We start from the raw sequence: 108,147 nt of genomic DNA on the forward strand, positions 1-108,147 counted from the left end.
GGCTCTTTTCCTTCAGTTGACTTGTTCAACTTCAGTGTAATTTTTTTTAAATCTTACTACATTTTTTGTTACATTTTATTATTATCTCTGAGAAACCTCTTCCTTCCTTCCTTCCTTCCTTCCTTCCTTCCTTCCTTCCTTCCTTCCTTTTCTCTTTCTTTCCTTCCTTTTCTCTCTCTCTCTCTCTCTCTCTCTCTCTCTCTCTCTCTCGTTTGTTTTTTGAGACAGGGTTTCTCTGTGTAACGGTACTAGCTATCCTGTGTCGTACTTTGTAGACCAGGTTGGCCTTGAACTCACAGAGATCCACCTGCCTCTGCCTCTTGAATGCTGGGATTAAAGGTGAGTGCCACCATCTCCTGACAGAAACCTATTCTTTTCTAATACAGGACAGAAAGGAAGTGACTCTGGATGGGAGGGGAGGGGAGGACAAGAGGAACTGAGAGGAGTATAGGGAGGGGAAACTGTAATCAGGCTATATTATATGAGAAAAGAATGTATTTACAATAAAGGGGAAAATTAACAATAAAAAAGAGAGATGAAATAGTGATTTGGGGATTAACAGCATGCACTAGGTACTTTTATGTCAACTTGACATAAGTTAGAGTCATCAGACATGAGGAAGCCTCAATTGAGAAAATGCCTCCATAATACTGGGCTGTATGCAAGCCTGTGGGGCATTTTTAAAATTAGTGATTAATGTGGGAGGGCCCAGTCCATAGTGGGTGTTGCCATCCCTGGGCTGCTGGTCCTGGGTTCTATAAAAAGCAGGCTGAGCAAGCCATGGCGAATAAGTCAGTAAGTAGCACTCTTCCATGGCCTCTGTAACTCCTGCCTCCAGGTTCCTTCCCCTTTTGAGTTCTTATCCTGATCTCCTTCAGCGATGAACAGCAATGTGGAAGTGTAAGCCAAATAAATCTTTTCCTCTCCAAGTTGCTTTTGGTCAAGGTGTTTCATCACAGCAATAGAAACCCTAACAAAGACATTGGGGAAGCTCAAGTGGACTTCATACCTATCTCATTCTTTTTTACGCCAGGTCTTTCAGAGAACATACCCATGGCTGAGTTCATCCACCCTCCATGCATCAAGTTTTTTTTTTTTTTTTTTTTTTTTTTTTTTTTTTTGAGCCAGGCATCCAGGCTGTGGAACCTGAATGCTGGCCTGAGAGGACAAGGAGGGCCTGGTTGCTGGGCCCCAGACTGTTATAAAGCCTGAAAACAAGAGTGGTCACTTGGTACCTCTCTCCCCTTCCCTCTCCTTCCCAGTCACTATTTCCTGCTGCTTTCTCTTTAGCTGCTTTGCAGTCTACTTTGTTCTGTGATGCCCAACTGGTTTGTGTTTGTCAAGCTAAATGGGGGAGGGGAGGAAGAAGGGGAGGGGGAGGGGAAAGAGAGGGGGAAGGGGAGAGAGGTGTAATAGTTTAGCACACCTGTTTCACCAGTTGTTTTCCTAAGATGTCATGGCAAGGTCCCTCCTAGGACAGTGAGGTGGCAGGAGCGATAAGAGAAAGTGCAGGGAGGCACTTGTCCTGTTGGTACCTGCTGGGGTCACTTTGTTCTATCTAGGAAGACCCTCAACCCCTGGGCCAGCAGGTGTTTGTGGCACCTAGGAATGCACTACCCATTTGGGGTGGTTCAGCATGTACCTGCAGCCCTGTCACAGACTGGGCACAATTTCTCTTATGCACAGAGCATGGCTTTGTGTCCTCCCATGTAGCCCTCCCCCACAACCCCTGCCACAGTCACATGTGTTTGATCACATCTACCCTCTTGTTTAGCTGAGTTCTGTGTCTGTTCTTTAATGACTGCCTTTTCCCCTCTCAGTTAGATGTCACTGTAAGTATTAGCTATGTGGCACTTTATGCTTGGGCACTATTCCCTTAGTGACTGCCCCCAGCATGGGTCCACCTCTCCTGATAGCCTGCCTTTGTACTTGCTACCATGCCCTGAAGCAGTTATCACATCTCTCAAACTGTGGGGCCTGGGGATGATTCTATAGGAGCTAGAGAGAAACTGCTGTGTTTGGGGTGGCATGTCAACTTTATTGTGTCTTGACTACAACATACCACAGGCCATTTGGACATTACTAGCCATATATAAATGTGCCCTGGGGACTTGCCCACTTTGGGGAGGTGGGAAACTCATATTTTTTATTTTTTTTTTATTTTTTAGTGCTGAGGGTTGAACCTGGGGTCTTGCACACGCTAGCTAGGCAAGCACTCTACCAGTGAGCTACAGTCTGAGCCCTGGCTCTTTAATCCCTTACAGGTCTGGACATGCTCATAACCTCTCCTGGGTCTATAATTTCTATTTCTTGGCAGCCCTCCCCTGTTTCTAAGTGTTTCTGTCTGACTCCATGGGCAGCGCTATGCTCTAGTTCCTGCAAATGTTTTGGTTGGGTACTTGGATTTCTTACTGGACATCAGAATCCCTCACACATTTTTTTCAGTCTATCAGCTGCTCATTCTGTGGGTGGCAAATATGTTCTTCCTGCTCCTGGCTGGTCTTTGCACCTGTTTGTGGAGACTTTGCTAGAGCCAAAGGTGATTTTCTTTGGTTATGTGTGCTTTGGACTTGTTTGCAAAGTCCTGTACTACCCCAGGGTCATGGTTGTAGTTTTCTACAATGTTTTCCAAAAGCTGTTTGATTTTTCAGTCTGCTCTATAATTTACTCATAATTTATCTTTGAGTAAAGCTTGAGACAGGGTGAGACTTCCTTTCCTTCCAAAGAGGAAGCAATACTCCATCACTGTCTACTGAGTGCCCCCTCAAATCCTTAAGGATGCTTCTAAAGAGGTTTGACTGAAGAGGTAGCCTATGGACCCCACCTTCGCATGGGCTAGGGTCCCAGACTGAGTACAAAGAGAGAGAGAGAGAGAGAGAGAGAGAGAGAGAGAGAGAGAGAGAGAGAGAGCTAAACATCAGCATTGTCTCTCTCTGCTTCCCAACTTTGACACAATGTGACCTTCTGCTCCCATTCCTGTGACTATTCAGCCATGATGGACTGTGCCCTCAAACTGAGCCAAAGGAAACCTGTCTTTCCTTCATCTTGCTTTTGCCAGGTATTGTCACTGCAAGGAGAAAAGTAGCTAATACTGTCCTCCTTCCCTGCCACTTTGTGTGGGGGCTCAGCCTGTCTTACAGCCCCTCATTAGTCAGTGTGGCATTTGAGGTGTTGAGGCCAGCTTACTGTTGCCAGGATGGGCTCAGGAGTGGCAGATGTGTGAATGGCAGGGAAGGGGTGGGCATAGACTCTGGTCCTGTGTACTCAGAGCTGTGAGCTGCCTTTGCCCAGTGCTTTGGCTGTGCTGGGCAGGGCAAGCTAAGCAGGTAGGGGCTAAGGGACAAAGGGAGAGGGACATGGCTCTCTGGCCCACCTCCCTAGTCACCACCATGATGGGGCCAAATATGGGGGCAGCTTCCTTCCTATATTGCCCATTTGCATTTTCTGTACCTAGAATCCCCACCTACCTGTGACTTTCCAGCAGTAAGTTCTTCTGTCCACCTTGCCCCTGTACATGGCCTTGCCTCCTGAAGCCCCTGAAGCATCTTGGGAGCTCACCAGCCATGACATGGGCTGTTGGTTGCTCAGGCAAGGACTGAGCTTGTTTTGTTCTCTGAAGCTGGGACTTCTGGCACTGAGCCTGGGATACTTTGGTCCCTACTTAGGGGACCAATGTTGTTTTTGTCCTCAAAAGGAATCCAAGCTCTCCAAGGTCAGGACTCTGAGGGGTCCTGGGTACAAGAAGTGCTCTAGATTGTTAACCAACTGAATGACTGCAGGAGTGCTTGAGTGAATGAGTGAATGATGAAGAATGGGCCCATGTGAGGGATCCCTGAGTACTCAAAGAAATATATCATGATGGGCCCAGAGCACTGTGATGTTGGGCTATTTGGGGACCTATGGTAAGGAAACAACATCCCCTGTGTGCCCACACATTTGCAGGGCAACCTGGGTCAGGAGTAGAGCAAAAATAGAGGCCTCTGGTTTGGATAGGAGGGTCCTTTCCATTCCATGGCAGAAAGCTTGCCTTGTCCCATCTGTGGGTGCTGGGCAGAATGCCAGGAAAGCAAAACGACTCAGTGAAAAGTCCAGCAGACCAGGGATGGTTTGGGAAGGCACCTACCAGGAGCTCTGTGAACCTTGGAGGCTGAGAGCTGGGTGCAGCCAAGATGTGGGGCAGATGACACATTTGGATTTTAAAAAGCCAAAGCATCTAACAGCCAGGCAGGGTTGCCTGCACATTCCAGCATGTTCTGCTGATTTATGGCTGTTGCTAAGCAACAGAGTACACTGAGGTGGGTGTGATTTTAAAGCTGTGGCTCCTGACCAAAGAGAAAAATCATTAATTGAGGTGGAGTGGGAGTGGGGGTGGGGGAAAGCTCAGTGAAGCCTAGAGCACTTCAGTAGTTAGAAACAATTGGAATGGAGATGGGTGTCTTTGCCCCTTCCATCCTCCAAGCCTTCAAGGGCAAGTTCAACTCCAGGTAACCCAGAGCTAGCTGCTGATGCTTCCTGAGAAAGCCTGGTGTTGGATGTACCTCCTATTTTGTAGTGAATCCATCCAACATGTGTCATGTTTCTGATGTCACTCCCTAGCGTGCTGACTGCAGCATGTCACTTTGATGGTCAAATTGGTGACCGCTTTGTCATCACCCACAGCTCCTGCCCCACAGCACAATTCACAGTCAAGACAGGACAATGATGAAACATATGGAAGTCACATTACCAATATAGATTTGGGGGTTGGGAGGCCAGAAAATAAGGCAGTGTTTCTCAACCTTCCTAATGCTGAGACCCCTTTAATACAGTTCCTCATGTTGTGGTGACCCCTTATCCATAAAATTATTTTAATTGCTACTTCGTAACTGTGATTTTGCTACTGTTATGAATCGTAATGTAAATGTCTGATATGCAGGATATCTGATATGTAACTCCAGAGGGGTTGTGAGAACCACTGCAGTAAGATGTGGCTAAGATGAAAGACCAAATGGTATCTTATGATGTTTGTTTCCCTGTGGTGCTGGGGCCTCAGGCATGCCAGACAAGTATTCTATCATGGAGCCCCGCTCCCTGCCTCTTAAGTTGTTAAGAAGAGATAAACACTAAGTGGGAGAGCTTAGTTAGCCTCACTGAGGTGACATTTGAGAATATCTTAGAGAGACTAAGCCTTGAAGGGACTTAAGAAATAATGATGGGGTGAGGTGGGTTGGGGATGGAGTGGAGGCAGCAGGTACAAAGGCCTGAGGCAGGGCATGCATGCTACGTTGGAAAAATAATGGGAGTCAGTGTGGAAGGAGTGGGAGATCCTATAGGGTCCCCAAGCCACTGTAGATCATTGTTACCTTGTCAGGTCAGAACTACAATTTTCCTAAATCTAGTCCCCTGGGACTGGAGAGATGGCTCAGTGGTTAAGAAAGAGCACTCACTCACCCCAATGTCCAGTTTCCAGCACCGCATAGAGGCTCACACCATCTGCACCTCCAGTTGCAGGGGATCCAATACCCTCTACTGGCCTCCACAGGCACTGTGTGCACGTGGTGCACAGATGTGCATGCAGGTAAAACACCCATACACATAAAATAAAAATAAATAAACCTCAACGCCCAGTCCCACAGCTGGGATCCAGGCCCTGCGTCAGAGGCCCTGGCTCTGAAGGGAAGCCCCTCTTCTCTAACTAGTTTGCACCTACCATCTCTCCATAGTGCACTACAGTCTGAGTTTCTCAGAAGCTTGGGGGTGTAGGTGGTTCATTTAAGATTTCAGACATATCTGCATGTCCTTGATATAGAGACTGGGGAACCTACCCCCTCCACTCCCCCCACCCCTCAAGAGGCTCCAGAAGTCAGTTAAAAGGACAGGTGGGTAGGAGCAATTCTGAATCTTCTGGGTTCAGGCTGGTGGCAGGTTGCCATGGAGGCTCTGGCTTTTCCAGTGTACCCTGCACGTGCTCATGACCCAGTGACCTCAGAAAATGTCTGAGCACTGGATGAGGAAAGACATCAGGTATTGTGGGTGGTGTCTGGCCTCCAGGCAGGGTGAAGCCTCAGGCCTTTCTGTGTGTAGCCTGTGTCCCCTTTCAGACTAAACTAGTTCAAACTGCCTTTCTAGCTCCTGCAGAGTCCTAATCCGAATTTTTTCCGTTGTCTCTGGTGCTGCCAAGCATTGCGACAAAGCCAGCAGGTGATGTTGACACGGGACTCTTGCCAGATCTTGCTCCCTGAAGGTTAGCAGCCCAGTGCTGAGGTGGGGCTGAAAGTCTAGACAGGTCCTGCCCATTTGCCACTGCTCTGTTCCTGGCCTTAGGGCTGGTACCCACTCACATGTGGCTAAGGTAAGTTACCTAAGGTCCTTAGGCCAGAGTTTCCCATTGGTGACATGGAGATACTGAGTCCAACCTGTGGAATCTGGAGGCAGAGGGAGACTTAGAGCATTTGCACATTCATAGGATGGGCATGGTCCTTCAGCCTGGGCCACTTGTCAGACACTTGGGGCTCTCATTCTTGAGGATGTATGATCTATTGTGTTTCTTCATTCACCTGTCCCCTCTGAATCCCCAGCCATCTCCCTTGGAACTATGTTATAGTTGTTGTTTTTTAAAACTTGTTTATTATTTATTTGATTTGTGTGTGTGTGTGGGGGGGTGCATGTGCCATGGTGTGTGTGAATCATTTCTCTCTTTCTGCTGTGTGATGTGGGAATTGATCCCAGGTCACCAGTTTAACACTGCAAGTACTTTTACCCACTGAGCCAGTCATCCTTCTAATCATGACCAATTATTTAAAAATTAAATGAACAAATTAGTTCGATCAGGACTTAGCAATGTCTTTAAGTACCAAGGTAATAAAGGAAGGCTCACAGGAGAAAGTGTCTCTCTAGGGATGCAGCTGGGCAGAGTGATCACCTCATTGATGGACAGAGTGTGACCATAGATGACAGGCTGGCCCCTGGGCCATTATGTCAAGTTCTCTGGAGCCCACCCTGAGGGCCTGTCTTTTCACCTTGACATTACCAGGCCCAGGTGGCAGGCAGAGTGAGCATGGACCTGCAGTCTGGTTCATGAGGCCAGAGCTAATGTGGAGGCTCCATGCTTGCTGGGCCAGCAAGTGCTGTGAATTATTGATCACTAGAGAGGCGCACACAGACGAGGTCACATCTCCTCTTGGCCAAACTGCTCGATCATGCTTAATGGCCAGTTCTCCAAATTTCCCCAGGGCTAGCCTCAGGGAGGGATTAGCTATGTGCCCATTTATTTTTCTTGACTTCAGTGTGTGTATGGAGTGGGAGACAAAGGGACACCTTGCACTTTAAGTTTGAAGCCCAAGGGAGGACTGGCAGTGGGTGCATTGCACCTGCTGGTATGACAAAGTCAAGTGCCTCCAATCCTCAAGTAGCACCCATGGCCTCCTTTTCTTCTCAAACAAATCAACTAACTCCGATCTGCTAAGGGGAAGAGAACAGATTCCCAAAGAAAACTGGCCACCTGGGGCTGGTGGCAAGAACCTTCCACCTTCAGTGGGCAATGGAGGAGGTTTTGAGGGGACATCACTTGAGGGGAGGCAATGCTAGAATCCCATCTGGTAAGGGGAAGGATCCAGGGTGCCTGGCTTCCCCATACTCAAAGGTAAATGTGAATTGTGGCTTCTGTCCAAGAAGGACTTTTAGGAGCAGAATTTAGTCCCTTCCATCATTCTCCCAGCTGAACACCAGGCATTACCCACCTAGCCCTGTGGAGCCTCTGAGCTGAGTTGGCAGGGAGGGGGGTGGGGGGATTCAACCAGGCAGATGGATGGAGCAGGGTGAGCTTCCAATGTTAGAGGGCTAGCCTGAGTTCTCTGGTGCCCACAAGCACATGGATGAGGAAACTGCTAAGCAGGAAGAACCAGAGGGAGCCAGGGAATGGTGTGCAGGCTCACCTGACCGAGGACAGTGCCTGCTCCCAATAGCCTGATGAGAACACTTCTGATTCACAGAAAGTAGGAACATATTTCTGACATAAGTATGAAGAGTGATGTATTTAAGATTGTAAGACTTTGGTGATTGAAATCAAATTGCAGAAGATCTGAATAAATGAAGAGAGATTATACCAGTGGATTAGAAGTCTGAGTATGGCTAATATGTCAAATGTCTCCAAATTAACCCATATATTACCTCCAAATGAAATCACAACAGAATACATTTTTTTGTAAGAAGTTGATGCTGGGCATTGGTGGCACAAGCCTTTAATGCCAGCACTCAAGAGGCAGAAGCAGGTAGATCTTTGTGAGTTTGAGGCCAGCCTGGACTACAGAGTGAGTTCCAGGACAGCCAGGGCTACACAGAGAAACCCTGTCTCGAAAGACTTAAAAAATAAAAGAAGAAAAACATCAACAACTGAATCTAGAAGTCATCTACAAATGCCAAGGTCCTGGCAGAACTCTAACTATGAAATAAAGAAACAAAGCCAGGGGCTAACTGGCTTAAACACTCTATGAGTTTAGTCACTGACTCAGGGGTTTCTGGTGCCAAGGCAGATAAGTAGGTCAGTGGGAGAGATCTGAGACCAGAAATAGACTCACATGCTATGGTGCCTCACACACCTGAGTTTTAGGAAATAAGAAATGATAAATGCAAATATGAGGACTTGAGTTCAGAACCCCAGAACCCATGTAAAATCTGGTGTTCAATGTGTGTCTGAACCCGAGCATTGAGAGGGCAGAGACAGGGCATCCCGGGAACTCACTGGCCAGGCAGTCAAGCTGAAATGGAGAACTCCAGGTTCTCTGAGAGATTCTGTCTCAGAAAAGAAAAAAATGATAGAAGAGATAGAGGAAGACATTCAGTATTGACTTTTGACACATATCTATACACACACACACACACACACACACACACACAGACATACAGACACACACACGCATATACACACATATACACACACATGCACACATACACATACACATGAAAATGCTTGTAGATAGCATAAAAGAGCTTCAGTACATACTGTACCCCATGTAAAAAACGAAATCAAAATGAACCATAGATCTTAAATGCAAGCTATAAGTCTATGAATGTTCTCATAGGGTCCTTTGTCTTAAAGGAGTGGAGTATTTTAGGATTGTGGGTCTTATGGTCACTGGCAAATCTCTACAAGTCTGTCACAGTACTGTGAAAGAGGCTGTAAGATGCATAATGGATGGAGACAGCTGTGCTCCTCTGACACTCCACAGCTATCAAAATAGGCAGGTGCCAACACTTTGCCAATTTCAGCTGTAGAAGAAAACAGGGTACACACCTTTGTGATTTTGTGATCTTGAATTTAAAAAATGTTTCTTAGATCTGGCATTTGAAGCAGGACCCAGCCAAGAAGAAAACCCAAAGAATCTGGGCTTCCCCAAAATGAAAATGCCTCTTCTTTGGATGCCATATTAAGTAAACAGAAGATAAGTACTGGACTGGGAGAAAAATCTTTGCAAAAGCTTATATCTGACAGTGAGTTGTATTAAAACTATGGGAAAAACCTTTCAAAAGTCACTAATAAGAAAACAATGAATTAGTTAGCAAGTGGGAAAAATGCCAGAGCTGACACTACCAAAGCTGTTTGCACGGATGACAAACAGGAGAAAGGGTGATGGTGTTAGCCACAAAGCAAGGCACTGAAGCTGCAATGAACTGCTCCCCTGACCCTGCTGCAAAGGCCAACAGTGAAGAGCCCGGACCATTAAGTGTTGGCAAAACTACAGAAAAACTGGAGTCCCCACCTGATGATGATAGTGTAAATAGTACAACCACCATGGAAACAATTTGAAAAATGGCCTCTGTTGCATGAGACCTCAAAGCATGCAAAGAAAGTTCTTCAACTGATTTTGTGATGTGAAGATTGACCTGCTAGAAAAACACAGGAAAAGAGACTCACTAACCAGGATAACTGCTATATCTAGATGCAAAACTTAAAAATAGTATAAAAAAGAAGCTGGACATGTGTCTATTTATTTCTGTTTTGACCATTTAGGGTCCTCTAGGATGGTGAAGCTGGTTGAAGACAAAGTTTCTTTCTAACTCATTCTTATCACAGACTAAAGGTAAAAGGTACATGATCCCATTTACAGAAAAATCTAGTGACCACCCTCTAAGAAAACCAGGGAGTTCCCAACTGACAAAAGAGCAATCAAACATTAAAGTCATGGTGGCTGTGGCTGTGGTGTGTGTGTGTGTGTGTGTTGCTCTGTTGGTAAAGTGCCTGCCTTGAATGCATGGATTCCTGAATTTGATTCCCAGGATCACAAATGAGCAGACATGGTGGTGCATGCTTGTAACCCAGCACTTTGGAGACGAAGGGAGGAGGATCAGCAGTTTAAAGTCATCCTCACCAAGTTTGAGTCTAGCCTACAGGAGACACTGTATCAAATTCAACCAAACAGAAAGACAAACAAACAAACAAAAAACCCAGTGCTGGTTATTGCTATTATCATCATCATCATCATCAACTTGACACTAGCTAGAGTCATTCGGGAAGAGAAAATATACCCACCACATTGACTTATGGACAAAGCTGTGGTGTGTTTTCTTCACTGATGATTGATGTGGGAGGGCTCAGCCCACTGTAGACGGTGTCCCCGTCTACAGCGCTGCTGGTCCCAGGTAGTTTAAAGCAGGCTGAGCAATCCATGTGGAGCAAGCCAATGAGCAGGTTCCATCCACAGCCTCTGACTCAGTACCTGCCATGAGTTCCTGCCCTGATATTTCTTTGTGTTGCATTGTAAGCTGTAAGATGGAATAAACCTTTTCTCCCCTCAAGTTGCTTTTGGTCATATTTTTTTCACAGCAATAGAAACCCGGTGAAGACAAAAAACCCAAACTAAAACACAACAGCTAACATCATTTTTCAGGCTGAGACATTAAAAACGTTTTTAAACAAAGACAAAGGTGTCTCTGTCACCACCATTGCTCAGTACTTAGTCATCTTGAGAATGACTGGAACAGACAGATAAGTGTTGAGGAAAGGCAGGGGAAAGTAAAAACTGTCGGTGATTTCAGATATGATTGTATAGAAAACCTAAGAGACTGGGTGTGGTGGTACCCAGTTGGAATCCTAGCACTTAGGAGATGGAGAATGGGGATCTATCTGGAGTTCAAGGTCAGCTTGGGTTCCAAGAGAGTGTGTCTCCAACCAAATCAACCAACCAAACATTAAAAAAGAGAAGTGGTAAAATGGGGGAGGGGGGTGAGAATTACTCTAAGCCGTTAGACGTATATGGCAATTTAATACAGTTGCTGGTTCTGTACAACAGAGAAATGAGCAGTGTTCCTGTTGGACAGTGGTACCAATTAGAACAAGTGAGAAAGGGAAACCTCTGTGTAATGCCAACAGCCCCACAGAGACTTATAACAAACTCTAAGACTGTATGTCCCAGCTTTCTCTGGAGGTGGTGGGAAGTGGTTCAGCAGGTTAGATCAGAGTCCCCCATCCCAGATCATCTGGCTTCGGGTCACTACTACTTTCTGTCTTTCATGAATTGTCCAATCACTCTGTACCCCAGTTTCTTCATAACAATGCCTATCTCAGAGAAGAGTTATGAAGATGAAATTAGATGTAAAAGTTTTAAAGCAGTAGCTGACACATAATGTATCCAACTGAATGCTTGCTATAATTAAAAAGATTTCTTTTTATTTTATATGTATGGGTGTTGACCTGCAATGTATGTCTGCAAACCCTGTGTGATAATGCCCTCAGAAGCCAGAAGAGGGTGTTGAATCTGTGGGTGCTGAGGATGAAACTTGGGTCCTCTACAAGAGTAACAAGTACTTTTAACGTCTGTAACATTTTTCCAGCCCCATAATTGCTACTTTTGTTGTGAAGAAAATGATAAGATTTATGTGATTTAACTGACAAGGGTGAGAGAAAAATCTAATGAATCTACAGACAGACCATTGAATTGGGTCCTTTTCTCATCGTTATGGCCAAATTCTTGATGAGAAACAAGTTACGGGAGGCAGGCTTTCTTTTGGCTTACAGTTTGAGGGTATAACCCTCAGGGCAGATAAGGCATGGCAGTGGGAATGGGCGTTACTGGCTACATTTTATCTACAGTCAGGAAGCAGAGCGCAAACAGGAAGGGCCTGGGCTACAAAACCTCAAGATCCACCACCTCCAGTAACCCACTTCCTTCAGTGAGACTACAGCTTTTAAAGATGTCATAACCTTTCAAAACCAGTGCCCACCCCGATGTAAGTGCTTGAATGAACTTGAGTTCTCTGCAAGAGCAGTATGTGCTTATAACACTGAGCCTTCTCAGATTCCCTCAAATGTACTGGTAATGGATCTGAATGGTTAGGAATCTATGTAGAGAGTAAAAGACCAGGAGTAGCTAAGACAATTCTGAAGAAAAGCCACGATGCTGCCAGATATTGACTATACCACCTAACCAGGGTGGTGCTCTTATATGCATCTGACAAAAAGATTAATGGAACTGAACAGAGTCCAGAAGTAGACCCACGTCTATACATGGATCTGATGCAGAAGATAAGTGGTGGCATAGCTGAGTTGGGGAGGGATGTATTGTTCAATGGATTGGAATTAGGTTCTTCATATGGGGAAGCAGGTAGTATGGTCCCTCCTCAACTGCAGAATAGTGTTCTGGAGATGGGTCACATCTCCAATACATGCCTTCACCTGTGAACAGGGACAGAACACACTCTGCAGACCTCCCTCACAGCTCAAGGTATGGAGATTATGGATCCAACAGGAGACAGAAGATGACATATCCAAATGACAGCAATGATAAATTTCAGTGCATGAAGATTAGCATCTTCTATTAGTTCTTGTGGCAGAGATTCATGCCCTGAAGCAGGAGGACATTGTTTCTCAGGGTGGCAACAAGCAAATGTTAAATATGTACTTCACTGTCACTCAGGGGCCCCATCCGCATCCCCAGAAGCCTTTACCTTTGGGTGTGCGGACCTGTGTGAGAGGTTGGCACTGCAGTGCTGTTGCAGCCCTGAGAGTTTGGAGACAAGCTAAATGTCCATCGGGGGAGTGGAAGCAGTGCTGGAGAAATGATAGCTCACTGTGGCCACGGATAAACACTTAACAACCTTCTTTCTGGAGGGAAAAGCTTAAACTTGTAGCTTTTGCTGGCTCCTGGGATGTAAATTTTCACTGTGGCTGATTTCCTGCCATCCCCATGACGCAAATGAATGTGGACTCAGCCAGGGCACACACAACCAGATCTGTCAAGAAGGTTCTCAGAGCAAGTGCAGCACACACACCATCGATTGCTTCCTTCCTGCACTCAAGATCAATGGGGGAAATTATGTAGGGTTGAAAGAAACCATGCTCTGAAGAGGGGGGGGAAAGCAATTTGCAGCATGGGGCAGTCGATATGATAATGTTTATATAAATTCTAAAATTACACAAATTTAATTCAAATGTGTGTGAACATGTTAAAGAATAGAAATGAATAGTGTAGGGGCTAGCTCTGGAAAAGTGTTTGCCTTTGGGAAGAAAGGAGGTCCAGAAGGCATGAAAAAACTCAGTCTCTCTCTCTCTTCATTTCTTTCAATGTGCACAAGGATTTAAGAGAGTGTGGAGAGATGTCTCAGAGGTTAAGAACACGGGCTGCTCTTCCAGAGGTCCTGAGTTCAATTCCCAGCGACCACATGGTGGCTTATAGCCATCTGTAATGAAATATGGGGCCCTCTTCTGCCATGCAGGCATACATGGAGACAGAATGTTGTAAACATAATAAAAAAATAAAATAAATAAATCTTTAAAAAGTGAGTGTGGTATATGGATGTGATATGTGTACACATGTGTGTGCAGGTATGCCTGGCTGTGTACACACAGAGGCCAGAGAAGACACTGGATCAGAACTCTATTCCTTTGAGAGAGCATCTATTATTGAACCTGATACTAGCCTGGGAGCTTGCAAGCCCGAGTGATTCCTCTGTCTCTGGCCCCTACAGGGCTAGGGTTATAGGTTGGGGAACAGCGTACCTATTATTTTACACAGGTGCTGGGGGGTTGGATTGAGGTCTTCATGCTTGCACTGAAAACATTCTTACCCACGGAGCCAGGTGGAGGCAAAAAAACCCCAGCCCTGGTTTTATGTCTTGAATGAAAGAAGCTGTAACAAACACTGACCCATTGATGAGTCTAGGTTCTGGATGAAGATGGTGAGGGTCAGACTGGCAGCCAATTCCTTTTGTTTTGTTTCTTACAATGCTGAGGATCAAACCCAGGCCCTTGAATGTTGCCAGGGAAGCTCCCACTAAGCCCCTAGTCCTTGAAACCAACTCTTCTTGATGGCCTGTGGTATGCCTGAGAGGTACTTGTGAACTACTTTTCCTGGCACAGTGTAACTTGGTCCATTCTCGGGACAGGAGGTGAAAGCATGTGGGAATGCTTTGCCTCCACCTGGTGCACAAGAATATAGTAGTTACAATAGCTAAAGGTGTGCTGCAGAAACAAACAGCCCTCAGGACTTAGTGACTCCACACAGCATGGGTTTGTACTTGTTAACCCTACACATGTGATAAGGGGCCTTGGTATCTATAGTCACTCAGAGTCTAATGGATGCTTTACTTGGATGAATATTTTCCCTAAAATTCCTGAACATGAAAAAGAAGACTAGCTGGGTGTTGGTGGCGTACGCCTTTAATCCCAGCACTTGGGAGGCAGAGGCAGGCGGATCTCTGTGAGTTCGAGACCAGCCTGGTCTACAAGAGCTAGTTCCAGGACAGCCTCCAAAGCCACAGAGAAACCCTGTCTCGAAAAACAAAAAAAAACAAAAAACAAAAAAACAAGAAACAAGAAGAAGAAGAAGAAGAAGAAGAAGAAGAAGAAGAAGAAGAAGAAGAAGAAGAAGAAGAAGAAGAAGACTAGTAAGGCACACGGAGGCTGTAGGGTGCCAGCTCAGAGGACACTCTGAATGCTTCACATTCCTTGGTCCAAACATTCCTCACAGCCACACCTAACTCAAGAAGTGATAGGCTGTGTACTTCTACAGGAGGCAAGAAGTGTGATGTGAGATTCAGGGCTAGCCAAGGATCTTTCTGAGGCTCACTGGCTGCCATTGGAGAGGTCATTTAGCCTGTAGATTCTGAATGGAGGAGAGGAGGAGAGAGGAGAGGGGATTTGAAGATAGCAGGCTAGATGGTGACCAGATTTGCAAATGCAGAGTCTGAGGGGTTCAACCTGTCACAGAAGTTGCTGGTGTCTACTGGAGGAGCAAATGTGGCAAACAGGGAGGTGCAGTTGGGGTGTACACTACGAGACTCCAGAATTTAGAACTAGTATCTGGAAGCTGGGATCCTGGAGCATAGGACGTAGGGAGAAGAGCCATAAAGTCTGGGGGCCTATGAGACTGTCTAGAGGAGGATGAGGGAAGACAGGGAAGGCAGGAGATGTAGAGTTGATGACCCCAGGCCATTCTCACTGGTATGAGGGTCAAGCCAGAGGGTGCTGGACTCAGCAGTGGGAACAATGGGTAGCTGACTCCACAAGCCAGGGCAACAGCTCTCTGAAGGAGGCTGGGCAACAGGAACATACTTCTCAATGCTTAGCATTCACAGCTGAATAGAACACCCACAAACCATGCAAGTGCTGATACACAGGAGATATGACCATTCAGCTTTTAAACTAACAGCCACCCTGCGCACCCATTAAAACTGGACAGACTGCAGCATGGTTCTGCAATGGAAAACCACACAGCAGCAAACAAGAAACAAATCACAGCTACATACCCAAGAGCCTGAGTGAGTCTCAGAGACATCATAACATCGAGCAAAATAGAGTGTCAGATGTTGCAGAATATTTGTTTAACTGTGCAAAGATCTGCTGTGTTTGTTTATGTTGCAGAATATTTGCTTAACTATGTAAAGATGTGTTGAATTTATTTATGTTGTGGATTATTAGTTTAACTATGTAAAGATGTGTTGCATTTGTTTACCTTGCCTATCTAAGGTACCTGATTGGTTTAATAAAAAAGCTAACTGGTCAATAGCTAGGCAGGAAGTATAGGCGGGGTTTCCAGGCAGAGAAAGTAAGTAGGAGGAGGGATCTAGGCTCAACAGAGACAGAGGGAGACAGAGGGAAAAAGAGAAAGAAAAAGAGATGCTAGGGAGATGCCAAGGGCCAGCCAGCCAGACACAGAGGAAGCAGGAAAATGGGACATACAGAATGAAAGAAAGGTAAAAAGCCTTGAGGCAAAACATAAATGAATAGAAACAGGTTAAATTAAGTTAAAAGAGCTAGTGGGACAAGCCTAAGCTAAGCCCCAACATTCATAATTAATAATAAATACCTGTGTCTTTATTAGGGAGCTTGTTGGCAGCCAAAGAAAATTTCAACTACAGTCAGATCCCATAACTGCTTATAGGAAGTTCCCAAACTAGTAAAAGTGGTCATCTATGGGGTGCTATAACAGGGACACCTGTCGGAGTTAGCTTCAGTTGTCAAATTGACAGAACCCAGTCACTTGGGAAAAGAGAACGTCAAATGAAGAATTGTCTGGATAAGACTGGCTTGTGGCTTTTTCTTTTCTTTTCTTTCTTTTTTTTTTTTTCAAGACAGGGTTTCTCTGTGTAGCTTTGGAGCCTGTCCTGGAACTCTCTTGGTATACCAGGCTGGCCTCGAACTCACAGAGATCCGCCTGCCTCTGCCTCCCGAGTGCTGGGATTAAAGGCGTGTGCCACCAATGCCCGGCTGCTTGTGGCCTTTTATATGGGACATCATAGTGGTTGCTAATGGTTGTAAGAGGGTCCAGATCACTATGGGCAGTACCATCCCTAGTCAGGTGGGCCTGGGTTGTATAAGAAACTAAGCAGAGAGCAAGTCAGTAAGCAGCACTCCTCTGCCTCATTTTGACCTGGGAGGTTTTTAAAAAATAACTTATTTAATTTTACTTTATGTGCATTGGTGTGAAGGTGTCAGATTTCCTGGAACTGAGTTACAAAAAGGTGTGAACTGTCATGTGGGAGCTGGGAATTGAACCAGGGTCTTCTGGAAGAGCGACCAGTGCTCTTAAGTGATGACCCACCTCTCCAGTCCCAATCACATCACTTCTTAAAGACCCTCTTCTGATAATGACTCAGTTTCAACAGGGTATTAAAGGAGAACATTCACATTTTTGGGAGAGCAGGTTGGGGCAGGCCCGGAGGGGCTGTATCCCCCTCCTGGCATAGAGGTCAGTTACAGAAGAAAGAATATAGCAAGTCTGTCTAGTCATTTAGTGGCTATCCACTAAGTGGGTTATGTAACCTTTGTGCACATTTGTGAACTTGGGTCACTATAACAAAGCCGTAGCCTGGGTGCCTTCAGCAGCAGAAACGTGTTTTCTCACAGTTCTGATGGTTGCAGTCCAAGATTAGGTCCAAGGTAAAGATTCAGGCCAAACATGATTCTGTGGAGGGGGCTTTCTTCCTGGTTTGAAGCTCACATCTCTCACCTGGTGCCCTGGGACCGTAAAGGTCAGGGGAACTGAGCAAGCTCTTCTGTCTATTCTTGTAAAGCTACTATCCATTTCACTAACCCTAACCCTTGCCAGAGGCCTGCCTCTGGGATCTAGGCCTCAGGATTAGGGGCACATCTGGCCCTCCGTGCATGTTCTGGATATGAGAAGGAACACAGAGAAAACACTCACTGGGGCACACACTGGACATTTTCTTAGGAGCTGTAGGAGAGCTGTGGCAGTGACTGAGGGGCGAGGAAGAGGAGGCATCTGTGAAGATCCTTCTAGTATCAGCCATGAAGTGGTTGGAGCTCAAGCAGATGTGGAATGGAGGCTGCTCTTTAATGTGGAGGAGGTAGAGGCTCCAATGGACTGTGCTGGTGCATCTCTAGCTTAGCCCCGGTTGACTCTTTATCATCATGACCCATTAAAGCAGGGTGTTCATCTGTGCCATCCAGGCCCTACTGTGCCACTATGGGGACATGACTGCATAGTAGGGACACAGCATCATTTATCATGAATTCAGAAAGGCAGAAGTCTGTGGCGAGAGTACACAGGGGCCCATGCTTCTGCTGGAAGCAGTGATGGACCTGCACAGAATAGAAGAGGAACAATGGGTTCTATGGCCGAGAGGTACAGGTGTTCGGCATGGGGCCCAAAGGGGAGGCCTGGCTCTGACTGAAGGTCAGAAATGTTGTACATGACTATTCTCCATGCCAAGCTCACCATCATCAGGGGTCCAGCTGGGACCATTCCCCAAAATGTCATCCCACCTGGACTTCTTGACTGCTGATGCTTCCTCCTAGGAGGTGGGCTGGGAGGGTTATAGGACCCTCACCTACATATCCAGTTGCCCCCCCTCCATGGCTGTATGCATTTCTGCTCTCATTCTATAAGGCCTTAAGGGGGTTTGGTCTCAGGGAGGGGCTAGAGTATATAAGTAGGGAAGGACTAAAGGATGTCTCCATCATCTCTGCTGGGTGAAGCCCTTCCAGTGTGGCTGCCTTAAGGTCACCCGCACCTCTCACTCACTGCTCTAAAACTGAGCCCAATACATCTAATGGTTCCCAGGGTGGACTTAGGTGGACTCCAACTTTAATCATTGGAACATTGGGAAGGACCATGTGGATGTTGCAGTGCAGGTAAGCCCTGAAGAAAACAGGAGACTGCAGGTGCAGAGGACTGATGACAGCTTGGAGCTTGGGATCTGGGATCCTCAGCATGACTCAGAGCCATGACTGTGGCATTAGGTCATGGCAGGCTGTTGCCTGTGTGGTCCAGGGCATCCAGCATCCAAGCAGGTAAAGCTCAGCAGACAGGCGAGATGGTAGATGTGATGAATCCCTTTAAGACCAGGGGATAGGGCTGGGACACGTGTGTGTGTGTGCTGGGTAAGGATGTGAGTGGGCATCTAAGTAGAGCAGGTGTTGGAGAAGGGAGAGCATGCCAGGCCAGGAAGAGACCATGTTTTTGCTACTCACCTTCCTGTGGGGAATGAACTTGTCTGAATGTTTTGGCCCTGAATGTGCACTCAAGTCAGGAGGTGGGCAGTAGTGGCCTGCTCCCCAGTGGAAAAGACCAGCCTGCAGTATGTCAGGGAACTTGCCCCTGGTCACTCAGCAAGCAGGTGCTAACCAATCCCCAGGCCTCTGCATGCTAGGGGTGGAGTGGTGTCTAGCCTTTTCCTCAACACCCTGGAGGACTCTGGGGCATGAGCTCCACCTTATAGGCCCTCAGCAGGCCTTCTTCTGTGGACATCAGTTCTAGCTCTGGATGCCTGTCTCCAGCAGGAAACAAGTTTCCCTCCAAGCCACCTTCTCCCTTCCAACACTCTCTTGACTGCACTGGGGAGGAGGGTGCCTGGAGTCCCACAGGCTATCTGAAACAGCACTGTGGGAGGGGGAGCAGCCTCAGAGCCACCTGCCTCAGCTTGTGCCTAACACCTTGGACTCCAGGGCCCTCTCCCTGCTTACCCCAGTGCTTAGCCTCTCCCAAGGGAGGGTAAAGGCTGTCCAGTCACAGGCAAGCTCACTGAGAACCCAGGTAGACTAAGGATCAACATTCCCGAGGCCCCTGTGTTCCCTCACAGAGGACGCCAGATTCCTCAGAGTAGGAATCAGTTGGAGGAGGTGGCAACTTGGTAAAAGAGGAGACCCCTCACCCACCCACACACCCCTGTATATGTCCGGCTCATGTAGAATGCTGGAAATACCAGGATGACAAAGGAAGGGGTAAGTAGGAAAGGGGAAGAGAACAGAAAAAAGAGAGGCAGAAATAAGTACTGAAAAGGAATGGAAAGGAGGAGGAAGAGGATGGGAGCACTTTAAGAGGAGGAAGGAGGGAAGGAAAAGAGGAAAGGGGAGAGGGAAGAAAAGAATACTAGAAGGGAGGAAGATGAGAGAGGGAGGGGAGGAGAGATGGAAAGAAAAGAGGGCAGAAGCCCTAGCTCGTCAGGGAGGCTCCAGGGATGAAGAGCAGTCAACCTGTCTCTGAATGCTCTCACGCAGGTGTCGGTAGCCACATCTCACTTATGAGTAGAAAGGTGGGCAGGATGGGTGGCAACTCACCCCCAGTCGAAATCTCCAGCTCTGCCATGTGGGGTGCTGACCTTCTGCCCGCCAAAGGCACGCTGGGCAGAGCCCCCTCCCGGCAATTGTCAGACCAACCTACACATTCTTTTAAAAGGGTCACGGCATTCTCGCGCTCTCGAACCCCCTAAGTCTCTCCTCCAGCTTCCTTGTCTCTAACTGGAACACCTGGCCACCAAGGTGGACTCCACTCAAGATAGGTGTTCCTCCCGGGTGGCATCTCGGGCTCCAGAGGTGACCGCTGTGGCCAGGGCTCGGTGCATCAGCTCCACCTGCGCGGTGGCTGCGCGGCCGGGGGCGGAGAGGCGCGCGGCGGAGGGAGGGGCCTGCGACACGGCCCCGCCACGGCGCAGCCGAGCTCAGCGCTGCGCGCGTCCCCTTGCCGCCGCTGCCGCCACCGCCAGGCTCCCGGACGCAGCGCGAAACGAGCGGCCGGGATGCGCGCCCGGCCCCGGCCCGCCCCACGCTGCGGCCGCCGCCTGTCCGCCGCACGCTCGCCTGAGCGCGGCGCCCTCCTGTCCCCGGCCACCCGGCCGCAATGCCCGCCCTCCTGGGCCCCGGCGGCCCGCGACCCTGCTAGGCTGCGGCGGCATGGCCCGCGCGCCCAGCGCGACCTCTGCGGATTGCATCGGTGTGCGGCGGCGGGGCATGCCCAGGGCACCGGGCGCGGCCTTCAATGGGCGAGGACACGGACACGCGGAAAATTAACCACAGCTTCCTGCGGGACCACAGCTATGTGACAGAAGGTAACGTACGTGTTGTCTGAGACCCCCTCCGGCCGGCCGCGGCGTGGGGATGCCGTCGCACCGAATGCCCTCCGAAGGTTTGGACCGCGCGCTGTGTGTCGTGTGCCCCCCACCCCACCCCGACCCCGGGCCGGGAGGGAGGGACCCGGGGGGCTCTGACCGCTGCCCAGCGCCCTCCTCCTTGTCGCCCTCGGGAACGCAGCTGTCCTTTCCCCGCCGGGTGACACTGGATCGGGCCCTGGCTATCATTTACAAAGCCCAAGCCTGCAGCAAATCTGGTGTGGAAATCTCCGGGATGTGGAAAGGCTTAAAAATCCTTCATTTGCCCTTTCAGCCTGACCGGAGCCCGCAGAAATTTCTAGATTGCCCACTCCCTGGAGAGGGACCCAGCAGGAAAAATTCCATTGCCAGATCCTCCAGGGTTCAGCTGCCCTGGCACCTCCCTGGCCTCCAGAGGCGGATCCCCTGCGTGGGAGGGGGAAGGAGGCTCGTTCTGGCTACTGTTTTATTCCTGGGTAGTGCTACTGAGACAGGAGCTGGGCCAGACCTTTATGGTTTTCTGGAAAAAGTGGGGCATGCTACCCCAAACAGGCTCTGCGTTTAAAACCCCCTAAGTTGGCCCTGTGCGTCAGTCCCCACCAAAGGCTGGTGGGATGCAGAGGATCGCTGCCCTTTGCTAATGTGACAGTAACTTCCGGGGGTCCCTGGGGCCCTGCCTGGCCGCAGAAACGATGGGGACACCTCGAGCTCGCAGCCAGGGGCCGGAGGAGCGAACGGCTGCAGTGCGCGAGAGAGACCTGGCCACAGCGGCCCATAGGCACCCTGGTGTAGGAGATCTTCCCGGGCAGTGTAGGCGTCTACTGCTCGGGGGCTGCGGGCCTGGCCCGGCTTGAGCAGGTGGCTGCCCCGGGTGGGAGGAGCCCTGGCACTGAGTCCCCCGGGCCGGGGTGCGTGGGTGCCTGCTCCACGGAACCTGCGTGGGCCTGGCATCCTGGGTGCGGAGCTCCGCCGGAAATGAGGCAGGCGCGGCGACTCCTGGCGGGTGTGCGGACCCGGGAGGCAGAGACTAGGTGTGCGACCCAGGCGTGTGGATGCTGAGGGCGGTGCTCCGGGGAGAACCGCTGAGTCACGCGTAGCCGCGGGGTGTACGGGGAAAGGGGGCAGGGCTTCCAGGCCCGGGCTGGGTCTCAGCACTGCCTAATTCGGCTTTGGGAGGCCCCTGGCGCAGAACTCAGTCCTTTGTCGCTCACTGGGTGATGCGGAGGAGGGTCGCACTTCGTGAAGATAATCTTCTGCTCACAGCCTGACTAGTGGCAGAAGGCAGCCTGTTTGATTGGCGGGCTTCTGGGCTTCTTGGCAGGGAATCGTTCGCAGGGCTAGTGTTGGTCAGGCTTTCTTGAAGAAAAGCCTCTGTCTCTCCCCCGTCCCCCAACCCGCACACTGGGGATGAGCCAGTGGGCCTCCGCTTATGTGAAACAAACACAGAATGCGTGGTGCCCACCTCACAGGGGGACAGTTCAAAGTGTTGCTCCCATCCGCAACCTACTTCCTCTTCCTTAATAACTCCCCCTGGGCAGAGTCTGCAGGAGAAGCAAGGACCTTCATGGTTCAGCAGCTAACTGCTGCTACCTTCGAACCTTCAGGTTCCAACACTGGGCCTGGATGGGGGTCCCCTGCCCTTGTCCATCCTGTGTTCTAGCAAGGAACCCTGTGACCTCTGTGGGGAGTCTCATGTGCCTCATTTTATCTGTTAAAATGTACTGTGTCCTACTGTGTCCCTAGTGGAAGTCTCCTCATGAACTCTGGGCATCGAGCAGTGTGTGGGAGTCTCAGGCAAGGAGGAACCCCATTAGACACCCCTCCCCTTCAGGGATGTAGAAGAGAAACACCGTTAGACTCTAACTGGAAGGAGAGGAGAGTTGTGACCTCCCTAAAGGAAGACAGGACTCCATACATACACACACTTGCTCACTTATACGCTCCAACTATGCCGTTTACAGCTATTCCTTAAGTTAGCCATTTACTTCTTGACTCAGGGGCATTACACTCCCTCTTCTCTCTGGAACACCGCCTCCCCCTTTCTCAAGACCAACTCCTACTAAATCCTTGAATCCCCAACCCAATGTCATCTTTGCTAGTGAGAGCCCTGCCTCAGTTCCAAATCTACTAGAAAATCCTAAAAATCCTCAGAACAACCAGAGTTCTGTTAGCCACTCATGGTGGATTGAATGAGAATGACCCCCATAGGTTCATATATTTGAATGCTTAGTAACCCAGGAGTGGAACTGTATAATAGGATTAGATGGATTAGGAGGTGTGGAAGGAGGAAGTGTGTCACTGGGGGTGGGCGTTGAGGTTGCAAAAGCCCATGCCAGACTCTTCTTAATCTCTGCCTGCAGAACGTGATGCAGCTCTCAGCTACTTTTCCAGCAACATTCCTGCCATGATCCACAACATGATGATAATGGACTAAGTCAGCCTTTGAAACTGTAAGCAAGGCCCCAGTTAAATGGATTTTCTTGTAAGAGTTGCCATGGTCATAGTGTCTCTGCATATCAAAGAACAGTGACTAAGTCAGAGGTTGGTACAAGGGAGCAGAGTATTGCTGTGACAGACATCACCATGCTGTTTGTTGGAGGAATATGGAGGACTTTGGGACTTTGGACTAGAAAAGTGGTTGAACACTTTAAGCAAGGCTTAATAGTCCATCCTAATAGGAACATAGAAAACAATGCTGAGGGCAATTTGAAGAACAATATTAGTAAGTGGCCAAAAGATCATCGTTGTGATATTTTGGCAAAGAATGAGGCTGCTTTTTGCTCTTGTCCTGAAAGTCTGCCTGAAGCTACATTGAAGAGTTTTGGGATTAATGGTGTTGGCAGAGGAGATTTCAAGACAGCTAGTATTGACTCTGTCATGTGGTTATTAGTAATTACTCTTATGCAGATCTATCATGAAAAGAAGCAAGCTGGACAAAGATACAAAATGTTGGAGGAGAAAAGGAACACCAGGAGTGTAATGAACCTAAGCAAAGTGTCCGAGGACATAAAAGGTTAAAAAAAAGCCTGACACTAACTGGAATAAAGGGAGTGATGACCTCAGGGCAAGTCCCCACCCAGCTAAGGTTCCAGCTTGAGAAAAAGAATTAAAGAAAGCTTAAGCACCAAAGGAAACAACAACAGAAAGCTGATGCAAATGTAACTGAACAAGGGGACCAAGTTCCAGCCCTTCAAACTATAAAATTTGGCTTTAGAGTCAAGGATACAAGAAAAGGGTTGTGAAATCTCCCTCCATGGCTAAGGAAAGATACTGAGGCCAAGTATGTGTCAGGGGTGTGTGTCCCTAAGTAGCAGGCCAGATAGGTCTTTGCATGAAAGTATGAATGTGAAGTCTGGATTGCCTTGGAAACCCCAAGAAGTTAGAGATGCTAGAGTCATGGGATACCTGCTGAGGGAAACAACAGGCTGGGTGTGGAACCAGCTCAAGAGAGAGAGGTGTGTTGCAGTCAACAAAGCTGGAAGGAGTTGGAATTCTGAGGAGCACCTTGACATTGGACATGAGGATTCAGAATTTGGAGTTTGCCTTTCTGATTTTTGGTCTTGCTTTGGTCTACTATTTCCTCACTATGCTTTCTTTACTCCCCTATGGAAGCGATGATCTTCCCACATAGTGACACTTCACTCAATAATACCAGCAATGTCTCAGCTCTTTTGCTACCCAAGGGTGTGCCTCTCTTGTCCAAAGATGTAAGAAGAGGGTGTTGGATCCTCTGGAACTGGAGTTACACATGGTTCTGAGACCCATATGGGTTTTGGAAATTGAACCCAGATCCTCTGGAAGAACTGCAAGTACTCTTAACTGATGAGTTATTACTCCAGCCCCATATTTATTTGTTTTTTTTGGAGGGGAGGGAGTGGAATATTCCATTGAGCCTGGAGTTTGTTAGGCCTGGCTGACTTGCCAGTGAGCTCCAGGGATCCACCCATTTTCACCTCCCTAGTGCTGGGGTTATGTGTTAGTGCTGCTGCACTGGGCTTTTATGTCGGTTCTGGAGATTGAACTCAGACCCTCATGTTTGCATGGCAGCCACTTTATTGACTGGGTCATCTTCCTAGCTACTATATTTCAGTTTTTTCCCTAATTTTGGAGGTCCCTCTATAGAATACCTAGTTCCCAGACCCCTCGCCCAGGGTACAATATACTGAGACCCTCTCCAAACGACCTGGTGCCGTGACTCTTACTTTGGGTCAGCCTGACTCATGAGTTGGTGAGATAGAACTCATAGTTTCATGTTGAGACGAAGACCTCAACTGTTTGGAGGAGAAGAAAGACTTTGACAGCCATGAGGCCACTTGCTAGTTAGCTGTTAGTGTGAAGTCTCAGCTCCATCTTCTCATCTAGTTAAGGAAAGGCAAATTCAATGACCTGCAAGTTCCCTTCTTTCAGTGTTCTCTGATTCTAATGTTGGAAGTAAAAATTTTACCTCCTTTCCCTGGGCACATTCTCCTTATCCTTCCTTGTCCAAGACCATCCTCTGAGCCAAACAACTGCCATCTTGTGGCATTCTGCTGTGCCCGCTTGCAAAATATCATCCCAGCTGGGTCTGCTGGCTGTTTATACCCTCAGTGGAGGGGTGGGGAGAGCCACCCTCACCCGAGTATCCAGCTGTTCTGTACCTTTCACACCTTGATGTGAATTAGAATAGCTTGGGTGGTATTTTAATGAGTGCTTTTGACTGAACTCTGCTCTGTTGAGGCTTGGCATGAGCCTTGATTGTGGATGCTCAGGGAACTTGGAAATGGTGATAAGAGAAATAGAAGCTTTCAGTGGAGGGAATTGAGCCCAAGAAAAGGAGGCCTCTAGGATGGGGGTAAAGTGGGAATAAGCAATGAAGAGAAGCTATTAGGGCAGTGGAGGGATCTGAGCCCAAGAAGGGGGACAGGCTCTAGGATGGGGCACTGGGAAGTGTCTGTCAGACATTTTAAAGTACTACATACATCTCCCAAAGGATTCTGCTTGTCTTTGTTTTGAGACAGGCCCAAGACTCAGCTCTAGATTGAATAAGATGGGTATGTCCAGGCTTGACCAGACCTAGTCCACCCATCCATCCTTCTCTTAGTGCATCGGCTAGCATATCCTCTGGGCTGTCCGCAGCATGCAGCTGTGGTCCTGGCACAGGAACTTAGCCTAGGGACAGTCCCAGCAGTGACCAGTCGCTCTGTGTTCCACAGGGTAGGTTTCAAGGGATCATTGTCTCTTAATGGTTCCTTGAATTCCTCAGCCATAATTTCTGGACATAGGTGTCTCTATATTCGTGCCCATGTGTTCTGTGTGATGTTAGAGTTGTCTCTCCTTCCAGTACTGGCCTTATAGTTAAAGGAATAAAGAGGCTTAGGTGAGCAGGCGTCTGGCCTGTGTGAGTCTAGCACATCCATTGCATGTCCAGTGTCTAGGCTGATCCCCCTAACATCCAGCCTCTCTTCCCCCACCTGTGTACCTGTGCTTCCTAGAAAGTGACCCCTGCAGTGGCTGCTCTCACTGGTCCAACAGTAATTTCATTTTCCAGCAGCTACCAGAATGGAAGCAGGAGTTCATTCTGGATGATGAGTGCAAGATAAAGTACATAAGAAGGGGCCTATTGGCAGAGTCCAAAAACCCTGTGGTTTCTGATAGCCATCTTGGCACCCTGTGTCAGGGGCAAGTGTTAAGGCTGCATTGTTGGTGGCAGGATGGAGATGTCTAGGCTTGATGTCTCCCCCAGCCCTTCTGTCAGAAAACACAGAAGGAACCCTTTAACACTCAGGAGACTGAAGGTAGGGAAACTGGGAGGGTTTTTTTTTTACCAGCTTCTTCTTTGGGGAGCTCTCCTGTGTCTCTTATGCCACTCACATCAGGGCTGCCTGGTCCTGGATTTCCCTCCATGGTCCTGGCTGCTGCTTACATCATTAGCCGTAAGGAGTATACTGCTATTGATGTTTGTCTCCGTGAGCTGCCTACTTGCCACTGGGAAAATTGTCCTCAGCCCCCTCCTAATGTATCTACAAATGAGATATGTCTGAAGCCAGAGTTGCCCTCAGAACCTCTTATCAGACTGTCCAGCCTGATAAGTTCCACCCCACCTATGGGGAAACTGAGTTTAGGTGAGGGGTTAGTGGTGTATACATGCAGTCCAGGAAGAGCCAGTCTTTGCTGGATTTGTGTTGCTTCCATTGGAGAGGCTTAGTGAGCTTCCCCAGACTCCATAGCCCTGCATTAAGAGGTTGGGAGGGGAACAGACAGAGTCAGGGGTGTGTGCTTCAGATCTCTCTGTTTCTTTGGGCCTGAGTGTCTCCGTGTTGCCTGGTATCTCTGGTGTCATAAATCTCATGTGGATGCTACAGTTAAACTTGGGGAAGACCATCATCATTCTAGGTTCCCTAAACTCTTCTAGGCTTGCCCTGCCTCATGTAGCCCAAGCTGGCCTCCAATCATGGTGTAGTGGAGGCTGACCTCAAATTACTAACCCTTCCGCCTGTGTTTCTGGGTTACAGATGCCACCATCACACCTGGCTCCTGGGTTTCCTTCACTGAGCTGATCAGGCATAGTTGGTAGCTTTGTGCCTTTCCTTCCCGAAAGCAAGTTTGAATGGATTTTTACACTGGCTCCTGGCTCTCGGTTTCTCCCTCTAGCTTTTGGGTTTTTTTTTCCTAAAGCTCCAGAAGCTAAGGGAAATTTTGTTGAGGACCTTGGGAAGTGAGCAGTGTTGCCAGGTGAAGTACTGGGGTTCCATGGAGAGGGTAGCATGTGTGGGAGATAGGAGCTGGCAGTTAAAATGGGCATAGAGGCTGGCCATGCCAGCAGACTTCGTGCCTCCATTTTATCTGTCTTAATACCTAGGTCTGTTTTTTAATATCAGCAGTAATCTCATTATAGAAACAGGATTGAAGCTGCTTTTCTAACTTAGCATGAGGTCATGTGGTTTTCCAGGCTTGGTTGCAGGGCTGGTCTTGTGGTGCATAGCCTGGGCAGTTTTCAGGACCCTGCATTAAGTGTTCAGGGCCCATCTGACTATGCTGCCCTGTCTCGAAATTTCCAAGCATTTCTCTTGGAGCTGGAGTTCTGGGAAGGAAGTTTAAGGAGGCTTGGAACAGGCTTCTTCCCTTCACTGTTCAGTGTTGTGGTCTTAACATGGCCACTCTTCCCCTTACATCAGTGGTTCTCAACCTGTGGCCATGAACTCTTTGGGGTTGCATATAAGATATTTACATTACGATTTAAAACAGTAGTAAAATTAAAACTACGAAGTAGCAACAAAATAATTTTATGGTTGGGAGGTCACCACAACATGAGGAACAGTATCAAAGGGTCGCAGCATTAGGAAGGTTGAGAACCCCTGCCATACATGGTCCCCTGCTTTATGTCTGTATTGAAGGAGCCAACTCTTCACTGAATCCAGATCTTGTGTCCAAACAATGACATCCTGAGACACGAACCCTCAAGATAATGGCATTTAAGAAACCAAGGGTGAGGACATGGGATAGAGAGAAGGGACACCCACCTTTTCCTTTTCCCCACACATGCTAGGCAAGTGCTTCACCACTGAGCCACGCTCCAGCTTTCTTTTTTATTTTGAGACAGTTTCATCAAGTTGCTCATAGGGCCTTGAACTCTCACCCCCTCCTGACTCAGCCTCTAGAGTAGCTAAGCTTCTTTGATTTTAAACTTGTCACTCTGTGAAGGCAAGTGGGAGAATGGTCCCAGTTTCCCCTCCAGATTCACTCTATGGGATCACCTGTGTATTCTACCCTCAGCATAGAGCAGCCTCAGGCCTGCAGCTGAGGGCCCAATCCCTGGTGAGAGACAACCCACACGGCCCAATGAGCCTGTGGGTAGCCTTTGTTCTGCCACAATAGGGCATTGAGCCTGTGTCCTGGAGGACAATGGCCTTGCTGTGTTAGGGTCAGGGCTACCATGGTTCTTTGGGTGTGTCCTGTTCCCTGAGCAGCAGGCAACTGTCTTCTGGGCTCAGGAGAGGGGGTCCAGCCAGACACTGCCAGGCACAATCACTGTGTACTGGCTGTTCTATCTGAAGGGCACTAAAGTCCCATAACCACTGCACCACCATCCCAGACCTGGGGAGTGATACTCAGTCTGCCGCTTCTGTAGACCCTGCCTCCCCTCCCCTCTGCATTGCAGGGGCCCTTTCTCCAAGGAGCCCAGAACTGCCAAGTTGCACAGACGGCTCAAACTCAGCCTCCTAAAGCATGGTGTGTAATCAGAAGTGAGCAGGCCAGCTGTCCCTGCCCTGGTGGTCCTGGTTACTAAATGTGGTGGCCAGCCCTGTGGGCAGGTAGCCTGACTGCATTTAAACTAGTTTTGCTTCTCATGAAACTCAAGATGCTAGGCAAGTGCCCACACCTCCATTTTCCCCTCTGTAAAGTGGGGGTACATGGAATACCCCGGTGCACAGCATCCTGTCTGCTCAATGTATGGCCACTCAGAATTCTGGCTTTGGTGGCACTGTGCTGTCATTGAACTCTAAAGACACTTTTCATGTTTTCAAACAGAGGGTCTGCCAACCCCCAGGGCTTCAGCTGGAGTTTTGTTTTTTGTTTTTTCTTTTCAGATTTTTTTTATTTGAATTAGAAACAAGATTGTTTTACATGACAATCCCAGTTCCCTTCTCCCTCCCGTCCTCCCCTACCACCCCCTCCCCCAGCTAAAACCCTATCTATCACATATCCTTTCCTTTATTCTTCCCCTGACTCAACCTTCAGCTGGAGTTTTTTTGAAATGTGCAGAAGCCACACAATTGTCCCCAAAGCTTTTCACACAGACTGATGTAGCTCAGGATATGAGGCCTGTTTGCCTGTTTGTGCATCTGGCTGGGCCTCTCTCAAGTGTTTCCTGATCCAGGCCAGGCAGCTCTTCATTTTCAAACTGTGGATCTGCTGAGGGTGCTTGATATGGCTCTGCAAGGATCACAGTGCCACCTCCACTGACTCCAATTCACGTCCAGTGATTGGAAGGCTGGCCTTTCACCAGGAGCTGGTTCAGACCTGCTCAGTGACCAAAAGGGGCCTCTGCTAGGCCACTCCTGGTGACCACTTGGGAGATGAAGAAGAGTGAGTATGGTTGACTTCCTCTTGAGGTGTGGCAAGTGTTGTGTGGGATGACACATAGGACAGGCCTCTAGGGCCTGGCACAGAGGGGATGAGCCATCCTCACCAGGGTGAGTGTAGCACAAGGACTAGCGCTATGCCCACCTGTGTGTGTTCTTTCTGCTGCCGGGAGGCCCTTGCCCTAGAACTAGTCACTGTGTGGGGAGCCAGCATTCTCCAGGAGCAGAGGGTGGGGTCTTGGGGTCTGGGTACCAAGGACTGTCCATTCTAGAACACCATTAACACCAGGTCCACAGAAGCCCCAGACGAGGTGGCTGACTGTGACTGCCTATATACTGATCAAGTCCCCCACTGTCTTTCCTTCTGCTGTGGTAAAACATTCTGACCGTAGCTCAAGGGGACAGGGTTTATTCTGTCACCCAGTTCAAGATACAGTCCACCCTGGTGCATAAATCAGGGCTGCAGGAGGTTGAAGTAACTACATTGTGTCTACAGTCAGAAGAAGGGAGGTGAATGCTGGTCCACACAGTCCTTTTAACCCAACGTTGGCGCCTCATTCAGTCCAGGGCCCAGCCCATGTTTGGGGTGGGTCTTCCTCAATTAACCCAATTAAGAAAGTCCCTCCCATGGTTGTCCAGGGACACCAGGTGATTCTAGATTCTGTGACGTTAACAACTCTGATCATCACAGTTGTGGCTGGCCTGTTGGTGGGCAGCATTATGTGGTGCAGGCCCTCCCATCTGTCATGCTCCCTCATCGCCCACATTCTTTGAGATGGTCTGTAGATACAGCTCACTGGCCTCCTAGACACTGGCTCACAAGGGACACCTTTCACTTCTCCCACATTCCATTGGCTGGAACTAGTTACATGGGTCCATTCAGCTGTAAGGGGATCTGGACATGGTAGTTCTTGCCTAGGTAGCCCAGGGATGGTGCTAGTATTAAGAGAGTATGGATCTTAATGGGGGCAACCATCTGTGCCACATGACCTGACCAACAAAACCTTATGCTTTCAGTCTTAAAAAGTTCCATATGTCTGGGTGTGGTGACACAAGCCTTTAATTCCAGCACTCTGGAGGCACAGGCAGGAGGCTCTCTGTGAGTTTGGGGCCAGCCTGGTCTACATAGTTCCAGGATAGTTAGGGTTACATAGACCCTGTCTAACCCTGCCTCTCCAAAACAGTTCCACACCAGACACCCTCATCCAAACCCTGCTGAACTCTCTCCCTCAGCGTCTCATATATGCATGGTGATGAGGGACCAGAGTAGAGAGTCAGAAATGACCTTTGGGAGGTCAGAGACACATTTCCTGGGAATGGTGATGTCCATCTTAACTGAAACAATCATTTTTTTGGTCATTTATCAAATGTTCATGCTGGGTTTTGCTCTTTAAGATCTCCCTTAATAATTGACAGCTTTCAGGTTAGAAGGGACACAGCCTGCAGATGTGGCCATAGCAAAGTGCTGTAAACAAGGCAGCTTAAACAATAGAGATGTATCAGCCCACAGTTCTGGACATGACAAGTCCAAGATTAAGATGTTGGGAGGGTTGGCTCCTCCAGAAGCTGCTCTCCTTAGCCTGTGGACTGGGTCTTCTCCCTATGTCTCCATGTGGTTGTCTCTCTCTGTGCTGTGTCCTTGCAAGGACACCAGACACATTGGATTAGGACCTACTTATAAGAGAATATTTTACTGCGGTCACCTCTCAAAGAAATCTGTCTCCAAATGTAGGCACATTCTGATGGCCTGGGGTGGGGCATACGGCTTTAACATATGAGTTCTGAGGACGGATACTGGTAGTATCTGTCAAGGGCTATTCCTAGGAATTTTAATGAGTGGCTTGCTGGTGAGTGTTGTGGAAGAGACATCTGCTAGGGTCACGTAGGCCTCTGTGAAGGGCATCTCTCACTGGATACTTTTGTGTGTCTCTGCTTATTTCTCTGGGAAGCAGGTCAGTGTCTTCTGGGATATCTTCATGGACTCCCAGCTTTCCCAAGGCTCTCACTCAGCACTTCCTCAGAGCCTGCTACAGTCAAACCTCCCACACTTGCCAAGAAAAGAGGTGGCGTTCTGAAGTGGTGGGTGCTGAGGGGAGGCTTCTTTGCAGGTCCTTTGTGTGCACCCTCCTTGCCTGTCTTTCTGATTGCCTGTCACCGCTGCAGCCAACACAGCTCCTTGCCTTTTCATTTGCTCCTCGTAGTGTTTGATTTTATGTGGTCACCTGCCTGTTCTTGCCCTTGACCATTTATGTTGCTGTCATCTTCTGAGAAGAACCAATAGAACACAGAGAAGGTGACAGTGTATGGCTTTGGAGGCTGGCCACCGACAGGGTGTGTGCTAGACTAGGCCCTGCTCTTTGTGGGTATTTGGTTTTGGAAGCAGCTATCTTGTGAGGGATCCCAAGCAGTTTGTGAAGGCTCATGGAGAGAGGAGCCAGGGCTTCTGGAAAAGCCAACATCCAGGGTCATTGTGCCTATGGGTGAGTGACTACCGCACTGAGAAGTGAAGAACTTGCAGGTAAATTCTCGAGCTGAGTTAGATCAACTGTATGGGGAGGGATGAGTGGCCCCTGAAACCGGCCCAGAAGACAAATAAATTCAAAGTGATAGATAGCTGACCAGTCATGAATTCTCATACTCAGTCCTGTCCCTCTGTCTCCTCCCACTTGCCCAATAATGTGTGTGGTGTGTGGTCTCTCTGTGGCCCTGGCCCCTTCATACAATGCCCCCCCCAATACCTTCTTTCTTCACTTGTGTTAGATTGTCTCAGTTTCTGTTGCTGATGAATGCAAAACCCAAGCCACTTGAGACAGTAAGACAATAGCCAGGGGGCCTGTTTCACACCTTGGCATCAGATACCATGGCCACTGGAAGTGTCTGCCGTCTCTGCACCCAACTCAAAACCTCTTGTCTGCTGGGCCCCAAAATGTGGTGTGTTTGAGTGAGGAAGTGAGTGGACCTGGCCTCAGAAGTGCAGGTGAGCTAATTGCCAGATGTCATATTCCCCCACTGACCTAATTCCCCCAGGACAAGCAGTTGTCCATTTATTCTTACAAGTTTTGGTGAGGATTTTTTTTTAATATATGACTTCCATAACACAGCCCTGGATGACACTGTTCAGAGCTCCAGCAGTGTGAGAACTGAACTATCCCATAGAACACCAACCTTGGCGGGCTCCTTGGGCCCTAGACATACACTGTGATACATGATCAAGTCCCTTCCTTCAGTTTATGTTGATGGGTCACATGCATCTGTCAGCTCAGGCATAGCCAACTTATTGGGCCATTGTGCTACTTCTCTGGCTCCATGTGGAATGTTTGTGCCTCTGTGCAAGAGCCTCTGGGAAGTGTTTCAGTCACTAGTGTGGGGCCCTGATAAGTGGGTTAATTCTCAGAGATCTCCTTTGCACCTTGACTTGAGAGCACAGTGAAGAGATGCTATGTATCGGGATGGAGTATTGGCCTGGGCCTTGACCTTCCAGATCCCAGACCTGGGAGGAATAAATGCCACCTAGGCTGTGGCTTATTGTTGTAGCCAGCCTGAGAGGACTGAAGCACACTCCTGTGAAAACCCCACACGTTGGATAATTTTACACATAAGGATAATTCAGAATAGGAGTCAACTGATGGAGTTGCATTCAGCAGCGCCATAAGGAGAGATGTTCTTGGCTGGGGGCTCAGTGATGGAATACCTGTCTTCTATGTGAGCCCTGGAGAGAGAATGCTGTAAGCGGGACTTTGATTAAGTCAGAGGCTTGGACTGCTAAGGTAGATGGCTTTGAAGAGGGTCATCTGCAGCCAGGACTCCATGAAGAGAGCTCAAGGCTATAAAAAAGGAAAAAAAAAAGAATGGAGGTACCCCCAAAGAAGTGAGGCTGGGGAAACACTCCATGTTGAAGGAACTTTCAAATCCAGAGCTTTAGGCTGGTGTGTTCCCACTGATCCCTACCCCACCCAGCTTTAGTAACTTGCAGGACCCATGAAGAGGAAAGCCAAGGATGAAACCTCACATTGCTTTAGATTTTTCCTCTGGGCAGGGAAGGTTTTTTCCTTGGGTTCAACTGCCTGGACTGTAGCAAGCAGAAGCCAGTATGACTTGGACCACTGTCATGGAGAAAGGAAGAAAACACTCAACTTCTCAAAAATTCTCAGTGTTTTCAATTCTAGTGTCCTGAGACAAGCATAGGGGCTGGGATAGTAGTTGATGTTGTCAGCTTGACAGAGTCTGGACCCAGCTAAGAGCAGGGCTCTGGGCACGCCTGTGGGAGATAACCATGACTGTGTAACTATTGTAGGAAGGGCCTTTTAACTGTGGGGCTGGTTCTGGACTGTGTAAGATGGAGTCAGCACTAGGGAGCCTTCATTGCTCTCTTGGGTGTGGCTGTGATGTGACCAGCCACTTGGAGTTACTGCTTCTTCGACTTGCACCTTTTAACTGTGAACAGGAATAGCCCCTTAAGCTTCGTTTTGTCAGGGCATTTTATCTTAAGAACAGGCAAAGAAACTAAGCTGGTGGATCACACCTGTCATCTCAGCACTCTAGGAACTGAGGCAGGAGGATTGCTGTGAGCCGAAGGCCAGTCTGGGTTACACAGACCTTTCTGGGCCTCCACTCTACTTGCCCCCAATTACAGTGTCCTTAATAAATAGCACTTACTTATTAATTTCCCAGTACATTTGTAACAGTCTGGAAGAGATCTTGTAATGTCTTGTTTAAAGGTCACAGGGCGATTGTAAACTGCCTCCTTGATTGCTGAAATGACTTGGAGCTGAGTTAGCCTGGACCACTACGGGTACTTCCCCATGTTGCTATGTTAAGGGAAAACACTGATGCTGGAGCTATAGCAACTGCCCTTCCAGGAAGAGGCCTTGGTGGTGTTTTATATCACGTAGGAAGGAGGTGACTTCTCTCCTCGACAAAGGCTGCACTTGAAGAGGGTCAGGCATCTGATTTCATCGCTGTGAATGGATATGGCCCACAGCCCAGCTCTGACAGGGACTCTGCTGTCCCTCCTTGATGTTCTTGTGGGCACATTCCCTGCCAGCCTATGTGCTTTGGGCCCATCTGGTGTAGAATGGTCTCGATGGAGTGAACTGAGCGATAGCCATTCCTATGCCAGCTCTCCACCAGGAAGATGGTAAAAACACCATGAATATTTCATAGCCCCGAGGAGAGGTTAGGCACTTTATGGAAGGCATGAAAGCACAGTCCATCATCCTGTGCCCCACATTGTCAGGCTGGGCTTAGGGGTGGCTGGGAAGGTGCTCCAGAGGGAAGGGTTTAATTGTACTTCTCTGTATTCTGTCTTATACAGAAAGGCAGGTGCAGAAAGTAGTATGTGTGGGGGTAGACATATAGCCTTAGTTTTATCCCCACTAGAAACAGTGTGTGCATTTTGTGTATTTCCTTTTAAGCTCCCCTCAGGTTATAACAAACAGTTTTGTTTCTTTTAAAATATTAAATACACTGTAAACATTCCCCTATTATTATGTGCTCCTAGTGAACAATTTTATTGGCTATATAATATTCCATCAAGTAGAGATAATTATATATTCAATAGTTACACATGAATTCATTCATCACATCGATGGTGCCTGTGGTAGGTATGTAGCAGAAGAGTATACAAAAGGGAGGGATATTATGTAGTACTATTCACACAACCCTTGGGGACAGAGATAAAGTAGATGGGGTATAGTGAGCCTAGCTGCAACCTGGAACCAGGTAATCAGAGCTACTTAGGCTTTGAGACAGCCTTGAAGCAGTCATGTGGCACAGCAGAGGGGAAGGGAGGATGTCAGGTCTCAGGCTTGGGACACACACACACACACACACACACACACACACACACACACACACACACACACATTGCTTGTCAGTCTTGGAGGTTCGGGGCAGGCATGGTGGTCTCGGGAGGAATAGGATATGGGTGCTTCTTGCAAGAGGCCAGAAAGCCCCAGTGAAGTGCCCTAACTGTGGTGGGAAAGGGTGTGGCACAGAGCTGTCCCAGTCCTTGGGAGAAAGAAAGCTGACCTGCCTGGCCTGGTCCTTGTGGAACAGGAAGCCCCGGGCTGGGAAGTGTAGATGCTGCAGAGGAAGGTGGTGTAGTTCTCACTTTTGGTTGCAACAAAATATCGGTCAAAAGCAACCTTAGGAAGGGTTTATCTACAGTTAGAGGTGTATAGTGAGGCAGCTGGTCACATCGTGGTTAAAGCCAGGAAGCAGGAGAGAAGTACTGGCACTCAGCATACTTTTTCTTCTTTATTCAGCCCAGGACCCCAGCCCATGGAATGGTGCCACCCACACTCAGGGTGGAGCTTCCCTGATCTGCTAGACCTTTCTGGAAACACCAGCCTGGCTACATCCAGGAATGTTTCCATGGTGATCCTAAGTCCCATCAGTTTGACAAGATTAACTGTCAACTGATGGAGAGAGCTTCTCCCCTGCTGCTGACGCCCACTATCCAGCTTTTGCTGTTTTTGATTAAGATATGCTGAGCATTGTGGGATATGCTAAGCATTATGGGATACACTGAGCATTATGGGATATGGTGAGCATTATGGGAAGGTCTGTTGGCCTGCATTTCAGACTCTCTTAATGTTGCCACTCTAGGAGTTCTGAGTTGTTAAAAGTGTTGGGTGCTCTTCGTTAGGGCTTGAATAAAATTGAACACCATGCTGCCCACCATGCTAAACTTCGCTTGCCACGAGCTTTTGTTCTGGGTGTGTTTAAGAGAGGTGGCCCTTTAACTACTATTATTGTAGGGATTATCTGTAGAACCCAGCTGCCTATCTGCCTTTATCCAAAGGATCAACCGTAGCTCTGCCACATGGGGGCTGTGGCCATGCTCACTGTCACTAGATAGGGTTTTCTGAGGTGGGGTTGGGGCTGTGCTCTTGGTGAATTGGAATATAACTTGCCTGTCCATAGCAGAGCTAGTTATTCTGTCTTCATAGAAAATGAGTTAAGAGTAAGAGTAACCAAAGATGTTCCTGTTTCTCAATCTCTGCTGCAGAAGACCCTGCCTGTGGTTTAGGCAGAACTTTGTAAGCCCTCTGGGAGCTATGGGGATGGCCCTACTGACACCTAGGTTTTGCTGCACACGCCTGTCTCTCTTCAAGACCTGTTGTTATTAGGGCTGTGTGACAGGTGATGTCACTTAGTGAGGAAGGCAGCAACCAGTTTCTTCTGCCTCCTGGTTCTGAGGGGTTGGGCAAAGTGAGCTGTCAATCTTCCCTCTGAAGGGTACCTGCTGTGCCTCTATTAATGGTGGGTGGATGGTTACAAGGTGATGATGATGATGATGACAAATTCTGAAAGGCCAGGCTCCTTCCCTAGCATGTAGCTTTAGGGCAGTTGGATTTCTTGGGTGGTAGCTGGCCCCTCCAGGGTCAAGGTCACAGGACCTTCCCTGACTTTCTCAGAAGTCACATGTGTCCCTGTCATTATACCTAGTGCGAGTTGCAGGCTAGCCTTGGTTGAAGGGGACTTAGACTTGAGTCATGGGGTGGAAGCCAGCTTGTGTGCAAGAACAAGGACAGACAGATAGTGCCAGTGATGCTGAAGCCTCTAGATGCATACAGTTTGCCCCAAATGGCCTGGGTGGTATTGAGCCCTGTCTGACCTTGGACAGGTTCCTGAGCCATGCACATTCATCTTCCTGCCCAGGCAGAAGTACATATCTTTCCCTCCCCATCCCAGTTCAAGGATACTGACAGCATCCCCTACTCACTCATTAAGAATGCAGAACCATTCTGAGTGGTTGGAGACTTTCTTTAGAGGGCAGAATTGACTATGGGTGTTTGAAATACACAAAGGTCCTGTCCTTCCCTCTCTACCCCTTGCATGTTTGGTGGACAATAAATAGTGGTCATGGTGAGGCTGGGCAGGCCTTCTTGCCTGGCTACCTTGTGGGAAGAAAGCAGAATGGGAACAGGTGAACCAGGCTGGCCTTTCTGCCCGGCTCATCTGGTGCCAGGAAGGACACACTGACCTTCCCAGCAGCGAGTTTGCTCAGTGTCTTAGAAGCAGGTTTATTGGAAACCTCCCCAGCTCCTGTGGTCTCATCCCTGTCATGGTGTGTAAAACTCCTTCCAAGGAGCTGCAGGGGCCATTTTCTGCTCTGTGGACCTGCCACTGTCTCTCCAAACCACGAGGGGAAGCTGGGACAGGATTGGGTGGGGCTGGTTCCTGGTCTCTAACTCCAGACCCTCTGCTTGTCCCTCCACCCACACTGGTTCTTGATATTTGTGTCTGTGCATCTGGGAGGGGCTCAGGTCCCCCTGGGGCCCCCCTTCTTCAGTGCACATGTGACGTATCCTGGCCTCTCCCAGCAGTCCCATGTTATCTTTGGGTCTAAGTCAGTGACTAGAATGCCATTTTGGGGTCACTGTAAGGACATACAGAGATCATGCATGCTGATGCTGAGAAAATTTTTCCCTCACACTGGTCATTACAGTGGGCAGTGGGACCATGGCAGAGGGATCACACTTAATCCATCCATGCCGTGCAGCATGTGAAGGAAAGATAAACCTCCATTCCACCTGCCTCCCTCTGCAGCTAGCCAGGGTGTAGCTGTGGGGAATGAAGCTGTGCAGAGGGTCAGGGCAGCAGAGTGTCCCCAGTGAGGGCAGCTACCTTCAAAAGCATGGCCTCCAGTCAGTAGCTCATCTGCCCTAAATATACTTATCTCACCTCCTCCTCCTCCTCAGGGGAGGTGTCAAACTCAGGCAGGAGCCTGTGTCATCAGGGTGGCATCCATCCTGAGTCCCACACAATCCAATACAGCCCTCCAGAGCACTGCAGGTGAAGGGAGGGGCTGACCCAACCCACACTTTCCTTTGTCCTCTGCCTCCCTGGCCACCCCATCCTGGGAGGCTGAGAATTAATTATGTGTTGTCTCTGTAAGCAGGAGGCTATAAAAACCTATCTGTAGGCCAGCACCTTCTGCATCAGCCAGGACTGGCTGGATTTATCATCTCCGCCTCCTCCAGACTGCTCTGGGAGGCCAAGGAGTCCCTGCCTGCTGCCTGCCCCCACTGTGACAGAGGGAGAGTGCAAAATGCAAGCCACAGAAGTGAATCTGTGTATAGTGGCAGAGTGTCCCTTGGATTTGGTCCCCACAAGAAGGTGGCATTATTTGGGACTGTGATTGTCTAAGGGTGAGCAGAAATAGATGTTTTAGGAACAGTGTCTGAGGTATCATAGGATCAGCAGTTCCTGGTAGGACATGGTTTTGTCCCAGTGGTCTGCAGGGTACTGGATGCAAACTACACCATCAAGAGCTTTGAAGGGAGGAAGACTGTGGTAACAGTGTGATTGACAAGGTCTGTGTCCTGAGACTCCCCAAACAGACTGGCTGGGTGAGTGGTCAGCCAGGCTCAGTGGAGGAAGGCTGCCCAGAGGAGGCATCTCATTTGCCTGGGTGGTGGGCAGTCCAGGTCAGGGAGGGCTTCCTAGAGGGTTGAATCCAGGCCTTCTGTAGTTAAGCAGGTGACTTAAAGAAGAAAGCAGAGAGACAGGCTCCATGGGAGTCCCAAAGTCACAGTGCCTTCTAGATGAGGGAAAGGGGTGTAAGATTTGGGTAAGTGAGGAGCCTGGTGTCATGGAAGGAGGCTGGCAAGGGCCTGGACTGAAGATGCTGCCACTGCCAAGTGCAGAACTGTCATTTCCAAGGGACAAAAATGGAAGGGAGGGAGTCTCCAGCTCAGAAATGGATGGGCCTGAACCTGAACTCAGATACACGGGCTTTACACCCCTGAGGCTCTAGGTGGCCTCCTTGTGTGAGGGTTGTGTCTGGTCACTCACAGGCTTTTTTGGGACATCTCCCCCTCTATTATTTGCTTGGCAAGTCTGGTGGTATTGCTGGCCGTGGAAGGACAAACCCCCCCCAATCTGACCCGCTGAGCGTATCATCTGGCACTGCCTTCTAGCCCCTGGCTATCTTGGACAGTGAGGCCGAGCCACAGATCTGTCTGTGACCCAGATGAAGAACGAGATAGACATTTAATGCCGAGTGGAGCGGGACCCCTTTTTTTTTTTTTTTTTGGTTAAAAATGGAAGTGCTGAGAACGGGGAGGCGAGCCAGTGTCTCTGGTCCATGAGGAATTGGTTTTGGATGCAGGCCAGATGTGTCCCGTCATGATCCCACTATTGGTGCTCCTACTCCCACCTCAAAGAAGCCGATGACACCATGAGTTCAGGCCCAGCTCAGGGATGCACAACCCATGGTCATAGTAGGAGGGCTCTGAGCAGCTCACCCTAATTGACAGCTCCACAGATGGGATTTCTACCAGCAGCTCCCAGTGCTAATTTTGTTACTGCTGGAATCTGCAGTCCCCAAAGCTATCTAGGACAGGCGACTGAATAAAAGAGAATTAAGGGGATCCTGGGAACATGAGTGTGGCTTGTGGAGACTTGAAGGCAAGTCTTGAAGGGAATTCCCTGGGTCTCAAGGCTGTGGGAGGGCTCTTTTCATTCTCTCCTGCCCTAGTGAGTCACAGCCTCCTCTGAGAGCCTGTACCCCACACACACCTGGCCAGGTTCTGGGAACCTTATCCTCACTAGGTTTGGCTTCTAGAAAACATTCTGGCCCTGTGGGGAAGCTACTTTCTAGAATTCTCAGTGTGGGGGTGGGAGAGGGCTGGGCTACAAGCTGGTGTATTACCAGGGACCTGGTACTCATTCAAAGTCACCTGTTGTTTTCGGCATACCTGCCCTAAAGGCTCCAGGCTGCACTCTTGGTGTCTCATGGCAGCCCAGTGCACACTGAGTGGAAAGGAACTGATTTTATGGGTTTGAAAGTCACATGTTCACCCGGGACAGTCCTAGGAACAGGATAAGGGGGGGACTGAAGTGCATCTTGGTCCAGTTCTCTGGACAGCTAGGTTCTCATGTGGGGCTGGAGCCTCTGCCAGTTACCCGCTGATGGGGTTCAGCCAGGTAAGATCCTGAATGTTGCAGACCAAAACCTATGCAAAGACCTTGCCCTGATTCATGCAGGTGTCCTTCTGTACCCAGTCCCTTGAGGTGAAGGCCATTGGCTGTGGTTCCTTTGCTCAGTTATGGGGAGAGGACACTCAAGAACAGATGAAAGGGTTGGAAGTTGGCAGTTCTGATCCTTGGCCCAGAAATTCTTTATTGGCGTCCCTAGAGTATCGTATAGTGTCAAAGATAGGAGAACTGTGTCTGGACCCCATCCAGTGGGGGAGAACAAGTAGGATCTGGGGCCTGGAGGGAAGGGAAGGAGGCTGATGTGAGGGACTTCTCACCAGGGTCGGCCTCAGAGCCCAGCTTCAGCTCAGGGGGTACCTCTGGCCCTTGACAGGGTGGGGAGGGCAGCCTGTTTAGTGGACAAATGTGAGGACACTTCGCTGTGGCCTGGCCCAGCTCCTGTGACCTCTCAGTACTTTAATATTGTTAAGTAAGTGACTTTTGAACCCTAGTAATGGGTGCCGAGAGGTACTTCCCAGAAAATGGATGGAAGTGCTTTGCACAAAACCTCAATATTTTCCATTTTCTGTAATGACCATGACTTTCTTCCTTACTAGCCTGGTAGCCCTGGGAAAGCCCCTTAGAATGTGTAAAAGCTAGAAAGGGTGGCTCATGTCTGCACCCCAGCACTTGGGAGACTGAGGCAGGAGGACTGGCACCCTGGGGTATGGAGTTGAGAAATGGTTTAAAAAAAAAGAAAAAGAAAGAAAGAAAAAAGAAAAGAAAAAGAGAAGCCAGGCCTTTCTCAGCCCTCTCCAGAAGGTGTAGCTGAGTGCCTGCAGTTCTTGTACACACTGGACATTCAGGCAGCTGCACCTTTGCCCTTCCCACCAGGGAGGAGCCTGTGATTCGAGCTGCAGGTGGGTAGCAGTTGAGTTATTGGGCCTGATGCTAGGTAGAACCTGCGAGTCTCAGAGCCTTGTCACTGCTCCTCCGAAGGAGACCTTGGCTGTGGCCCTGTAAATAACCTTGCTGGCCTTTGTGGAGCCCTCTCACAGAGAAGGATGGGGTTCCACAGTGTGATGGCCAATTTCTTCTTCTCCATTAAGTTGCTAAGGAAACAGTCTCCCATAGATGGGGAGGCCTGATGCCACCCCCCATAGGGGTCTTTAGGAGCCCAGCAGTGATGGGTCTCGAGTACCTGAGACTGGATCCGGGGCCTCAGTTTCCACAGTATTGTGGGTGCCAGTGAGTGCTGCCTCCTTCCATTCCCTTTCTCTGAGCTGTTCCTCTGCAGGGAAGAATAGCAGCCACTGCTTCGGGGTTATTTCAAGGGGATCCCCATGGAAACGGAGAGTGGGCGGCTCCTCTCAGCCACAGATAGGGAGTTGGTTGCAGTGGCAGCTTGTCCAACCAGAGAGTGTGAGGGACCTTGTTTGACAGTGGGGTCTTCAGAGGCCTGAGAGAGGGTGCTTTCTACATTGTACCCCCCCCCCCGTCTCTGTCTCTCCCAAGGCTCTGCAGGGATCCCCAAGCTGGGCTCCACCTCCCAATCTCCCTTTTCTTCAGACAGGCTTGGACTGGGGCTATTGGAGTTTTCCGGTGTCCTCCTGCCTAGAACTCTGTATTTTGAGCCCTGGTTCCTCTTAGGATCTTTTTCCCTACCATGGGCTAGATAATTCCCAGAGCCTGTCTTCTTTCACCATTCCCCTTTCTCTCCTCTGCCAGCAGAGAGTCATTTCTAGCTCATGGAATGCTTTGCCCCAGGAAAGTGATGCAGAACCTCTGAGAGCCTCTCTTCTTCCATCTGATGAATGGGAGCCATGGCACCTGCCCTGCAGGGCTGGCATGGGTCAGCTCTGCAGCAGAGAGGTAGCTGCACTGTTGCTGTCTGTATTTCCTCAGCCCTGGGTGGGCAGTGGCAGGTGAAGCCACCCAGGAATGGGAGATTCAGGGAAGTGCCCTTTGGATGGAGCTTTGCATCCCTTTATGAGCTTCTAGGCTCTGGGTGTCTCTGCTGCTTCTGCAGGGCCTGGGTGGGAGTAGGGAGAGCAGATAATGTTGTTTTTCCTAAAACTGAGGGGACCGAGGTCCAGAGAGGTGCTGCGTTCTTGGCTTATGCCTAGAAAAAGGCTGAGCCCAGGGCTTGGCTTCACCCCAGGTTCTTCGAGGATTCACTGTTCTCACTCCCTGTTGTGGCCTAACTGCTGGGCTGCCTTGGGGTGGGGCTGGGAGCTGAGGAAGAGGAGGACCTGGTATGCTTCCAAGGCCAGTGATACTTGATGTTGGGAAACCAAGAGGGAACTGTGTGTAGGGGGTAGTGAGGATGCTGGAGGGATGAATGCCTCTGAGTCCTGGTGTCTTGGAATTTTAACTGAAACACTCTAGATGGTTCCTGAGGGCCAGGTACTGTTCTGGGTACTTGGCTTTAGACTTCAATGTGCTCTAAAGGTACATACTTTAGTTATGGGATTTTACAGACAAGAAGAACAAAGCACAGAGAGGTTCAGTGATGTGCCCAGTGATGCTCAGCCAGCAGAACTTGGTTTGAACCAGAGTTCAGAAGCACATCAGGCACTGATCCTTGGGGTCCTTAGAGAGGGGGTAGTATAGGAGACAGTGCCCATAGATTGAGGATATGGCAATAGGGCCCAGAAATCCTCCTGCCTCTGGTTCTGGGGCCTGAGGGGTGAAAGGCAGAGAGACCAGAGCTCCTGTCTTGTGGAATGATGTTGTTGAGAGCTGGAGCTAAATCTTGGACTTTGTAGCAATCATCAATCTGTTTATAAAGTGGTGCCTGTGTGGAAGATGGGCCATTGCTGTCACCATCCTTTGGATTTGATTAGTAGGTATCGCCTGAAACCCTTTGATACGTCATCCTTAGTTCATGACCTCCCTTGTAGTGTTTCCAATTGAGGGAATTTGCTGAATGGTTGCTAATCAAGTCTTCTGGCAGGTCCTGTCTTACCCAAAACTATCTGGAACATTATTAGCTATTGCAGTGGGATGTTCAGGAGTCACCCCGGAGAGGTATAGAGAGGGGTTTGGGATGTACTGGGCACTGCATGCGAGGATGTCATCAGAAGTGACCTGTGAGGACTTTCTTTGTTTAGGGCATGGCTCCCATCTACCAGGGTAGTTACAGCAAATCTGTGCACAGCTTGGAAGGCAGGCAAGCCACTTGCAAGGTCTGTATGCTGGGAGAGTGGCGGGCTCTGCCTTCTCCTCCCTCATACACAGCCTCCTACAGTATAAAGAAATGAAGACACTGAGGTTCGGCTTTGCAGCTTTGAAATGCAGAATCCTTGTCCTTGGCATAGCAGGGTACAGGAAATGAGGGGTGTTGATCATTCCCTTAAACCTCAGAAAACCAGCGTCTGGGCCTGTGCAAGACTCCTGAGAGTCCAGGGGAAGCCATGTGACCTCCTTAAGTGTCAGTCTTTTGGCCTCTGTAACTGATGGAGTCAGATGTTTTGGAGGAGACCCGGTAAGACATGGCTGCACAGGTGGAAGGGTCTCTTCCTTCAGACCCTGCCCTCCTGTCATGGGCCTCACTCTCCTGTGGAGATTGCCTCTGGCTTGGGGCCTGCTCACTTTCCTAATCAGGGTTTTGGAGCAGTCTGGGGTCCCAGACACTGCCATTGGCAGAGGGCTGTAAGCAATAAGTGCGTGACCACGGTGAGTCCCCATGCTTGTTGCCTCTTGCTGCCTCCCGGCTGCGTGGGCTGAGTGAAGCGGCCCAGTAAGCTGCACCAAGAGCCATCTGTTTGCAGCCCTTGGACCAGATGGTCTGTTAGGACTCCTGGGGGCAGGGTGGGGAGGGAAGACATTTGCCAAACACCCAGCATCTTCTAGATCTTCATCACAGCCCATACTTAAACAGAATAGGGATGGAAGACCTTGAATGGTTCACTCCTGGTGAAGGTCATGCAGCTAGGAGGTGGCAGAGGTGACATTCAAACCTAGGGCTGTCTGATTTCCTGGGCTTCCGAAGTTCTGGCTGAGGGCTGTGACCTCAGTCCCAATGTGTTTTTGGGCCTTGTCTGGAAGTCTAGACTGTGCCCTACTTTATTATGGTCAGAAAGACAGGAAGGCTGGGTCTGCACAGCCCTGTGTGTATCCTAAAGCACTCTTTGCCTCTAAAACAAACAAACAACAAAAACAAAAAAACAAAAAAAAAACCCCAAAACCTTTCTGGATAAAGTTGGGGGAAGGGAGAAGTCAACATCAGAGAAGAGGCAGACTTCTGGGAATTCAGGTGAGAGCCTTGTGGTGGTAGGGTATGGGAGAGGGAGAAGAGAAAGAGAAAAAGAGGTGGGGAGGGAGCAGCAGGGGGAGGGAGAGGAAGGGAGGGGGACCTTCTGGATGTTAGAAATCCGGGTTCTCTATGGGGCCCTGCTTTCTAGGATACTGAGGGGTGGGGAACAGGGGCAAATGTGCTATGAGTCATAGAGCAGGTTGTGAGCTTTTGGGCCCTGTTGTGATGGGAGACCACAGGCATGGCACCCCTCTTGGGTGGCTCCTCTAGACTCCCATGCAGAGCAGAGCCTCCTGGAAGTTTCAGCTGCTCCAAACTGAGCTAGTGAGCATGAAGGCTCTGGAGTCGGGATGCTTTCAATCCAAGCCCCATAGCTCTTCCAGTCATGTGGCCACAATGAAGCTCTTTCTCTGTAGGATGAGGGCAGTGGAATTGTGCCTACATGCTAGGTCTGCTGGGAGAGTAACAGGGTTAATTCACATGAAGCACATAGCAGTCCATTTCTCTTGGTGTCTTAGCAGTCACTACAGTTGTTGTCATTATCATCATTACCACCATCATCATCACTGTCTCCTCTTTCCAGACTAATAGGCTTTGTGATATACAGTAGGGCCTGAAACCATCTGGACTAAGCTGAGCTGAATAGCTCATGGCCCTCTGTGGTCATGGATTGGGGGCCTCAGAACTGGAGCTTGCCTGAGGGCATATCCCCTTCCCTTTTCACAGGGTTCTGCCATTTTCAAATAGGCTGTTTGAAGTCGTGTGTCCTTTGCTTAGGGTAGGCATGATGATGCCTCCCAGCCCCAAGCAGGGGGACCGTCTGCAGCCTGTGGGTGGGGAGGCCTTCTGCTGGGGGCAGATGGCTGGAGGTTAGGCCAAGTGCTGGAAACAAGTGTAGGAAGTAGCATGTTAGATGCAGTTTGGTAGCCTCCTTGAAGTGCAGGGTCCCCAAGTGGCTGGTAGTCTCTGAGTCATGTCAGAATGGGGCAGGCATGGCTGGGTGGTGTGAGGGACAGTGTGACTGCAGCAGGTTGGTCACTTTACCTCACTGCCTCCTCTCCTCCCTTCATCCGTCCTCTCCTGATCTTTACTCTCCTTTTCTGTCTTCTGCTATCCTGTCTTATCCTCCTTTCTCCTCCAGACTCTGACTCAAACTGGATTTGTTCTAGTCTGTCTGGTAGTCAACTGCTTCCCTTGTAGCCTATGGAAGGTACCCAGGCAGGAAGGGAGCTTTGGTAGGCAGAGAGCTGCCAGGCACCAGGCATTTTTTCTTCCTTTCTTTTTTCCTTCCTTCCTTCTTTCCTTCCTTCCTTCTTTCCTTCCTTCCTTCTTTTCTTCTTTCCTTCCTTCCTTCCATTCTTTCTCTCTTAAAAAAGATGTATTTATTTTTATTTTATGTGCATTGGTGTTTTGCCTGCATGTGTGTTTGCACAAGTTATAGACAGCTGTGAGCTGCCATGTGGGTGCTGGGAATTGAACCCAGGTCCTCTGGAAGAATAGCCAGTGCTTTTAACCACTGAGCCATCTCTTTAGCCCCATGGTATTTATTTCTGATGTCAGCAGTGCTAGGAGGACTGCATCTGTGTTGCAGATGGAGGCTGGATAGTCCTGCTCAGACATACAAGTGAGTTGGTGTGAGGGCGTGCCTGGGCATAGCTGTCTTCAGCCCCTTCTGTTCCACAGTTCTGCCCATTTTTAAAAATCCCCTTTGATCCTCACTGGGACAGTAATGAGGGAGCAGAGAGAGGCTTGGGGTGCAGAATGGAGAGCTGGACACAGGTAACTGCAGAGTCCTGGGTATGCTGAGTAAGAGGTGACAGGGGTCCCATGAGCCAGGTGACACACCAGGGAGGGTCACAGCATGAGCACAGGTGAAGGGAGGCAAGAGAGCAAGTGTGTGGATATGAATAGGTGAGGCTGCAAGTATAGCTGGAGTGGTGTGGGCTCGGGGCAGGCAGAGGGGTGCAGATCCCTGCAGCAGAGATCAGGAGGTGGAAAGGGTGGAGTCTTCCAGGGCTCTGAGCTGAGAAGCAAGAGATGGGGGTTAGGCAGAGAAAGTCTGGTTGCAGTGTAAGGACTCAAAGAGAAGAAATAGGTCATGGCTACAGCTGATGTCATTAGCCACCGTGCAGATCACCCTTGGGTCCCATTACTGCTTTCTCTTCCAGAGCCTGTACCAGTCACCCTGCAGAAATCTGACCTTGGGCTGCTGGAGCCCATGGTGCCTATGTACTTGACAACTATGAATCCTGGGAGTTCAGATCCTCTGGTTGACTTCCAGAAACAGTGGGAATACACCCCCGGTCCCAGACTCCTGGCTAGGTTGCTCTGAGATGCTCCCACAGAGCTCAACCCAGGTTATTCTTCCTGGCACGTGTTGCTGATACTCTGCTTGACTGTCTTCTTGCTCTGGTTCCACTTCTCCACAGCTCTTCTGGTTTTTCAGTCTGCTGTAGGGGAGCCCAACAGATGCTGGGAGAGAGATGGCCATGTCTAGGAATAGGGACAGTTGAGTAAAAGCTCAGGAGAATGAGGCAGACAGGTGGGAATATGAGGCCCCAGCTGGGTATCAGCGTCACCCATCCCCAGGACAGCATCATCTGGTGTTTGGTCTCCACAAGTTCCGGTCTGTCTCACTGCTGAGAGATCTTGAACTGTCATGGATGGGGAGCTGTGGTCTCCCTTAGTGAGCCTCTGCTGAGTTCCCACAACCACCCTACAAATTGTTGGCCATTAGGAACGTTTGGATTTTCACTTTCTTTGTCTCCCATGTTCTGGGACAGGATGCAGACTTGCTGGGATGCTCAGGTGTAATGAGCATAAACACCCTCTTTGGATGGCTTCTTGGATGAGGCCTCATGGAACAACTGCTCATGGGTCCTGTCCTGCATCTTGTTTTGTGTGCCCTAGGGATACATAGGTCTTTTAGTTCATTATGGATGATGTTCTAACAGTAACTTGGGCTGGGAAATAACAATACAGAGGTATTTATTTTCTCATAGTTTGAGAGGCTGGAACATCTGGGATTGAGAGGCAGTGCCTGGAGAGGACTCGTTTGCTGTACCATCTCACAGCTAAGGCTAAAGTGATTGATAGGGTGACTTAGCCAGAGGAGCCAAGCTTTCACAGCAAGCCCATTCTTGTAAACTCAGATGGATGTTAACATTAATCCATTTCTGAGGATGGAGCCCTTGAGCCAGTCACCTCTCCCCTGAGCAAACTTTAGAGACACGTTTAAACCGTAGCAGCTCCAGGGCGTGCTCCTTGAACTGGCTGCTGCAGGGAGGTACCTGCTATGGACAAGGTGATGGTGGGGTAGGTGGGCCATGCCTTGGTGCTGTGGCAGAGTTGGAAGGCAGGGAGAGGAGGAGGATACCAGGATGCTTACTGGGAACAGGCCTTGAGCTGTGCAGCAGAGGTTAGGGATTCTTCCACACAGGAAGGGGATGGGGAGGGGGGCAGTGAGTGGAAGGGTAAAACATAAGGTCCTGAGTTGGTGTCTTATGTGCACAAATTCCCAAAGGCAGGGTGTGGTTTAAGTGCAAGCTGAGATGGGCTATGAGCATGGATTTGGCTAGCCAGAGCTCTAGGAAATTCCCTCAAGGCCTTTGTACTCCATTCTGAGGGTACATTCTCTGTTTGGGACTGGGATTTAGCTCAGTTGGTAGAGTGCTTGCCTCCCATGCATGGGGCCCTGAGCAGACCCTCAGCACTGCAGAAACTAAGCATAGTAGAGCACATCTGTAATCCCAGCACCTGGAAGGTGGAGGCAGGAGAATAAGAAGTTCAAGGTTATCTTTGGTAAGGCTGGGATATAAGAGAGTCTGTTTTGACCCAGGGGCTAGAGAGATGGCTCAGTGGTTAAGAGCACTGTCTGTTCTTCCAGAGGTTCTGAGTTCAATTCCCAGCAATCACATGGTAGTTCACAACCATCTGTAATGAGATCTGGCACTCTCTTCTGGCTTATAGGCATACATGCAGGCAGAACACTGTATACATAATAAATAAATAAATCTTAAAAAGACAGAGAGTCTATTTTGGAAAATCAAAAATAAAGCCAATCAGAATATGATGTCACATTTCCAGGTTAGGAAGATCTCTCCAGACACAGAGGTGAGGAAAGGGATGAGTTGAGGGGTCCCAGAGGCAGGAGGACAATGGGACTGACTCATGGACCATCCCAGATATGGGAGTAGATCTGCCCCAGGCCTAGCCCTGACCTGGTGACTAAAGCCCCTCGCCAGCCCCGACCGTCTTCCCTACCTCAGGAGAACATCAGAGGTACTGTCCTCTGTCTTGCTTCTCTGGGATGAAAATGAACTTTTGAGCCATGCTGAGGTTACACTTCTAATTTTTGTTTAATCTGTGGTTCATTTAGAGAATTAGGAAATAAAATCACCACTGTCCAATTGTAGCACCACATGTCAGTGCCCACTGCCAGCTTCAAAGCCAGTCAGGTCTACTTGTGTGCGCACCCTGCATTGATGGTAACACTAACTCTTGATCGTCGTGGGTCTTGGAGTGGAGTAAGTAGTCATTTCCTATGATCTTAGCAGAGCAGAGCCAGCAGGTCAGGCAAAGCATGTTTCTCTGGACTGCTTTTGCTGTTCTTTAAAACTGCCTGCATCTCTCAGGGAGAAATGACCTGTTTACTGCATTCTGGCCTTCCTAGAAATGGGCAAGGCGAAATAGCAACATGTGGCATTTTTTGGGCTCTTTCCAAGTCCCTGGAGCTGTGCGCAGTTTCAGAAGGAGAGAATTCTTTGTATATGGAATCTACCCTGCATGTCGGGAGGTCCTTTGACCCACCTGAACTCACACTAGCTTCTGTCTGTGCCTTCACCATCGTGATTCTTATTTCTAAACACTAGTCAGCCGAGGGCCACCTGTATATCATGCATATATTAGTCACCTTCTGTTTTCTTGACAGGTGGCCCTCTCCAATTAAAGGAAATACAAATAGAAGTGGAAAAAGATAATTGGTGTAGGCCTTGTCTCTAACCAGGTGCTGTCTTCCCTGAGCTAGTAAGCAATTGGCCTGGGGGCTAAGTTGCAACTAAGGTTGCTTTGAGCCCTGGAAGCCTGGCATATTTCACCTGACAGGGACAAAAGCATAAGAATCCTTTGGAGATCTGGCACAGTTTATAAAAACTTGTTTAATTCCCAATAAGGAGATGGGGCAATGATTAGAAAGTTTAATCTTGAGGGGTTGCAAGGGGCTGTAGAAGGGGGAGCTGACTAAGGGAAGCCCTTTGTTATAATCTTTTCTCCTGACTACAGCAAGACACGGGCAGCTTCAGAAAAACTGTGTAATTCAACCCAGTCTTTACTTGGTAGTAATCATGTCCACCATCCATCAATCATGCCACCAGGCTGCTTTGCAGAAGTTGGCTTCGCAGGGTCATGGGTGATGGCAAAAGGACTGTGACCTCCTCCTTAGATTGCTGTGACCTGGGTGTGCTTCTGTAGTTTCTGGCAGGCATAAGGACAGGAGGGGGGAGTCTGACAGAAATCTGTCAGAGCCCATGACCATGCTTTTGTTTTTTGGTCCCCTGTATCTTGGAGACATTACAGAGAAAGCAGGCTGTGTCAGCAAGCAAAGCCGAGAGGTAATGTGATGCTGAGAGCAACCCAGTTCACCTTGTCTGGGTGTCACAGAAAGGGGTCTTGCAGCACACTGGCCAGCGTGGTCTGTGTCACTCCTGTTGCCATGAGCAGGGAGGCTGCCGAAGCAAAGAGCCATACTGTATGAGAGTCACTTGGAACACTCGTCAATATCATACAGGGAAATGTCAGAGGAGCCTAGGCCCGCAGTTTTCTGCATCTCCATTCCATCTCCAGGGAGACAGGGAAACAGAGATGCTCTGACAGCCATGGATGGGCTCTGCTGAACTTGTGTGGCAGGGAAACCAACCTAAATTGACGAAAGGCTATTTATGGTCTTTGTTTCTTGCAGGAGTGTGAATTGTCGTATGTTTAATGCTTGAGCTCTGTCCCAGATCTCCTGAGGCTGACATATCCAGCGGATAGTCGCATACTGTATTACTACTTTCCCCCATCTGGAACATTCTGTTTGAAATGCTGGGTCCAGCCCAAGGGCCGTGGAGCTCTCTACCAGACCCTGCGCTGTCTCTGATACCAGAGCCCTGGAGCTACTTCACTCACCCTGCAGAGAGCTGGGAGGGTTGGAAGAGCAGAGGCTTCTGTGTGTCTTGACCTGGGTGAGAACCATGTGTCCATGGAGACCCCTTGCAGGGCAGGGCACACTACTCCTATGGAGCACAGCATCCTCTCCCTGGGCTTCTCTGGGCACTTTCCTTATTAATCACTGACGCACTGGTCCTTGTCTTAGGGCCTGTTCTGGGGGCTCCAGCAGAATATCTGTTCTCCAAGATCTCTAGCCTGCTTTGGACTCGTGTTCCAGATTCCCCATGATCCCCCATGAATCTCTGCCCTGCCTCTGGCTCAGCCCCTCAGGGATGCAGGGGGGAGTGTGGCTGAATCCCAGGTGGTTGAGGACCTAGCCCCAGGCTCTCTGGAGTTCTGGTCCTAGCTTCTGACACTTCATCTAGTACTTCACTCTCAGAGGTAGGGTTCTGCTAGCAGGAGTTTGCACTTGACTCACTTGAGCTCTTGTGTGGTGACTGTTTGCAGTATGAGCCAGTGGGGTAGGTGGGTCTATGGTGGTTGGTAATGTAATCAGCAGGCCAGAGTGGGGCATATATATATGGTATATATATATGCAGGGGGTGGTAAAGTTTAGAGCCTTGCCCCTGGCCATGGTGTTCTGCTCTTGTCAATGGTCTTCTTCTAGGCTTTGTGCCCAAGCCAGGCAGTCTTTTGGGTTTTCAAACATCAACCTCTGTTATCTGACCCCTAGTATATTCCCCTAAGACCTTGGGTGAACATCAGAGCACCTCAGATCCACCAGAGCACCTCAGAGCCACGGAAACCTCCCCAACCCTCCTCCTCTGCTGTGCTTTATGCGGGAGCAAGCAAGATCACTTATCTGTAGAATCATTATTTGTGGAAAGCAGGAACTAACGGCTCTCAGAGTTGGCTTGATTTCTCTAAGTAGGCATGTCAACCCATCAGCGCAGAGTGAGCTGGCAGCAGGCCACTATTGTCCCAGCCTGCCTGGGGCTGGGCTGCCTTTACTGAGGGTCAACACAAATCAGAGGGGTATCTGGCCCTGGGTCTTTCTTTCTTCATGTGGAGGGGAGGCTCCGGGGACCAGCTTTCCCCAGTGTTTGGGGACAGGAGTGTCACATAAGGAGCCTCTGGCTCTCATTTGGCCTTTCCTTGGTTTAAGGCTTATCAGTGGAACAGAACTTTCTTGGTGTCCCAGGTGAGTGGCTTCCATGCTTCCTGGTGCTGCCTAACCCACCTGGCCCTTTTGTATACTTGAAGGTCATCCCTTTCCAAGCTCTGACAGCTCATTCCAGGCAGGGTTAGGGTCAGGTCATTATCTGTCCTAGAATATGATCCACAGCTGAGTCTGCTGACCCAAAGGAGGCCCCTATGTGTGGTCCTCTGCTGAGGCCCTGACATGTATCTGCTGAATTGACATTGCCCCAAGAATCCAGGGCTGTTTTGATATACTCTGGGTGGTGGGGGTGGCTATTAACACACTCCCCATGCACCCCTGTGCCCTCCCCAGTGAATTATTTGAAAAACATTAAGAATCAAATTTTCCCAGACCATGGTGGTGCATATCTTTAATCCCAGCAGTAGGGAGGCAGAGGTAGATGGATCTCTGTGAGTGCAAGGCCAGCCTGGCCTACAGAGAGAGTTCCAGAACAGCCAGAGCTATACACAGACACCCTGTCTCTAAAAAAGAAAGGAAGAAAGAAAGAAAATCAAAATTTAACATAGGCTTTCGTCCTTGACTTGTGAAATCATCTACTATCCTTCCAGTTGAGTGTCCTCTTCCTTCTGTCCCTTGTCCTGGGTCAGTTCACTGACATTCTGTACACTCTTCCTTCTGCCATATCCTGCCAAAGGGCCTCCCTGGTGCTTCAGGCTCTTATGAACGTCTCCTCAGCCTTAGCTTGGGTCCCTAACATCCCAACAAGTACTGCAGTGGTCTCCTCCCAAGAGGCCTGTGCCATTGGACTGTGTTCCTTGTTGTATTTCCTGCTTACCACTTGGGCAGGACCTGGTGCTGTGCAGCTCCTCTGTATCTGCCTGGAAGGAGGTGAGCCATCTCCTGGGATGTTCTAGGAGTGAGCAACAATAAAGCCTGTCAAACCCAGTTAGTGGAAATGACTAGGTGCTTGGTTGATGCCAGTTGTTGAAAGTGTGACATTTATTGTGATCCTTCTCAGCCTCTCTGAAGTCACCCTATTAGCTTGGTGGAATGTGGCTCACTTGCCAGTGAACAGCTATTGCCAGGTCTGGGGATGTGGCAGTCATAGCTGTGTCCAGTTGCCATCAGAATACCTGGTGCAAAGTGTCTGAAGATGTTTGTCATGTAACCCGTAGACATTCCACATCTAGGCACCGTTAGTTTGTTTCGAAGTGCCAGAAGCAGAGCTACACCCTAGCTCCATCTGAGGCTTGGAGACTTGGAGAGTGCTAGAAAAGCAGTCTGAAAATGGCAGCCTGGAAGCAGGAGTCCTGTGGCTGTTCTAGCAACAGAAACTTGATGTCTAGCCCCGCTGTGGCTCCCAGGACCAGCCACTGTGCCAAATCTAGAATCCCAGTCATCACCCCCTTTTGGGAGGTTTTTGTTCATAAGGCCAGGTGGGATTATCTGACTGGCCCAAGAACTTCAAACAGCTAATCCTATCACATGCATGGTCAAGAGCAGACAAATGAATGCATACAGGCTTGCTTGCTTGTACCCAGCTTGGTTTCTCAACTCATAAGCTCAGGATTCTCTGCTTAGGGAATGGGCTGAGTCTTCCTACATCAATTAATGTAGTTAGGATAATCTCCCACAGACATGCCCATAGGCCAGCTCAGCGTAGGCGATCCCTATAGAGACTTTCTTCTCAGATGATTCTAAATTGTGTCAAGTTGATAATTAAAGCTAACCATCACAAGTTTTCTGTACTTTAACAGAACCCTGTAGACTGAATAGCTTATAAAGAAAAGAAATAAAGTTCTGAGTTCTGGAGACTCAGAAGCCAGCATCACCATACATTTATTTGGTGCAGAAAGTGGCACGTGGGTGACTGAAAAGGGCAGGTTTTGCTTTATGATAAGCCCACTCTCCCAGTAACTAGTGAATCATTTGTTCATGAAGGCAGAGCCTGGTGGCCCAGTCATCCAGAGGCTCTCACCTGCCAGTGTTGTTACTCTTGGGACTGTGTTTCCAGCTGATGAGTTTTGAGGTGCACCCTCAACTGTACTGGTGGTATGCACTTTTAAAAAATACATTAACCATCAGAAGGGCCCAACTCTACCCTTTTCTTCAGTGTTTCCTGCAATAGGCTAGTGAGCAGGTCATATGAAGTCCTAGTAGAGCATCCCCTGCACATAGGAGCCTCACAGATGGTAGTTCCTTTTCTGTAACTAAGCAGAGCAGATGGAGAAGCAGACAGAGTAGTTGAGAGGGGACTTGCTTGGACCCTAAGTCAGCAGCAGGGCTGATGTTCTGCAGCAAAAATGCCTTTGTCTTTTTAGAACCAGAAGCCACACAAGGCTCTGAGGCCCATTTCTGAACCCTAGGCTAGCTCTATAAGCTGCTGGCAGCTGGCCCCACAGCAGGCAGGGATGCTGGTGGGCCACACACAGCGGAGATCTTATTCCTGCCTTCATCGCCACTGGGACAGCCTGGTGCAAGGATACATTGGCAGTGGGACTTGGCAGGAGACAAGTCATTTGTCATGGCTGCATGCCAGCCTGCATGTCATCCCACAGCCTGTCCTTGGGAAGTCTTTCCCACCTGTCATTTGGAGTGGTGTGTGTGTGTGTGTGTGGTTGTGTGTGTGTGTGTGTGTGTGTGTAAGGGGATGGAAGGAGGGGGAGAGCAGAGGTGTCCACACCCTGAGAACACAGTCCTGCAGAACAGACTGAAATAGGAGGTTCAGACTAGATTGTTTTCCAGGGTCCTGAAGATGGGGCTCTCTTTGTGATGGCTTTCTACTGATGTCAATAGTTAAAATGAGGCGACAGTGGGTTAGTGGTTAGATGGATCCTATAGTTGGGGTCCTTATGAAAGGAGGGGAGGAGAGGAGAAGGACAGGAAGGTATGTGAGCACAGAGGCAGAAGTTGGAGCAAAGCATCTACTAATCAAGCAGTGACAGATTGCCCCAACCAAGAAGCTTAGAGAAAGCCTGGAGCCACCTGTGTGACCAGAGGGACTGCCCTGTGCCACCGTGATTCTCTACTCCCAGAGCTGGAGGAGAACTGGTTACTGATATGTTGAGACACTGGGCTTGATGTCCCCTGTCAGAGCACAGGGGTGGGGTGGGTGATAAGTAGACCTTCCTGCCCACCACAGATGACCCTGGTCTCCCAGCTGCAGGCTGAGGCTTGTCCTGAGCAGCAATCATACCACTGTGTTTGTTAAAGGCTGGAGTCCCTTGGGCATAGTTTTCTGTTTTGCTGTTCTACAACCCTTAAAAAAAGTACTCTTGGCCCTTGAGCCACACCTGTGGGGCTGCAGCCTGTGATTGGTGTCATGAACTCAGACTTTCCTCAAATGCACAGCCCCGTTAGCAACGTGACTTTGGCCAGATACCACTCTGATGGATGCTCTACGAGGACGGAGTGAAGTGTGGCTGGTGTGTCCTTAGCATCCCTGCTCATCCTGGGTCTGATCCTGGTGGGCACTCAGCCGAAAGGGTGCTGGTGGCTTGTATGCTCAGTGGGAAGCATTAGAACAGTGGCTCTAGGGTGTGGCCATAGGTGTGGGTCCCCAGAGCCTTTGTGAGCCTCACAGGGGAACTTGTTTACTAAGAACTAGAGCAGTAGCACCCAGAGGGAGCTGGGTCAGGCAGACTGGCTCTGGGAACACACCAGTAGCTTTCCCTCAGGACTTGGGGAGTCTGGCTCAGTCTCAGTGTTGGGTGAGAAGAAAAAAAGGTGGTTCCTTGGGGAAGAGAGAGCCCAGTCGTGTCTTCCCCCCCCCCCACCCCGTGAGAAGCCATAGGTCCCTAAGCCATGAGTGCTTAGTGGAAGATTTCCAAACCCAAGGCCATGGAACTGGAGGTAATGGCCTCAGGGGCTATGTTATCCAGCCACAGGGAGCCTATGCTCTGTAACACCAAAGCATCCAGGCCACCTGCCCTTCTAGCCTCGCCTACCCTTCCCACAACTCCCTCAGGTCTGCTGGAATTCTGGGAAATGACTCTCTCTCCACTCAGACTGTGAACAAAGGAGGCAGAACTAGAAGAGCCTAGTTGCCCTTGTCACCATGTTGTTGTTGTTCCTGGGGACTTGGCCTGGGTGTGATGGCCATGGAGGCCTTTTGAGGCCCACTTCCCCTAACTGATCTGATGCGTTCACCCTGTGCTGGATGCTGGCAGGGGGGAGGGGCCGAGCAGAGTGACTTCCAAGAAGAGGGTGATGGGATCTTCTTACCAAGGTCTTTGTAAGAGAAAAATCACTCATAGGAGAATGTGGGAAACAAAAAGAAGGCAAAAGTGCCCTCCCAGGGCCAGGTGTGGGCATCTGGAAGGAGATGTGGGCAGGCTCAGAAATTGCTGCAGGGCAGCTTCAGGCAGCAAACTGGTCCATGGGCTAAGGGTTTCAGGGGCAGTGAAGGGGCTTTGGAACAGACCTCAGTTCAAGTCCCGGCTCCTCTCTGAGCAGGGAGGGCCCCTATAAAACTGTTTAATGCATCTACTCCAAACCAGAACACACAGGGACCCTCATGTCAATACTGTCCATGCTGAGAGGAACCTGCCTTACCCAGCCTTCCAACTGGCTGAGGGGTGGGAGTAGTGGAGGAAGGGTTTGTTTGTAATATGGTCAGCTGGATCCTAGGCATGTTGTTTAGATTGCTGGTGGGGAATCAAAGAGATGTGTGGTCAGAAGAAATGGCTAGAAATTTAGGACAAGACACTGTCCTGGGTCTCCATCACTCATGTGGATAGAGACAGGAGTTGAATGCTCTGTCTAGGCCTCTCTGGCAGAGATGGACCAGTTAGGGGATCTTGTAGTAGAGAGACTATGGAGAGTCTGTTAAGCCCTCAGAGATGTCTTAAAATGGGTGAGCTGTGGAAATGGTAGTGAGCATCCCATCAGGGGAGACATACAAGTTTTGACTGGAGGATCGCCTGAGAGGCTATAGTAGGATTCTGCACAACAGGTTGGAGAGAATGACCTTCAGAGCTCCTTCTCAGCTGTTTAAAGTTCCTCATAGCTACCCCACCTTTACATAGGATTTAGGGCCCAAGTGCTGAGTAAGTGCTATGGAAGGTCACCCTGAAGCCATGCTTGATACTAAATGGACACAAGGCAACTTTTTGCCTGTTGCTGCCCATTGATTTCCTGCTTTCTGACATACTGTCTTTGCTCCAGCAGCAAATCCCAGAGCTACCTAAGCTAGAAAACTTCTTTGTTAGCTTCATTGGAATACCCAACATTGAGCACACATGCATGTACTTATGAACTCGTGCTTGCACACACACATGCGTACACACACACACACACACACACACACACACACACACACACACACACACGTGCACGATTTATATTAGTACCCAGCATATCACTCAGTAGATCTGGACCATTTTCATCTGTCCTTGGCCACTGGTAGATGGTGTTGCCTTGGCCATGCCTGAGGAGCTCCAGAGGCATGCTGGTCCTGATCACAGCCAAGAACTCATGGGAGAATAGGGAGGGCCAGACCAGGGACTGTAGGTGACCTTGGTAGGCTAGCAAGGTTGCTGTCTCAGCTTGTCAGCCTGGGAGCAAGCTAGAAGTCCCTATACTAGTCATAGTATCCTAGGCCCTTAGCATCTCCATCTGCCCACAGCAGGCCTGCTGGGGTACCCCTATATAAAAATGCAGGTGCTCCAGTCTTAGCTTGTTGGTGGAATATAGTAGCACTCTGGAAGCCAGAGAGGCTGAGGGGAGAACCTCTGATGATCACTCTAGGAACACACTCTCATACTTACCATGCACATACACCTGATACATGCAGTCCCAGACTGAGTTGAGTGTTTATGAGGCACCAGTAGTGTACCTGGCAGCTTAAGGAAGGGTGGGTTTATTTGGACTCACAGTCTTAAGGTATAGTTCATTGTGTCTGGGAAGGCACGGTGGCAGGAACTTGATGTAGCTGGTCATATAATGTCCACAGCCAGGAAGCAGAGGGAGAGATGGATGCTGGTGGCTCGTTCACTGTCTCCTTTATATTCAGTCCAGAACCCCAACCCATGGGATGCGTTTCCTACTGTATCTCCAGGGTAGATGTTCCCGGAGTTCAACCTGCCTGGAAACACCCTCACAGATACACCCAGAGGTATGTCTCCTAAGTGATTCTAATCCTGTCAAGTTGACAATAAAGCTAGCCATCACACCTCCCCGAAGCCCACCTCCAAATGGCATTTACCATGAGTTTAGTGATTAAATTTCTAACACAGAACATCTCAGGGGACACATGCAAGCCACATCACAGTGCAGTGAACACTTCAGAAAGTCACCTAAGCATTGAAGGGAGAGACAGCTGGTGATCTCTGTGCATCCTGCCACTAGCTCCAGTAGTCACACCTGCATTCCAAAGCTGACCTCATAGTCTAGGGGGCCAGGACTGCAGTAGTGAGCAGTGAGGAGTGGGGCTGGAGGCCTGGCCACACCCCTTCCTGGATGTTTGACTGTAGGCGTGCTGCTAACCCTCTCTGATAACATTGCAAGAGTAGCAAATATGAAATGGGTTTGGTTCATGAAGGACTTCAAGGGGGCCTGACACTTCTAAAGGGATGGCGTCCCACTTGATCAGATGTGACCGGGTAAGCTGTGGCTCAGATTCTGTCCAGTTCTCACTGCCATCTTCTCAGCTGTGCCTGTTTGACACAGCAGATGATCCAGAGTGGCCTTTAAGGCCCAACATCACACTCCAGGTACAAACAGCTTCCGTCCCTTTTCCTACAAGGGCTTTGCCACCAAGTGTGCCTCCCCACCCCACACACAGAGTATCCTTCCAAGACTTTACCTTCTGTATAAATATGAGCTCAAAACCCATCCCCCACCAGCTGTAGGCATAGAGACCCCTGCCATACCAGCCATTTAGAGTACATCCAAATGATCATCCCTTGCCCGGCTCCTCCATTGGGCATGGGGAGTCTGCTCCATGAGTGGTGGGTGACGAGGGCAGAACCAGAGCAGAGGGCTAATTAAATCATGAGTTAAAGCTTTGTAGAACACGGGATGCCTCATTAGGCCCTGAGTGAACAAGCACGTGCATCTGCCCGGGCCCTGAGCGCTCATGAGCTCATGTAATTACAGCTCAATCTCAGCCTCATTAGCTCCATGCTCAGGGAGGGCTTGGCCTGGGGAGCTCCATGGACCCACTGGAATCTGCTCCAAGGTGGCCATGGCCTGCCTGCTTGGTTGGGTGGGCCTTAAGGGCATGTGAGATTAAGGGCATCCAGGGAACTTGACACTGGCCTGGTTCCTGGCTTGTATCCACTTCCTTTGAAGTTTCCGTAAATCCTCACACCAGGCAAGGCCTCAGGTGGGAGTGAAAATAGAACTTTCATTAAACAGACACAAGACAGATGGGACCCTAAGGAGGGGACCAGGATAGCAAGGGCTTGGGAGATGAAGGGTCCAGTGTAGGGAAGCAGTATGCTCATGGAGGCCAGAGACCCAGCCCCTGACTGTTTCCACCCTGTTCTATCCATGGGGTGAATCCTGGGACTCCTGACCTAAGTGTCCCACTTAATGGAAACCTTTGGCCAGTGGTCAGTCTCGCTTGCAATGCTCCTTGTCACCCCATTTGTTTCCATTGACATTGTTATTTCTTGATTCTCCAGGGCAACCCTGCCTACCTGGTCCCCACTCCTCACATTCAGATTCCTAGGAGAGAAATGTGATTGGTTCAGATCTCTGGGCAACCTGGTGACTGGCTATTTGTAGAAGGACGTGACTACCTCTTGATTCAATCAGCTGAAGGCAGTGTGGGAGTGGGGCCAGTGTGAAGAAGCTATGTCCAGGCTGGCCCAGCCTACTGGGGGGAAACAGCAGGAAGAAATTGCTTATGGACTTTTGGATGTCAGCTTCCTTTTTGGAGTCCCTTTCATTTGAATTTTGTGTTTGCATTTTGTTCTTCTAATCCAGGAAATGTGCAAATGACCACAGGTCACCACTGCCCTTCTTGGCTGGGGCTAGGCTACTTCCCCAGGGCCAGCAAAGGGTAGGATGATGGAGGGAGTCATTTGATGAATGTTTAGGAAACTGAGAAAGCCAGTAACTGTCCCAAAGAAGCACATTCCTGTTTACCACACTTCTGTTCCTCAGGTACTCCACATCCCACCCAGCTGGACCCAAGGGCTGAAGACATCGGGGGTTTCACCCCGTAATTAACTACTGCATGAATATCTATCACCTCAATAATAGATGATAACAGATGAATGACAATAGACCACAATAGATAAACGAAGCTCAAAGTGCCCCTGCTGGAATACAGCACAGCCCAGTCTGTAAGTCAGCAGCTGGGTCACTGTGCTGGCAGTGTTCACAAAATCTCCCCAGTCCTCTCCATCCTGTCATCTTCAGTCATGCCTGCTCATGGCGTCAGTTACATGTGTGCCATCTTTCCCTCTGTGATTATCAGGATGGCACTGATTTGTGTTTGCAAATGAGGTTCTTGGGATGTTATGTCAGCGTCTGGTTTGAAGGTGGCTGCTTCCTGGACCCCATTCTCTGGGATGAGAATGGCAGGCTTGGCCCCTCCCCCAGCTAATCACTCCTGGGGAACCTGGGGATGTGCTAATGGGCCCATGAAGCTGTAAGCTGTAATGAAAGCGCTGGAGATGAGACTCAGCATGGGGCTGCCTGCAGCTTCTTTCCTCATAATTAAATCGGGGATCCTCTTGCTTTGGGGTAGAAGGAACAGTAGGCCTCCCTGTGGCATTTGTTAGGCATCAAGCCCCATTCATTTATTTGTTCCCCAAACAAACCACTGCTGGTTGCGTGCTGAAAACCAGTTCTGTGTGGACAGGGGTGGGAGGAGAGAAGGGCTACCAAGCCTGTGCTCAGGGGCTCTGAATTTGGGGAGTCTATTTACCATTCTAACTTAGTTATCTCCTCTGTAAGCTAATGTTGCTTATGTAACAACAGCTGCTATACAAGTGACTTCAGGAATTTAAGGTCTGGACAGTCTACCACAGGGCAATAACAGTAACAGAAACTATGGCTCTCATACTGCACTGCTCCTCTGAGCTCCTCCTCTGTCTCCTCTTTTAACCCTTCCAGCAGGCCTCTGTAGGACCTTGTAAGCATCCTTCATATTGGGATGATGAGGTAGTTGGGATCTGGAAGGGACAGGGCCTTGCTCAAGGTGACACAAACAGAATGGGAGTCCTAGCTGTGGTTGGCACTCCTCTGCCTACTCACAACTCTTAAGGGACTCCTGCTCATCTGGGCTGCCCACACCAGACCAGACACTACCAAAATTGTCCTGGAACAATAAAGAACACACTGAGAAAGGTTGGTCCTCCACTGGTTAGCATCTGAGAACAGCAGAACATTGCCATGGGGACTGTGGTATCTGCAAGGGGGTTGAGACAGGCCAGATTTAAGGCACAGTGTTGGTTGGCTTTAATTTTGGCTGTTACTTCCTCACTCCATACTTTTATCCATTTAAAGGCCAAGGCTTATGTAAGGTATTTTGGCACAGCAATCCTTGGGCATAGACATATTCCTGGTGCAAGGCTGAGGCTCCAGAGAAGTCTTTTCTGGTCATTCTCACGTCCTCAGCACCTCCCGGCTGTGCTCATTTAATTTTCATTAGGACTTTACAGAAGTGGTTTTATTTTCATCCTGCTACATGGATTTGGCTCCACCTGGCTTTTCTGTCCCTTTCACCTTTGTTACCAGGTATGGTTCCCCCACATCAAGAGGAACCCTTCCCAGTACTGTGAATTACTGATTCCCATTGTCCCTAGTCTCCCCAGCTGGAGATCTCAGAGACCTTTGTTTTCTGGCAGGCCCTGGAGATGCTTCTGATTTGCCAACTGGATAGAACCACTCTCTCTTTAGGATACTTATGACTGTCCCTCTGAGTACTCAAGAAACTAAGTGTGCTTCCCAACCGATGACACAAATACTGCACCAAACACAGGAAGTGAAAGTGTCTACACTTGTGGACACACGGTGAACACAAGATCAGAAGCAGCCACAGCCCTCCGGAAAGTGCTCTCTGTCAACAGGGAGGGCTCATATTCTCGCTCTGTAGATCGGACAAGATTGGACGCATTCAGTCTGGTAAAGCCGTAGACAGAGGGCTCTTGTTCTCATGTTCTGAGATGCAGCATCCAGTCCAAGGGAAAGGATGCTCCCTGGATAAGGACAGTAACACCCTTAGCAGGACATCCCTCTAGCCTGGGGACCCTATTGCAGCCTTGCTGCAATTGGGGTTCTCTTTCCCCTTCACATGTGGAACAGGGTGCCTGAGAGCTGTCTTGTTTTAATTCATTTGCTCAATCAAAAAAGACTCTTGGGAAGGAGCAGACAGAGCCTGAGGAATAGTTTCTGTGCCTCTTGCCTCTGAACTATTTCTGAGCAGGCTCCCATCTGCAGCACTGAATGCCCCACCCACCTTAGCTAGGAAGCTGCTCTTGTCTGGCCTGTGTTTAATTGCCCAGAGAGTGCCAGCCTGGTGGGCCTAATCTTCACCTGCATGGGAAGCACCATCCTGCCAGGCACCATAATTGAAGTCCTTGGCTGTTTGGTTGTTCTAATTAGCTGAGAGGCCCCCTTCTGCCTCCTGGCTTTGCCAGCTGCCTAAAAGGAGGGCCTAAAGCTAGGTTACCTAGTTGAGGGTGTGGTGGGCTTCCCTGGTGTTCATTTGGGTTTGCAAGAAGCTGATACCCTGGGGTCTAATGTGGCCCTGGATCCCTCTGGAATGGTTGCACGCATGTACATCCTTCTGTAGTCCTCTGCCTGCCAATTTCTGCTCCTATGGGTTGATAGGATTAAAACTCAGTGTTGTCTCCTCCGAATCCTCTAGGAAGTCTCCCCTGCCTAGATCCATGGCTGAGGGTTCCTGGGCTTCATGTCTTCTTCCTTCACACATCCTTGACTCCTCAGTGAAGGTGGACACTCATACTTGTTTCACACCCGATCCATGCAGAAACATGGTGCATGGTTGCTAGAAAAGAAGAAGTCAGGAATGCAAAGAGAGCAGGCAGTGCCTTGTCCATGCTGCAGTGAGGACATGGGGAACACTGGCAGCAAGCTTCAAGAACAGCAGCTGCCAGAATTCTGTGCTTTCCCTGAAGTGTGAATAAGAGCGAATTTGATGTGTTGACACAAGGAAGAAAGCGTGAAGAGACTCAGTAAGGTAGTTAAGAGACTAGAGAGGTGTGTGCAGAGCCTGCCTGCTTGACAGCCTTGGCCAGGACCTTCAGCCTGGCAACCTTGGCTTTCTCATGCTCTTCCCAGGCTGCTGGCAGGAATTAGAGCAGCAAGCACAACCCTTTGGAACTCCAGATCCTTCTTTGTGTTAGCACAGCCTCACAGGACCCCATGAAAACTGTGACTCACCATGCCATGAACCCCAGTGTGTAGGGACTGTGTTAACTTCTCCTGGGAGATGTGAACAAATGTCTGATAACCCCAGATAGGACATTGACTTGATACCAAAGAAACCCGATTATGGGTGACCTTAAAATAGCTGGATCACCTCCAAGTTCCACGTCAGTGTGAGTGGTGACTCCCAGGAAACTGAGGAAATAGTGCCCTTTCACTTAATTTTTCTCCCTCTATACACTCTAGCACCTTCAGAGACCACCAGTAATCCCGGTAATCATGTAGAATCCTGTCACTGGGCCAGGATTACAGAGGGCTGGGAGCAAGGGTGGGGGGTGGGTGGTGGGTAGGTAGAATCTCCGGTGAGAGTCTGATGAACCTCTGCACCCTCTTTCTATGCTGGACAGCCAAGGGACCCGATCTTGGGATCGGGAGGGTCTCCTTTCCGTAGTGATCACAGCTGCTCTGGAGATGATTAACAGCCATGCCCAGGGGATACTGTTCTCAGACAGATGAGTATGCCAAGGTTCAGAGACAGTCACTTACTGGCCTCTATCCATACAGCTAGTTAGGGACAGTGTCTTAGTTAGAGTTTCTATTGCTGTGATGAAATACCATGACCAAAAGCAACTTGGAGAGGAAGGGGCTTATTTGGCTTACACTTGTACCTTGTAATTCATCACTAAAGGAAACCAGTCAGGAACTCACACAGCGTGGGAACCTGGAAGTAGGAGCTGATGCAAAGGCTGTGGATGGGTGCTGCTTACTGGCTTGCTTCCAGTGGCTTGCTCAGCCTGCTTTCTTACAGAACCCAGGTCCACCAGCCCAGGGATGGCACTATGGACTGGGCCCTCTCCCATCAGTCACTACAAAAATGTCTTACAGGCCTGCCTACAGCTCAGTCTTATGGAGACATTTTCTCAGTTGGTCCTCTCCTCTCAGATGACTCTAGCCTGTGTCAAGTAGACATAAAATTAGTCAACACAGGCAGGCAGTAGGTGTTTGACTCCTAATCATTCACCCAAGCCAACATAGCCATGGAGGAGGAGTTCACCAAGGGATCCCTGAGGCCCCTCATCCTACACCCAAGGCTTGTAGACCTGGAAGCAGTACCTCAGGTCTTTCTGCACTAAGCAGTTGAACCCTGCACAGCCAGCCACACCCTGCCACCAATGATCCCCATTATCCAGGTCATTGGTCATAGCAGGAGCACAGAGTGGGCTGACTAGCCTTCAGGCCCACTTCCCTGGTTCTGGTATCTGTGGTGTTGGCTGGTCTCTGGGGGCTTTGTGGCTGGTAATGGTCATGTGACAGCCACAAAGGGCTTTAGGAGCTGTGCCTGGATGTATGGGCATGGTGCTGCTATGGTGAGAATCTGACCTCAGTGACATTGGCATGATTCCTACAAGGTGGACCAGTATGGCTTGATGTTCTGGGTGGGTCTTGCTGCTTATTCTGGTTATGGAAGGCACCTGTGTTGTTTCAGGAATTTTTAAAAGGCAATTGTTAGACTACAGTGACTTAGAATCAGTTTTAAAGGTTGTGCTTGGCATTCCAGGCTTTAAGCCACAGATGAGGCTTGCAGAGCCCAGTACTGTGATCAGGCTCTGGGAAGGTGCTAGTCCGAGTTGTGGTGAAAGGCTTGGGAGCCTGCTTGCCTGCATTGTGGTGTTGACGGTACTGGCCCTGGAGGTCAGCAGATGTGGAGTAGCCACCTGCTCCTGGGTCAGCTGCAGATCTGCTCCTTGGAAGCTGTAATTCCTCATATGGAAGACAGCTAACCCTTTGCTGCTGGGTGGAGGGGGTGGTTAACTCGTATTGTGCAATACATGTGTGTAAGGCACTCTGGTGTCCAGGGGAGGGGCCTCTCCAAAGCCACTACCTACCTTGCTATCTGGCAGCCCAGGCTGTGTCAGCTGGAAGGAGGAGGAACTGGGCAGAGGCCAGCATTGTTCTGTGGTACGTGAATGCTTTCAAGGTGTAAGGACAGCTCCTCACTTGTCAGACTCAGATGGCACACTTCTGAGTCCTTGTTGTGTGACATAAGGTCTGGGACTTAGTAGGTGAGCAATGGATGCTTAGTGGGTGAGCTCTCTTTTGGAGCACTAAGAAACACATGCATATAGGGCAGAGCTAACTGTGTGAGAGGTGATGAGAGGGTAGGGGCTGTATTCCATAGGCCATAAGGCTCCACAGAAGGTTGTAGGGAAAGTTGGGATAGGATGCTGTTGGTCATGGCTTGAACCAGAGCTGAAGCAGGAGAGGTAGAAGAGATGGGTTGTTCTGCCAACTATGACCTCAGCACTCTGCTCAGAGACTCTGCCCAGGGACTCCACAGCTTAGAGCCTGACCCACCCTGGAGCAGACAGGCCTTGGGAAGGTCTGGTGGACACATTGATGAGATGAGACCTGATGGTGCCAGACCAGCATGGTCTCTGCTTCCTGCCTGACAGCTGCAGCCTGAGTGGGAGTACAGCCTCCTGGGAGCGCAAGTGCCTAAAGGCCTAAAGCCAGCCCCAGACAACCAGTATCAGTTCTGAGTGGTCTGTCCAAATCAGTGTCAGGCAGCTTGCCCCTCTTCTTGCATAGCACAGGGCAGCATCCTCATCCTGGACAACCATTGTCACCACTTTACAAATGGACCGAGACTCTGCTGAAACCGTACAACAGGGCCACCAGGTTAGATTCAAACCCAGGTCCCTAGCAGAGCACCAGATCTTACACCATTTCTCTGTGTGTCTATTATTTGTGTGCCATTATCACAGTGGCCATGTGGTTGAGTTTATACTCAGAATGATGGCAATGCTGATGGTGACTGTCTTAATTAGGGTTTCTTTTTGCAATGATGAAGCACCTTGACCAAAAAGCAAGTTGGAGATGAAAGGGTTTATTTGTCTTACACTTCCACATCATAGTCTATCACTAAAGAAAGTCAGGACAGGACTCAAACAGGAGCTGATGTAGAGGCTGTGGAGGGGTAGCTTGCTCACCCTGCCTTGTACAACCCGGGACCACCAGCCCAGGAATGTCCTCATTCACAATGGGCCCTCCCCTATCAATCACTGATTAAGAAAATACCCTATAGACAAATCTTACGGGGGCATTTTCTCAGTTGAGTTTCCCTCTTAGATAACTCTAACTTGTATCAAGTTGACATAAAACTAGACAGCACAGTGATGATGGTGGCATGCTAATTGTACCTAAGGATGGTTTCTGGCCAAGTGATCCCGCTTTGTTGCCTCATTTAATCATCACACATATTATAACCATTTCAGAGCTTGGGGAGCTCAGGTTCAGAGACAGGAACCTGCCAAGAAGAGTGTGCTCAGATCCCCCCACCTGCCAGTGCTTTTCCAGGGCCCCCTCCAATCTCAGCACACTGGAAAGAGTTGTCCTTCCCCAGATTCCACACCCTGTCAGACCCTCCAGGTCAGGCGGGACTCTGGCATCTTCTTTAGTAGTGAAGCTGGGTACCATGGAAACCCTTCTGGGGCTGGAGGTCCAGGAAGGCAGGTGGTGAGCAGAAATGTGTCTCTCCACCTCCTTCACCCTGATCTGTCCCAATGCCAGAGGCTGGCCTCAGGCCACCTGGCCACAGGCTAGAGCCAGAGCTGGGTGTCCTTCTACTTTGAGCACCATCCAGCCTGTCCTCAAGGCACAGCAGTGTGACCACATGGTGCTGACCACAGGCAAATCCACAGCTGCCTGTCTGCCTTCCAGGCCCATCTGTCGTTGAACCAGTCTGTCCAGCAGACATATCATGGGGATGGGGATGGTCAAGTTGTCTGGCCTGAGTAGGAGGAACTGACTGTCTGGGTCCCAGCCACTTCTACCCTGTCCCTATGGAGTTGCAGCTTCACACTGGCTCCCTCAGCAACGCTAGCCCTGATCAAGGTATGGTGGCTTTCAGAAGCTCACACCTCTGAGGTTCTAATCTGAGGTCTGGGTTTCTGCTTGAGGAGTAAGGAATGTATCTTAAAACCATCATGATGGCAGTAGAGCATTGCAGCCCTGAAAGACAACTGGGTGCCAATGAGTACAGTGTGCTCAGACGGCATACATCATGAGATGCTATTTATGTAGAATAAATAGCTAGATCCCATAAGGACAGAAGTAGGTGTGTGGCTGCTGGGCTGGTGAGGACAGACTAGGATGCTGCTAGGGTCTGGAACTTCTTTTCTGGGAGATGGGAGTGTGTGTTAGATGACATTGTTGACTTCCCAGCACATGGAATCCACAGAGGGGTAGGCACACTTTGAAGTGGTGAGCTTTGAGTTAGCCTAGAACATGCTGAACTCAGAACAAGCTACCGTATGCTTCTAACCCCTTTCCCAATGCCAGGATTCCACCATGAGGGAGGTGGGGAAGAGTCCAGGCTAGGGATCATGAGAAGGAGGATGGGTTACACCCTACCTGTAGGGACTTTGCCTGCTCTGGTCATTCTAGCAGGTGGGCACAAATGCCCGTTTCTGTCATAGATCCCTTCCCTGGTGTTCTGCAGTTTCCCATAGAACTGTCCAACAGAGTACTTGCCTGAGAGTCACATCTATGTGTCTAGCAGCTAGTCGTGGCCTGAGGTTTCCATGCTGTGGGCCTCCTCTGCTTCCCTCTGTTGTATTCCCTTCTCCTCTTTGCAACGCACACACACACACACACACACACACACACACACACACACACACACACACACACACACACACACACACGATGACCCTGGGCTGCCTCTGCCATCCATGAATCGCATCTGGGTTAAATCCCCATCCCCAGTTGACTGTCATGCTTAGGAAGCTTCTTTTGGGGGTGGTCTGAGGGTCCCTACTCCTGCCTTTTCCTCTGCTAACCCCCAGGTCTATGCCTGTGATCCAGTTAAACCTTAAGAAGCAGTAGGCCTGGAATAGGGGTAGTGGTGTCAAAATGAAGGACTCTGGAGACAGTTGCCTGGGATTAAGTCTCAGCCTTGCATCTAGTAGCCAGGTGGCTTTTGGCAAGTGAAGTTCCCTCTCTGCCTCAGTTTCTCCATCTGCACAATGGAGGTGATAGTACATCACAGTTTCTTAAAGTTGCTAAAAAGATTCATCGTGTGCTGGTGCTAGAGCAGGAGGGTGTGAAACTGGCTATGACCTCTTCTGGCCTGAGATCCAGAAGCCACGAGGCAGATCCTCAGCCTCACTGTCTCCAATCCCAGATGTTCCTTCTGCTGTGTGAGTCCTAATCTTCCACTCCTTATCCCTCCAGACCCTGACCCCTGTACATATCTGCTTCCTCCTGCTCTGCCTTCCCCAGCCTCTCCCTACTTCCTGCATGTCCGTCCCTGCTCTCCCTGTCCTTCCCTGCAAGACCTGGCTTTTGTATCCTACCCTGCTTCTCTATTCAGCAGCAGCTTTACCTCAGAATGCTGATTAAATGTAGAAGGACTGAGATGGGCTTTCCAGGCCTCTGTTCTGAGCCCTGATGCCCAGCGTGCTGTTCCTGATGGTCAGGGAGGGAAGGAGTCCCATGAGGCCTCCTAATCATCCTGCTTTTTTTGCCCAGAGCACCTGGAACTTCCTAGTCCACAGACATCTATTTTGCCTTTTTGTTTTGTTTTGTTTTTGTTTGAGACGGGGTTCTCTCTACATAGCCCTGGCTGTCCTAGAACTCCCTATGTAGACCAGACTAGTCTTGAACTCATAGAGATCTGCCTGCCTCTTCCTCCCGAGTCCTGGGATTAAAGGCATGCCTACCATACTCCTCCCCAGACATCTGAATTGTTTGTAAACCTTAGGCACATAGTAGCCAGGCAAGGATGATGGTTCCTCCTTTTATCCCTTGTGTGGTCTAGGCTGAGATGGGTGAAATACAGCTAAGAAGTAGTGGAGTTGAGGCTGGGTTGCCATACCTTGATGAACCTCAGTGGGCATCTCAGAGCCACACAGTGTGATGTGCAAGGCCAGCCTGGGCACAGATGGGGATGCCTACATTTTCCAGGGCTCATGGCTGCATGGCCCCAGCACAGCCTGAATGTGCTGAGTTCCTAGGGTCAGCATCTCAAACTGTACAGTTTAAGACAAATGATAAATATCCTCCCAGCACTAGAGGCCAGAAGTCTGAGATCCAGGTATCCACAGGGCTGGTGCTCCCTCTGTAGGTCTCAGGATAGACTCTGCCTGCCCCTTCCTACCTCTGGTATTATTGGTAGTCTTTGACTTATAGACTAGGGTCTGCTTGCTGCTTCTCATTCTGTGGTCCTTCTCCCGTGTCTGTGTGCCCCTGTGTCCTACTCCATTCATGTTAGGTCTTTGTACCCAGAGCCCTTCTGCCTGCAATTTGACAATTTCTTGGCCATCTACAAAGACTCTAGAGAAGTCTCTTACTTTCAGGGCTGGAGTTCAAGCCTTTGTCATATCTTTTTAGGGGATTCAATCCAACCCACACCACCATCTTTGCCTGTGGTGTGCAACAGCCTGTCATTGCATGTCCATCAGAGGTAACACCTCTCACTTCTCAGGCGTTTACAGGTAGAGAGGCACACTCTGGACTGGCTCAGGCTCCTGACCAGTGGCCCCTTTGTCCACTGTCCCTGCTCCCCCCTCTCCTGTGTGCCTGTCAACTCTGCAGAAGAGCTAGGGCTAGTGGCATTCCACACTGCATAGGTGGCCCCCGCCCTGAGGCTAAGCCTTATGTGAGGATACTCATCTAGCCTGAGCTTTTCTACTGTTGCTGACCCACAGGTTTCTTAGTGTTTAGTTCCCCTCCAGTGATGGCAGATAGATTGGTTTCATTATTTGGTCATGGGTTTAGATCCTGCAGTTGTCACCCTGAGAGCTCAGCTCCAGTAAAGGTTCCTGGGCTAGAGCAGTACCACCTGGAGACAGATCTCCCAGGACAAGTGGATGGGATTGGCTGCAGGCCCTCCTGCTCTTCATGGTTAGGACTAGAGGTAATGTGGACGTCGAGCACTATCGACAAAGAGATTAGGCCTTCTTAGGGACACACATTGGTCCTGAGCCCACAGCTAGAGAGACCATTTTGCTGGTATGGAGTACGGTAGGCATGCTAGGAGCGCTTCTTGAAGGAGGTGGTCCTGAGGCAGGAGGTGTCTCAATCTTACTAGGAGGAGAGGTGACCTTTCTCTGCAGAGGAACTTGGCATTGGTGGATGGAGACTCTTGGCACTCTGAGGAAGCTTTGCCTCAGGCAAGCTCCTGGAACCTGTGCTGTAAGACAGTAGTATGGTCTCCACCCTTCCTGCAGCCCTTGATTGGAGAGCTTGGCAGGGCCCTGGCCTGGGTAAGAGGATCTTAGGGGTAGAGCTGGCTCTGTAGTAGTATATAGAACAGGACTGGAGGGGCTGGGCCATAGCACTACACATGTGAGCACCACTGCCCTTAAAAGCAGAGGCAGTGATGGCAGAAGGCTGTGACTCTCTACGAGGTAGATTCTTTATTAGCCCATTATTCGTAAGAGCCCTGGTTGATCCTCCTTCCCTGGTCTTCCCACTCCAGTTGCCTCACCATCCTCTGTTCCCAGAAAGACCATCCATCACAGACTAGGTGCAGATGAGGAGTCTGGGATCAGAGGAGTTGAGTGGTCTGAGCCAAGATGCTACCTCAGACTTCTAACTGGTCCATGGAGAGCTCCCACGCCTTTGCCTGTGGAGGGAGCACCGTCTTCCCACCACCAACTGAAAATCACGCTAATCTCTCCCCCAGGGGGGCTTTTGAGGCTCCAAGGAAGCAGTGGACATGAAAATGACATACGAATTGTAAATTGCCCACAGACATTAGTGTCTGTTACTGTGGTAACGGCCCAGCCTCCGTGGACCTCAATTGCTCTGGATACTGAGGCTATGTCAGCATTTTAATTTAATTGCATTATTTTCCCATCATAAAAATAACGAGTGTTATGTATACACCTAAACTCATCAAATTGTCTACATAAGATGCCGGGTTTGATGTATTGATTACATTCTAATAAAGTTATTAAAATAATGTAGCTGCATCATGGAGCGTCTACAAAAGCAGGAAGGTTATTGTGCCATCCTGTGTAAAGCTTTGTTGACATTCTGGGAAAGTCCAACCCTCTCCTCAGCTTGTTTTGCTTATTTAAAACAAGGCTGTGATCACTGGTCTATATAATTAAGACATTTTATATTCAATTTTATATTCTGCTCTTCTTGCCTTAGGCAGTTTTAATGTGAAGCAGCAAGAGCCACTGCTACATCTGGGAGCCCAGTTACTGGAGGGTTGAGGTCAGCCCACAGTGTCCCTGGGCCAGGGCAGGTGCTGCATGGAGGGATCGAGTTGGTGGCCAGGACAATTTAGTGTGTGTAGCAGGCTCTTGCCTGGTCCCCTCTATTTAAGTGTAAAGGGGTATGTTCCACTATCATCCTGTGTTTATGCCCTAATTTGTTGCTACCACAGCTGGCATTTACTACAGCTCAGAGGCCCAGTGTGTGTCAGGGGCTCCCTCTGGAGGGCATACATTACAGCTGAGGGTACAGCTCAATGATGGGCTGTAATACTCTGGGTCCTATCTCAGCATCCTCAAAGAAAAGTTTGTATCAAGTAGATATACACACACTACACTAGACACAGGCACCACTAAGGCTTTGAAGTACATCTCAGAGCTCTGCCCTCATGGAGCCAGGCACCAGGCACAGAGGAGGAACACAGCATACAGCCCCAGCTAGGAGAAGGGGGAACAGGCTGCTGTAGAATGGGGTCAATGTGTTGATAAGAGGTTCAACAAGGTGGTTCACTGAGCAGGTTGCCCATGTGCAAGATGAGAAGAAAGTCTCTAGACTAGGCTGTACCAATGTCAAGGGAGGACACCCAGGCCCCATGTCCAGATTGGGTGCTGATGTCAACTGGGATACAAAGACTCCTGCATCAGGCATGTAATGATGGTAGAATAGGATAGGGCTGACTTAGAGGGTGTATATCACTGGCAGACAGTTTTCACACATCTACAGAGAGCCGAGTTTGGGCTTGTTGGTGGCCTGTTCCAGCCTGGGGTTGGCCAGCAGCTCTGTTGCACCTACTCCTGTGGGGACTGGTGGACTGGCAAAAGCAGAGGCAACAGGCTGTTTGTAAGCCCCCTCTGGGCCCAGCTTACAGCTTGGCAGCTGTTGTCTCATAGGCCTAAGCAAATCACTGGGCCCAGCCCAGAGTCCGGGGCAGCTGGGGGTTTGTTGTCCAAGTGGGAACATGTGAGTTCCAGAAAAGGGAGCAGGTGCAGGGGAAGGGAAGGTCTGGGGTCCTGGTGTGCACAATTACAGATTGTTTTGACTGTGGAATACAAGGCTGCTGGAAGCCTTGGGCGGGGAAGTGACACATCATAGTGTCTGTCAGTCATGGTGTTGCTGGGCTCCTCCTATTGTTTCCCTGCAGCCCACAGTGAGATAGAAGACCATTTAAGAGGGGCCCAGGCTCTCCTTTGAAGGACAAGTGTAGTTGTCATTTTCTTTGGGCCACCAACCAGCTCCCAAATAAAGACACAAAGACTTATTATTAGTTATGAATGCTCAGCCTTAGTTTAGGCTTGTCCCACTAGCTCTCTTTTAACTTAATCTAACCTGTTTCTATTCATCTGTGGCCCCAGGGGATAGCCTTCCCATGCATGGCCCTAGCCCTATGGCTGGCTGTCTTGGATGGTCAGGCCAGTTTTTGCTGTGACTCACAGAGCCTGAAAAGGTTGGGGAATAGACTGGGTGTTGCCCTCATTCCCAGATGCTGAGACTGGAGTCTGGGTTGAGCACTGTGGGCTCTGAATAAACACCTGCCCACATAGGCAGGTCAGACACTCCAGTTACTGGGGCAACTCCATGAGGAAGACCACTGGGTCTTAAACGGAGTGCAGCCTTTAAGAGCATAGCTTGGGAGAATTCCCAGAGGCTTGCCTGGAAGCGAGACTCTTATGGGGAGCTGGGTTGCTGAGATTTCATCTCAACCACTACCAGGTACTGTCCTGGCAGGGGAGTAGAGTCCCCCACTCCGTCATAGGTGTTAGGAGTGAACATGTGGCCTGGTTCAAGAAAAGAAGGCAAAGCACATCCAGGTGGCTTTCAATGCCGCCTCTATCCCCAGTTTGTAGGCAGTCTGTTAGCCCTTGTGGTCCTCAACTTTGCACCCATTCCTCATCTGTCGCAGTGTAGTAGCTTCTTTGGCTTCAGACCAAGACCTTAGTTCCTCTAAAGGTGTCCACTAGGACACAAGCAAGCCACTGTGTCTTCACTCCTGGTCCCTAATGTCCCCATAGACAATTGCCTTCCCTTGCCTGCCTTCCAAGGCTGAACAAGCTTGGCCTGTGGAAGGCCCTGATGGCATCCAGCTCTGTGGAATGGTGCCTACATGCCTTGATGCCCAATAGGCCCTGGGCATGACCCACACTGCCCTCAGTCCTGTCCCCTGGGTCTAGAGCTCAGCCTAACTGTCAGATTTGTACTAGTGACCTGTTGATCTCAGGAAGAAGCCTGCCTGATGCTATGTGAGGGACAGGGTGTAGGGAAGAGTCACACACTCCTGCAGGAGGGTGGGGAGCTTCAGCATGCTTCGTACTCCTGTGTTCCCACCTGCTCCATGGGCCCCCAGGGTTGTGGGGTCTGCAGATCATAGCACTGTACTGATGTCACTGTATGGTAAAGCAGTGGTCTAACAATGCCTTCTGTCTTGCTTCCTCAAGCTGACATCATCTCCACTGTCGAGTTCAACCACACTGGGGAACTGCTGGCCACAGGTGACAAGGGTGGCCGCGTAGTTATCTTCCAGCGGGAACCAGAGGTATGTGTGTGGAGGGGTCATGAGGGAGGTAGGGAGAGGATGGGCAGATGGTTAGAATGCAGGGGTGAGGGTGGCGTCAGGCGGATGTGCGTCTGGAAGGGTGCAGCCCATACTCTGAGCAGGATTTCTGATCCACCTTGCCTACATATCCCACCTAGAGTCCCCTTACTGACTCCCCTCTGTCACAAGGTCCCTGGGGCTGGAGGGAAAGGGGATGGGCCTGACAGGTAGACTGGGGCAGCTTTTAAAGCTACATCACTGAGGCCTCCCCACCCCCACTCAACAGGAGTTTGCTGACAGTGCTACAGTCCCAGACATACCAAGAAGCCCCCAGTAGAACCTTCCCTACCTGTGTGAGGGCCCCATCCCCACACCATACAGCTCTCTGCTGGCCTGACAGGTTTTGCTCAGGCCTCCACCCTTCAAGCCAGTCTTCATCTGCTCCTCTGCCTTCCTCTATCGCTGTGCAGCAGAATTCTGAATACAGCAAGAACAACCTGAGACCATCCACCCAGGAGGTCATTTCTAAAACCTTAAAGAACCACGTGGTCTGAGGCCCCTCACCCATTCACTGAGAATCCACTTTATGCAGACACTGGGCTGAGCGTTGCATATTCCATGTGGTTTCTGCCTTTGCTCCTTCTTGCTGGCCTCTGAGGGTATAGATGCACACCCATTTACAGACAGACCAATCAGCAGCAAGCCCCTGCTTGGAAACCTGCTCTGGCTGTGTTGTCACATACCACGCCAGCAAGGGGCCTCTCACCACTGAATATGTTGGGGATGAGAAACCAGGGAAGGGAGAAGGGAGAGGCTCAATGGGGCAGGGCTAGGGACAGGAACTGAAACCACCTTGGCCCTGAGTGTGGTCCCCATGCTGTATTAGCTCATGCGGCCCCACATCACCACCCCACCAGGCAGAGAGCTGCTGTTACCCTTCATCTGACAGCTGAAGAACTGCAGCACGGAGGGCTTAAAATAGCTCACCAAGGGCAGGCCAGGGACAGCCTGATGCACACAGGTGTCACAAGACAGACTGTCCCACCAGGGCACATCAGAGTCAGCTATCGTTCTGCCCCCCTGCAAAGAGAAATGAGCTCAGAGGTTCCGGCTTTTCTCCTTTGGTCTGTCTCTCTTCCCTCTTGTCTTGCAGACCTTTTTTTTTTTTTTTTTTTTTTTTTTTTTTTTTTTTTTTTTTTTTTTTTTTTTTTTTTTTTTTTTTTTTTTTTTTACAACTAGTGCTCATGGGAAGAGGAGGCAAAAACGTGGAAGGATTTTCAAACAGATCCTAACGAAAGACGGAAGACAGAGATGGAGACCTAAAAATAGACACTTTCAAAATGAACAGAAAAATCTGGTCTTGGCTGGCCGTCACTTATTCCCAGCTGTGACTTCATGTTGTCATAGAAACTTGACTTGTCTGCTAGAAAAGTAGACCCTGGTGTTTATGGCAGGTCTAACACGCAGTAGTATTTGGGAGCTCTCCACCGAGAGGGGGTTCATAGCAGGAAATCTTCTGCCCACACTGGAATGGGAGCCACCATGGGAAGCAGGGTTAGGGCCTGACAGATGAAGGTAGATGGAGCCTTGGCATTGACATCTGGCCTCATTGGGGTAAATGGTGGCTACTTCATGGATACATGGGTGAGCCCTGGCCTCATAAGCATGAGGACCTAAGTCTGATCCCCAGAGCCCACATAAAAATACACATGCCTGCGATCCCAGTTTTGGGGAAGTAGAGACAGGCAGGCAGATTCTTAGGGCTTGCTGGTCTAATTGGTGAGGTCCAGGACAATGAGAAACCCTGCCTCAAAGAGGGTGGACAGTGTTCCAATGACACCTAAGGTTGTCCCTTGTCTTTGAATGCATGCACACCTAAATCCTTGTATACACATATGTACCTGCACACACCTGCATACCCCCTGTATACAAACACAACCCTGCACATGTATACCTCTGTACATACACCCACCCATACACACAGCCCTGTACACTCTGAGCTGTCCCCCACCCCTGCACATACACCCACCCACCTTGTACACACAGCCCTGTACACACACACACACACACACACACACACACACACACACACACACACCCCTGCACATACATGTACACTTGCATTAGTAGCTTCCTTTGGTGGTATTGATGGCACCCCCATTCAAGGTGGATTCAGCCCAGTCTCATGTCTACCTCCATCTGCCCTGGCTGCTCCTCTGATTCAGTCTGCCTTTGGGTTTTTCTGCAGAGTAAGAACGCACCTCATAGCCAGGGTGAGTACGATGTGTACAGCACCTTCCAGAGCCACGAGCCAGAGTTTGACTACCTGAAGAGCTTGGAAATAGAGGAGAAAATAAACAAGATCAAATGGCTCCCACAGCAGAATGCCGCACACTCGCTGCTGTCTACCAATGGTGAGTCCCAAAGGCTATGGCTGGCCTGACCTCACTTGGGCTTCCAGTTTTCTCTGTGGCTTTAGTGACAATCAGACCATTCTCTTCAGCTTTCCCTGGCTGATCACAAATCTTCCCCCATTGTGAATACAGTGGCCATGGATATTTCCAAGGTAGAGATGAGGTTGACTATTCCAAACAACTGGGACCAGGGCCAGAAACCAGGGATTACTAGATACAAACTGCACTCTTACTCAGAGTCACAAATCACCCAGACTCTGGCTGTTCCCAGGGGTGAGTAGGATAGACAGGTGGCTGGCCTTTGTCTCTCCACTTAAGGGCATGCTGTGTGACCTCAGAAAGCTGTTGCTACATGCCAGATCTGCCTGCTACCCCCAGATTGGGTCTGGGCCTCCCAGCTTTTGCTGGACCCGGAGCAGCCATCCAGTTCCATGCTTGCCCCACTATCCCTCCTTAGCCCATGAGCCAGGGCCAGGAGTCTGCTGGGGCAGATGTGGGTCCAGGCCTGCCTTGTGGACTGGGGCGTGTGGCCTTACTTTCCTTAGCTACAGTTTGCCCACTGCCCAGGGGTTGACTCAGCTCCTTCTGGGGTTGTGAGGAGATATGGTATCTACCTGGTGCTCAGAGAATAGTAAATGCTGTGTGAGCCTGAGGGAGGCTGGGAAGATGGCATCACTGTGCCTTTCCTGAAGAAGTCCTACTGCTGAGGGGGCCTCAAGGGCTTCCTGAGAATGACTCAGCCTTTATCTGCCTGCCCCCACAAGCTCTCATGGTGACTTCCTTCATCCCCTCTCCATCCACTGGATATTGCCTCATGAAGTCTGCCTTGACGTCTCACCTCTGCCTGACCCTCTCTTGAAAGGACACTTGTTGTTCTAGTTGTGTATCTCTGCCAGGCTTCGAGAGGATGGGCTCTAGCTGGCCTCCTGGAGCCCTGGCTGGGATCAGCTCAGGACACCTACCTGTATTCCGGGGTCTTTATCCGGTGTGGGAGTAGATGGATAGTCACATGGTTCCAGGAGCATGTTAACATGACACTTAGCTTGTGTGTGTGCCCAAGCATGTGTAGCTTTACAAATAACTCCCTGCCATTCTGGAAGGAAGACCAGCCATGGGAGTCACATACTTCTTAGTCCCACGAAACTTCTAGACCAGCATTATACCCCAATTTACAGAATACTGAAGACCCCTATTGAGGGCCCCATCTGAAATCAGTTTTCCATCCAGCTCCTTCCCATGCTCACAGTGTTGTTTCTTTTGACTGCTGAGGTTATCAGTGTTCTCTGGAGAAGCCAGATCTGTGGGGGAGGGACAGAGAAAGGAGAGAGGAAAAGGGGGAAATGGAGAGGGATTGTGAGGCCAGAAGCACACAGCTTAAGCCTGGAGGGTGTCTGCTGAGAGTCCCTTCTTCCCAGGGAGGTGGGCTTCTGTTCTGTCAGGGTCTTTGGCAATAAACAAGGTCCATCATCTCCTGATGGCAGGTTATCTGCTTGATGGATTTAAGTTTTAATTATACCTGAGACATCCTTCAGAGCAACAGCCAATATGGTTTTGAACAGTATCCATGGCTTAGCCTATGCTTCCTCCTGTGACATCCAAGAGAGGAGTGCAGAGAAGAGACACCCTGGACCTGGCTTCTGGGTGGCAGGTGCCACCGAGTTAGGAATGGCAGATAGGCCACCCTTTTCTCAGGAAGGAACAATGGTAGAGACCCAGTGTGGAGGTCAGTAGTGATCCCTGCAAGGACCTTTGACATAGCAACATCCCCTGCCAGTGACCAGGAAAGATGGTGTGAGGACAGATTGCCCACATGCAGAGGTATTCTGTGTAAGGCATTGTGAGGGAGAACCTGACTATGTAAGAACAGGGGCATGGAATGACATCACTGTCTCTCTGGCTGAAGCAAGCGTTCTTGTACTGACCTGGCTGTGACAGGGTGCCTTTTTCTTCCCCATTCTTTTCTTAAAGATAAAACGATTAAATTATGGAAGATCACCGAACGAGACAAGAGGCCCGAGGGCTACAACCTGAAGGATGAGGAGGGGAAACTAAAAGACCTGTCCACAGTGACGTCATTGCAGGTGAGCATGTTCCACATTTACGTTCTACCAAGCCATTAGATGTTTAGGACTCTCAGAGCCAGGGTCAGGGCCACACTGTTGTGACATGATTCCTGAGGTGATGAAGGAACATCTACTCATCGTGGATGGGGAACCAATGACAGATCAAGATACTGCCAAGTCCATTCATTTGTGAGCCAATGAGTTGGGTTTTTATTTATTTTTGTCTTTTGGTGTTTTGAGACAGGGTTTCTCTGTGTAACAAGCTCTGGCTGTCATGGAACTCTCTCTGTAGACCAGGCTGGCTTCAAACTCACATAGATATGCCTACCTCTGTCTGCCAAGTGCTGGGGTTAAAGGTGTGCACCACCATGCCTGGCCAAACCATTGAATTTTATTGGGGTTACTTATAGAAGCTGAAATGAGTGGTAAGCAGCTACGTCGCCAAAGCCCACCCCAGCATGATAACACCTCACAAAAGTTGGGAACCTGGAGCACACTGCACAACCTGCAGCCAACTCGACAGGTTGGCAAGTCCTTTCCAGGTGGCTCAGCTGGTCTGAGTCTTAATCAGGCGGCTTGGCTGATCAGGTCGCTGGTCTCTGCTTCTTTCTGAGCAGCTTGTTGGGGAATAGATCTTTGCAGTCTTTATTGCTTATATATTCCAGAAAGGGAGGGACTTAGTGAACCCGGTCAGCTTCAGGAACTTCCTGAAGCTACTTTGAGTTGTTTATCTACTGTCCAAAAGGAGCTTCCCTAAAAGATGAAGTATCTCACCTCCCCTTATTAGGTGGTTCTCAACCTTCCTAATGCCATGACCCTTTAGTACAGTTCCTCAGGTTCTAGTGACCTCCAACCATAAAATTATTTTCATTGCTACTTCATAACAGTAATTTTGCTACTGTTATGAATCATAATGTAAATATTTGCAATACAGGGTATCTGCTATGCGACCCCTGTGAAAGGGCCTTTCGACCCCCAGAGGTGTTTCAGCCCACAGGTGAGAACTGCTACCTTAGACCATCCTGCTGTTTCACCTCCTTGTAAACATCCTGTCCTAAAATATCCCATTGTTTCACTTCCTTTTTACATCCTATATCTTCAAAATTCTCCCCAAGATGAAAAATTTTAATCCACTACACAGCAGACACCCTGTATGCTTCTCTCCTGGCATGGTGTGGTGGGCTGTGTCTGTGAAGGGCTCTTCAACTGCAGTTGAGAGGGAAAGCAAGTCAGAAAATTCCCATTACAGAAAGGAAAAACTGAGGCCCAGAGTATAGCCACACTTGCTCTGTAGTTACTGAGTTGAGCTCATCCTGGGTATTATAGTGTGGAGGGAGTTGGGCTGGTCTTCTTTGGTGCAGTGAAGGACAGAATGTGGTGCTGTAGAGTTGTGGCAAAGTTGACGTTTGTCCTGCTTAATTAAAAGACACAAGGACTTGCATCCTCCAGCAGAGTGTGGAACTTGCAAGAAAGAGTTTTGGTGGCTGGAGTGCTTGCTCAGTGATTAAGAGCACTTGCTGTTCTTGACTCCCACCACCTACATGGCAGCTTATAGCTGTCTGTAACTCCAGTCCTAAGGGATTTGATGCCCTCTTCTGACCTCTTTGGGTACCAGGCACACCACATAGTGTGCATGCATACATCAGTCAAAATGCTCATACACATAAATTATAAAAAGAACAAGAGAGAGAAGCGTGTGTGTGTGTGTGTGTGTGTGTGTGTGTGTGTGTGTGTGTGTGTGTGTGTGTGCTGGGCACTTCAGTTTATAGGGAGAGACCCTGGATACCTGTACTGCTGACCATGCCCATTTGGGTATGGTCACAGGTACCTAGAGGGGTAGGATAAAGAGCGAGGAAGAGGCGCTCCTCATCTCTCGGGGGTGTTCAGGCTAGGTCTTGGAGGCATCTGGGACTGGACTTCTCAGAGTGCCAAATCTGGTTATTGGTTCCTTGTGTGAGTATCCCTTCTTAATAAATTACCAGTTAATAACCTATCCCATGTTTGATCTTGTTTCTCATCATCAGTTCATGCAAGGTGGGCAGGTTTATTCCTGAGCCCCTTATACAGGCCAGGAGGCTTTGAAAACCTCACAGTTAAACAGCCATGTAGAGCATGCTGCGCTAGCAGGGCAGGTGAAGGACATTTGGTATCTCTGACCATTGATCTCACACACGACCGCTTGCTTATTTCACACCCTGCTCCTGAATGAGTGTTGCAGCTTCCCATTAAGATCGTGTGTTCTCTGCCAGGCAGTAATCCTTTAATCCCAGCACTTGAGAGGCAGAAGCAGGAGGATTTCTATGAGTTTGAGGCCAGCCTGGTCTACAGAGCGAATTCCAGAACAGCCAAGGCTACACAGAGAAACCCTGTCTTGGGGGAAAAAAAAGATTGTGTGTCCTGTGACTTCTCCGGCCCCTTCCCTTGTGACTCTGACTGTCTCTGCTCTGCAGGTCCCTGTCCTGAAGCCCATGGACCTGATGGTGGAGGTGAGCCCGAGGAGGATCTTTGCCAATGGCCACACCTATCACATCAACTCCATCTCAGTCAACAGCGACTGTGAGACATACATGTCAGCAGATGACCTACGCATCAACCTCTGGCATCTGGCCATCACTGATAGGAGCTTCAGTATCCTTGGCTTGACCTGCTGGGAAGTGGCTTCAGGGTGGTATATAAGCACACTGGCTTCCGGGCTTTAGTTTTGGCAGCTTCCTTACTGTGGTCCCATCTAGGGTGTGAAGGGGGCCAGGTGTAGGACCACAGTATTTATGAACACTTAAAAGACACAGCTGCTGAGAAGCTCCATCACACCCCATGCCTCCTTAGGGTGGCAATGGTCTCCATCACCTTGGTCCCCATAGGAGCCATGAAAGGTCAAGAGAGCTAGAGGCAACATGTCCGGTGTTGTGTCTCTCTGGATATAGAGTAACAACTGGGGTATCAGAGATATGGGTGTCAGAAGCTAGCCAGAAATGGGATCCTGGTGTCAGAACAAGCTAAGGACTGAGCACTGCCCCTCCTCCAGCCTGCTAAGGAGAGGACCACCTATAGGATGTGTGAGTGTAGCCTGCACCAAGCTGGGGAAGGTCAGGGCCAATCCAGAAAGGGCAGGTTGCTACCATGTCACTGTTGTGTGGACTATTAATGCCAGCCATACTAAGTGATGTTTCATGTACTGAGCTTTCACACAATAGGATAGTCACCAGCCCCTTTGCAGTAAGGGACCTGAGTCATTGAGTCTGAGCTCATTAGATGACAAGTATCTACTGAGAGGGAGTGAGGGGCAGGGAATGGCATAGCGATGATGTAATGGAGACAGTAAAGAATGTTGACTTCTTCAATTTGGGCTGTGTTGTAACTGTCTTTGGACCTAGGTGGCCACAGGACATTAGAACAAGATAGTTGTATATGAGGAAAGAGAGTTGATTACTCCAGCACCAAGACTTGTTTGTCCCCGTGTCACTGACTTCCTTTTCCCATCTAGAATACAGGAGTTATGCTCATCCATGTTGAAGAGCACAGCATTCACCAGCAGAGTAGAAGGGGGAGCATGTCAGTGGACTGGCGGGCCTTGTGGGAACTCGAGTGGAAAGGGGAACATGTCAGTGGACTCGTGGAACTAGGGAACTAATATGGCTGTTGTGGACACACTGTGTCCAACTTGTGTGTGGCTCCAGTTTTGTGAAAGTGCCTGGTAAGCTGGTGACGAGAGGTGCCTGACTTGTTCAATGCAGGAAGGGGTATGTGTCAGGTGCTGAAGACCCGGATGTGGCTTAGGGAAAACTAGGATTTGAAGCAGCCTCCTGTCTGACTGCCAGGTTAATCAGGGAGCCATGTTGCCCCACTGTGGCCTGCTGGTACCAGGCCACAGAGTGATGAGAGTCAGACACCTGGAACAGAGCTCTGGGCTTATTCCCTGGAGGTGAGCCTCTCTTAGCAGAAAAGGGTCTGGACTCTGGGCTGCAGGTGTTTCCACGGATCTGATGGCAGCTGAGTAATTGGAGATGTCTCCCTTCTGGCATGGAGAGAGGTATGTGTGACCTCATGCTGAGCTGGGATGGCTTTGAGCTTATGTGATACCCTCTGAGGGATGTACGTGTATGCATGTGTGTGTGTGTGTGTGTGTGTGTGTGTGTGTGTGAGAGAGAGAGAGAGAGAGAGAGAGAGAGAGAGAGAGAGAGAGAGAGAGAGAGAGAGAGAGACCTGGAGGATCCTGGCTCATCCATTCTGGGGAGGAAGCTGAGGTCAGGGTTGGAGGTGATGCTGAGTGCAGAGAGCTGGACTGAGTCTGGACCAGGGTCTTGCATTCCTTTCTGTCAGCCTCTGCTCAAAGTTCTCAGTGGTCCCTTTGGCTCCTGAGACTGCTCTGGGCTCATCAGTGGTGGCTGGTGTTCCTTGGTAACACTTCCCTCATCCTCTCCCCCAACTCTCAAGATTTGTCTGTCCTTCAGGGACCCATAGGGCCATGTTCCACCCTCTGCTTATTCCCCTCTTACTCTTGGCCCCATGATCCTTTTGCCTATAAGCCTCTGCCCACAGTTCCATGGCCCAGTCCCATCTGTCCTTGCCGTGTCCCTTCTGGGCTGACAGGTCTCCTCCTGGGCCCCATTTCCTTTGAATTTTAGCTGCACAGGGATTCCTTTGACTGCCCCTCTGCCCACACAGTTTTTGTCTTGGAACCCAGGATGAGACCTTCCTGTGTCCCTGGCACTCCACAGCCCAGTGCAGAGGTACTGTGAGCATTTCTAAACAGAGCAGGCAAATGACTTACAGTGCATAAGCCACCGCTTGCATGCAGGTCTAGGGCAGCCACTCTCCTGCCTGTTTGAGACCAAGGTGACTCAAACACCAGACCCTAAGGAGCTGGAAGTCAGGTTGTGCCCCAGGGTCTGGTGCGTGGACTCTCCTTTGGCTTCTTCTCAGGGCCATCAGCTTCCAGGAAGGTGGAATGAGCAAAGCCAAGTTCTCCTCAGGGGCCTGGAAGCAGGCCAGCTAGTATGCCCATGCCTCTGTTCCTTCCTGTAAGTTTTCCCTCAGCCTCACTCAGCCTGTTTAAATCACCCCATGTCCTGAGATACCAGCACTTGCAGTGTTTCATCCAGAGGACAGAGTTTTAAAAAACTGGTTCACAGAGGAGGTCTTTCCACACAAAGACACCTTCCCAGTCAGAAAGATCTTTTCAGGGACTTGAGATGTGGCTGACACTGCACTGTGACCATCATTTCTGTCCAGAATCTCAAGATGAGGCTGATCTGCAGTCAGTGTGTTCAGGGGTTGTTAGCTTCAAATTGAGTCACAGAGGCCCACGGTGACTGGTGTCCTTAGCTGAAGTGGCTATAAGGTCACTGACACAAGGATGGGCCAGCAAAGACTAGGTAAGGACATGGGGAACAGAGCAGGTAAACCTGTGGCAATGCTAGCAATAGGCCTTGGGGGACTCCTGCCATGTCTTTACCTTAGCAGTGGAGTTCTAGGTTCCAAAACTCTGAGAACTAGGTGCCTGAGGCTTCACCCACTCACCTTCAGCATTGTGCTGTGGCAGCCAGGAACTGGGTCTAGGGTTTGGCATGCTGTGCCTTGAGTGCCCTCAGTTCTTGTTTGCAGCCAGGTCATCTGCTGGAGAAAATTTAGAGAGAGAAAAAAATTCTTTTTTTAGATTGTCTCTTATGTTAGAAGGCCTCGGGGCTCTCCACACAGGAGGCCCTTCTGCAGGGTTCTGGCAGAGCTGCCTTGTTCTCACTCCAGTCACTACTTGGTTGCCATGACAACATCTTCTGGTCTTGAGAGCAGGCTCCTGGGAAGACATGTGGATGAGCCTCATGCTTTGCCGGGTGCAGTCTGTGGAGCCCAGGGCTTGCTCATTCTCTCTCATGAAACCTCCATTTGCACTTGGCATCCACCTTGTTGAGTGACAGCCATAGCCAGGGCATCAGGGTCCTTGGTATGCTGAGGGTGCTGGAAGGCCTGCCCTGCCCTGATGTTTGGAAGCCAACTCCTTCCTCCACAGCTCCACATGTGGCTCTGGGTGTGTCCCTGCTCACCCAAGCCTCCCTGCTTTCTTCAGGGATGGGCTCCATGCTGCCTTATATCCAGGCTATTGCTGTGCCTGGAGGCCCAGTTTGTTGTTACATCCCTATAGTCTCCATGAATGCCTATGCAATGGGGGTTGGTATTGGTTCTCTGCTCTCTGTGTCCACTTCTCCCTTGATATTTTGCTAGAGCAAGCCAAATCTTCCAGGCCACAGTCCAGACTCAGTGGATGATTAGCAGAGAATTTCCTGTGAAGAAGGAGTGGCTCTTAGTCCCCATCACTGCATAGTATGGATGCCATGATTCAGTGAAAGGAAGCCATGAGATACACAGCCCCTCCTCTCCACAACTCACCACTCCAAAGTGATAGAATGACCAAGGCTGAGCTTTGGGAGACTAGGCAATGCCTTTGGTGACAGGAGATGAAGGACAGCCTATAAAAGTCCCTACACTCTGACAATGCTGCAGAGGCCCATGTGGCTCATGTTTCCTGTGTCCTTGACAGGAAGGACCACAGATCTCATTGTGGGACCCAACACAGCCTGGCTCTGCAGTAGCCTGGCGCTCTCTCACCTAACCTACAGCTCACACTGGGGTATAGCAGGTGAAGAGCTACACCTGCCTTTCAGGGCTGTTCCTGACAGTCTATCTACTACCATCTCTTCTGGTCCCTAGTGGCCAGTGCTGTCCCATCACTGAGTCACTCAGTAAGTGTCTCTGTGTCCCACCCCCAGCCCCTGCACCTGTGCCACTCTTTCTTTTGTACATTTCTAATAAGGACACTTGTGTTGGATTCCAGGCCACCCGGGGAAGCCAGGAATGCTGTCACCTCAGTACCCTCTTTTAATTACAGAATTGTGTTGCTGTCCCCATTTCCAGTCTTCAAGGGTCACATAGCATCTCACCTCATGGCCACCCAGGTCAGTCCTAGAAAGGAACCACTATTTTTCAGTCACACCTAAGCCCCCATTTTGCACATGGGGAAACTAAAGTTTTTGGGTTCCCATGTGGCATAACATATTCTAGAGAGCCAAGTCCTGACATATAACCCAGGACCCCTAAATTCTGACCTGATCTCCAAAATTAAAGCCACCTGGAGAAGTCATATTTAAGGGTATCTGGAAAGCCCCACTGACATGGCATGCAAGGAGAGGTGTGTTCGGTGCATTTGTGCTGTGTGCTCCTCCCACAGCCACCTTTTGTCAGGCGTCTCCATCAGGCCCCTGTTTCAGGATGGACTCAGTGAAACTTAGTGGGATAAATTGTGATGATTAATCTTGATTGTCTACTTGATTGGATTTAGAGTCACCATGGAAACCAATCCCTGATTATGTCTGTGAGGGATTGTCTAGATTTGGTTAATAGAAGTTGGAGGGAGGACCCATTTAAATGTAGGTGACACCATTCCCTGGGCTCAGGTCCCGGAAAGAATGAAAAGAACAAAGTCAGAATCTCCCACCCCCCATTTTGAGACTAAGTCTCACTATGTAGCCTTGGCTAGCCTGGATCTCACTATGTAGACCAGGCTGACTTCAAATTACCAGAGCCTACAACTGCCCCCTGAGTGCTGCGATTAACGGCATGTGCCACGGAGCTTGATCCTCCCTTTCCTGTCTTAAGAAAAACTGTTTATTCTTCTCTCATACAATACATCCTGACTGCAGCATCTCTTCCCTCCACTCCTCTAAATTCCTTCCCAACTCCCTTCTCCCCAAGACCCACTCTTCCTCCTCTGCCCCACACAGAAAAGAGCAGGCTTCCCAGGGACATCAACCGAACACGCAACAGTAAGATACAATAAGACCAGGCACAAACCCTTACATCAAGGCTGGGCAGGGCAACCCAGTAGGAGGAAAAGGGCCCTAAAATCGGGCAAAAGAATCAAAGACACCCCTACTTCCACTGTCAGGAGTGCCCCCACAAACACCAAGCCAACGACCATAACGTATATTCAGAGAACCTAGCGAAGACCCGTGCAGACTCTGTTAATACAGCTTCAGTCTCTGTGAGCCCCTATGAGCCCTGCTTGGTTGATTGCATGGGCTGTGCTCTCCCAATGTCCTCAACCCTTCTAGCTCCCACAATTCCTTCTCTCCTTCTTCCTTGGGGTTCCCTGGATTCGAGTGAGGGACATGATGGAGGCCTCCCACCTAGGCTTTTGCTCTGCCTAATGTTTGGCTGTGGGTCTCTGCATCTGCTCTCATCATCTGCTGGAGGCAGTTTCTGATAACAGCCTGAGGAAGCACTGATCTGTGAGTATGGCAGAGCATGATTAGCAATCATTTCATTGATTTTTTTTTCTGCCAGTGGTGCTTGGTTCTACCCTAGGCCTTTGGGTTATCCAGCCTCCAGTTCCTGGCCATCCAGATAGTATCGGGCATGGCCTCCCTCTCTTGGTGTGGACCTCAAATTAGATCAGGCATTGGTTGGCCATTCCCACAAGTTCTGTGCCACCATTGCCACAGCAGATCTTGCAGGCAAGGCAGATTGTAGTTAGAGGTTTTGTGGCTGAGTTGGTGTCCCATCCCTGGAAGCCATGTCTGATTGCAAAAGATGGATGGTTCAGGCTCCATACCCTCCATTACTAGGATTCCTCATGAGGGTCACCCTCATGAATTCCAGGGAGTTTTCACTGTACTAGGTTTCCACATAGAGCCCTAAATGCCCCCCAGTTCCAGTCATCTTTCCCAGTACTCTCTTCCTCCACCCCCAACCTAATCCCTCCTGTTCCCATCCCCAGCTGCCCCCAATCCACTCATGAAATCTGTTTACACTTCTCAGGAAGATTCATGCATTCTTCCCTTGAGCCTTCCTTCCTTAGCCTCTCTGGGTCCATGGATTGTAGCATGACTATCAATTATTTAACAGCTAATATTTACCTTAAAGTGAGTACATATCACATTTGTCTTTCTGGGTCTGGGTTACCTCACTCGGGATTTTTTTTTTTCTAGTTCCATCCATTTGCCTTCAAATTTCATGATGACATAAAAAAAAAAAAACCTGATGAGAATACTCCATTGTGTAAATGTACCACATTTTCTTTATCCATTCTTCAATTGAGGGGCATTTAGGTTGTTTCCAGTTTCTGGATATTATGAATAAAGTCACTATAAACTTAGTTGAGCAAGTGTTCTTGTGGTCGGATGGAGCATCATTTGGGTATATGCCCAAGAGTGGTGTAGCTGGATCTTGAGGTAGATCAGTTCCCAATTTTCTGAGGAACTGGCATGTTGATTCCCACAGTGGCTGTACCAGTTTGCACTCCTACCACCAGTGGAGGAGTGTCCCCCATGCTTCACATCCTCGTCAGCATGAGCTGTCACTTGTGTTATTGATTTTAGCCATTCTGACAGGTATAAGATGGAATCTCAAAGTAGTTTTTATTTGCATTTCCCTGGTGGCTAAGGATGTTGGACATTTAAGTGTTTCTCAGCCATTTGAGGTTCCTTTATTGAGAATTCTCTGTTTAGCGCTGTACCCCATTTTTAAATTAGACTGTTTGGTTTGTTGATGTCTAGTTTCTTGAGTTATTTATATGTTTTAGGTAACAGCATTCTGTCGGATATGGGGTTGATGAAAATCTTTTCCCATTCTGTAGGTTGCCATTTTGTCTATTGATGGTGTCCTTTGCCTTTCAGAAGCTTTTCAGTTCATGAGGTCCCATTTATTAACTGTTGATCGTAGTGTCTATGCTAGTGGTGTTTTATCCATGTTCCTCTATTAAGTTGCTTTTGCCAGGTATTTTATTGAAGCAACGAGAGAGATAAGTAATTCACAGACCGTCAGTACTTAATAACATCCATCCCAGTGGCACCTGATAACAGCCAGGCAGTGGCATTGGCCAGTCCTTAAGCCCTGTAACTTAGCTGGACATCCACAGCCTGTAGGCTACCTTGCTGCCCAGCAGGTACTGACAAGACCTTAGGCTCCATGACCATGTACCCAGCTGGATGTCCATAGCTTGGATGCTGTGGAATGTTCTTTTGCCTGCAGGCAGAGACTGGAGTGTGACTCCAGGCCCCAGAATCCCCTCCTCTGTTCCCATCCAGCCCAGGAAAACCATATCCCAGTGTCCCTGTATTCCACGTTCTGGAGTCTCCAAGGCATAGGTCAGAGCCAAGTGTGGGGCTGGCTCAGATCAGAGAACATTTTCCCACTGGAGAGTCTTGATACTGTGAGTAGAAGGGCAGTAGCTGCTGGGGCAGTGAACCTATACACAGGGTCCAGACACAGTTCACAGGGGCGTGATGTGCCCATGGCCCAGCATGTAGTGTGTGTGTCTTTTCATCACTCCTGCCTCTCCATGACCACAGCCCCTGATGGAAGGAAGGGTTTGTTTTGGGTCACAGTTTGACCCAGGCTGGGAAGGTATGGTGGAGCAGCATAGTGCATGGTCATGGGAGTGTATGCCAGAGCTTGCTTACATTAGGGTGGCCCAGGAGATGGAGAGTAAGGCAGGAACCAGGAGCAAGTGTTACCTTTGAAGGTCTACCCTTCTAAAAGTTCCAAACTTTTATGGTTTCCCCCAAACAGTAGCAACTAGAGGGTAAGCATCTAGCACATGGGGGACAGCTTACTGTCACAGTGCACAGTAAGTGCTCTTTCTGTTTGACTACTGAGAGAGGAAGATGGGCTTTTGGGAGGGATCTATGGTGACTCCAGGGCTGGGCAGCTGACAGGCATTCCTTTGTAAGAGGGTGTGGGTTCAGTTTGCAGGGCCAGTGGACAGATCCTGGGAAGGGGTACTGGTTAGCAGTCTTCCATGTGACTCTGTGGTTCAGGAGACAGTGTGTTTGTTTAGGGGCGTGTCTTAAAAACCAGAGAAGCCACTCAGACCTGATTGTGTTTGGCTTGGGCCTTATAGAAGGGAGAGAGCAAAAGCACCCTCACTGTTGTCCTTGACCTCACCAACCCAGATATCGTTGACATCAAGCCAGCCAACATGGAAGACCTCACAGAGGTGATCACAGCATCTGAGTTCCATCCCCATCACTGCAACCTCTTTGTCTATAGCAGCAGCAAGGGCTCCCTGCGGCTCTGTGACATGCGGGCAGCTGCCCTGTGCGACAAGCACTCTAAGCGTAAGTCTCTGGCTGGAGCCGGTGGGTAGGAACTAGGTATATTGGGACTGGAAAGTGGGTGGGTGTACCAGCATGTGTTGGGGAGGCCTGTTTTAGCCACCAGCTACCTCGCTTCCCATAAGAAGCCTGAGAGCTCCTTGGAGTCAGGGTATGTAACCCTCACTCTCACCAGGGGGCATCTGGGAGGCCCAGGGATAGAGACTAAAACAGCAACAGTCATTTCTGAAACCTCTGGCAAAGTCTGCCATACTCTACCTGTCTTGGGTGATGGTCACATTGCTCTTAGGGATCTATTGTGACCAAAGAGGAAACTGAGGCCTCATGGCTTCAAACTGTGATCCCCACCAAAAGAAGGCTTTGAAGGACCACCTTCCCCACGATACCCAGGCAGGCCCCAGCCAGGAAGATAGGGCTGTTTTCCTCTGGTCCACACCCAACTCTCCTAGTGCCTGTGACAAAATCTGGAAACAAATATGAATGAACAAATGGATGATTCCAGTAGGTTCTGGACAGGTTTTCAAGAAGTGGAGGTGCAGACAGTCCAGGTTGTTGAGTGATGGAGTCTTGCTTCTCCCCCAGAAGCCTGGTTCTGCTGGGTAGTGGGGTCAGGCTGAGCCTTCAGTTCCTTTCCCATTCCTTGAGTAAGTTCTATCTCCACGCCTACCCTACAGCTCTCCTCCCGGCTTGTCTATACTCCATGTGTCAGGAGCATTCAGTAGGCACGGTCCCTGTCATGGGGTAGGTAGAGCACCCCTACCCAGGGATGGGGTAGTAAAGGGGCAGGGATGGCCTCACTTATGGGTCACCCAGGAACAGACCCTCTGCTGAAGGGTGAGAATTGGAGGCCTTGGAAGGAGGGATCCACAGGGGCGAATGCTTCAAGATGGAAGCTTTACCAAAGATGCTGTGGCAGATGGAAAGGGTGGAAGCGGATTGGTGAGCAGGGCAGGGCAACTGGAGAGCACCACGGTCAAGGGGAAGCTGAGTTTTATTCTTAGTATGGCGGGTAGCCTTTTGGAGGATGTAGCAAGCAAGGGCTGGGAAGTGATGGTGTCAATAAGAATGAGGAGCAAACTTTGTAGAGAGAAGAGACAGCTGTGGGGAGGGACCACTTAGCCCCACCAAGTGCATTCTAGAGGCAGAGCTGCTGGGCACACTGCCTGGTAGGGTGGGGATGGTCAGATGGCTTCTGGTTATGAATGTTGGGAGGGGTTGGGTCATATTGCAGATGGATTGGAGTGGAGTGTGGATTTGGGGCTTAGTGATGGAATCTTCACTGGACTCCAGGGGCATGGAACAGTACCTGGATGGATGTTGGTAGTCAAGGTCTTAACTGACCTTGGGGTTATCAGCATGGGATGGTGTCACCGCTCTAAAGATGGTGAAACCTGGGAGAATGGAGCCAGTAAGTGAGGCAGACTAAAGTATCATGCAATAGCCAACTCCATTCAACAATTTATACTCTGAGGGTTAAGAAAGGTCATATGGATAAAGTTCTCATGAGTTCAAGCTGTATATAAGCACAAGGACAAGCCCCACATGGCAAGAACATGTTTTTCCATACAGGTAATAAGCATAATTGAATTAACAACAGCAAGCAATGAGTAATCCCAAGTAAACTCACTCCTATCCACTACACCTGGGAGGAGCGGGCAAACACATCCCAAGAACAATTCCATGTTTTCAAGAAACCGAGGTCACAAGACTCTTGTTTTCTTGGTGTGTTTTCACACACACTCAGAATTCTCCTCACAGGACTCCATTCCTGGGCCGTGTTTGACAGGCTGGGAAGGGAGGTGTGAGAGGTTCAGGTGATTGTGGGAAGAACTGGCCTCACAGACACAGTCCTGGACTTCCTGCAGCTGGGCCACATCAGCCACCACCTGAGCCACCTGAGCACACGTTCATTGTCTTACACTAAGCTGTCAGGAGTAGATGTGATTCTCATTGGCCAGAAACTGGCAGAGGGCACATAATGTCCCCGTAACTCTCAGGCAGCCAGTGCCTCTGGCTACCCAAGTCTCAGGGGCCACTCCTGCTGCCTCCTCAGCTCTCAGGCACTCTTTCAGTCCTCAAAGTTATGTTGAGACTCTTTGAGCTCAGTTCCTCAATCTCACATTGTGATCCTTGCTGTCACACTGGGGCCTCAGGGTGACCCAGTGTGATGACACTTCTCAAGATCAACTGGTCAACAAGTGGTCCTCTTGCTGTGTGTGGCATTTATAGGTTCCATGGATTAAGACAGACATAGCTGGGCCATCCTACTACCACGGGGCATTGCCCCGGACAACTGTGCCTGCTCCCTTCTGGTCTAGATTGCACGCATTCCTGAACTGTTTGTCAGATTGCAAGAAAAGATGAGGAAGAGAGGGGAACCTGGGCATGCTCTGGGTAGAGCTGTGTCTGAGTCCCGGGGTTGGGGGCAGAGACTCTGTGATACCTCCTTCAGTGTGGGCAGAAGCCAGAGTCACCCCACTGGTCCAGCATAGTAGAGATGTATTGGCAATGGTGACATCTTTAAGAGACACTTCAGTCATCCAAATGTTTAGAAAAATTTTAGTGACACAGGGAAGCGATTGCACTGACAGATTTGGGGGGGGGTGAGAGAAAGCAACACTGCTTTGCTAATAAAATGGAAGCAGAGAAAGTCCCAGGAAATAAGACATCAAGACATGGCCATGAGACAGTGATTGGTGTTTTATTGGCATTTGTCTGTGTATCTGCATGTTAAAAATGAGAAGGGGTGTGTGTGTGTGTGTGTGTGTGTGTGTGTGAGAGAGAGAGAGAGAGAGAGAGAGAGAGAGAGAGAGAGAGAGAGAGAGAGAGAATGAGTGTGTATGTGAGAGAGTGTGTGTGTTGTGTGTGTGTGAATGTATGAGTGTGTGTGTGTGTGTGAGAGAGAGAGAAAGTGTGTTATGTGTTAGAATGTGCATGAATTGTGAGAGTATGTGTGAGTGAGTGTGTGTGAGTATGTGTGTTTTTAGGCAGGGAGAAGTTTTTGGTGCTGTGTGCTCTGTGCTGATTCAGAATTTGTGCTTTGGTAGAGGTGGCAACCAAAGCCACTTGGCCTCTGCAGTCTGTGACACTCAGATTTCTGGGGTGGGACGTGTGGAGTGAGAAACCAGAACCCCACCAGGGCAGGTGCTGGAGTCCCTTGTGCATTTCCTGAGTCCAGACATAAGAACTTGCCCTGCCATGTGACTGTCATATGTCTGGTGATGCTGGAGCCTCACAGGAGTCATGCATGGGAGAGGCAAAGTTCATTTTGCACTGTCGCCCTCTGTTCATCCCATAGGCATAGTGCCTTAGGCATCCCATAGTGCCTCTCAGGGATGCACTGAGTGTTGACAGGCTTGCCTCTGTGGTGTACTGTGATTCTTGAAGGCTGCAAGGCTGGGGTGTAGAAGGAGCCACCACTGAAGACTTTGAATGGAGCTGGCCATCCTGGGGGCCAGGTCTCTTCTGAGGAATTCTCAGAACCCATTGCCTAGCTGCCCATTAGCTCACATGGGAGCTTTGCCTACATCAGCATGTCTGGGCCTCTCTGCAGGCCAATGATCCCATGTGTAGACAGGACTGCACGGCATATGACAACCTGCAGGGTTAAGAGCATTTGTGTAGGGTACATAGGTGACTCTGGCTTGTTGTTTTCTCTTCCCGTGCTCTTTTTGCCCTGTTATCATTATTCTGTTCTCCTCCAAGAGCTTGGCAGCTCTCTTCCCTTTTCCTGAGATTGGCATAGTACCCCTGCCCCCGGGTTCTGTACAGGTTGGATGTCCTTTTGAGGGAGAGACATGTTTTTTTTTTTCATTTTTAACACAAGGATTTATTATATTTCTTTTAAGTATAGGTCTCTATGGGTTATGCTTGTGCATGTCATTGCAATGCCCACAGAGGCCAGAAGAGGGCACCATCTCTTGAAGCTGTTGCTGCAGCAGTTGTGAGCCTCTTGATGTGAATGCTAGGAACCAACCTGGGATCTTCGGGAAGTGCAGTGCACCCACAACCACTGAGCCATCTCTCTAGACTCTGGTTTTGTTTGTTCGTTATTGCCACTGAGTTCAACTTCTCTTTTGGATTAGTGGTTGTCTTTGCTTCTTTTCTCTGTTGCTGTGATAAATTCCCTAGCAAAAACAATAAGGTAGAAAAGGTTAATCTTGGCTCACAATCGATGTTACTATTCATTATGGTGGGTGAATGATAATGAGGACAAGCCAAGGTGTGGTTGAGAAGGTTTTTATTGTAGAGGGAGAGTACAGCCAGAGGCATCTGGAAAAGTCCAGACTGAACTGGGCCATGAGAGAAGAAGGGTGTGTGTGTGTGTGTGTGTGTGTGTGTGTGTGTGTGTGTGTGTGTGAGAGAGAGAGAGAGAGAGAGAGAGAGAGAGAGAGAGAGAGAGAGAGAGAGAGAGAGAGAGAGAGAGGGTGCATGGTCAGAATGGCAGGTTTATATAGGAAAGAGAAGCTAGGGGAAGTGAAACGAAGCCCCTGCACTGGACAAGTTTATGGTAGGGGCCTGGAGTGAGAAGAGCAGAGGGGAGCAGAAAGTACTGAGTGAACCTGGCAGCCAGCATGGTCTTGAGTATGCTAATAGACACCTCAGTTAGCCACTTACTTGTCCTGGATTTCTTTGGGACCTGGCACTGGGGAAGTGATAGCAGCAGAAACATGAGGTAGCTAGTCAAGTTCTGTCCACAGTCAGGAAGCAGAGGGAGATAAATGCTGCCTGTTCAGTTAGCTTTCTCCTTCTTATGCAGTCCAGGCCTGAAGCCTGGGGAATGGTGCCACCCACTTTTAGGATGGGGCTTCATATTGCTATTAACCATATCATGTAACCCCTCACAGGCATGCCTAGATGTTTGTCCCCTGGGTGATTCTAGGTCCTGTCAAGTTGATGGCCAACATTTACTACCACAACTGTACCTCTTGCTAACTTGACACCCCAACACATTTCTTTTAAGCCATATATTTTTTAAATCTCTCATCTCCATAAGCTCATAGACATCTCATAATACAAATGTTTTCAGTCCAACTTCAAAAGTCCCTATAGTCTTTTTTTTTTTAACATTCTGCCATCACTTTAAAGTCTAAAGCCCAAGTCTTATCTAAGATGCAAGGCAATCTCTTAATCATGAACCTGTAAAATAAAAAAAATAATTCACATGCTCCCAACATATAATGACATAGTGTAATAAGGGAAGAGTGGAGTAGCCATAGTAAGGAATAGCTAAGACAAGACCAAACTATCAGGTAAACACTAAATTTGTAAGGTCCATGCCCAGTATCTGGGACCCTTGATAAACTCAACAGGGCAGCAAAGAGCTTAAGTAGCCCCACCTATCCATCTCTGTTGCCCTCAGTACACATAGCCTCTCGGGCCAGGTCTGTTCCATGTCTGTAATTTTTCTTGGTGGATGTCCCATGGTCCTGACATCTCCAATATCCTTGGGTCCCCATTGCAACATTGTCTTTACCTTCTGAGATTTCACAGTGACCTTCGGGGGTCTCTTGCAGGGAATGTTATACTACCACACAATCTGGCTTCAGTGGCTTTCTGGAATCTTGGTGCCAGCTTCCATGACCTCACTTTCAAGTATTTCATGCCTATAAACCAGTACCCTGTGTACCCTGTGGCTGATGCTGCCGAGTTCTGCTGTCAGTGTGAGGTGTTGATTGGCCTCCTTGAACCACAGCTGTATCAGATGCTGTGGCTGACCCTGGAAGTGAGCAAGGAACCATTCTAGCCGCACTCTCAGCCCAGGCTGTCTTCTTTTAGACACTTTGCATTCACGTTTCAGCCTTTGATGGACGGGTCTTGCTCTCAGGGCATATTTTCTAGTTTCCCAGTGCAAAGCTGGGACTATGTCTGTAACAATCCCAGCCTCCATCCAGCTTCTGCCTTGGCTGCACATTTTAGCTTTCTTGGACTCTTTCTCCTTGAAACTTTACACTTAAAAATATCTTTATGCCCAAATTGTTACACACACACACACACACACACACACACACACACACACACACACACACACACACACTTTTTCTTTACTGTAAACCTGTATAAGTGCAGTAAACAATCATGCCAAACCTAAATGTTTTTCTGTCTTGGAATGTCCTCCACCAAAAAAATTAGTCTATGACCTTAAACTCTGGACATTTACACATAAAGCCAAATTCTTTGCAAGAATCTACATGGAGCTCACCCCCTGATGGAGCCCTGTTCCTTCTGAAACTTCATGAGCAGGAGCCTCTACTGTCCAAATTTCACTCAGCATTCTTCTCTTTCAAGCTTCCACTAGAGTAGCTTAAGCTCTGTTTATAGCATTTGAGGGCTTTTCCAACCCAAACCTCTTAACTCTTCCACATTCCTCCTTTAAATCAGTTCTAAAGGCCTAAGAGCCAAATGGTCAGCCCTACTCCCTGGTACCAGTTTTCTGGATTAGTGACATTTCCTGTTACAGTGATAAAGCACCCAAACAAAAGCAGCTTAAGGGAGAAAGGGCTCCTGTTGATTCACAAGTCAAGGTTACAGTTTATCCTGGCAGGGAAATGTGCTGCAGGAGCCCGGGCAGGGAGTTGGGGGAGGGGGTGTGGCATTGTGTGACTGCATCACATCTGCAGTCACAAAGTAGAGAGGCTTTCTTCTTCTTCTGCAGCTCAGGGAATGGTGCTGCCCACTTTTAGGAATAGTTTTCCTGCCTCGGAGAACATAATCAAGACAGTCCAGAAGCTAGTCCAGCCAGCCAGGTCCTCACAAAGTGTGCTTGGATGCTTGTCTACTAGTGATCCCAGATACAGTGGTTCATACAGAAGTTTTTGTTTTGTTTGGTTTTGGTTTTTTGAGACAGGGTTTCTCTGTATAATAGCCCTAGCTGTCTTGGAACTTGCTCTGTAGACAAGGCTGGCCTCAAACTCAGAGATTTGCCTCCCTCTGCTTCCTGAGTGCTGAGATTAAAAGTGTGTACCCTACCACCTGCTTCATAGAGGTTTTCTATTGGAATTAATTCTATATTTTAAATTCTTCTGGAATTTTTTTCTCACCCTAGAATCTAGAATCCAGAATCAATCCTCACCTGATTGCCTCCCAATCCCAGACTGGATCAGACCTAAGCCAGGAGCATGATAGATAACACTCTGACAGCAAACCACACCTTCTGCCACAACATTTTTACACTCTGATGCTGCTACAAGGGCCACTGTCTCTGTCCTGTGTGTCTCATCCATAGTGTTTGTTCTCAGTGTTCATGAGAAGCTGAGCAGTGGATTTCCAGTGACCAGGCATGTTGTTGCTAATCAGCCATGATCACTGTTCCTGATATATTTGTGTAAGAAGTCGGGGGCTTTGGCTGGTTCACTGCCTCCCACTCCTATGTTTAAAAGCCAGGGTGTGGCTGTCAGCGACTACCCCAGGGTCCTGTCCACAGATCCGTTCCTAACAGGATGATACTGTAGCTTTCTTTTCACTCAGTGAGAAGCATTGTGGGTCACTGTGTGCTCATGCCTGCCACTGGGCAGGTGAGGAAGCCAAGGTCAAAGGAACACAGTAGCTCCTCAGACATGTCTGAACCAGGACAGGCTGGGATATCCTGGTTATCCTGTACTCCCATCCATGGCTTCAGTTCTCTCAGAAACACTAGAAGAAACCCAGGTTGTTATCTGCTAGGAATTGTGGCAAGGTAACCATAGAAACAGCCATCCATGAGTCCTCAAAATAGACAGTTATTTCTGCTTTTGACAGCAGAGTCTATGAGAAGGAGGGGCTGAGCACTGAGTATGTGTTTGGCTCAGAATGGGTGGGGATGATGGTTTGCCGTCATGGGACTCCAGCAATGTGAATGGCCAAATGCTGGGGATACCTGCAGCTAACAGTAGCTGAGCTATTCAAGGATGGCATTCGATCCAATGCTCGGAGCCTCCCAGGGTGGAGCCATGGGTGCCCTTTATCCAGCATGTGCTCTTCTGCTGCTTTCTCATGTTATCACCCGGGAGCCACAGGAGAGCTCTCTTCTCTGTGGCTTAAAACATGTGTGTTTTATAGACTGTTGTGGAGATCTAGTCAGGGTGTGGGCAGGGCTAGCTTTCCTTTGTCCTTTTCAGCTGCTGAAGCCATCACACACCTGTCAGCTCATGGCTGTTACTCTAGCCCAAACAGCCAGTGCAAATCTTCATCTCATCTCGAGATTGTCGATGCAGCCTTAACCAGCGTGGTGGGAAGAGGCCTCTCTGGCAGAGCGAGCCTGGGGAGTGAGGCCCAGAGCTTCCCCAGGGGTGCCCTTTGCAGGCTTCAGTATAAGGGACAGTATGACAGGAGTAGATGGGGACAGTGGGACTCAGAAATGGGGGCCAGATCACGTCAGTTCCTGAGGGACAACCACGAGGGACAGATTTCACTTTGTCTCATGGGGATCAGTTGTATGAGGCTGAGCAGGGGACGAACAGTTGTCAGATATTAGTCAGTGAGCTTCGTTACGTTCAGCTTACCAGGTTTCTATCCCTTCCGGGTTGGGCTCTTGGCACAGCCTCCTGGGATAGCCTGTCCTGTTGGCTTCAGGGAGCAGAGCCTTGTGTCACTCCCCACTACCTTGAATAAAGCCCAGGACATCATGGGCACTTGGGGTGGGCATGTTGACTGGGAAAGTACCTAGCAGGGAAGTCAGAATGTCCTAAGTTGCCATGTTGGGGCTCTGGACAGGTTAGGGCAGCGATGACATGTGTGTTGGACAGGAGGGCAATGACAAGTCCCAGATGAGAGGCAAAGGGGTGGGACCCAGGAGACAGGGCATGACATCTATGATTCCTCAGGGGCCCACGGGAAGAATCCTTTGGGAGCTGTGGCCAGTCCTCTTCTTCCAGTGAGGCAGTGGGCAGGGCTGTCACTCAGTGGTTTCCTGAGGCTGGCTCTACAAGTTGGAAATGCTTAGATGATGGTTAGCTGCCAGCATGGACCCCCCTCTCTCTCCCTGTCTCTCACCCTGTCTGCCCACAGAGCCCAAGAAGTTAATGCTAGCCCCACAGCAGTCCTGGTCCCCACCTGTTCTGCCACCAGGGTCACTTTGGGGCATCACTAACTACAGGTGTCCACTGCACATGCAGAGGACACAGCTCCAGGCCTGAAGACCTGACAACAGTTAATATTAAAACCGTATCAGAGTCTGGCAAGACCTTTTCAGGCTGGTATTCCGCACTGCCAGTAGGTGGCAACAGAGGGTTGCAGCTGTCATAGCTCTGGGTTCAAATATCCCATTTTCATTAGCCACTGAGATCTGCACATGGATTCGCTCTTAAGCCTCAGTTTTTGTGGATATAAAATGGTGGTAATGAGGCTGCCACCCTGAAGTTTTTATTAGGGTATTAGATGACATCATTCACAGTACAGTAAATACTCACTTAACACAGTTCCCATAAGAAGCCCTTCCCGGGCTTTTCCTCTGTGGAGGGTCCTTAGAGCCAAGGGTTTTAGTGGTGTTTAGGGAAAGTTTGATGAATGAATGAATGATGGTACAGACAGACATCTAAGCCTGGTGGATACAGTGGGTTGTGTTTCTTACTGACTGTAAGCAAGGCAGCCCATGACAGCCACCAGTTCTCTCTCCACAGTCTTTGAAGAGCCTGAGGACCCCAGCAACCGCTCCTTCTTCTCAGAGATCATCTCCTCGGTGTCCGATGTGAAGTTCAGCCACAGTGGGCGCTACATGCTCACGAGGGATTACCTCACTGTCAAGGTCTGGGACTTGAACATGGAGGCGAGGCCCATAGAGACCTACCAGGTATGTGTAGAGGTCTAGCAGCCTCGGGGCCCTCTGTGTGGTGTGAGATCTCCCAGGAACACACCCCTTCCTTGTGCTGACACCCCCATGGAGGGCTGCCCAGCCACAGGAGCTTCCTATGCTGCATTGTAGGTGAAGCTGCAGAACGGTTTCCAGCCCTGCCACTGAATGGGGCTACCATCTGCATCTTGAACCCCAGTTTCTGGGGGAAGGAAAGGCAGAGGGGACAAAGAAAGACCTGAAGTCAGGACCAAAGTTAGGGTGCAGATGCCACACTCAGTACCCACAGCCTTATCTGGGTGTGAATTGTGTTCAGTGGCGGTGTGGAAGATGTTTCTGGACCCCTGGGGTAGCCTTTTGAGCTAGTGTGCAGGGTGGACCACTGGGTATTTCTGGGGAACCTTTATTCCTCATCTTGCCAGGTCTCTTGGTGGGGCACAGGACAACGCTGTTAAAATAGCAAATGTGCAGTGTGGGTTGCTAGTGTCTGGCAAGGGCACGGGGCAGCTGGGGGTGGGGGCAGGGCTTTCTGGAGGCAGCTGTATTTGTGCTGGGCCTTGAAGGCCGTTTGGAATTTGGATTGGCAGATACCGGCTCAAGCATGCTACCAGAAACCTCATACCCACCCATGGGGCTGTGTGTGTGAGGCCACACATGTGCCTATCACCTGTTTTGCCCTGCTCCAGCCCATTCTGCAGACAGGAACACTGGGAAGTTAGAGAGTGACAGAGGAGTCTCAGCCCAGTGGTTGAGCCCAAAGCTCTTACCAGAGCTGAGGAGGTGTGTCCAAGAGGAAAAGCTTCCGGAAGGGATTTCTAGAAGCCACATGATTCCAGGACATGTCGACCCAACCATACCTTAGTTGGCGGTGGGCAGGGCCTGTGGCTCTCTCCTTCTCTAGGTCCTACCCTGTACACTCTGTATAAGGACAGGCCCTCTTGTGTCCCCCTGAAAGTGTCAGCAGCCCAAGCTTGAGCTCAGGCTGTGAGGTGACTGAAGCAGCGCCTTCTCAGCCCCCTGAGGCCATTGCAACACTGTGGTTGGCACAGGCCTATGTGTATGGATGTTTTCTTAGGGAGGGGAGATTGTGGAGCCTCCTGGCCTCTGAAAGCCTGTGGGGCCTGGGTGAAGTAGCAGCATTACTATTTTGGGGGCCAAGGGCTGAAGCTGAGTGCTTGGCTTTCTGAACAGTTGACCTATGGATTCTAAAATGACAATGATTAATGATTACTCCCACTCATGTCTTTGGAGGTGACTTTGTGTCCTGGAAATTGTGAAGTGGGAATATGTTTGGACAACTTGCAATACTTGACAAGTGAGAGCTATTTCACTCCATCAGAGTCTTGGAGTGGGCTGTTAGGAGTGGGATTTTCCCAAGCCTTCATCATTCTCCGCCCATGGTTCTTGAAGACATTGGGCCCATAGGCATGGAGCATCCTTCATGACAGGTCCAGGAAGCCTGGCGCTGTCTTTCCCTACAGCTGAAGCATCTCCTCCCTGCCCCAAGACTCAGCACACAGGAAAAACACACCTGTGCTTGGACCTGCTAATGACTTCTGTGCCTATGCAAGGAGACAGAAACTTGAGAATCCCTCTGTCTGGCAGGATTGGCAGCACCATGGGGCCCTTTGGTTTTGGCCAGTGTACTGCTGGATGCTGGCCCCCAGGATCAGAGAGATATAGAGCCTTGGCTTCACCCTCTTGGGTCCCAGGCAGGTGGGACCATGGTGATGGTGACACAGCATGGTAGTGCTATTAACCAAAGTCTAGGGCAGGAGGAATGGCTCCCAGACTGTAGACAGCAGTGTCCACCATTTTCTACCTCACCAGTGACAGCCTTTACAGTCTCTGAGCTGTGAAAAGTCTCTTTCCTCTGTAGATGCTACTCCCTGGTGCTGTCCCCATGTCCCACCGCTCTGGGTCAGCTGTGTGTGCAGGGCTATGCCAAGACCATCCATCCTATAGAGGTGTCAGGGCTATTTGATATCCATTACTCAGCTTGTCCTCTCTTCTCACCAGGTCCACGACTACCTGAGGAGTAAACTCTGCTCCCTGTATGAGAGTGACTGCATCTTTGACAAGTTTGAGTGTGCCTGGAATGGGAGTGACAGGTGAGCCAGCTGCAAGCACATAGCCTCAGACACCCTTCCGTGCCCATCACCCTCCACCCCAGGAGGGATCTTTCCTGTAGTCTGACTACAAAACTGCACGTTTGCCACGCCGAGGTGTGGTAGAAGTGTGGGAGGTCTCCTCCCTAGCAGGCAGAGCTCTCCGACTCAAGTTCAGGTCTGAGAAGTGAACTTTTCTTCACTCTGTGACTGATGCTGACACCCACTTTAACCTCCGGTCCTAGGGGGCTGTGGGATTTTAGGTCAGGATCAGCCCACACCCCAGGTCCTTGGGTGAGGGCTGTACCCCAGTATCTCCATCCCCAGGAGACAGAAAGGCCACCCACACTTTACTCCTGCCATCACTCTGGCAGCCTCACACAGGTCCTCTGGGGCTCACAACTGCATCTGGTGGCCTAGTTGTGTTCCACCTCTCCCATCCCACAGCCTGAAACACAGCCCCTAGGACATGGCACAGACTCCTGTGTTGCCGCAGCCTGGACCCACCACACTGAGTGTGGATGGGCCTGTTGCATCCTTCATTTTGCATCATTCCCCTGCTGTACTGAAGAACCTGCCTCTCTACGTGCCTTCCCCTGCACAGCTCAGAAGATTTTCTGTTGGGGAAGGGACACTGCTTCCCTGTCCCCACTCATGCTTTATTAGGCCCCACAGGCCCCAGGCTCAGTTAGTTATCGGTGACTTTTCAGTGTAGGGGCTGGTGGGTGAGCCTCTCAGGGCCTGTGGATGGACAGCCACATATCCTCCTGCCTAGATGAAGGAGAGAGGCTCCAGGTGACCAGAGGAGCATAGCACCTGGCATTTTTTTGTACCAGAGCCTCTGAGGCACCACCTCCAGCCCCACTTTCCGTCCTTTTCGGCAGGTGAGAAGTGGTGACATGAGAGCCTCAGCCCAAAGTCCCCTCCATCTGGGGTGTGTGTCCACACAGGTGGCCCTGTGCTTAGGTGGGCAGGATGCTCCAGGGCTTCTGAAGCGGCCTGTAAGTGTGGCTGTGTTCAAGGCTGAGGCTGTAAATGGTGCTGGTGATGACAAGAAAAGGACCACTCCTAAGAAGCCACTCTGAGTAGGCCTGGACCCACACAGGGGCTGCTATCAATCCCAAGGGTCCACCTCTTTTGCAGGGCTCTTAACAGAACCGTACTGAACAGAAGGCATGTGTGGTGGTCCAGGGTGTCCACTGAAGGACAATAAGGCAGGATATTAGGATGGGTGGCTGAAGGTTACCACCCAACTGCCTGCACTTTATGTTGCCACCAGGGGGCGCATGTAACCAGACTGTGCCTGGGCTCAGCATAAAACCCAGCAAGCCTCTGACTGTTAGGCACAATGCTTTAATAAATGGGCCCGCAGAGGGCTGGGGTGTTGCTCTGTGATACCACAACTCTTGGTGGTACCTTCATCCCCTCCAGCATCTTTGAGTGGGGGCACAGGACCCAGCTTTGTTTCTAGTCCTAATCTTTTACTCTCCAGCTAGGACCAGATGAATTCACCTGGGTCAGCGCTCTGGAAAATGACTCCATGTAGCCATTGTGCCAATGTCTTAGGCTGAATGACCCCCACCCACACACACACATGCATACACACAAGATGTTGGGTTCCTTTTGGCGGTGGTGTTCTGCGCTCTGTGCACACAAGACTGGCCTATGTCTTCATTAGCCACTGAAACTATTTGAATATTCCCTCCTCTGTGGAGCCCTCTGTGGAAATAAGCTCCTTCCCCCTAGGGCTTTTCCTCCTCTTCTACTCCCCTCAGCTTTTCCAGCCTCCCCTAGGCCCAATCCCAAATCCTTCCTCTAGATCCAGACCTGCTTTCCAAATGCATCATGGAAGAATAACCTACTCCCATGCCTCACTAGATGAAGGCCGTGGAACAGAAGACATAGGGCAGAAGTTTGCTTCCAGGGTCCCCTTGTCTGCTATGGTATTTGCCTCACCCTATGTGATCCATGGCAGTGAGCATTTATTTATTCATTGGCTTAGCCCCTCAGGTTGTGGAGGGGAGGTAGGCCTGGCATGTTCAGAGGCTCTGGGAGAGCCACAATTATATCTTGTGTCATCCCTGTCTCTATTGCCACTAGGGTTACAAACAAGGATTGCTTCTCTTAAGCTATGTCCCAATGATGGGAAGGTACCTTTAATGTTGGGGCAACATGAAAGGATTCTAAAGTGGAGATGGCAGCTGAGATGTAAGAGGTGACACCAACAGAAAGTTGGCAGAGAGGCAAACAAAGCTCCCTGTCCCAGGAGTGACAACCCACAGCTCCAGAGTGTCTCTATCCCCTCTGTCTTCCCACACTGACCCTTCTTCCTCTCTCACCAGTGTCATCATGACAGGGGCCTACAACAACTTCTTCCGCATGTTCGACCGCAACACCAAGCGGGATGTGACGCTGGAGGCCTCTAGGGAGAGCAGCAAACCCAGGGCAGTGCTCAAGCCCCGGCGTGTGTGTGTGGGTGGCAAGCGGCGGCGTGATGACATCAGTGTGGACAGCTTGGACTTCACCAAGAAGATCCTGCACACGGCCTGGCACCCAGCTGAGAACATCATCGCCATTGCAGCCACCAACAACCTATATATCTTCCAGGATAAGGTCAATTCTGACATGCATTAGCTGGCCTCAGTGGCCCTCTCGGCCACCTCTGTAGGAGGGCAGGATGGTGGCCATGGTGGGGACGTGAGTCCCTAGGCTGTAGTTGCCTTGGATGGTAATTGCCGGTTTAAACAAAGGAAAGGAAGGAGCTTCAGTCATGGGTGATAAGATGGATGTGCCTGGTGGGCCTCCGGCCAGGGTTTATGGTCCTTCCGCTTCAGGTTGGGCCTTTGTTTATTATCCGGACTTTATTCACGTCTGGGGTGATTTTTACTGCAGTGGGTCATTTCCTATCTGGGATAGTCAAGCTGGTCCCTGATGGGACTCCAGAGAAAGAGTGAAGCTCCCAAGCCAGGCAAGACTTGTGGGTCCTCAAAGGAGCCAGCCATGTGCTCTGGCTCAGAGCTGCTGGCTCGCGTTGGATTTTGGACGGTGCATTTTTGTTGAGTGCTGGCAGTGCCAGCTCCTCACTGGGGTGTTTGGGATGCCGTTCCGTGTCCTAGGTGCCAGGCCAGGGCAGGTCCTGAGAGACAGAGCTGAAGTCCCAGGGTTAACCGTGAGGCAGGGCTAGGTTCCTTGTGTGGCTTTTCCAGGCTGGGGTGAGTCCTGAGAGGCAGGACTGGGGACCCTGTGTGGCTGTAGCCCTTACCTCACTGCCATCCGTTTGTGAGTGCCCACTGCACGCTGGGCATGGTGCTCAGTCCATAGTGGCTGTGGATGGATCCCCACAGCCCACTCTGTGGTGGTTTTGCTGTCACGCTCCCATGCTAGCCAGTCATCTTCCCACAGTTGACAGTGGGTCCTGTCCTTGACTGAGGCAGGTGTCCACTCATTTCCATAAGTCCCAGCTGGAGCTGGGATGTAGTTACCATCCCCTTTGTACATAGGAGGAAGCTAAAACAGAGAAACGGGGTTCCTAAGGAGCCACACCCTGAGGCTGAGTTGAGGTCCCATGCAGGTCTTTCTACCGGTTCTTTCTGACCCACCACATTAGTGACTGGTTTTCAAGCAGCATCCCAATGGAAGGTTCTGGAAGGGAAGCAGCTCCACCTTGTGAAGTCAGAGCAGGTGTACTGGTGACAAGATGACATGAGAGAGAAGATGGGGAGGGGCTGCAGTGCCTCCCCACTCTGCTTGGTGGCATCCGGGCATGCCTGCAGATGCACTTCACCTACATTGTACCTGCAGTTTTCTCCTCACCCTCCCAGACACTCCCCAAGGAGGTTGCATGCAGCCAGGCAGCCCCAGAGGACATTCACTCAGACCTCCCCAGAGCCACAGGTCAGTGGCCATTCATAGTGACCCCTGCTCCATCCTCACTCCTGGAATCCCAGAACTGCAGGGCTTGGCATTTTGACTCTGGAAGCAGAGAGCAGAGGGGCTTTAGTTTTTACAACATGAACTGCCACCCAGGAAACAGATGCAATGAAGCTTTTTTTTTCTCAGTGGATCAAGATATCCTTGTGTGTGTCAAAGCACAAACCGCATGCACACTCACTTCCGGCCATGTATTTACACAGAAACTGGTCCATTACATTTTTTCTTTTAAGCAACGTGAATGAAGAATGTTTATCCATCACTGTAAAATTCAGGCGCTCTGGACAGTATTATATGTACATATTGACCCTGATGAAAGTGAGCAATCAAAAGATCGGGCGACTTTCCCCTCTTGTAAAGAAGTTGAAGAATGTGGCCAGTTGTACATAAATCCCATTGGAGCCAAAGTCCAGGTGAGAGAGCCTTACACACTGGCCTGGCTCTCCGGCACAACCACCTGCCCTTGCAGTTCGGCATTAGAAAGGGTACCCCGTCTTGGGAGTTGGTTGCTGCTGTGAGACCATAGGTGTCTTCAGAGTCACATCTCACATGGTCTTCAAAAGGAGGGGTTTGCACACCCCTAGTTTCTAGACTTCTCTTTTAAATGTTGGGTACCAAAGTAGGAAGGAAGAAGAGAGACAGAAAAAGATCTCAGAAGAAAAGCATGTCTTTGGGACCCCAGGAAATCACCCAGGTCCAGAGCGGACTGCAAATAGTATTGATTGGGGGAAAAGGTGCGGAGGGGGGAGGGGCAATGTGAGAAATAGCAGAAGGACCGGAGCCAAGCCGCAGACTTTGCCACCTTACTCTGCTTAAGTTCTCTGGTCTTGAATATGTGGCATTCCCATAATCATCACGACATTGTTGGGGTTTTGACTTTGTCCCTTCTGCTTTGGTTATTCTCTGAGGGCGAAGCCCTTGGAGGGTGTTGGGTTTGTATGTGCTGGTAACACAGTCAGGCCCAATCATTTGGGGTTCTGTGGCTCATAGGTGCATTCTTTTTTTCTTCGGTGTCTCACAAATTATCCAACTGTTGAATAAAATTATAAATATGTTAATACCAGCTTTTTCCAATAAAATAACAAATGTTACATCTAAGATGAGGCTCAGAAGGCTGCTGATTAGAGCTGTCCTGGGAGGGGACTAGTGGGGTGGGTGGGGTAGGGAGGGGAGCCAGTGGGGTGGGTAGAGTGGGAGGGGAGCTAGTGGGGTGGATAGAGTAGGGAGGGGATCTAGTGCAGTGGGTGGATAGGGAGGGGAGCTAATGAGGTGGGCGGGGTAGGGAAGGGAGCTGGTGGGGTGAGTGGGGTAGGCAGTGGCTCCCATCAAGACTGGGTTACATCTAGCAGTGTCTTTTTGGCCCTGCTTCTAACTCAAGTGGAGGATATAGTCAGTAAGGACACCAATCCTATAGGTCTGGCATGTGCCTGCAGGAGGGGTCCTCAGATGGTGTCTGCAGAGCCCACTGCCTAGCATGTGCTTCATAATAGGTGGCCTGTATCCCTTTGTGGCAGGTGTGTATTACTCGCCATAAACACAGGTAAGGAAACTGAGGCTCAAAGAGAAGTATTAGCCTAGTATTCCAGATGTGTGAGCTATCTGGGGCTGGCCTCAACTCTAGTGCCCCTTGGTGGCCCTCTCCCCGCAGAGGCCTTGGGTTCTGGGAATGGACAGCCAGTGGAGCAAGGCCATACATGGACCGCTGGATTGTCAGGAAGCCAGGGCTCCCCCCTCCCTGTATTCTCTGCAGCCCAGCCCCCACACTCTCAAGGCCTTTTAGGTTCAGGAGGGAGGCAGAGGTGGAAATCTGTCCACAGCCTTCAGGTCAGCATCGAGATGAGAAGGCCACTTCTTTGCTGTGTGTCATTTGGTTAACCTCTGACCCATATGTGTCAGAGCATGGCTCCTCAGGACCTCTGGGTAACTAATAAAATAAAAGCTCCATTGTGGAACCTCGGTTCCCCTGAGCGGGCTGTGATACAGGATTGGCTAGCCTAGGCTCCATAGTATGCTTCTCAGAGAGTGTAGACAGAGTACTGTTACCACTCATTTCATAGACGGGAACACTAAGGCTCGGGTGATTGAGCATCATGTCTCAACTGGTAGAACTAGTAGGTAGTGGGTAAGGATTCAAACTATCATGGCCAAAGCGCTAGCACAGTGTGGATGCTCAGGTTAGCATCTGATACTGTGACCTCAGCCCACCAAGACTAACTTCAGCTACAGAGATGGAGCACTGTTGCTGGTGTCAGTGGCTGCTCCCATGGTCTTTGAGGTAGAGGGACTATCCTGGATG

The 108,147-nt window shown here is 49.7% G+C and overlaps 1 protein-coding gene across 1 annotated transcript; it reads left to right on the plus strand.

Moving 5' to 3' along the window:
* The first annotated feature begins 20,690 nt into the window (after window positions 1-20,690).
* On the plus strand, window positions 20,691-104,555 carry Ppp2r2c (protein phosphatase 2 regulatory subunit Bgamma). The gene is made up of 9 exons (XM_027387079.2): window positions 20,691-20,760; window positions 74,365-74,462; window positions 76,711-76,876; window positions 78,845-78,957; window positions 81,390-81,567; window positions 89,886-90,050; window positions 99,644-99,813; window positions 101,833-101,924; window positions 104,264-104,555. The coding sequence occupies exons 1-9, from the start codon at window positions 20,691-20,693 to the stop codon at window positions 104,553-104,555; spliced, it is 1,344 nt and encodes a 447-aa protein (XP_027242880.1).
* Window positions 104,556-108,147: the final 3,592 nt, after the last annotated feature.

The sequence above is a fragment of the Cricetulus griseus genome (genome assembly GCF_003668045.3).
Source record: "Cricetulus griseus strain 17A/GY chromosome 1 unlocalized genomic scaffold, alternate assembly CriGri-PICRH-1.0 chr1_1, whole genome shotgun sequence".
NCBI lineage: Eukaryota > Metazoa > Chordata > Mammalia > Rodentia > Cricetidae > Cricetulus > Cricetulus griseus.

Coding starts and splice junctions, on each gene's coding strand:
- Ppp2r2c (XM_027387079.2), top strand. CDS start 20,691: ATGGGCGAGGACACGGACACGCGGAAAATTAACCACAGCTTCCTGCGG. Junction 76,877..78,844: donor CTCGCTGCTGTCTACCAATG/GTGAGTCCCAAA, acceptor CTTTTCTTAAAG/ATAAAACGATTAAATTATGG. Junction 101,925..104,263: donor GCCTGGAATGGGAGTGACAG/GTGAGCCAGCTG, acceptor CTCTCTCACCAG/TGTCATCATGACAGGGGCCT.